Source organism: Cannabis sativa, chromosome 5 (assembly GCF_029168945.1).
Source record: "Cannabis sativa cultivar Pink pepper isolate KNU-18-1 chromosome 5, ASM2916894v1, whole genome shotgun sequence".
In the NCBI taxonomy this organism is placed as follows: Eukaryota; Viridiplantae; Streptophyta; class Magnoliopsida; order Rosales; family Cannabaceae; genus Cannabis; species Cannabis sativa.
The window spans coordinates 59143337-59287515 of NC_083605.1; the positions used below are offsets into that span (position 1 = coordinate 59143337).

At 33.6% G+C, this 144179-nt stretch overlaps 6 protein-coding genes across 9 annotated transcripts; 1 reads left to right on the top strand and 5 right to left on the bottom strand.

Annotated features, from left to right (window-relative positions):
• Positions 1-21878: 21878 nt before the first annotated feature.
• LOC115716354 (uncharacterized) lies at positions 21879-26776 on the bottom strand. Of its 2 annotated transcripts, none has more exons than XM_030645132.2 (8): positions 26382-26776; positions 26156-26200; positions 25875-25971; positions 25670-25730; positions 24855-25185; positions 23014-24051; positions 22746-22895; positions 21879-22630 (listed from the first exon to the last, which is right to left on the bottom strand). In XM_030645132.2, exons 2-8 carry the CDS (start codon positions 26180-26182, stop codon positions 22196-22198), a joined length of 2139 nt encoding a protein of 712 aa, XP_030500992.2. In that variant the 5' UTR covers positions 26183-26200; positions 26382-26776; the 3' UTR covers positions 21879-22195. The 2 variants fall into 2 exon arrangements, with proteins under 2 accessions (XP_030500992.2, XP_030500993.2); XM_030645133.2 differs by having other exon boundaries at positions 26397-26667.
• Positions 26777-48569: 21793 nt separating this feature from the next.
• On the bottom strand, positions 48570-50653 carry LOC115717811 (uncharacterized). Its single transcript, XM_061116563.1, has 3 exons — positions 50303-50653; positions 49316-50134; positions 48570-48611 (listed from the first exon to the last, which is right to left on the bottom strand). The coding sequence occupies exons 1-3, from the start codon at positions 50651-50653 to the stop codon at positions 48570-48572; spliced, it is 1212 nt and encodes a 403-aa protein (XP_060972546.1).
• Positions 50654-57196: 6543 nt separating this feature from the next.
• LOC115717810 (uncharacterized) lies at positions 57197-57863 on the top strand. Its single transcript, XM_061116564.1, is given in 3 exon segments — positions 57197-57379; positions 57485-57504; positions 57506-57863. Coding segments are annotated over 3 exon segments (561 nt in total).
• Positions 57864-70709: 12846 nt separating this feature from the next.
• Positions 70710-73873, bottom strand: LOC133037963 (uncharacterized). 3 transcript variants are annotated; one of them, XM_061115801.1, is made up of 3 exons: positions 73724-73873; positions 72764-73202; positions 70710-71456 (listed from the first exon to the last, which is right to left on the bottom strand). In XM_061115801.1, the coding sequence occupies exons 2-3, from the start codon at positions 73108-73110 to the stop codon at positions 70967-70969; spliced, it is 837 nt and encodes a 278-aa protein (XP_060971784.1). In that variant the 5' UTR covers positions 73111-73202; positions 73724-73873; the 3' UTR covers positions 70710-70966. The 3 variants fall into 3 exon arrangements, with proteins under 3 accessions (XP_060971784.1, XP_060971785.1, XP_060971783.1); XM_061115802.1 differs by having other exon boundaries at positions 73716-73852; XM_061115800.1 differs by having other exon boundaries at positions 73484-73823.
• Positions 73874-75667: 1794 nt separating this feature from the next.
• LOC133038418 (uncharacterized mitochondrial protein AtMg00810-like) lies at positions 75668-76432 on the bottom strand. Its single transcript, XM_061116565.1, has one exon. It carries the CDS (start codon positions 76430-76432, stop codon positions 75668-75670), a length of 765 nt encoding a protein of 254 aa, XP_060972548.1.
• Positions 76433-111575: 35143 nt separating this feature from the next.
• Positions 111576-115390, bottom strand: LOC133037964 (MOB kinase activator-like 1A). The gene is made up of 7 exons (XM_061115803.1): positions 115007-115390; positions 113816-113864; positions 113425-113533; positions 113214-113307; positions 112873-113006; positions 112536-112699; positions 111576-112039 (listed from the first exon to the last, which is right to left on the bottom strand). The coding sequence occupies exons 1-7, from the start codon at positions 115027-115029 to the stop codon at positions 111968-111970; spliced, it is 645 nt and encodes a 214-aa protein (XP_060971786.1). The 5' UTR covers positions 115030-115390; the 3' UTR covers positions 111576-111967.
• Between the last annotated feature and the right edge of the window lie 28789 nt (positions 115391-144179).

Here is a 144179-nt window from a genome sequence, read left to right on the forward strand (position 1 = left end):
GTTAGTGAAATATCTAGATAGTTATTTTTTGTATACTTGTAGTATTTTTCTAGTTATATTTAATTAAATAGAAAATTAATATTTAAGTTGATATTATTTAAGATACTTAAATATTTGATCTTTTTCTTATAAGTTTAATTTAATAGGAAAATTATATTTGTATTGAAAATTAATTTACTAATTAATTTTGGACAAACATAAATTAGATTAATTTTTTCAGGATTTATTTTATTTTATTTTATAATAAATTTCGAAAATGTATTTATTTTAAATACATTGGATTTCAAATTTTTCTATATATATTTATAGATAATTAAATTTGAGTTGAAAATTAATTTTAATTAATTTTGGACCAATTTAAATTGAGTAATTTTCGTAATATTTATTGAGAATTATTACTAAGATGGAAAATAATTTTATTTATTTTCAGATCTATCTAAGTATAATTTTATAAATATTAAATTAAAATTTATATTTAGAGTTATCTAAATTAGTAATTTTAATTGAATAAATATATATATAATTAAAATAAATATATTTAAATAGATATTAGATGAAAATACACTTTAAATAATGAGCTTTATTATAAGGATATTCGATCTCCATTGTTGGTTCTACATAGTTCTTGTTTTAGTGAGATTCATCCCCAATAGATGGACGTTCATTAGTAATTTAAAGTCGTAGAATCTCGAAAGATAAGTATTATTGTAAGTGTTTTATTCTTAGTAGCGTCCATCTGAACAGTGGATGCTAAGAGTAGGACTTACAAGGTATGAAACAATGGTAGAAGCTCATGAAATAAGAATGACCTTGACGCTCGACTAAAATGAAGCAACGTCGGATTCTCTTTTTGATCGAATAAAAGGTTACCAGAATGATGTCCATTTTAGTTGATCTGACTACTCTATTCAATGATTGATATCTTTGACTCTCGCCCAATACGAAGCACTGTATCAGTTTGTTGGAAACCTTGGAAATTATTTAGGATTGTTTGTTTTTGTATTTTCACTTATCATTCCTACTTGCAAAGTTCTTAATAATTTCTGAACGTGTATGATTTTGTATTAAACCTTACTTGATTTCTATTTATTGGTATTTGTAGTACCTAATATGACTATGAATAACCCCATGGTGTCACTGTTGACTGACAACAAGCTCTCTGGAGCTAACTTTGTCAAATGGAAAGAGAACATTAATATTGCTCTCATATTTGAAAATTCCCTGTTTGTGTTGACTTAATATGCTCCTGAGCATCCAGGTGAGAAAGCGACCAAGGTAGTTAAGGAAAATTTCGAGCGTTGGCAGAATGCTAACAACAAAGCTCGATACTTTATGTTGTCTAGCATGGTCGACACCTTGAAGATAAGGTTTGCTAACACTCTCACGACTGTAGATATCATGAACCAGCTGACTGAACTGTTCGAGATGGCATCAGATCAAGCTCGGTTTGAGGCAACCAAGAATTTTATCAATGCACGGATGAAACCTCATCAAAATGTCCGTGATCACCTGCTCCAAATGGCAAGTTACTTCCTAGAAGCTGAGAATCATGGAGCTATTATAGATCAGGAAACTCAAGTGAGTTTGATCTTAAATAGTTTGACTCCAGCTTTTTTGCCCTTTACATCAAATTATGTCATGAACAAGTTGACTTTTGACTTCCACGAGTTAATCAATAACCTTCAGAAATTTGAGAATTTGATTGGAGGTCCACAGAAAGGAGGAAACAAAGCTCCTAGTTCTGGCACTGCTAATGGTACGGCCAAGGCTGAGGCAAACATTGCCTCTACTTTGAAACCCAGCAAAAAGAAGAAGCGGAAGAATAGCAAGAAGCCTCTTAAAGCTGTTAACACAGCTAATAAAAAAAATGTTGCTAATCCCAAGTCAAAGGAAAAAGGAAAGTGCTTCTATTGCAATGAAAAGGGACACTGGAAACCCCAGTGTCCTAAGTTTTTGGCAAAGAAACAAGATATTTCTATCTTTGTTATAAACTCATGTGTTTTAGAGAATTATTATCTGCTTGGGTTATTAATTCTAGATCTACTAACCATGTTTGTTTTCTTCTTATTTTAGCTCCAGCTGCTTAAACTTGGATTGCTATCCTAGCGAGTTGAGTTGGATGGTTGGACAGAAGGGTGGAGATTGTCCAAGTTGAAGATGAAGCTCGAAATCTTCTTTATTTTTGAATTAATTGTTTTAGTTTATGAACAATTTAGACATTTCAATTATTAGTTTGTGATTTTATTCCCTATTTTATATTATTACAGACAATTCATTATGACATTTTTGAGATTATTAATAAAATTTTCTCTTTAAAAAATTTTCATTATGAATTGCTTTTATGGAATTGAGCTTCTTATTTACTTTAACGTGTATGCCAATACCAATTATATTTATATGTTTATCATGTTTTGTATGTGTTTGTGTTTTATTATTGATGCAAAATCCATGGTATATTATTCTCTGCAAAGAGATAATACCACGGATATTAATTTTTAGTTTTCTCTCCGCTTAGACTCTTGCAGCACTCTGCTGAAGCCATGGCGAAAACAAGGTCGAAGAGAGGGGGGGAAACTGAAATTTGATCCTAAGAAACCGAAGAAAGATGGAAATCGAGCTGGTCAGGTGGAGTTGCAGACGAATTTGATGAGTTATCTAACTGAGATCGACCCTTTAGAACTCACTGAAAGTGAAGAAGAAGCAGGTGAAATTGGACAGGGGAGAAGGATCTTGAGATCGAACCAGGAGGATCTATTTCAAGAGCCACTGTCTCCTCGAAGCTTACTACGAGAGATTCAAAGACGGGATGATGCTCAGCAAGATTTCATAAGCTTCCTCAAGGCTACCAAGCAATGTAACACTAAACTATCCAAAGGTATGAACCCTACACCTCCTATTCTGAGATCTGCAACTGTTGTGAGAAATTTAGAGAATTCTTTTAAAGGTTCTCAGCAAAATAGGAGGGTGAAGATAGAATTAGAAGACATAGAGGATGAAATAAATTGTTGGAAGCCTTCTTTGGTGTGTTATGTCCTTGGATCCAATCCACCATTACACATCCTTGAAGGGTTTGCCAAACGTAAATGGAGTGAGAAAGTGGACAAAGTCAAGCTATTAGCATATGGTGTGTTCTTAATCAGATTCAATTCAATTGAGCAGAGAGATGAGGTACTGAATGGGGGCTACATTTTCTTTAATAAGAAACTGGTTATTAGGAAGCCATGGGACCCGAATTCAAGCTTAGAGAAAGAAGATGTGAAACTGGTGCCAATTTGGATACAATTAGAGGAATTAGAGCTTAAGTACTGGGGGAGAAGTCTTTGTTCAAAATTGTTGGGCAATTAGGCAAACCTATTATGGTAGATGAGGTTACTAGAGAAAGAGAAAGGCTTACTTACCCTAGGGTGCTAATTGAGGTTAGCATTGATCAAGAATTGCCAGGATTAATTGAATTTGAGAATATGAAATGAACACCTCTGTGGTGGTTCAGTACGAATGGAAGCCAAGTTTGTGTCAACATTGCTTTGGAATGGGTCATTTGACAGCTGAATGCAAAAAGAAGGCCCAGGCCAACAAGGAATGGATTGTGAAGAATGATTATAGACTAGACAACACAAAAAAGCACTTGGATGCATAGGGCTTTCAACAGGTTACTAAAGGAAAGAAAACCAGAAACCTAGAAGTTCCTGCAGAAACCGAAACACAGAATGCATTTAGCATACTAACAGCTATAGGTGAAGAGCAGCAGGAAGTACAGGAGGCATTGGTTGGGGGCAAACAGGACAACACAAGAGGGGGGGATCCCTCTCTTGGAAATGGATAAATTCCTTTGTTGGAATGTCCGAGGGGCCAACAACACTCAAAAACAAAGAGCAATCAAGCAATTTATTCATACTCAGGGTGTTGGTTTTGTGGGGCTCCTCGAGACAAGGGTCAAGGTTCACAAATTGGGAACCTTGTACCTTAATGTGTTTGATGGATGGTGTTTCTCAACAAACATAGCTTAGCATCGAGGTGGAAGGATCGTCATTGCTTGGAATCCGGTAAGATACATTGTAGATATTATTAAATGTACAAGTCAACTAATGCATTTAAAAATTTCTACAATGGATCATACTTTTAGTAGCTTTGCTACTATCATTTATGCTTTCAATGACAAGAATTGTAGAGAGATGTTATGGAAAGACTTGACAGATCTAGCAACAAAGGATAAATGGTTTTTAATGGGAGATTTCAATGATATTCTCCCAAAGGAGGAGAGAGTAGGGCATAAAGTCAAGTACTACCCAGATATAGCTTTTGCGAAATGTGTTGAGCATTGCCACTTGGAAGATGTGAAGGCAACAGGGAATTTTTTCACATGGTCGAATAAACAGCAAGGGAAAGATAGAATTTGCTCCAAAATTGATAGAGCTATGGCTAACCAAGCTTGGCTAGATCAATACCAAACGGCTGAGGTTAATTTTTTGAGTGAAGGGACCTTTGATCACTCTCCTAGTGTACTATCATTGTATCCTAAGAGAGCTGAAGGGAGGAAGCCATTTCGTTACTTCAGAATGTGGAGCAGTTATCCGAGCTTTGGAAAGAAGGTGCAGGAGATTTGGAACAAGCAGGTCTATGGGACCAAGATGTTTCAAGTTGTCTCCAAACTAAAAGCTCTTAAACCGGTTTTTAAGGAGATTAATAAAGTTGGTTTTTTTGATATGCATACTGCTGTACAGAGGGCTCTGGGTGATTTAGAAGATGTGCAACAACAGTTACAGCAGGATCCTCTCAATGAGGAGAAGATTGATAGAGAATTAGCAGCCAGAACAAAGCTAATTCAGGTTCAGAAGGACTACTCAACATTCTTACAGCAGAAGGCCAAGGTCACTTGGATACAAAATGGTTATCTAAACACTACAATTTTTCATGCAAGCATCAAACAAAGAGTAAGACACAACCATATTTTCTCTATAGAAAAGCAAGATGACACCAGAATCATTGATCCTAATCAGATCTCATCGACATTTGTTGATTACTACAAAGAGCTGCTAGGAACAAGATTGACTAATAGAAGACCGGTGATAAAGAAGATCGTGAGCAGAGGGCCGGTTCTATCTACACAGCAAGTTGAGGCTTTAATGATGAAATTTACTAAAGAAGAAGTAAGAACTGCTCTCTTTGATATTCCTGGAAACAAGGCTCCAGGTTTGGATGGGTATTCGAGTTTTTTCTTCCAAGATTGCTAGGAGATAGTTGGAGATGACATCTTTGAGGCAGTTACTTCTTTTCTGGAATCAGGTAACCTTCTTAAGGAGATCAATGCTACAATTTTGACATTAATACCTAAAATGAAGTGCCCTAACACAGTTAAAGATTTTAGGACAATAGCTTGTTGCAATGTTATTTATAAGATTGCAACTAAACTATTGTGTTCTAGAATCAAACTCATCCTCCCAAATTTAGTCTCCATGAATCAAGGAAGCTTTATTAAAGGGAGATTCATAGGGCATAACATAATGATTTGTCAAGATTTATTAAGACATTATGGGAGGAAGACCAACAAACCTTCTTGTATCATCAAGTTAGATTTTCAGAAGGCATATGACACCATAGACTGGGACTTTCTTGAAGAAATGATGCAGGGACTTTTATTTCCATCTAAGTTCATTAAACTTGTGATGACATGTGTGAGAACCCCACGGTTCTCACTGATGTTTAATGGAACTTTACATGGTTATTTTGAGTCAGAAAGAGGTCTTAGACAGGGTGATCCTATGCCTCCTCTTTTATCTGTGCTGGGAATGGAATACCTCACTCGAATAATGGGGAGAATAGGGTAAAAAAGAGACTTCTACTTCCATGACAGGTGTGCAGCCACTTCTCTAAATCATTTAGCCTTTGCTGATGATGTATTACTCTTCTGCAATGGAGATTTTAGGAGTGTCTATTACTTGCTACAAGGCCTCAAGCTATTCTCTGAGACATTTGGATTGAATCCAAATGCCACAAAAATTGCCATGTACACAAGTAATATTCATGAGAATTATGTTAGGAGGATCATGGCAATTTTTGACTTTCAGCATCAATCACTACCTTTCACTTACTTGGGATTTCCAATTGGTGCTAAAAGAATATCTGGGAAAGATTGTGAGATCCTGGTCGAGAAAATGACAGCTAGGATCAAAGTGTGGAGTTCTAGAAATCTCTCCTTTGTGGGGAGAGTGGTTCTAATAAATTCAGTCTTAATGGCCATTCATTCCTTTTGGTGCCAAGTCGTGATATTGCCCAAAAAATAGTGTCTAACATTGAAGCTATATGCAGGAACTTTCTATGGAATGCCAAAGCTGAGTATCATGGGCCAGGTGCAATTGCTTGGGATTTTATATGTCAACCAAAAGCATCTGGTGGCATTGGCTTCAAGGATATAGGTTCTTGGAACAAAGCGGCTATGGGGAAATACATCTGGGCTATTGCAAACAAAGAAGGTAGTTTGTGGATGAGTTGGATTAATAGTGTCTATCTTCATGATAGTGATTGGTGGGCCTATGAAACTCCAAGCCAATCCATCTGGTATTGGAGGTGTTTAATGAGGCTTAAAGACCAATTCAAAGCTAGTCAACAGTCCAAGATGCTGCAGCAATATAGTATAACAGCCGGTTATAAAATTCTGGTGCAAGCTCTCTCAAAAATCCAATGGACAAGGCAGGTATGGAGTCGTTTAAATCCTCCAAAACACTGTTTTATTTTCTGGCTTGCTATGCATCAAAGGCTCAAAATAAGAGACCGATTGTTCAAAATGCAAATAGTCACAGATACAAAATGTATCCTTTGTTGTGACAGGAGTGAAACTATAGAACATTTGTTCTTTGAATGTCCGAAATCTATAGCTTGTTTGCAGGAAGTCAAGAGGTGGTTAGGGTGGAGAACAATGCATACAAGCCTCCCTAACATCATCAAATGGCTAGGGAGATCTAAGGAGTCAAAATTTAGGCGCCTGGTTTTTACTACTACTATAGCCGGTCTGGTATATAGCATTTGGGGATTGAGGAACAAGGTGCTATGGACCAAAGAAGAGCAATCATCTACTGCCTTGTTCAATGAGTTGAAAGCTAATTTGAAGCTAAGAATTGAGATGTTTTGGCCGAAGAACGTCTCAAATATAGACACACAATTGTTTCAAAATCTGTAAATACATTTACAATGTATAGCTAGTTCTTTATTATAGGCCCTGTAAGGGTGCTATTTGGGTGTAATCAATTGTTCTTGAGCTAATACAATTTCGGATTCATAAAAAAAAAAGAGATAATACCACATAAACACTTAGAATTTAAATTTAATATTTATGAATAATTATTATTTCTTAAGCAATTATTAAGATTTTGTTTAATAAAAAGATCTTTTGATCTGATAGGGGTGGAAGAAGTTAAGAAACAATGTATGCAGTTCAAAGATCTTTTATATCTATTGAACTCTAGATTATATTCATAACTCCACAGTATCTCTATAATACTTAGGGGTGAAAGAAGTTATTGATATATGAAGTTCAAACACTTTTAAATTTGAACTCTAGACTATACTCAATACACAACAATATCTCTATGAAACACATATTTTGATTAGACATGGATATAATATAATGAACAAATTAGCAAACAAATAGAACTTATTCTTGATCCTGTAATTTGTTCCAATTAACATGTTACTGTAGTGATAGAAATTGATACCAATAAAGTTCTTGGACATAGTATCACAATACCTTATCTTAGTGGGAGAATTTTAAAATTCCAGCCCATCTTTATTTGGATGACACTAGTGATAGCCTACATAAAACCCATTTCAATATGATCAGATTTACTTATTAATAAATATCAGAAATAACATTTTATGTTGCATGGTTCACATGATTTATTTCATGATTATATATATAATGTATGAATTCTATTTAAGTCCAGAACATATGAATTTATTAATGATTATAGTGTTGTCAGCACAGTGGAATATAATCTTAATTATATGTTCGAAAGTTTATTCCCTTATTTGTCAGAACACTGGATTTAGACTGACATGGTATAATCAGCGATAGGTATTCTTATACCTTGGAAAAGTGTTATGTTCTTTCCAGGACATTGGCAAAGTTTACCAGTATCGGATGTATGGAGTATATATCGGAAGGGACCGATATTGAACTTTGATTAGATATATCAAATTTACAGTAATATCTATTCAATTCAATATCACCTGTTGATCCTAGATCAAATGATCTTAATCCTGATATGATTAGGTTCGATCTCAAGAGTGTTAGTCGTGTTCTTTGATTTGTTAGTTAAGCCTACTTTTGGGTCAGGGTGATACGTACATTTTGGGAACACGGTAGTGCAATTGAGTGGGAGCGCTAATATAAATATGGAATCTATAGCTTCTATCTGGCGAATAGAAAGTAAAGGATAATTTTCTTCGAGCTTAACCAAACGAAAGTAAATGGTGGAGTACTCATTTCACTTAGCTGAAATATCATTTATACATGGTTAAGTGTTTTAAGGATAAAATACATTGTAGGGTGTTACGGTAATTTAATCCCTTTACAGTGTAAATCATCTATATAGAGGATCATTGATCACATTAGGATTATAACAATGGATAACTAATGACGTGTCTATATCATGGAACATATAGAGCGTTCTATATGACTAAGAGTGCAATTCTAAGTTCTATGCGTGGATTCAACGAAGGATTAATAAGTCAGTGAATTTAGGTTATAAATTCTTGATCTGCTTATTGGAAGCTCGGTTATATAGACCCATGGTCCCCACACTAGTTGAGATAATATTGCTTGTAAGACTCATATAATTGGTTTTGATTAATCAATTATAATTCTCAAATTAGACTATGTCTATTTGTGAATTTTTCACTAAGTAAGGGCGAAATTGTATAGAAAGAGTTTTAGGGGCATATTTGTTAATTATGATACTTTGTATGGTTCAATTAATAAATATGATAAATGAAAATATTATTTAATAATTATTTATAGTTATTAAATAGTTAGAATTGGCATTTGAATGGTTGAATTAGAAAATTGGCGTTTTTGAGAAAATCAGATGCAGAATTGAGAAAACTACAAAATCCAAGTAAGGCCCATTACACTACATGGCCGGCAACTTGGAATGATTTTTCAAACTGATATTTTCATTATTTTAATGCCAAATAATTCAATCCTAACCCTAGTGGAATGCTCTAAATAGATAGTGAAGGCTTCAGGAAATTTACACTAAATTTTCTACTTTTTCCTTAAGAGAAAAACCTGAACCTTCTCTCTCTACCTTGGCCAACCACTCCTTCTCTCTCTTCTTCCTTAAGATTTCTAAACACTTAGTGATTAGAGTAGTGCCCACACACAGCAAGTGATACCTCAATCATAGTGAGGAAGATCGTGAAGAAAGACTTTCAGCAAGAAGGAGTTTCAGCACTAAAGAATCAGAGAAAGAGATTCAAGTTCAGATATTGATAATGCTCTGCTACAGAAAGGAATCAAGGGCTAGATATCTGAACGGAAAGGAGTCATTATATTCCGCTGCACCCAATGTAAGGTTTACTAAACTTTATATGTGTTTATTTCATCGTTTTAGAAAGTTCATATTTAGGGTGTTAATCAACATATTTGAGAGTAGATCTAAGATCCTGGTAAAATAATTTCCAACAACTGGCCTCAGAGCCATGGTAATTGATTTGCTTGCAAGAAATTTGGACTTTAAAAACGATTGTTTGACGTTTTGGATGGTGTCATGTTGTATTGAGTGTCATTTGATGATTGATTGATGTTTGTGAATTTTCGTGAAAAATAATTGAATATCTTTTCCTGGAATTATTTTTATTGGATATTATGGAAAAAAGTAAGCAATTTACTTTTTTACAGAATTCAATTTTGATTTAATTTGAATTAGTTATGATTTTTTGAAGTTTTGAAAATATCAGGGTGGTGTAACTGCACCACGTGCGCGCGCGGAGAGGCTGCTAGCAGCCTCCTGCGCCGAGGTTACACGGTCAGACCAGCCCATGCGCGCCCATGGATAGTATGCAATGCATATTGCATACTGTTCCGTATAGCTCGCATTTTTTTCGTTTTTTTTTTTTTGATTTTTCATGCTATTTCATGGATTTAACTTCCGATTTTTTGTGTAGTTCTGTATTTATACATTTACTATTCCTAATTCAATTCTAATTATCATAATTAAATTAATTAATATTTTTTAAATTTAATTCATGATATTAGTGTAATTTGAATTTGAAAAATAGTAAATATCTATCTTTTTTGCTTAATTATCTATCTTATTTTTAAATTTGATTATATCTTATCTTATTTTTAAATTTAAGGTCAGATATTAAATTTTTTAAATTAATTTTTTTAAAAAAATAATAATAATTTGACCTTATTTAAATTTAAAGTAAGATAACTATAATCATGTAATTTTAAATAGATGTAAGATATTTTGCTAACTTTTAAATTTTGTTATTTTATTTATTTAAATTAAATCATAAAATCTGAAAAAGATATTTATTTATCTTTTTTTAATTTTTATTTAATTTTTATTTATAAAATAACATTAAATTTTTTAAAAGTAGTTAGCAAATTTTGAAATGATATTTAGGTTGGTTGAAACCTAATTTTTCAAAATTGTAGGTTTAATTTTAAATATTATTATATTAATTTCAAAATTTTTTAAATTTTATTTTATTTTATTATTTTCGAAAATAAATTTTTTTTATTTAATTAATTTTTTCGAAATTATTTATTTAAAATTAAATAAATCCTACATCCAACTATCCATCTAACCTTGTTGCAGGAGTATGTGTTTTAGCTTGTTTGTAAGTTTTTAAAACCTATTATTGCTTGATTGCAAATAGCCATGGTTAACTTGTTGACAGATCCAATGATCTGATTTTAACTCATGGCTCCCTTGGTCAAGTAAATAATTTGTAACAGGTATATTTTCACAATCTTCTTTCATCTGTGTATGACCTAGCAACATGATAGGATCCATCCAAATTGTGTGCCTGTGTGAGCCTATGTGTTTAATTTCATTATAGATGCATATAGGTTGTTGTTGCTAAATAAAATATCATAGTTTTTGATAGATTTTATTTAGGCCCATTTAGTTTTGGGCCTATTCAATTAATAACAGTTGTTCATTTTAAGGTTAAATTCCTCTCTTTTGGGCCTTGTGTGAGAGTTGGGAGCCATAGTAGTGGGTACGACATACTGAACCCAGCACCCCCTCACATGAACTACCCCAATTGTGAAGGCCCATTTGCCTGATTTGAATAACTGTACTAGGTTAATTAAACTAGTTTAACCTAATAAAATTTATTAGCAACATAATTAATTTCATTTACTTTGAAATTAATTTAAGAAAATCATAGTTTAAAGAATTTTATTCTAAGCTAAACTATATGTATTTTCTTGTATTTAATTAAATATAAAATTATAACCATCTAGATTCTTTCTGAAGCTTAATTTAAAATTTTCATTAAATATTCCTATTTAAGGTTATATTTAGTTATCTATAACTAACCAACTTAAATCTGAATATCTTTTGGATTTAAAATTTCAAAATTAAGTTGAGGAATTTTAGGAATTGGTTATAAAGATTCTTTAAGATATTTTTTTTTAAGTTGATATCTTTTCGAATATTAACTTAAAATGGAATATTTTCAAATTAAGTGGTTACAACTTAATTTTTGATATTTAATTAAATTTAAATTTGAAAATATTTATATTTGCAACTTAAATTAGATATTTTTTCAAATTTTGTAGAAAAGATACTTAGTCAAATAAGATATTTTCTAGATAGTTATTTCTAGACTACTTATTATTTCTAATATTAAATAGGAAAATATTATACATCGTGAAATTAATTATTTATATAATTAATTTTGGTACAATTTATTTTAAGTATATTTTTCCTAGTATTAAACTAGAGATTAATAACTAAGCCTTCTCTACACTTAATTATTTATTTCCTGAATTTAATACATTTAATTAATTTGAAAATTAAATATTTAAGTTGATTTTCATCATGATACTTAAATATTTCTTTTTCATGACACTTAATTAAATAGAAAATTATTTTTAGTTGAAATTTATTTTTTCAACTAAATTTAAATAATTTTCAAAATATATTTTTTCTTTATTTTATTAATCAAATTTCAAAATTGCATTTCTTAAATGCTGGAATTTCGAATTTTATTTGAAAAATAGATTAAAGTTGTAAATTATTTATTTTAATTTTGGACAAACTTAAATCAATGATTTTTTCATTTAATGATTAATTAAAATAAATGAAGTAAAATATATTTAATTAGAAAATGAATTAATATTCCATAAAAATCTAGATAGATATTATCTGTTTTTGCTTGAAGTATTTTTCTAGTGTATTTAATTAAATAGAAAATTAATATTTAAGTTGATTTTCATTATCATACTTAAATATTTGAAATTTTTCTTATATATTTAATTAAATAGGAAAATTATATTTTTTGTTGTAAATTAATTTTATAAATTAATTTTGGGCCAACATTAAATTAGAATAAGTTTTCCAGGATTTATTTTTTATTTTAACATGCATTTTTGAAAATTGTATTCTTAAATACTTTAATTTTTCGAAATGCAATATATATTTATAAAAAATTAAATTTGAGTTGTAAATTAATTTAAATTAATTTTGTAACAACTTAAATTGAATATTTTTCTAAATATTTATTGGAATTATTACTAAGATGGAAGAAATTCATGTTATTTTCATATCCATCTAAGTAAAATTTACAAATATTAAATTAAAATTTATATTTAGAATTTTTCATTCTAAATTGGAAATTTTAATTAAATAAATATATATTTAAAATAAATAGATTAAAATAAGTATCAAAGAAAATATAACTCTTTTTAAATAATGAGCTTTATTATTATTAGGATATTCGATCTCCATTGTTGGTCTTACAATAGTTAAATGTTTTCAATATAATCTCGAGACGCTAGACTTCGTCCCCCTATGGATGGTTATTTGTTGAACGCATTTAACACCGTAAGATTTCATTTGATAAGTGTTTTGTAAGTTTTCGTCTCTATTAGACTCTCCCCTACGGTGACTACTTAGAGATAAACTTATAAAACATGGAACAATGGTGGAAACTCATAAAATGAGAATAACCTTGACTCTCGCCTACCGGGACAATGTTGGATTCTTATTTTGATCGAATAAAAGGTTGCTAGAATGGTTTGCATTTTAGATGAGCTGACAACTCTATTCAATGAATGATACTTTGACTCTCGCCTACTGGGACACTGTATCAGTTTGTTGGAAACCTTGGAAATTATTTAGGAGTGTATGTTTTAGTATTTTCACTGGTCATTCCTACTTGCTATATGTTTAATAATTTCTGAATTGTGTATGAATTTATATTGAACCATGTTATTTTCTGTTATTAAGTTGTAGTTTAATTTCGAATCTTCATTGTTGGTCTAACTTGGTTTGTTTATCTAATGAGATAAATCCCTAATGGATTTTCACCATTAGACATACATAATAGTGTTAGATCTCGAAAGATAAATATTGTATATGCAACATCTAGCTGTTCATCAATTGATGACACCTTAAACTAGTATTTTTACAATATGAAACAAGAAGATTATATAAATAAGATTACTTTGACTCTCGCTAATCGAAGCATCGTTAGATTCTTATTTATAAACGAAATTATCCTAATTCCTCTTAGCTTATTCATTTCGAATTAGCTCAATAACATATCATTGGATGAATGGTCTATATATCATTTAATGTCATGATATTTTCTCTTAAGAAATTAAATGACGCATATGATTATAATCCCAAAATTCTATTCCCAATTGATATAAATCTTCAATCTTAGAAATCTCCTACTTGTATGGGCAAATCTGACTTAGAGTTCAAATTAGTAGTGGTGGTCCAAGAAAGAATTACTCATTATATTTAGTATAAATTTAAGTCTTTGACTTTAATTTTAGATTCCAAACAAATATTTTCTTATATTTCTAATTCCAGGATACAATACAGTTACACTTTCACAAGTGTTTAATAACCATTTTCTATCAATGGATTCAAACTGTATGGAATATGAGTTTAGCATTCTGTGACCAGGATCCACTTGCACTATTCTAAGAACTCTTTGATGTAACTAAACCTAAGTCATCAAAAAGACACAACCACATTTTTATTAATCTATGGCATTTGTATCTTGTTCATAGTGGTTTTGACAAGATCCATCTCTGCAAAGAGTTAATATGCCTATATCCACTGAAAGTAAGTTCATCTCAGTCGCAGATGGATGTACATTCAGGGGTGGATATGAGTTTTTCGTTCTATTCTTAAAACGATCACTTTAGATTATACCTTATGCAAAGAAATTTGAAATGTTTAAAAAATTTCATAAATTTCTAGCAATGGCGAAAAACCATTAAGGTAAGTGGATAAAGATCTTGCGAACTGATAGGGGTGGAGAAATAGTTAGTAGATATGCAGTTCAAAGATCATTAATTTGATTTTTGAATTATATCCAAACTTACCTCCCCAGAAATTTCGATTTGCATATTGATGATTAGTTACTAGTTGTTGCCTAAGTCTTTCTATGGTAATACAATTTCAGAATGATGTAATGGTTGTATACTTAATGTAAATCATTACTAGATTCATGGATGACCTAATCAAAATCTTAAGAAAACCTAGAACTGTTAACCATGGTTTGTTAGCTATTCTAAGTGATTAGGGGTGGACCATCCCATAGTCAATAGATAAGAAAGTGTTTGTTCAAACAAATACTACTTTTCTAAGATAATGACTAAGTCTGAAAATAAAGTAGCAAATAAAGAAGATATTTATTTCTTGATTCCAAAAGTATTCTATCATCTTATTTGACATATGATGATCCCATTGCCTCTGTTGTCTTGTCACAACCGAAGAGATCAATACCATTTAGTTTTCTTAGACATAATTCACGGTACCTTGTCGTAGTGGGAGAGTTTCTAGGAACTCACCTTCTTGGAAGACACTAGTGATTAAAATCCATTGTAAGTTTAAACAAGTAATGGATTGTCAAGATAAGAAACTAAGAAGAAAAGCCAATAGAACTATGGTTTAATCCATTCACATTGAGCAACCTAAACTTTCTATTACAAGGACATAAAAGGAAGTTTCGTGTATAAGTCTATTCAATGGACTTAACAAAACTTCCTGTTCCTAGTATTATAGGTTTGAGTTTATCTAAACCTATGGCTTATGGTATACCTGGTAATTACTTACTCTAATATAAGCAACTTACTTTAGTAAGATGCTGAAGCATTTTCTTTCTAATGGAAATCTATAGAAGCTTCACAACTTCTTAGGCATAGATTTTATTTATCTAAGGAAAAGTCTCAACTATTCCAGAAAAGATAAAGCCATGAAAGAATTTCTTATATCAACAGTGAGAGGTCTCAGATATACTTTAGTATGCCTTAGACCAGACACCTGCTGTTGAGTGGGAGTAATGAGTAGGTATCAGATTAATCTAGAAGAAGAACATTGGAAGACAATCAAGTAAATCTTAAGATAAAGAAGAGGAACTATATGTTAGTCTATAAGGGTGTGTTTAAAACTCTTAGACTACACCACATCAGATTTCAAAATTTTCCTTTGTGCTAGAAAATCTTTCTGATAAGATGGTGATTACTCTGGGGGTGGAATAGTGATTTTGGAGAAGTGTAAAAACCTATATGAGGTCTCTAGGTCTACCAGAAAGGGACTGAATGTTAAAGTTGCAAGAAAGGTACTTATTCAGTCTAAGGAAAGTTCTATACATTTTTGGCACCATTCCAAATTGCCTTAACTACTAGTGTTACTTCCTGAATAACCAAGAAGTAGTTGCCAAAGGTATAGAATCCAGTATCCCAAGAGAGTAGACATATAGAGAGGAATTTCACATTATCAATGATTTTGTGATTAAGGAAGAGTAATGGTGGAGAAAAGGTTGTGATTAATTCAGCCTTTCAGATCCTATTACGAGGAGTTTACTACTACTACACTTGATTTGTATATCAAGGTGTTGAGATTATTTGAAATGCACATTTTGTTTTATATTAGTGCAAGTGGGAGTTTGTTGGGTTTTATGCCCTAAATAAAACTCATTTCAATATAATCAGATTTACTTATTAATATAGATCAGAAATAACATTTAATGTTGCATGGTTCACATGATTTATTTCATGATTATATGTACATAATGTATGAATTCTATTTAAGTCTAGAACATATCAATTTGTTAATGATTATAGTGTTGTCAACACAGTGGAATATAATCTTAATTATATGTTCGAAAGTTTATTCCCTGATTTGTCAGAACACTGGATTTAGACTGACATGGTATAATCAGCGATAGGTATTCTTACACCTTGGATAAGTGTTATGTCCTTTCCAGGACATTGGCAAAGTTTACCAGCATCGGATGTATGGAGTATACATCGGAAGGGACCGATATTGAACTTTAATTAGATATATTAGAATTGACTGTAATATCTATTCAATTCAATATCACCTGTTGATCCTAGATCAAATGATCTTTATTAGGTTCAATCTCAAGAGTGTAATTCGTGTTCTTTGATTTGTTAGTTAAGCCTACTTTTGGGTCAGGGTGATACGTACATTTTGGGAACACGGTAGTGCAATTGAATGGGAGCGCTAACATAAATATGGAATCTATAGCTTCTATCTGGCGAATAGAAAGTAAAGGATGATTTCCTTCGAGCTTAACCAAACGAAAATAAATGGTGGAGATCTCATTTCACTTAGCTGAAATATCATTTATACAAACTTTAAGTGTTTTAAGGATAAAATACATTGTAGGGTGTTACGGTAATTTAATCCCTTTAGAGTGTAAATCATCTATATAGAGGATCATTGATCACGTTAGGGTTATAACAATGGATAACTAATGACGTGTCTATATCGTGGAACATATAGAGCGTTCTATATGACTGAGAGTGTAATTCCAAGTTCTAAGTGTGGATTCAATGAGGAATTAATAAGTTAGGGAATTTACTTGGTAAATTTGGTTCGACTTATTGGAAGCTCGGTTATATAGAACCATGGTCCCATACTAGTTGAGACCATACTGCTTGTAAGACTCATTTAATTGATTTCGATTAATCAATTATAATTCTAAAGTTAGACTATGTCTACTTTGTGAATTTTCACTAAGCAAGGGCGAAATTATAAAGAAAAGAGATTCTAGGTTTATTTATTAATTAAGAGACTTTATATGTCTAATTAATAATTAAATTAAATGACAATATTATTTAATAATTTATTTTAGTTATTAAATAATTAGAATTGGCATTTAAATGGTTGAATTTGAAAATTGGCGTTTTTGAGAAAATCAGATGCAGGAATGATAAAACAGCAAAATTGCATAAGTGAGGCCCATTATCCAAGCCCATGGCCGGCCACACTTTATGGGTTTTATCATTTATTTTTTTATTATTTTAATGCCAAATAATTCTAACCTAAACCTAGGTGGTTACCTATAAATAGATAGTGATGGCTCTCATTCACACTTGAACTTCTGTCAGATGAAAACTGAGCCTCTATCTTTTCTCGGTAGGCCGAACCTCTTCCCTTCTCTTTTCTTCTCTAAATTTAGAGTGAGTGCCCACACACATCAAGTGGTATCTCAATCATAGTGTGTAAGACTGTGGAAAACCATCCAACAAGAAGGAGATTCAGCATCAAAGGAAGGAGAGAAAGAGATCCAAGTTGAGATATTGATAATGCTCTGCTACAGAAAGGAATCAAGGGCTAGATATCTGAACGGAAGGAGTCATTATATTCTGCTGCACCCAATGTAAGGTTTCCTAAACTTTATATGTGTTTATTTCATTGTTTTAGAATTCATATTAGAATGTTAATGAAACATACTTGTTAGTAAATCTAGATCCTGGTAAAATATATGTTCGTTTTCGTCTGAAACTCTACAGGCTGCTTGGTGACCAGGCTGCGTTTTGCTCCAATAGTAAGCTAGTTGTTTGGGTAAGTGATGAATGACGGGAAGCACGATAGAGAAGTTGAGAAGAGAGGGCTAAGTTTTGGTTTAGACAGGTAAATAGGGCGAAGGTTTCTGGTCAAGGGATTTGTCTGAGAGAGTTCTTTGGGCAAGGGAGTGCTGCTTAAGGTGAGGAAGGAAAAGTGATTTCAATCGCCAAGGTTTTCATTTATATGGGTGGCAATGATTCAAACATTTTTGAAATAAACGATCTAGATTGATTCCGTCCAAGTCTACCCCATCCAACAGCTGGGGATTCAAAAGGTTTTCCTTTAATGCATCTAAAGAAAGAGAATAAAGTATTTATTACTCATCAATTCGTGGTTGCATCTCTAATGCACCAGAAACCTGTTGTCTTTTCAATTCCAGTTGTCACTCACTTCCCACAAGAAACACGTTTAAACTCAGAGCAAGGGCATCACGACTCCACTAAGCAAGCACCACACTTCAACAAATTGACAACAATACCACAGAACATGCTAACCCTTTGGATGGCCAAGGCAATGCGAAAGACTTCTTCTACATTCCAACACTTGGTCAATAAATCTGAAAAATAAGACAAGCATCCGCGAGAAAGCTACAAGCTCCCAACACTCATGAATCCCGAGAGCTTGGGGTAAATTTTATTCGTATTCTTAAATGAAGTGTACGTGCCAATCCCGGAAGGGCGCCACATCAGATTGTGCATGGTTAGTATATACCCTCCGCTCCTCAGCGTCACGGAAGGTATTATATCCTAAAAGTTACCTGGAGGCTCTCCCTGTTAGGAAGGGCAAAAGTGACTTTGAGATTCTTATTAATAAAACTGCTACAAAGAAGGACCAGAAGTTATGAGTGGTCCAGGATTGTAAAGACCGCTTAGCTTTAATTTGAAAATTAGCAGATAATTAGGGTTTAATTATGGAAATTATTTATTAATTTTGAATTATTAACTTACAATGATTTATTTGAATTCAGAATGCATTTTATATGTCATATATAGAAATTTCATAGTTTTGCATGTTTTGTGCCCGGCAACATTGGAACGTGGTGTTTGGCTATTAGAATCACATCCTAGTATTTTATAGTATAGCAGGACTATATAGTTAGACATTGGGATGTCGGGAATGGTCGGAATTTTATAAGTGACCAATTTACCCTTAAGTGATTTTTATGTTTTATGTGTGGGCAAGGGGCAAAATGGTCATAGAGGGGACCATAGGCCTATATAACCGAGCTTTCAATAAGTAAATCTAGAATTCACCAAGTAAATTCTCAACTTATTAATTTTGCATAACGCCACTATAGATTTGGAATTGAACAGCACTCTCAGTTATATAGAACGCTCTATATGTACCACGATGTAGATACGTTATGATTATCCATTGTTACAATCCTAATAGTCAAGGATCCTCTATAGATGATCTACACTGAATAGGGACAAATTTACCGTTTTACCCTTCAATGTATTTTATCCTTAAAACACTTAGCTACCTATAAATGATATTTTAGTAAACTAATATAATTACTGAAATGAGATCTCAATCATTTATCTTTATCGAGATAGCCTTTTGCCAAAATCTCGAGTACTCGTCCCAAAATTCCAAGAAAAATTGGAACGACGGTTTGGCTATCTAACATCCTTATAAAGACTTCTCTGGATTAGTCACAGCCGATAACTCCTACGTGGATGTGGATGGCCACGTTAGCTTTGTATGGAAATTGACCTACAGATAGTTATACCTTTTTCTAACACAGGATCAGATCTTGTCCCCTGTGTCAGGCCATGGTAGTGTGCGTACATACCTCAGGACATGCCTTTTTCCCAACACCTTGTCTAGAGGGTAATTCATAAAGGAGAAACCTTTGAGCAACACGTGTCACTAATTTAGACGATACTAGTCACTACCCCTATACACTGCACGATCAAGAAGGTTCTTCAAGGTCGGATGGTCAGATCAAAAGTTGTATTCTCCTGCCCTTGCAACGGTTATGGTACGAAACCCTAGGTGGGTAAAGAGGATGCTCTTACTCACATGTAAGCCTATAAATACCTCCACTTTTTATGTACAAAGGGTGAAAAAATTTATACTATTTGAACCTCTACAAAAACTCCTACAAGCTTTCTTCTTCTTCAAGAGAAATAAAAGGAGTGCAGGGCTAGGGTTTATACTGTAAACACACATTGTACTATTCAAATACTTGCCCAAAGGGCCAATACAACTGACTCGTGGACTAGGAATCATTAACGCCCGAACCACGTAAAAATTACTTATCTATTAATTATCGTTTTATTTCTTTCTAAAGCCCTGTTTATTTAGTTTTTGAAAACTTTGGTAAACAGTTTGGATTTCTTATTTTCCTTAGCATCATTTAGTAACTTTCCTTTTGAAGAAATGGGGGATGGAGGGCTAGGAGGATCATCTTTAAAATTTGTTTTCTTAGCAATGCCTTTTTACCTATTGCCGACTTGTTCAAAGTTTTTTTAGGAGCTTTTGGGACTTTTTTTACAATTAGGGAAGAAGAGCAAGAACGAGCAATCTTGACTTTTTTACCTATTCCCTTTAAGCTTGATGGGAAGAACAAGTATTTATAGGGAAATGTTGATCAAAGAAAGAGGGAAAATGATTTTTCAAAAGAAAATAATTGAATTAGGGTGGAATGGAGTTCAAAAATAAGAAACCGTTCCTAGCTTCCTTTAGATTGTGCTTGAATTTTCAAACGAAGAAGGAAAAAACAAAATTGAAAAAAAAAATGAAAATAAGATGAAGAGCTTAAGGATGAAGGTGATGATGAAAAATAGAAGAAGGAAATGATGTGATCAAATGGCAATAACGTGAAAATAAGATGAAGAGCTTAAGGATGAAGGTGATGATGAAAAATAGAAGAAGGAAATGATGTGATCAAATGGCAATAACGTGTGATCATATTGAGAAGAAAAAGAAAAGGTGACAGAAGTGACAAATGTCACTCGGACAGTATAAAAGTAATTTTTTTAAAAAAACTAACACAATATAAGCACAGGTTAGAAAAAGTTGAGTTTGACATAAATATTTTTATATAAGCATATTTTTTATATAGTGTAAAAAGAGGTATTTTTTTAATTAAATAACTAAATTAAGCGTAGAAATTCAAATTTCTCTTTTATTATTCACCATCAGATCAAAATCTAATAATTTAATATTTTTAAAATTAATATTTATAGTTAAATTTATTTGGTAACTATTAATAGGTAATACTTATTGAAAAGTGTTATAGATATAATTTTTCCCAAACTATAATCCTTGAAAGGTTTGCTCCTGAACTATTTTTGTTTGAACTTTTTTCACCCACAAAAAAAAATATTGCAAATGTCCCTTTACAATTACATTTTCTTAAACAGTTTGTTGATGTAGCACTAATGCGACACTAATCTAGCATAAGCAAAAAATACATACATAAATAATAATAATGACGAGTTATGTGAATATATACATTCTTCAAACTAATGTTTGTATATTTAGTGTCAATAAATTAAATTTCGACTAGCTAAGTTAATTAAAAAGACCACTATACTCCGAAGCTTATACCCATAATCCATAACCACATAAAAAAAATTATTTATATATAAAAAAGAAGAGCAAAATACATTAAAAAAAGAAAAAAAAAAAAAAAAAAAACATTTGCTATGATCTGTATAGTTCCGGATTTATTTATTTATTTTTTTTTTTTTTGATTATTCTTAAAATAAGCAATTGATTTAGCAAACCAATGAGACTAGCCACCAAGAACAATTTAACGGAAAAATATTGTACGATGAAAGGTGGACTTGAAACTACGGGGGAACAAAAGTCTCTTTTCTATTCAATTTTTCTTACAATCATTATTGAGTTCTTCAAGGTACAAAAATGGGCCCCAAAAACCTAGGAAACCTGTCTTTACTTTAATCTTCCAAAACTTACTCGCATACAAGTTTATATTAAGTGTTGAGTGTATAAACCTGAGAGAAGCAAAATCTTTGAGATGAGTGAATGGATCTCATCATGTTCAGCTATTGTAGATGATAATTATGAATAAAAGAAATCTTCTAGCAAATAGAAGAGAATCTAAATAACTAACTATAGTATATGCCCGAAAAGAAACACTTTTAGTGTCAGCATTCAATTCGAACAGCACCACTCTCTGAAGAAATGAACTTAGGCTTTCTTACTACTTGCTCCAAACACTGAATGACGTCTCCAACCTGAAAATCATCCCAGTCCCGGATCACGAGCCCGCATTCATTCCCCTTCTTCACTGTATCAACATCCTGCTTTTCTCGCTTGAGAGATGTGCAGGACCCTTCAAACAAAATTTCCCCACTTCTCAGAAGCCGCATGATTGATGATCTGGTTACATAACCATCCAGCACTCGGCATCCTGCAATTCTCACATCTGCTCCCTTAGCCTTGCTCCTTCCTTTGAGCTCAAAGATATTCAGCACCTCAGCCTCCCCAGCAACATGGGTTTCAGAAGTTCCAGGGGCCTTTTCTACTATCAAATTTCCAACATCCTCCAAAAGGCGATAAATTACACGGTGCAGAAATATCTAATCAACAGAAATCATACAAACACATGATCAAATATTTATGATTTATGTAGAACAAATTATTTACTCCAACACTAGCAGATAACTGTAACTGACAGCAATGAGATATTAGTACCTTAATGCTGGCTTGAGTAGCTTCCAACGTTATAGAGCTAGCTGGACTTTTAACATTGAAACCAACTATGCAAGCACCACATGCTTTTGCCAAGTCTAAATCTGACTGAGAAATAGGGCCAACGCCTACATGTACTACATTCACAAAAACCTGGAGAATGAAGATGAAGAATAAGCAAGTGCATAATTTAATCTCAATGACAAAGGAATCTTCATATTTGAAAACTTAAAGGGCACACAGGACATGGTGTTATGATCATATCCCATACCTGAGGACTATTCAGGCTCCTTAATGCATCTGTAACAGCCTGGACAGTCCCCTGAACATCTGCTTTTACTATTACTGGCATCTCAACCCACTTAGGTGCCTCTTCTGATGAATCAGGAATTTCTGCTCTCCCCTCACTAATCTTCATAAGCCTATCTTTCTCAAATTTCCTTTTCCTCCCAGCACTAAGCATTCTAGCTCGCTCCTCACACTCCACAACAACAATATCATCGCCAGCCATTGGCAGTCCCTTCAGTCCTTCAATTTCAACTGGCATTGCAGGTTTTGCCTTCTCAGTCAACTTCCCGGACATATCTCTAATAGCTCTAATCCTACCCCACTCTGAGCCCACAACCACATGCTGGCCACAAAGCAAAGTCCCCGCTTTCACTATGGCAGTGGCCAATGGACCCCTTCCTCTGTCCAGTCTTGCCTCTACCACATAAGCTTGAGCAGGTCCATCAACACGGGCTTTTAGATCCATCATCTCTGCCTGGAGAAGAAGACACTCCTCCAAGTCATCTAATCCAGTTTTCTTCGCTGCTGAAACTTGAACCACCTGAACATCTCCCCCCATATCCTCTAGTAGCAGGCCCTCTGAGGCTAGCTGGAGTTTAACTCTCTCTGGGTCTGCAGCTGGTTTATCACACTTATTAATAGCAACAACAATTGGTACCTTGGCTGCCTTTGCATGGGCCACAGCTTCAAGAGTTTGAGGCATCACCCCATCATCAGCAGCTACAACTAGCACAACTATATCTGTGACTGCAGCACCTCTTGCTCTCATTGCACTAAATGCTGCATGACCAGGCGTGTCAAGGAACGTAATGGCTGCTCCTGATTGCATGGCCACCACAAAAGCACCTAGATGCTGAGTTATGCCCCCAGCTTCCCTAGCAGCCACAGAAGTTTGACGTAAAGAATCTAAAAGAGAAGTTTTCCCATGGTCAACATGACCCATAACAGTAACAACTGGAGGCCGAGGAAGAATTTCTTCACCTTCAGTAGAATGAAGCCTCCTAACATTGATCCCAACTTCCTGAAAAATCAAAACACAAGATTCCTTAAGGATTAAGTGGCCCACACAAAATTTGCAATAAATAAATATCTTTCAACGTAATGAAAATAAAACATTAGATCCCAAATAACCATCCAGAACCAGCTCAAGTACACTAGGAGCAATTTGGTCGTGCTTAATGTAGTACAATACTACACTGTGGTTCAGCAAGTTAGGCAAGGATAAACCTACTCAATTAAATAACCGTTTTTTATGTTTTCAAAACTACTTATAAGATCCCCCTCCCCAACACACGATTAAAATAAGGGTGGTATGCAATTCTGTCACTATTATCCGATTTAAATGCCCAGAATGAATAAAAAGTTATCTTTCTAATAGAATAGACTCAGATTTTACTCGCTATTAACCTTAAGAGAGTAATAATTGTGTCATTGTTATTTATAGAAAATGCTATCCAAAATGTATAAAACAAACTATAAAAACTGAATGAGAACAAGCATCCTATTTCATAAAGGAATATTTGTATTCTGCATCTTTGACAATAGAAAAAGTTTTCCACAACCCTTTATTTACACACACCCAGCCCAGTGCAGCTTCTCCTCTTTCGATTTTGTTCCCTGAGCAACGGGAAAAAAATAACTCCTTTGCAAGTAACATTCCCCATTTATATAGGTTTTACCTATGAGATTTACCTGGCACATGATATTCAATGCTAATTTCAATTTTAAGCACGTTTGAGGATATGGTAATGGTAAAACTAGAATCACCAAAATATTAAACCATTTTTTTAGTACAAAAGTTTCCAGAGCTGAAAGTTAAAATACCATTGCTACCAGCTCTGCTACATCAACGCTGAGTGGATCAAACTCTGAGTCAACCTTTTCCCCAACATTTACAAGGATACCTTGCAGAGTGGATAATGACTCTCCAGTACGCTTGGAAAGCTCCAGAATTGTCATGCCCTCAAATATATCTATTGTTTTATCCAGCAAAGCTTTGGTGGGTTTTTGCAATCGTGGAGGTACATACGGAGCTTCAACAGGAGGTTGGCTTTTATTTTCCTTTTTTACAAACTTCTCTCTTTTGGGAGTCTTCAAACCTAAAAGCCCTTCACTTTTCATTCTTGCACTAAGGATTGTGCTTACATGATAGCACCTAGACAGTGCAGAATCAAATGTCAATAAAAGAAAGAATCAGAATTAAAATGTTTCCTTCACATTTAAAATTTACAAGAATGTCAAATTTGTCAATTCAAAAAAGTGAAAAATTTCCTTAGTCCACCCTCATCCTCCCTCCTTCCTCATAATGTTTTCTTGCTTATACATGGACACATATCAGCTTTCTACCAAGTACCATAGTACAAATTTGGTGCTAAATCCCAGTAGGTTCCCCGACACAATTTTTTATTTATAAAGCCAGACAATATGTGTTCAATTTTCCACCTTTAGACATCTCAAAGAGTCAAAAGAACAGACTTTATCAAAATCTAAAATACAGCTTCCAAATACTTGGGGTCATCGTACTGATAATTAGGCATGACTCAACAAACTAAAAAAGACCAGTCAGGTTAGGGCTTCAAAGTTATGCCTCCTGACGATTGTAGTGTTCAACAAAGAGACAAGAAAACATGAGAACTCACCTTAGTTGGGGTTCTTTAGCCAACACTTGATAGTAACCAGAGTCTGGGTTGAAAGAGGTCTCTGGTAAGCAAATGTTGAGAAACAAATTACTCATCTTTATACATTTCAAATCTCTTACAATATGTAAAAGCAAATATGAATTTTATAGATTGGAATTGGAGTAAACACTGAAGAACATATGTGAAAATAGAGAATTAAATGTACCTGGTACACATCTCCCAGAGGCAGAAGAAGAAATTGGCAGCACTGCTTGCTTTAATAGCGTTGAAGTTAGAGCTCTAGAAAGAGTAGCATGACTTCCCTAAGGATAGGAAATACAAGTTCAGATTAAGGGTTGAATGAAGATTAGTGTTGGGCAAATAAGGCCATGTTTCAATATTAATAGTGACAAACAGTATCATAAATGATCAACTTTTATCATATAAATTTGAAAATAATTTTATAAATGAAAATGTTTTGGGTAAAGATTCTAAAGAAGAACAGACCTTTCTATGAAGCACCCTCCACGCCATTCATAAGTATTACAAAATCTGCAGACAATCCCACAAAAGGAGGAAGGAATAAGCAGGAGTAGATTGTGTTTAAGTTGTTTGATTTACATATAAGAGGATGAATTGATTTTGTATTCCTATAGATAATGCCAACCAGTATTTCATACGTACTTAGCTTACAAAAATCTAGTCGGAGTATATCATTGAAAATAAGGAGTACCTAAGATGAGAAAACCTGATAGCGATAAATGGTAGAGAAGTTGCAGAGTGGGCTGGGCAGAGGACCCAAATGGAGAAGGGGACCGAGGCAGAGAGATATAATTTAGGGTTTTTGTGTGAATTTGAGAAAGCTGAGTTTAGCAGAGGAGAAGTTTCAAAGGGGAAGAGAAGGAAACCAGCTTGGGTGTACCGAAGGAGGTAGGAATAGAATGCCCCTTCCTTACCGCGTCGGGTCTTAAGCCTGGGTATTGGGGCTTTAATTAATTTTAAATTTTAACTAACTTTTTTTTTTACAGTACTGAACCTTAGGCTTACTTACTAATGATATGGTGCTCCCGAAACCTGTTTTGTCTTATGAGTTTGAATGTAGAGAGACCATACCAACCAATGCTGCACTACACCGACTCTTAATTTCAATTAAATTATTTATTCATACCAATTATAGTTTAATATTGAGAAGGGTAAATATTATTTTGAACCCTGTGTTATTGTAAAAATTATTAATTGGACTTTCTGTTTTGTTAAATGGTAAAAATAGGATCCCGAATTTAATTTTTGACAAATTTCTTTAATACAACCAACTCGAAGATAATTCCTAACACGAACAGATACAGAAAATATAAATAGTTTTTTCATAACACCTTTATATCAGATTATTATTAAATTTTATTTTGACAAAAAATTAGTTCAGAGTCTTATTTGTACTATTTTAGAAAATATAAGGTCTATTTTATCATTTAACAAAATAGAGGGTCCAATTGGTAACTTTTGCAAAACACAAGGTCCAAAATAGTATTTACTCTATTGAAAAATTACTTCATATACTATTTTTTTAAATTTACGGTTTAGGTTGCTTTAGTAGTTTCTATGTGGGTCGTTATGTGGATTTTAGTTGCGATTTAGGTTACTCCGTTAATTTCTATGGGGATTTTTATGTAGAATTCCGTAAAAATGCAAACAAAAAAAAAATAAAACCAAACAAACTATTTTGAAGTTTAAAAATAAAAAAATGAAAAAACTTCTTTAATATATCACTAAGAAATTTTGAAAATCATATATCCAAATTAGTTTGTAAAGGCTCCAATTCATTATAGAAAGTATAATGCTTTGAATAAGTTAAGATCAAAGTAAAATGATCAGATTCCATAAAATAAATAGGAAGCCCCATCATAAAAGACCAACCCAATAAAATCATTAAAGCTATTACTTCTACTTGAAGTACTCAAAACTCCCTACATTAATAATGTTATCTCTGTTTTCAAAGGAGTTCTACATAAAAGTTGCAAAAAGGTGTTACATCAAATCATATACTGATATTATAAACCCCTTTTTAAGATAGGATCACAGAAGATATTTAAGTATTCGGAAGAATGCTTCCTTTGCAAAGGACAGAATGATTCTTGAAGTTCTAATCTGATGCTTCTGCTATTTGGAGGCAAATGGGAAGCACGAGCACTCCGGGATGATCAGGAATCGACAATCTTAAGAAGCCCTTGGCTGGACTTCCTAGAAGCTCCCTAAAACCTAATTCGAAACTACACCTGATGGTTACACCTCATCTGACACCAAGTCAGATGTTGTCCCCTGCGTCAGACTGTGGTTGTGCACATAAGTGCCTTTATAGTGCTTATTGTCCAACAGTTTTTCTAGGAAATTACTTTTAAAGAAGAAACCTTTGAACGACATGTGTTCATATCATTACGTGATATCCTAAATCGATTAAACACCACACGATGGAAGAGTTGTTGGGTTTTATGCCCTAAATAAAACTCCATTTCAATGTAATCTATTTTTATTCAACATCAATAAAGAAACAGAAGTATTTTTCATTCATTTGTGTATGTTTTGGTTCACCTTATCAATTGCTTGTCTATTTGATTTATAAATTCATCTGAAACCCTTTTCACATACTTGATCCTGTTTATTGTGTTGTCAACACTTTGGAAAGTAAACATGACTATGTGAATAAAGTTTCCTAGATTTATCAGACACAGGGTTTTACTGATATGATAATCTACAACAAGAGTTTACTTGCATTTGGAGAAATGCTATGTTCTTTCCAGAACATTGGTTAAAGTAAAGCTCAGGTTGGATGCATGGAGTATGCATCGGAAGGGACCGATATTGCACTTTGACTTAGATTTATTAAACTTACCGTAAAATCTATTCAAGTCAATATCGCCTAGTTGATCCAAGATCAAATGATCTTAGTCCTGTTATGATTAGGCTCAATCTCAGGAGGCTATTCGTGTTCTTTGATTTGCTAGTTAAGCCTACTTTTAGGTCAGGGTGATACGTACATTTTGAGAACACGGTAGTGCAATTGAGTGGGAGCGCTAAAATAAACATGGAATCTATAGCTTCTATCTGGCGAATAGTAAGCAAAGGATGATCTCCTTCGAGCTTGACCAAACGAAAATAAATGGTGGAGTACTCATTTCACATAAGCTGAAATATCATTTACACGGGGTCAAGTGTTTTAAGGATAAAATACATAGTAGGGTGTAACGGTAATCTAATCCCTTTACAGTGTAGATCATTCATATAGAGGATCATTGATCAAATTAGGATTATAACAATGGATAACTAATGATGTGTCTATATGGTGGAACATATAGAGCATTCTATATACAGAGAGTGCAATTCTAAGTTCTATGCGTGGATTCAACGAAGAATTAATAAGTCAGTGAATTTAGGTAATAAATTCTTGATCTGCTTATTGGAAGCTCGGTTATATAGACCCATGGTCCCCCCACTAGTTGAGATAATAATGCTTGTAAGACTCATGTAATTTGTTTTGATTAATCAATTATAATTCTCAAATTAGACTATGTCTATTTGTGAATTTTTCACTAAGTAAGGGCGAAATTGTAAATAAAGAGTTTTAGGGGCATATTTGTTAAATATGATACTTTGAATGGTTCAATTAATAAATATGATAAATGACAATATTATTTAATAATTATTTATAGTTATTAAATAGTTAGAATTGGCATTTAAATGGTTGAATTTGAAAATCGGATGCAAAAGTGATAAAATTACAAAATTGCAAAAAGTGAGGCCCAAATCCATACTGCCATGGCCGACCACTTTTATAGGAATTATCCTCTGATATTTTCATTATTTTAATACCAAATAATTCAAACCTAACCCTAGTGGAATGTTATAAATAGATGGTGAAGGCTTCAGGAAAATTACACTTCTCATTCAGAAAACCTGAGCCTTCTCTCTCTACCTTGGCTGCCCACTCTCTCTCTCTCTCTCCTTCCTTAAGATTTCGAAATACTTAGTGATTAGAGTAGTGCCCACACACAACAAGTGATACCTCAATCATAGTGAGGAAGATCGTGAAGAAAGACTTTCAGCAAGAAGGAGTTTCAGCACTAAAGAATCAGAGAAAGAGATCCAGGTTCAGATCTTGATAATACTCTGCGACAGAAAGGATACAAGGGTTAGAGATCTGAACGGAAGGAGACATATTATTCCGCTGCACCCAATGTAAGGTTTACTAAACTTTATATGTGTTTATTTCATCGTTTTAGAAAGTTCATATTTAGGGTGTTAATCAACATACTTGTGAGTAGATCTAAGATCCTGGTAAAATAATTTCCAACAACTGGCCTCAGAGCCATGGTAATTGATTTGCTTGCAAGAAATTTGGACTTTAAAACGATTGTTTGATGTTTTGGATGGTATCATGTTGTGTTGAGTGTTATATGATGATTGATTGATTGATGTTTGTGAATTTTCGTAAAAAATAATTGAATATCTGTTTCTGGAATTATTTTTATTGGATAGTATGGAAAAAATTAAGCAATTTACTTTTTTACAGAACTCAATTTTGATTTAATTTGAATTAGTTATGATTTTTTGAAGTTTCGGAAAAAATTAGGGTCGTGCAACAAGGCTTACGCGCGCGGATTTCATGCAAATCCCCCTTGCGCCGAGGTTTCTCGGCCCAGCACCCCAAATGCGCGCGCGGACGTGTATGCACCGCATACCGTCCGTACAGCTCGCATTTTTTCGTTTTTCTTCGATTTTTGATGCAATTTCATGGATTTACTTCTGATTTTTTGTGTAGTTCTGTATTTATACATTTACTATTCCTAATTCAATTCTAATTATCATAATTAAATTAATTAATATTTTTTTAATTTAAGTCATGATATTAGTGTAATTTGAATTTGAAAATAGTAAATATCTATCTTTTTGCTTAATTATCTATCTTATTTTTAAATTTGATGATATCTTATCTTATTTTTTTAAATTTAAGGTCAGATATTAGTTTTTTTTTTAAATTAATTTTTTTTAAATTAAATTTTTTTAAATAATTTGACCTTATTCAAATTTAAAATAAGATAACTATAACCATGTAATTTTAAATAGATGTAAGATATTTTGCTAACTTTTTAAATTTTGTTATTTTATTTATTTAAATTAAATTATAAAATCTGAAAAAGATATTTATTTATCTTTTTTAATTTTTTATTTAATTTTTATTTATAAAATAACATTAAATTTTTAAAAGTAGTTAGCAAATTTTGAAATGATATTTAGGTTGGTTGAAACCTAATTTTTCAAAATTGTAGGTTTAATTTTAAATATTATTTTATTAATTTTGAAAATATTTAATTTTTTTTTTAATTTTCGAAAATAATTTTTTTTATTTAATTAATTTTTTCGAAATTATTTATTTAAAATTAAATAAATTCTACATCCAACTATCCAGCTAACCTTGTTACAGGAGTATGTGTTTTTAGCTTGTTTGTAAGTTTTTAAAACCTATTATTGCTTGATTGCAAATAGTCATGGTTAACTTGTTGACAGATCCAATGATCTAATTTTAACTCGTGGCTCCCTTGGTCAAGTAAATAATTTGAAACAGGTATACTTACAATCTTCTTTCATCTGTGTATGACCTAGCAACATGATAGGATCCATCCAAATTGTGTGCCTATGTGAGCCTATGTGTTTAATTTTATTATAGATGCATATAGGTTGTTGTTGCTAAATAAAATATCATAGTTCTTGATAGATTTTATTTAGGCCCATTTAGTTATTGGGCCTATTCAATTAATAACAGTTGTTCATTTTAAGGTTAAATTCCTCTCTTTTGGGCCTTGTGTGAGAGTTGGGAGCCATAGAAGTGGGTATGACATACTGAACCCAGCACCCCCTCACATGAACCACTCCAATTGTGAAGGCCCATTTGCCTGATTTGAATAACTGTACTAGGTTAATTAAATTAGTTTAACCTAATAAAATTGATTAGCAACATAATTAATTTCATTTATTTTGAAATTAATTTAAGAAAACCATAGTTTAAAGAATTTTATATTCTAAGCTAAACTATATTTATTTTCTTGTATTTAATTAAATATAGAATTATAACCATCTAGATTCTTTCTGAAGCTTAATTTAAATTTTTCATTAAATATTCCTATTTAAGTTGATATTTAGTTATCTATAACTAACCAGCTTAAATCTGAATATCTTTTGGATTTAAAATTTCAAATTAAGTTGAGGAATTTTAGGCATTGGTTATTAAGATTCTTTAGATATTTTTCAAGTTGATATTTTTTCAAATATTAACTTAAAATGGAATATTTTCAAATTAAGTGGTTACAACTTAATTTTAATTTAATTAAGTCTAATTTGAAAAATATTTAAGTTGATTTTTTAGATTCTTCTAAAAACAACTTAAACAAGATATTTTCAAATTTGTTCGATATTTATTCTAATTTATTTTTCGAATTTAAATAATAATTGAAAATTCATTAAAGTTGATTTTTTATTTAAACCAACTTTAATTTGTAATTATTATAATATGGAATAAATGATTATACAAAATATATATTTTTAAATAATGAGCTTTTAATCAAGAGACATTCGATCTCCATTGTTGGTTTTACATGGCGTTTGTTTTAGTGAGTAATCCTCCCTAATGGAGGAACGTTCATTAGCAATTTCGCACCGTTTAATCTCGAAAGATAAGTGGTTTGTAAGTGTTTTATATGGTATGGATCACCCTAATGGTGGCGACCATATTTGACTTGCAAATTATGAAACAATGGTGGAAGCTCATAAGATAGAATTGTCTTGACTCTCGCCTAAACGGGACAACGCTGAATTCCAATCTTGATCGAATAAAAGGTTGCTAGAATGATTATCATTTTAGATGAGTTGACAACTCTATTCAATGAATGATGCTTTGACTCTCGCCTAAACGGGACACTGTATCAGTTTGTTGAAAGACCTTGGAAAATAAACTATGTTAGATTTAGTATTTTTATAACATATGTGATTATTTGTTATTTTCTAAACATGTGTATGAATTTATGAACCAAAACCTTACTTCTGTTTTATTGATGTGTTGTAGTGCCATTATGAATAACCCTCACCCCGATCCTCTCCTAGTTAATATCTTAGCAAAAGAAAACTATAGTGTGAAAATGCATCCTAGTAGTTGCATAAACTCGCACCTGTTGATGATGAATCTGAAGTTCCAAAAGGCAAATCTACTAGGAATTGATTTATCAAGAGAACAATGGGTCCAACTCATTCTTAATAGTCTTCCTCCGACGTATAATGAATTTGTTGTTTCTTACATGATCAACAATTTCAACTCCTCCAACATGGACAAGCTCGAAGCAGAATTACGAGCCCATGAACGGAATCTGATTGCAATGGGTCCCCCTGGGTTTGCAATTCATAATCAGAGGAAAAGGATTAAGCATGAAGGCTCTAGCAAAGCTGCTTCTTCAAGTACAATTATCAAACATAATCTTCTATGTTCGAATTGTAATGAAAAGGGACATTAAGAAGAACGTTTGTTGGGTTTTATGCCCTAAATAAAACTCCATTTCAATGTAATCTATTTTATTCAACATCAATAAAGAAACAGAAGTATTTTTCATTCATTTGTGATATGTTTTGGTTCACCTTATCAATTGCTTGTCTATTTGATTTATAAATTCATCTGAAACCCTTTTCACATACTTGATCCTGTTTATTGTGTAGTCAACACTTTGGAAAGTAAACATGACTATGTGAATAAAGTTTCCTAGATTTATCAGACACAGGGTTATACTGATATGATAATCTACAACAAGAGTTTACTTGCATTTGGAGAAATGCTATGTTCTTTCCAGAACATTGGTTAAAGTAAAGCTCAGGTTGGATGCATGGAGTATGCATCGGAAGGGACCGATATTGAACTTTGACTTAGATTTATTAAACTTACCGTAAAATCTATTCAAGTCAATATCGCCTAGTTGATCCAAGATCAAATGATCTTAATCCTGTTATGATTAGGCTCAATCTCAGGAGGCTATTCGTGTTCTTTGATTTGTTAGTTAAGCCTACTTTTAGGTAAGGGTGATACGTACATTTTGGGAACACGGTAGTGCAATTGAGTGGGAGCGCTAACATAAACATGGAATCTATAGCTTCTATCTGGTGAATAGTAAGCAAAGGATGATCTCCTTCAAGCTTGACCAAACGAAAATAAATGGTGGAGTACTCATTTCACATAAGCTGAAATATCATGTATACGGGATACGTGTTTTAAGGATAAAATACATAGTAGGGTGTAACGGTAATTTAATCCCTTTACAGTGTAGATCATTCATATAGAGGATCATTGATCAAATTAGGATTATAACAATGGATAACTAATGATGTGTCTATATGGTGGAACATATAGAGCATTCTATATACTGAGAGTGCAATTCTAAGTTCTATGCGTGGATTCAACGAAGAATTAATAAGTCAGTGAATTTAGGTAATAAATTCTTGATCTGCTTATTGGAAGCTCGGTTATATAGACCTATGGTTCCCCCACTAGTTGAGATAATATTGCTTGTAAGACTCATGTAATTGGTTTTGATTAATCAATTATAATTCTCAAATTAGACTATGTCTATTTGTGAATTTTTCACTAAGTAAGGGCGAAATTGTAAAGAAAGAGTTTTAGGGGCATATTTGTTAATTATGATACTTTATATGGTTCAATTAATAAATATGATAAATGACAATATTATTTAATAATTATTTATAGTTATTAAATAGTTAGAATTGGCATTTAAATGGTTGAATTTGAAAATTGGCGTTTTTGAGAAAATCGGATGCAAAAGTGATAAAACTGCATAATTACAAAAAGTGAGGCCCAAATCCATACTGCCATGGCCGACCACTTTTATAGGAATTATCCTCTGATATTTTCATTATTTTAATGCCAAATAATTCAAACCTAACCCTAGTGGAATGTTATAAATAGATAGTGAAGGCTTTAGAAAAATTACACTTTTCATTCAGAAAAATCTGAGCCTCAATCTCTCTACCTTGGCCGACCACTCCCTCTCTCTCTTCTTCCTTAAGATTTCGAAATACTTAGTGATTAGAGTAGTGCCCACACACAACAAGTGATACCTCAATCATAGTGAGGAAGATCGTGAAGAAAGACTTTCAACAAGAAGGAGTTTCAGCACTAAAGAATCAGAGAAAGAGATCCAGGTTCAGATCTTGATAATACTCTGCGACAGAAAGGATACAAGGGTTAGAGATCTGAACGGAAGGAGTCATATTATTCCACTGCACCCAATGTAAGGTTTACTAAACTTTATATGTGTTTATTTCATCGTTTTAGAAAGTTCATATTTAGGGTGTTAATCAACATACTTGTGAGTAAATCTAAGATCCTGGTAAAATAATTTCCAACAACTGGTATCAGAGAACGACAAATCCGTTTGGATTGTTGATTCTGGGTCTACTAACCATGTATGTTCTTCACTGCAGTTGCTTGAAACGTGGGAAAATCTGCTTCCAGGAGAGTTAAAGCTTAAAGTTAGTAATGGCGAGTTAGTGTCGGTCAAAGCTAGAGGAAAAGCCCGCATCAAGTTTCAACAAAGATTTTTAATTTTAGAAAATATTTTATTTATTCCAAACTTTAGTAGAAACTTGATTAGTGTCTCATGTTTGCAAACACAATCTTATATATTGAATTTTTCGAGTACAAATTGTTCAATTTCTCGTAATTGATTTCAAATATGTGTTGCTACCATGGAACAAGGGCTTTATGTCTTAAGACCAAATACACAAATCTCACTAAACAGTGAACTTTTCAATGTAGCTAAACGTAGAAACCTCAAAAGAAAAGAGATTGATAATGATGATCAAACTTATCTATGGCATTTACGTTTAGGTCATATAGGCTTTGAAAGACTCAATAAGCTAACCAAAGGCGGTCCATTTAAAAATGTCGTCCTAGGTGAATTGCCAGTATGCGAGTCCTACCTGGAAGGAAAAATGACTAAGCGTTCTTTCTCTGCAAAGGGAGAGCGTGCCATATACCCCCTAGGGTTAGTTCATTCTGATGTGTGCAGACGTCTGAATGTAAAAGCCCGAGGAGGTTATGAGTATTTTGTCACTTTCATTGACGATTACTCTAGATATAGTTTTCTTTACCTAATGCAAAAGAAATCTGAAACGTTTGAAAAGTTTCAGGAGTTTCATGCTTTGGCTCAAAACCAATTAGGTAAAACATTAAAGATCTTGCGAACTGATAGGGGTGGAGAATATATGGATATGAAGTTCAAAGATCATTTAATTGAACTTGGAATTGAATCCCAATACACTGCCCTAGGCACTCCACCACAAAATGGAGTTGCAGAAAGAAGAAATCGCACTCTTTTGGAAATGGTTAGGTCTATGCTGAGTTATTCAACTCTGTCTACGTCCTTCTGGGGATATGCTATACAGATGGCTAATGACATTTTAAATGTTGTTCCATCTAAAGTAGTCCCTAAGACACCCGTCGAACTCTGGAATGGTCGTACGCCTAGTTTACGCCACTACAGAATTTGGGGGTGCCCTGGTCATGTCTTAAGAAAGAAAGAAGGCAAACTTGAATCACGTACCGAAGTATGCATGTTTGTCGGAAATTCTAAAGAGACTAGGGGTGGACTATTTTATAGTCACAAGGATAACAAAGTGTTTGTTTCTACAAATGCTACTTTTCTTGAAGAGAACTATATTAAAGACAACAAACCGAAAAGTAAAGTTGTTTTAGAGGAAATGCTTTCAGATATAACTCCTTCCAATGTTCCGTCCTCTTTCACTCAAGAAGAGGACAATCCCACTCCCTCAGTCGAACCAAATGAGAAATCTACTACCAAAGTTTCTGTTCAGAAGATCACCGCTCCTCGTCGTAGTGGGAGGGTTTCAACAAAAGCAGCTCGTTATGGCTTGGATGGTGAAATCAATATGGTCGTTGGTGACGGTATTGAAGACGATTCATTAACCTATAAACAGGCAATGGCTAGTCCGCAACGGAAACGATGGTCGGCCAGCATGGATTCAGAAATGGATTCCATGAAAAAGAACAAACTCTGGGAATATGTAGACGCACCTGACGACTATCATCCGATAGGATGCAAGTGGGTTTACAAGAAGAAAAGAGGAGCTGGAGGCGAAGTCGAAGTCGAAACTTTTAAAGCTAGACTTGTAGCCAAGGGTTATACCCAAAGAGAAGGCGTGGACTATGAGGAAACTTTTAGTCCTGTTGCCATGCTCAAATCCATCTGAATTCTTCTCTCCATAGCTGCTGCTTTCGATTATGAAATCTGGCAAATGGATGTCAAGACTGCCTTCCTTAATGGGGTACTTGAAGAAACCATCTATATGGAGCAACCAGAAGGCTATGTTCTTCCAGGGCAGGAAAAGAAAGTTTGCAAATTAAATATGTCTATCTATGGACTTAAGCAAGCTTCTCGCTCATGGAACAAAAGGTTTGATGAAATCATCAAGACCTATGGCTTTCTTCAGAATGAAGATGAACCTTGTGTTTACAAACTCAACGAAGACCAAGTAGTAGTATTCCTGGTCCTTTATGTTGATGACATTTTTATTATTGGAAACAATATCAAGAAAATGACTCACATCAAGGAATGGCTCAACACTCAATTCGATATGAAAGATTTGGGTGAAGCAGCCTATGTTCTTGGTATTCAGATTATCAGAAACCGGAAGAACAGATCTCTTGCTCTCTCTCAAACAACCTACATTGACAAAGTTTTAGAGAGATTCTCCATGAACAACACCAATGGGGCAAACATGCCTTCTAGATATGGTATTCGTCTATCTAAGCAACAGTCTCCTACTGATCCTCAAGAGATAGAGGACATGGCGAAAAATTCCCTATGCTTCTGCAGTTGGAAGTCTAATGTATGCAATGTTATGCACTAGACCTGACATCTGCTATGCAGTGCGAATCGTGAGCAGGTATCAGTCTAATCCAGGACAGGAACATTGGAATGCAGTTAAGTATATTCTGGAATACTTAAAGAGTACAAGGAATCTTGTGTTAGTCTACAAGGGTGGTGCTTTAAATCCCATAGGCTACACTGATTTAGATTTCCAGGCAAGTCTTGAAGACACGAAATCTACATCTGGGATGGTGTTTACTCTTGGGGGTGGAGCAGTGGTTTGGAGAAGTGCAAAACAAACCGCGATATCAGACTCGACTATGGAAGCTGAATACATAGCTGCAGCCGAAGCTGCTAAAGAACTTGTCGGGCTAAGAAAGTTCTTCACCAGCCTTGGTGTCGTACCTGGAATGGAAAAACCTCTGGTCCTACTTTGTGATAATAATGGAGCGATAACTAACAGTAAGGAACCTCAAAGCCACAAGAGAAGCAAACACATTGAAAGGAAGTATCACATTATCAGAGAATACGTGGCAAGAGGGGATATACTAGTTGAGAAAGTGGACACAGAGGACAACCTAGCTGATCCATTCACAAAAGTCTTGGCCGTGACTGCATTTGAAAAGCACCGTCAGAATTTAGGATTAATTGATATGCACTAATTAGTTTTATATTAGTGCAAGTGGGAGTTTGTTAGGCTTTATGCCCTAAATAAAACTCTATTTCAATGTAATCTATTTTTATTCAACATCAATAAAGAAACAGAAGTATTTTTCATTCATTTGTGTATGTTTTGGTTTACCTTATCAATTGCTTGTCTATTTGATTTATAAATTCATCTGAAACTCTTTTCACATACTTGATCCTGTTTATTGTGTTGTCAACATTTTGGAAAGTAAACATGACTATGTGAATAAAGTTTTCTAGATTTATTAGACACAGGGTTTTACTGATATGATAATCTACAACAAGAGTTTACTTGCATTTGGAGAAATGCTATGTTCTTTCCAGAACATTAGTTAAAGTAAAGCTCAGGTTGGATGCATGGAGTATGCATCAGAAGGGACCGATATTAAACTTTGACTTAGATTTATTAAACTTACCGTAAAATCTATTCAAGTCAATATCGCCTAGTTGATCCTACATCAAATGATCTTAATCCTGTTATGATTAGGCTTAATCTCAGGAGGCTATCCGTGTTCTTTGATTTGTTAGTTAAGCCTACTTTTAGGTCAGGGTGATACGTACATTTTGGGACCACGGTAGTGCAATTGAGTGGGAGCGCTAACATAAACATGAAATCTATAGCTTCTATCTGGCGAATAGTAAGCAAAGGATGATCTCCTTCGAGCTTGACCAAACGAAAATAAATGGTGGAGTACTCATTTCACATAAGCTGAAATATCATTTATACGGGATCAAGTGTTTTAAGGATAAAATACATAGTAGGGTGTAACGGTAATCTAATCCCTTTACAGTGTAGATCATTCATATGGAGGATCATTGATCAAATTAGGATTATAACAATGGATAACTAATGATGTGTCTATATGGTGGAACATATAGAGCATTCTATATACTGAGAGTGCAATTCTAAGTTCTATGCGTGGATTCAACGAAGAATTAATATGTGAGTGAATTTAGGTAATAAATTCTTGATCTGCTTATTGGAATCTCGGTTATATAGACCCATGGTCCCCCCACTAGTTGAGATAATATTGCTTGTAAGACTCATGTAATTGGTTTTGATTAATCAATTATAATTCTCAAATTAGACTATGTCTATTTGTGAATTTTTCACTAAGTAAGGGCGAAATTGTAAAGAAAGAGTTTTAGGGGCGTATTTGTTAAATATGATACTTTGTATGGTTCAATTAATAAATATGATAAATGACAATATTATTTAATAATTATTTATAGTTATTAAATAGTTAGAATTGGCATTTAAATGGTTGAATTTGAAAATTGGCGTTTTTGAGAAAATCGGATGCAAAAGTGATAAAACTGCAAAATTGCAAAAAAGTGAGGCCCAAATCCATACTGCCATGGCCAGCCACTTTTATAGGAATTATCCTCTGATATTTTCATTATTTTAATGCCAAATAATTCAAACCTAACCCTAGTGGAATGCTATAAATAGATGGTGAAGGCTTTAGGAAAATTACACTTCTCATTCAGAAAACCTGAGCCTTCTCTCTCTACCTTGTCCGCCCACTCTCTCTCTCTCTTCTTCCTTAAGATTTCGAAATACTTAGTGATTAGAGTAGTGCCCACACACAACAAGTGATACCTCAATCATAGTGAGGAAGATCGTGAAGAAAGACTTTCAGCAAGAAGGAGTTTCAGCACTAAAGAATCAGAGAAAGAGATCCAAGTTCAGATCTTGATAATACTCTGCGACAGAAAGGATACAAGGGTTAGAGATCTGAACGGAAGGAGTCATATTATTCCGCTGCACCCAATGTAAGGTTTACTAAACTTTATATGTGTTTATTTCATCGTTTTAGAAAGTTCATATTTAGGGTGTTAATCAACATACTTGTGAGTAGATCTAAGATCCTGGTAAAATAATTTCCAACAAGAGCTACCTACCAAACCAACGGTCAGATGGTCTTGTGGTGTTTTCGACCTTTCTTGTGTACTGGGTAAGAAACCCTAGTGGGGTAAAAGGTATGCCCTTACCTACTTATGTACTTATAAATACTTCTATTTTTTATGTATAGGGGTGACAATTTTTACTTACAAAACCTCTACTAAAATTCCTAGAGAGCTTTCTTCTTAAAGAGAAATAAAAAGAATGCAGAGATTACTATTGTAAATATTTGTAATACTCAAATACTTGCCAAAGAAGGCTAATGCCACTGACTCGTGGACTAAGGATCATTAACGTCCAAACCACGTAAAATTCTATTTGGTTGTCATTTAATACTTTACATTTCCTTAAGCTCTTATTAATCGGTTTCTGAAAATTTTGGTAAACAAATAACAACATGAAGAATGAGTCCTTATATATTACTAATTAAACTTGTAACATCAAGTATGTTGGTTTTATAATATTAAATTAAGTATGCAGCAGAAGCACTTAATATGATTATCATTGTACGTGTTATCAGCATTTTCGGATAGAAGACATATGGCACCAAACCAAGATTCAACAAAATTTTAGGCCTACTATTGGGCCCGGAAAGGCTTACACAACAATATTTTTTCTTTGTAATGATCATCCTAGATAGTGTAAACAACTTTCATATAACACTCTGGGTTTGTCAACTTGCAGGAAACAACAGCTACGACATCTTTGGTCATTGAAGTTTATAAGAATACTGAAACAAAACCCCAGGGGTCTTTCAGGAATGGAAGTTTAAAAGGTATCTGGGACAAATTATGGTCTCGGAGAATGCTTACGTAGCTCCCCTCTGACACAATCCCGAGGAATCTGGCGAATTTTCCCCTCCGTCAAATTCCAAAAAGGCTTACGGCGAAAAGGTGGTTACCTTTTTGTACATTGCACTACTACTTTGACATTTTCTTTTCCAATAACGGTGTACGATACCAGCTGTCGTGTCAACAGTACCATGCAACTTATAGAAAATTGCTTTTTAGAGTTGGGTCTCGCCTACCTTGCCCAATAGCTTAAGATAACACTGTATCAATGTATTTTACCCAATTTGTGAGCTTTTTTTACATAAAACCTTAGTACAACTCGAATTCGTCTGACCTAATATGCAAGATTGCCTATAAATATGGTATTATCTTCTCCTTGCAAAGAGTTCACAATCTGAAAAATACACATTGAAGCTGTAAAAACTCCATAGCTAAAAGCTTATTGTTATTCGCATTTTTGGATAGGTGACACATGTATATTCAAATCAAATACATATTTTTCTTTTGAATTAATTAATTAATCCAAAAATAAATCTAGAAAGGCTCACCTTATCTAATAGGCGCCTATCACTATGTCTTAACACAGTCAAATGTGGCACCATCATTGTCTTAACCATACAGTGGTGGTGTCTTTGTCTACGCAATACTTTATATTTTCCCAAATTTATTTAAATAATAAATTTGAAAATAAATTATTTATTGCAAAATAAATAATTACTAGTTTGACAATTCAAATAGGTTTTTCTGAACATCATTATACAACTTTATCCATTCTCTTGACAGTGTTTCAAGGTGGCGATCCGAAGACCATGAACCTATAATACAAAGTTCCAATAAATTAAAGGCTAATTAGTAATTTTTTCCCCCCGAACTTTGACATGTACTAAATCGTGCCCCCTGAACTTTTTTGGCCGTTAAAAATTCCCCCTGAACTATTGAAATTGTTAAATTTAAGGACTTTTGTCTAATTTCATTCAATTTTACTGTTTCAGTGATTGTTTATATACTAAACCATGCTCCCTAGACTTTGATATCTACCAAATCATGCCCCTCAAACTTTGATATGTACTAAATCATGCCCCTTGAACTTTCATCCATGTTAGAGTTTTTTTTACTAAAATTAGACAAAAGTTCTTAAATTTAACAATCTCAATAGTTCAGGGGGAATTTTTAACAGCCAAAAAAGTTCAGGGGGCACAATTTAGTACATGTCAAAGTTCGGGGGAAAAAATTACTAATGAGCCTAAATTAAATTATTTATTAAATCTCATTAACCAAATAATCTTATTTATTAATTCTATGATTACTCCATTATAAATATGGAATTAAACTCTTAGTAATTATATAATTATATTTACTAAGTTTACTACAGTGTCCATTGATAAAATTAATTCGAGTGATTAGCCCTTCTTGTGTCATTTCGTAATTAGTTTTGGTAAAATTACTATTTTATCCTTCTAATTACTTTTTTATCCTTTAGTATTTATGATTCACTAATAAAAGTATAATTTAGATCCAATCTAAATTTGTGCACAACTTTTTAGTTAAAAAACCTTCGATCTATTAGGAAAGACAGGATTCCATAATTGTAGATCAAGTTCCTGATTATTCACATTATTAGATTCCTAAAATAGAAGTTGTAAGAATTATCTTCTTTGATAAACTATGAACAAAAGTTCATGATTACTTAAGATTCAGGGCAATCTACTATTGATAATCCTTATGATATGATTAGGTTTTTATAGTAAACGACGTGTTTATAAAGATAACTCAATTATTGTAATGACCGCATACTTAGAATATTGATTAGTAGAAAATTAGCATTAATTAAATATATATTCTGATATGGGCCTTATTTTTAAGAAATAGGCATTTGAATTATAATTTTTCAATTCTAGAGATTTCATTAAATTCTAGGTGTATAATTTATGATAAATATGAATTTCGATATTTTTGTGATTTATGCTAAGTAATACTGGAAATGCAACGGTTTGGCCAATAGCGTCACATAGTTATGGTTTAGCACCATTTGTTTAGCAGGGTAAGATAATTGGACATTTGAAATATCGAGTTTATGTGGAGTAATAATTTTTGGCTATTTTACCCGTAGATATTTATGTTGCTTAAGAGGGAAGAAAGCATTTTGGTCTTTTTCCCTAAGTTGATTATTAAGTAAGTTTAGTGAATTTTCTAGATAATACCCTAATTTATTTGTAAAGCCCTAATCTATAGGGACGCCACGCGTGTGATTTTATAAACTAGTTTAATACTAATAGAATAATTAACTCTTAAAAAAACGTGATAATATTAAAAACTTAATTAAAATAAAACACTAATAGAATAATTAACTCTTAAAAAAACGTGATAATATTAAAAACTTAATTAAAATAAAACACTAAAAATAAACATTATAACGGCATAAAAAGCATGTTTCGGGAATCCCTGTTAGAAAAAGTTTTACTAAAGAAATATATACAACAACTATTTAAACACAAAATCAAAATACACAACAGATACAACCAGCCCAAAACAACTCCTGGAAACTCGGGACACATGCCGGTGAGGTCAATATGTACATTGCTGGAGAAGGTAGTCACCTCATGGCAGCTCTAACTTTTCCTTGCCCTTACCTGCACCACATAGCACCCTTGAGTCACAAGGACTCAGCAAGAAAAGAAATAATAATAATCATATAATTTATTATTCGAATATTATCATTTATACACAGTTAGAATCAAACCATTATGCATTGTTCATAAGATGAAATCCAAATCACTACTGGTATCTGCCATGAATAAGCATCAGTATACAAATATTTGGTAATACAAAACCATTATACCAATAATAGGAATCATATTCATTTAAAAATATAAATTATATATGTATGGTACCTCATAAAGTAACCACCTTCATTATATCACATTGCCTAATCAAGCAAGTCAATGCTTTAATCTGATAATCATATATTGCATTGCCTAATTAGGCAAGCCCGTGACATAGCCTGCACCCATATTTGCTAGGGGTGCACATTTAGACCCGCAAATCCAAGAAACCCGACTACGGGCCCCGACCCGCCCCCCAAAAAACCGATCACCTAAAAACCCGTGTGGTCGGGTCGGGTTCGGCCCGAAAAACACTCCAAACGGTTTTCGAATTCGGTTTGAGTATTTGGTTTTTTTCTGGTCGGGTTATGACCCGTAACCCAAAATAATTAATATCTAAATATTAATTTATATACTTAATTACTAATGTAATTAATATACTTAATTACTAATTTAATAATTAATATCTATCTGATTATTCGTTTCGTATTCTTCAATATACTTAATAAACTTCAATAATTAATATCTATCAGTAGAAAATACTAAATAGTAATAATATTACTAATCTAATCAATTTCAAACAAAAGCTAAGTCTAGTCCATTCGTATTCTCTTCTTCTTAATACTATTCTGTGTGAATGTGAATGAAATGTGAATCTATATACAGTATATACTTTTAAACCAGTGCAGTCGTCGACTCGTCATCACCGTCGACTCACCCACACCAGTGACCAGTCGATTCGACACCATCCACCCCCACGCACGATAGGCACCCACCCACGACAGCGACTGGTTCTCTTCTCGGCTCAGTTTGGCGTCCCGTGTCCACCCACCAGTCGGCGATGACGACTGTTCTCTTCTCCGGCGAGGTATGTTCTCTTCTCCGACTGGTTCTCATATTTCTATTTTCCCTTTCGTTTTCAGTTTTCAGTTTTCACCTTTTTAATTTTTATTAAAAAATCATATACTTATTACTGTTTTCAGTTGGATGTGGAAATAGATATACATATACTTTTTAATATATACATATACATATACATGTATTGCTTTTGAATTTTCAGTATGCCATTCTATATACATATACATGTATTGTTTTTTAATTTTCACTATTCAAGCTTAAAAAATATTAATTATAAAAAAAATTCCAACCAATGTTAAATATAAAAAAATGGTATTTTTAAAAATTAAATTTTATTTTAGCCCATAAATTAAACGGGCTCAGCCCAATAGAACCCGAACCCGACTACACCCAACCCGAAAAAATCTGACCCGATACCCAACGCACCCGTACACCCGAAAACCGGGTTCGGTTGTGCATTTCCAAGACCTGAAGCCCGAAAATCCAAACCCAAAACCCCAAAAATCCGAAAACCCAACCCGTGTGCACCCTTAATATTTGCATAACCGCATCACCTAATCAGGTTAGCCCATGCCAAAAACCTGTACCCATATATCACATAATTGCATCACATAATCAGGTGAGCCCGTGCCACAACCTGGCACCAATATATTGCATTGCCTAATCAGATGAGCCCGTACCTACGCCCAGTACATAATTGCATCACCTAATCAGGTGAGCCCATGTCGGCACCAATATATCGCATCATCTAATCAGACGAGCCCGTACCTACGCCTAGTACTCATATGTCACTGCTACTCGTACCTAATAAGGTAGGACACCCGGCATATCGCATCACCTAATTAGGTGAGCCTGTACCTACGCTTGGTACTCATATGTCACTACCACCTGTACCTAATAAGGTACGATGCCCAACATATTGCATCACCTAATCAGGTGAGCTTGTACCTACGTTCGGTACTCATATCTCACTACCGCCCGTAACTAATAAGGTACAACGCCTGACATATCACATTCATGGTTGTTAGCCCAAGATATGTTTCCAAGAGGGGGTGAATTGGAAATTTATACTAATTTCGGTAAATTAAAACTTTTAACACAAAATTAAGCAATTAGCCACTTAATCAAATAAAAGCAAGTAATATGGCAAGCAATATATTATGACAAATAATCAAACTTGTAAAGTAAAGAGTTTAAGGATTAGAAAATGCAAACTCTCGATTTTTACAAGGTTCGGTAGAACTATGCCACCTACGTCCTTGGTCTTCAAAGCTATGGACCTAGCTTTGAGTTCCAATATGGAGCCAAGTTAACGGGCTTGACTAACCCTTACAACCGGGGAATTTTTCACCAAAGTTTTTCCCAAACCTCTCACAATAGTTTTCTTCCAAGGACTATCAACATCGCCGGATTGTTGAAGTGCCAATCTCACTTTTCTCAGGTTGTTTACAAAACCGGTGTCAACCTCACCTACAACCGAGTTATTTTTCTACCAGTGCCAACCTCACCTCTCAATACAATGAATATGTAATTTTGAAATACAAAGCAAACTCTCTCCAATAAGATGGAAAATCATGTAAAATCCTAGAGAGAATTGCAAGCACACTAGAGAAGATAAGAACAAGTTTGGCTCAAGTGTGTGTGGTTGGTGTGTTTATGAAAAGATGATAACTCTTTAGTTTAGAACACTTAGAATGATGTTACATGATGAATAGAAGCTCAACCAACCTCCATTTTTAAGAGAAAAACGAGTTTATATAGTGTAGGAATGAAAACTAGCCGTTTATAGCCGTTAGCACATTTTTCGAGGCCAATTCAGCCGTGATCCAGAATTCCGGATTGGTTACAACCGGAATTCCGGTTGGCAACCGGAATTCCGGATGGAAACCGGAATTCCAGATGCAAAAGGTTCATTTTTTTCGAACTAAAACGTGCATAACTTTTTATTCGTTAATCCGATTTCAAAAATTCCAGTTGCGTTCTCTTAGTTAGATGATATGTAATCTTAAAAATCAATTTAGAAAATGTAGATATCATTTTTTGTGAAATAACTTGTCGCACAAGTTAGTGAGCCAAACTTTTGAACTTATAAATCCTAGTGTACTTATGCAAATCACTTTAACAAGACTAAAGTAAATTTATACCATTTGATTGTTTATAGTCTTGATGTAGATGAGCTTCCTAGCTTTATTTGCATGTTTTGATCCAAAGTTGACTTTTCCCGAGAGTTGACTTTGACTTTGACTTCAGGTTGACTTTTGACTTTGGACTTTTGAAGACCTCTTTTGAATAGGGTCTTGGGTTGTTGATCCCTTGATGAATCTTTTGCTCTTATGAAGTATGAAGTAGTTGATATACTTGTTGAATCTACTTCTTTGATTATGTTTGACTTTACCGAGCAAATATTGATACTTTGTGAACTTGCTTGCAAAATGATCAAGAAAAGATTAGTAACAAATAATAATCAAATATTTGTTTATCATCAAAATAAATGAGTGATTGACTTTTGGTCAACATTCTCCCCCTTTTTGATGATATCAAAATATTTGATTATTTTAAAGGAAAGAAAAAGTAAATTGAAACATGTTGAGTTTAGCTCCCCTTTAATATATGCATATATTGTTTATACCGTTTTACCTTTGCATATTTATTGTTACCTTTTCTTAACATGACAAAGCTCCCCCTTAATCATATACTCAATAAACTTGTTAATACTTGAAAACATAATATGATTAATGCCAAAATAATCAATTCCAATATTTCTCCCCCTTTTGATATCATCAAAAAGGGTGGCATAGGAAGCAAGGTCAAGCTATTTCTCTCCCTTAATCATACAATATATGACTTGTATCAATGAAGCACAATAGGTAAAGAGAAATTTCAAAATGCATAAAAAGATGAAAGTTCATATAGTCAAAACAAGTTTAAACATTCAATCTACCAAAAAAAAATATGTAAAAAACCTTGAAAGTAAAAGATGCAAGTAAATAATGGCATGGTTATGATTTCAAACCTTTTCTCATACCTCAAGTATGATAAAAAAAACGTGTTCATGCACTTAAATCAATTAGATGACAAGAATTGAGACTTTTTGGTAAGTTTTTCAAAAATTTAAGCAAAAACAACATATGTACCAAAAATTAGTTTTATGCATCCTTTTTGAAAAATTCTTTTTGTATCAGCTTAAACATGATTAATATGAAGTGCACAAGCTGGAAAAATAGAAAAAGCTTCAAAAATGAGAGATTTTGGCAAGTTTTACTCGTTTTGGTCATGTAAGGTCATTTTAAGCAACTTACTAAAAATTGATTTTATGCAAAATTTTCATGCAAAATCTTTTTTGACAGCTGATATATGATAAAACAAACATGCTCAAACAAGAAAATCAGAAAAAAGTCAAAAATCCTAACTTTTCGGTAAGCTTTTCGATTTGCTTAAAAACTAGAAATCTACCAAAAATGAGTTCTATGCAACCAAATTGAAAAATTCTTTTTCCAGTAGTTTGATGATATAAAATGTGAGGTGTACAAACTTACGGAATTGAAAAATAATGAAAATTGAGCACGTTTGGAGAAAAATACCCTTTTAGGTCTTAAAAAGTCAAAATTATGCAAAATAGTACCAAAATCAAGATTTGAGCATTATTTTTGAAAAATTCTTTTTGAGACAGTTTAAATATGAGTATTTAGAGATGTACAAGCTTTCAAAACAACAATTTTCTCAACAATATGAAATTTTGGCTAATTTCACCCATTATGGCCTTAAAAAGTTGAAAATAAGCAAATGACATACCAAAATTTTGTTAAAGTATATTTCAATTAAGAAAAACCTTTAGACGTGCTAAATACACTCATTTGGACATGTTCAAACATATAAACACATATACTAGCCAAATATGTAAAAATTCACATATTCACTAGTTCAAAGGTATGTCCAAAGTTCACCAAAAATTTGCATAATGACCTATAATGTGAATTTTTCACCATGTATAGTTCAAGAATGTCAAAACTCAACTAATCAAAATTTTTATTCATAGAAATAGTATGTGACATACCAATTAAGCATGTATGCATAAGAGAGTGAACAAGAAGGATCAAAAGCAAGTCAATTAGCCAAACACTTCAAATTTCATTTTCTTTTCATCTAGGCATCTTAATCTCATCAAAATAAGTAGAATGAATAAGAATGATATTACCGATTCCCAAATTTGTTAATTTAGGTTGTGTTCAAGATTTGACACGCTATTTTTCTATGCTTTTTGAGACTTGTTGGTAATGTAGGAACTTGGCATTCTTCTTTAAGCATCAACACCCAAGAGCCAACTTTGGTTCCTCTTTATTGATACCTATAAAACAAACTTATATCTTTCTTTTCGGTACCCACATGACTTTGGGTCCTTTGATGTTAGTCTTTAAAACCTTTGGTATCCAAATAGCCTTACCAAAATAGGCATTCTTTTTCACATGGCAATAGGATTTAGTGTGACCATCTTGGTTACAATAAGTGCAAGTTAAGTTCAAATTACTAGATGATTTGACAAAGAAATTCCTAAGAAATTTTTGTTTCACACTAGTGTTATATCCTATACCACTTTTTGAAAAAGCACATTTTTGACTCCCAAGCATCATTTCAAAATTCTCTTTTCCTTTTGTAAAATTGTAAACCACCTTTTTTAAATCATCAATTTTAGCTTTCAAGTTTACAAGATCTTTTTCAAATAAGGAACAATTATTGCATTGGGTTTCAATCAAAAACTCATTTTCTTTGACTTTCAAAGCCTCAACTTCTTCAAGCAATAAACTTATTTTCTTTCTTTGAGTTGAGTTCTTAGCAAGCAATTTTTCAAAATCAACAAACAAATCATTGAAGGATTTTGATAATTCATCATAAGACATATCAAGTGCATCATCATCACTTTCACTTTCAAAATCACTTGTATGGTTAGGATTACTTACCTTATCATCAATGGCCATAAAGCAAGTGTTGGCTATCTCATGTTGTTCATCTTCGGAACTTTCTTTCTCGCTTTCACTCCAAGTAGCCATCATTGCCCTTCTTCTACTCCTCTTTCTCAAAGGACAATCCGTTATCATATGACCGAGCTTTTTGCATTCATAGCAAATAATTTGATCATCTTTTCTTGAGCTCTCCCTTGAGTTACTCCCTTTGTAAAATCTATTTGCATTCTTCTTGAACTTCAAAAACTTCTTAAAGTTCTTTGTCAGTAGGGTTATATCCTCCATATCACTATCACCATCCTCACTAGCTTCACTATCATCATGTGAAGTGGATTTGAATGCAATTGTGTTCTTCTTCTTTTTATCAACTTCCTCTTCTTCTTGAGCATTCATGAAAATCTCATGATTTATGAGAGAACCAATGAGCTCTTCCAATGGTAGAGTTGAGAGGTCCTTGGCTTCTTGGATGGCAACTACTTTGCCTTGGTAGGCTTTGGTGAGAATTCTCAAAATTTTGGTCACCATATCCTTTTGTGTAAGTACCTTGCCAAGAGAGTTCAAACCATTAGTAATAGTTGTGAAACGAGTATACATGTTAGTAATGGTATCATGTTGTAACATCTTGAAATTTTCATATTGAGTAACTAAAAGTTAAATTTTAGTTTCTTTCATGGCACTAGTTCCTTGATGAGTTACTTCTAACATTTTCCACATGTCATGAGGCGAGGAGGCATGCTCAATATTTTTAAATATATCTCTATCTAGTCCACATATTAAAGCATACTTAGCCTTAGCATTCTTAGACATCATCTTCTTATCATTTTCATTATATGCATCATATTTCTTTATAGTTTCTACACCATCTACAACATGCATAGGAATGTAAGGACCATAACGTACAATATGCCACAAATCATAATCAATGGATTGAAGAAACGTTTCCATTCTAATTTTCCAATAAGGAAAGTCTACCCCATCAAAGAATGGTGCTCTACTCGTGCTTAAACCTTCTAGCATGTTATTATGTGAATTTCTTGGAAACGCCATGCTCTAGATTGTGAAATCTAATCAAATAATTTGAGCCCTTGCTCTGATACCAATTGTTAGCCCAAGATATGTTTCCAAGAGGGGGTGAATTGGAAATTTATACTAATTTCGGTAAATTAAAACTTTTAACACAAAATTAAGCAATTAGCCACTTAATCAAATAAAAGCAAGTAATATGGCAAGCAATATTTTATGACAAATAATCAAACTTGTAAAGTAAAGAGTTTAAGGATTAGAAAATGCAAACTCTCGATTTTTACAAGGTTCGGTAGAACTATGCCACCTACGTCCTTGGTCTTCAAAGCTATGGACCTAGCTTTGAGTTCCAATATCGAGCCAAGTTAACGGGCTTGACTAACCCTTACAACCGGGGAAATTTTCACCAAGGTTTTTCCCAAACCTCTCCCAATAGCTTTCTTCCAAGGACTATGAACCTCGCCGGATTGTTGAAGTGCCAATCTCACTTTTCTCGGGTTGTTTACAAAACCGGTGTCAACCTCACCTACAACCGAGTTGTTTTTCTACCGGCGCCAACCTCACCTCTCAATACAATGAATATGTAATTTTGAAATACAAAGCAAACTCTCTCTAATAAGATGGAAAATAATGTAAAATCCTAGAGAGAATTGCAAGCACACTTGAGAAGATAAGAACAAGTTTGGCTCAAGTGTGTGTGGTTGGTGTGTTTATGAAAAGATGATAACTCTTTAGTTTAGAACACTTAGAATGATGTTACATGATGAATAGAAGCTCAACCAACCTCCATTTTTGAGAGAAAAACGAGTTTATATAGTGTAGGAATGAAAACCAGTCGTTTATAGCCGTTAGCACATTTTTTGAGCCCAATTCAGCCGTGATCCGAAATTCTGGATTGGTTACAACTGGAATTCCGGTTCCGGATGGGAACCAGCATTCCAGATGCAAAAGGTTCATTTTTTTCGAACTAAAACGTGCATAACTTTTTACTCGTTAATTCGATTTCAAAAATTCCAGTTGCGTTCTCTTAGGTAAATGATATGTGATCTTAAAAATCAATTTAGAAAATTTAGATATCATTTTTGTGAAATAACTTGTCGCACAAGTTAGTGAGCCAAACTTTTGAACTTATAAATCCTAGTGTACTTATGCAAATCAATTTAACAAGACTAAAGCAAATTTATACCATTTGATTGTTTGTAGTCTTGATGTAGATGAGCTTCCTAGCTTGATTTGCATGTTTTGATCCAAAGTTGACTTTTCCCAAGAGTTGACTTTGACTTTGACTTTGACTTCAGGTTGACTTTTGACTTTGGACTTTTGAAGACCTCTTTTGAATAGGGTCTTGGGTTGTTGATCCCTTGATGAATCTTTTGCTCTTATGAAGTATGAAGTAGTTGATATACTTGTTGAATCTACTTCTTTGATTATGTTTGACTTTACCGAGCAAATATTGATACTTTGTGAACTTGCTTGCAAAATGATCAAGAAAAGATTAGTAACAAATAATAATCAAATATTTGTTTATCATCAAAATAAATGAGTGATTGACTTTTGGTCAACAATGGTATCATCACTTATTTTGGTTCTTGCCATGCACTAGTAGGGCATAGATAACCCCCTGCAATAAAGCCTTCCCTCCAATATCACATATCGGGGAGCCTTATATTGAATCTTGCAAGAAGTAGCTTTGTCTATTGGAAGCTCTCCTGAATTTAGGAATTGGTACATGGGCCATATCCAAGAGTAAGAATGATCAACAATGGTGTTTACCCCCCATGTCTCAATGCTTGAAGCTTCTAGGTGGGCAACGGGGACTACTCTATATTGAATGTCTCTGGGTCTGTGGCAAGCTTAGCCAGCATATCAGCAAATGAGTTCTGATCTCAAAGGACTTGAGGGATGTTGTAGCCTTTGAACCCTTGCAACAATTCTGGAGACATCATTACATAGGCAACCATCCTCACCCTTAGTCTGATATTCTCCTGATATTTGATTTACCACCAACTGGGAGTCACTGTGCACTTCAATATGCTAAGCTCCAACTTCTTTAGTCGTAGTCCTACTAGAATGGCTTTGTACTCAGCTTTGTTGTTGGAGGCAAGAAATTTGAGTCGAAGAGCGCTTTGTAGCTGATGCCCTTGCGGGGATATTAATACAACTCCAACTCCAGTTCCTTTTTCATTGGACGCTCTGTCAACATACACTTTCCAAGTGGGTAGCTCTGAGACTGGTTTGTCCAAGAGGTCACCCAACCTGACGCATTCCATTACGAAGTCAGCTAGGGCTTGCCCTTTGATTGATACCCGCGGCTGATATTGGATGTCAAATTGGCTAAGCTCTATTGCCCATTTTAACAGTCTGTCGGAAGCCTCCAGCTTTTGACGTACTTAGCAGAGAGGGTGATTCTTCACTTTTATAGCATGAGCTTCAAAGTAAGGTCTGAGCTTTCACGAGGCGACTAGTAAGCAAAAGGTCAGTTTTTTCGATCAAAGGATACCTGTATTCTGCACTCAATAATGTTTTGTTGACATAGTACACTGGTAGTTAGACTTTTCCTTCTTCTCGCACTAGGACGACACTTATGACATGTTCGAACACTGCCAAGTAAAGATACAAGTCATCCCCTTCCACAAGTTTTGACAAAATAGGGGCATTAGTTAAATGCTCCTTTAATTTCTAGAAGGCTTCCTCGCATTCTTCAGTCCATTCAAACCTCTTATTTCCTTGCAACACGTTGAATAATAGGATGCATTTGTTTGTTGACTTTGATATGAACCTACTGAGGGCAGCTATCCTTCCAGTGACACTCTACACTTCCTTGTGCTTTCGGGGAGAAGGCATGTTGAAGAATGCTTTGATCTTCTTTGGGTTTGGTTCAATCCCTTGGGAGCTGACATTGAAACCCAAAACTTCCTAGAGGAGACATCGAATGTACATTTCTTGGGATTGAGTTTCATCATGTATCTTCGGAGAACTAAAAAGGCTTCCTCAAGGTCTGTACAGTGTTCTCCAGGTGTCTTAGATTTCACTAGCATGTCATCAATGGACACTTCCATATTTCTCCCTAATTGGTTCTTGATCATTTTATTGATCATTCTCTTATGGGTTGCTTCGGCGTTCTTCAGACAGAATGGCATCACCTTGTAGTATTACACACCATTATCTGTGTGGAAGCTGGTGTGTTCTTGATTGGCAACGTGCATCTTGATCTGATTGTACCCAGAATTAGCATGCATGAAGAGTAATTGATAACAAACATGGCATCTACCATTTGATCTATCTGCGGGAGAGGGAGACAGTATTTGGGACAAGCCTTGTTGAGGTCTGTGAAGTCAATGCACATCCACCACGTGCCATTAGGCTTGGAGACCAAAACAGGGTTTGCCAACCAGACGAGATATAGAGCTTCCCGGAGGAAGTCATTTATGGGTCAACTTAACCACTTTTGCTTTTATAGCCTCTACCTTCACCGGGTCTAATGGTCTTCGCTTTTGACGAACTAACATTGCATCCTTGTTGATGTTCAAGGCATGGCAAATGGTGTTATGTCAATTCCTGTCATATCAGAATGGCTCCATGCCAACACATCTTGATTTCTCTTGACAGTATTTATAATGATTTCTTTCACCGCCGGAGGTAGGTTTCTTCCTACCCTAATAGTTTTGGCAGGGTCTTTTTCACAGATACCAACTTCTTCCATGTCCTCCATTGGCTCAATTTCTCTTTTCATCCCCATGCTTGGGTTTAGTTCATCTTCAAAATCTTCTTGGACGGTCTCGGCTTCTGCTGGAGTTTCCACTCTAGGAGCAACAAGTGTCTCTTCCCGAACCATGAAAATTGTCCGAACAGAGACATTGTAATAGCTCCTTGCACTCTTTTGTGACACCTCTAACTATCCTAACACTCCCATTGTCACAGGGGAATTTCATACACAAAATAACGTATGGAAGTTACTGCTCCAAAATCCACTAAAATGCGGCGTCCTAGTATTGTGTTGTAGGTTGTGGGGTAATCTACTACTACGAATATACAATGCTTGAAGGCACTAGCATTGCTTTCTCCCTTTAGGGAGACTGGTAACTGAATTTTCCCCATTGGAATCAAGGCGTCCCCATCAAAGCCTTGCAGCCAGATGGGACAGTGTGACAGATCTACTTCAGTAAGCCCGATCGCTTGAAAAGCAAATTCAAACACGATGTTCATGGAGCTCCCATTATCCACCAGGATTCTAGACACCCTCTTATTTGCTATCTGGGCTTCATTAATTAAAGGGTCACTGTGGGGGAAATACACGTGTTGGGCATCCTCTTTTGTGAAAGTGACGGTAGACTCATTGTCCAAGGATGTTGGGCAGGTTACTGTACCAAACTGCATGTTCCCCCTTCCATGTCTAGCTCTCTTCTGAGAGTTCCTGGTACTCCCTACAAGTTGCGGTCCATTTGAGATCGTTGCTACATGTTCATCAACCGGTGGTGGTGCTAGCCTTGGTTGATATAGGTTCCCTAGTCCCGGAGCTATCAAAGCCACTGCAGCTGGACCTAGCGGAGCGGGGAGTGCTAGAGGATATGTTCCGAGAGCTTGAGCACCTACTCCATGCGGAGGATTTAAGTACCCTGCTGTCTGGGAACAATCATCTATCTTTGAATGACCCCCTATTCGAGATATATAATGGGAATCCGAATCCATTGTCCCAAATGTCCTACTCTTATTAACGTCTCAATCTCATCCTTTATGAGGTCACATTCGTTCGTTGTATGTCCCACGTCTTCGTGATATTGACAATGCTTCTTTGGGTTTCTCTAAAATTTTCCTCCTTGAGGCATTTTGAGAGGCTTCCTATAATGAACCATATTAAATGTTTCCTTGTACACATTTTCTTGAGTATCCACAAGACTAGAGTATTTAGTATATTCAGGTCATACTCTTTCCTAGATTTCTTCAAAGCCTCTCCTCACCCCGGACCTTTTCCCTCTCTCTTTTTCTGGGAGTTACTAAGTCTTGCTCTGGTACCTCCGCCTTTGATTTCCTGGGAGCCACACTACATCCGACTTGTGCTACTCCATACCCAGAGAAATGGGTTTGTGTAGGCACAGGCACAAACGCAGAAGGTCCGTTGATCGTAAGGGTGTATTGCGTTCCAGGAGCGGGAGTAGACGAGGTCAGTGCAAGAATAGAGTTTACCAGGGCTGGTGCCGGAGGGACCCCAAATGCTTGGTGGTAAGCATCTTCTAAAATAATGAAGCCTTATGCCTTGGCCATGAATTCAGAGAGGGTTTTAGCTCTCCTTTTTTGCATTTCTCCCCATAACAAGGAGCCAGCTAAAAGTTCGAATTGCAATGCTAGGAGCTTTATATCATCTATTACTTTAGTTTTGGCCGCTACTTCCATCATTCGTAGAATAAAGATTTTCAAGGTTTTTCCTGCTTATTGTGTAATATTGGTGATGGACCCCATCTCTAAATCGTATTCGCAGGCAACTATGAATTGCTTCTAGAACATAAATTGTAAATCCTTCTAGGAATGAATTGATCTGAGAGCTAGCCTTTTCCACCAATCCTTCGCTCAGCACATGATGGACGTGTATTGAGAGATGCTTTATCTAGAAGAAATGGTTTAAAAGTCCCTAATGGTAAAATTAATTATAGAACATTTATAGAAGTTTGATCTCATCAAACTAAAAATATTATACAGTTTTTGAGTAAATAACATAATTCATTTTATGTTGTTGATAGGTTATTATTATTTAGTTGAAGCTGGGTACACCAATGTTCAAGGTTTTCTTGCACCTTTTAGAGGGACACGATATCATCTTAATGATTGGAATGATGGACACCTTCCAAACACAGCAGAAGAGTTCTTTAATATGAAGCACTCAAGTGCTACGAATGTAACTGAGCGTTGTTTTGGATTATTGAAAATGCGATGGGCTATTCTCAGAAGTCCATCCTTTTATGACATGAAAACACAACGATGTATAATTTTTGTTTGTTGTATGCTACATAATTTTATTCGAAGAGAAATGAGCATTGATCCAGTGGAGAATGAGATGAACAGTGTATTAGGAAATCATCCCATCAAAGATAATCATTATATTAATAATATCGAGTCCTCAGATTTATGGACTACTTGGAGACAAAATTTGGCAGAAGAAATGTGGAATACGTGGCTAGCAAATAGATGATTAGAATACTAGTATTTATATTTTAACAATTCTAATAATGATTTGATGTATGAAAGATATATGCTTATGTGTTTGCTTTAGTAACTTTTTTTTTTTGTTTTTTAATATTAATTTATGAGTATTTTAAGTCTTTAAATTTATGCTTTGATGTGCTTATGCATAGATAAATTTATGATTTTATTTTTATAATGATAAATTTTAAATGAATGTACAGGATGAGTTCAAACTCTAATGTTGATCAAAGAGGAAGAGGTAAAAATAAACATTATTGGACCCTAGAACAAGATAATGCATTGATCGACTGTCTTCTAGAGTTGAGTCGAAATCCTACATGGCGAGCTGATTGTGGATTTAAAAATGGTTATTTGCAACAAATAGAGAGTATGCTAGAGGCAAAATTACCAGGTTCTAACTTGAAGGCATCGCCTCATATTGAATCACGTATTAAGACTTTGAAGGGAAATTATTCTTGTTTAGCAGAATTATTATTATTAAGTGGTTTCAATTGGGATGAAGTACATAGTACGTTAGTGTGTGAGAAAAGTGTATTTGATGAGTATGTGAAGGTAAATATATACTATGATTATAAATATATATATATATGTAAATATGTGAATATTGCTTATTTATGAGAACATAGTCTTAATATGCTTTAATTTGTGAATGTACAGAAATGAAAAGATGCAAGTGGTTGGAAAATCATTCCCTTACTACCACAAGCTAGCAGAAATATATGGACGAGATCGTGCTACTGGGGCAAATGCTTGTAATGCAGATGATGATGAAGAAGAAATACGCCATGATGATGCAACTGGTGTGGAATTTGGAGTTGATGATAACATAAATGATGGTGGAGATGATGAAGAAATAGATGAGTTTGATGGTATCTCAAATACTCAACAACCAACTAATATGCGTCGACATAAATCTACTGAGAGTACTACCAATAATCAAAAGTCTGGTAAGAATAAAAAATCTAAGGTTATCGATAGTATCTCTACAAATATTGCTGCATTGGCAGAATCTGTATCTGAAATTGTCCCTAAATAAAATTCTTTACAATCTGATTAGTTATCAATATAAGAAATTTGAAGTGATTGATGTTTGCATGAATTTTACATGCTAGTGGTTTAATATGTTTAATATGTTTATTACATTCATACACACAAAATCAGTTAAATCCAGATCATATGTTTATTCACAATTACAGTATCGTCAACACAGTGGAATGTGATTGTGATCATATGAATCAAGAGTTTTGGTCCCTGTTTCATCAGTGTTATTGGATTTACACTAATGTGATAATCAGCGATGATGTGTACTTACACTTGGAGTAAGTGTTATGTTCTTTCCAGGACATTAGTAAAGTATACTAGTTTCGAATGTATGGAGTATACATTGGACTGGACCGATATTGCAACTAAGTTAAGATATTACAAACTTACCGTTATACATATCTTTCCAAGTCAATATCAGTAGTTGATCTTAAGATGAAAAGAATCTAAATCCTGATATGCTTGGGCTCAAATCAGGAGTGTTATTCATGTTCTTAGATTTATTAGTTAAGCCTACTTTCGGGTCAGGGTGATACGTATATTTCGAGAACATGATAGTATGATTGAGTGGGAGTGCTAAACATAAATATGGAATCTATAGCTTCTACTGGTGTATAGAAGTTAAGTGATGATTCCCTTCGAGCTTACCAAATAGAAGTAAATGGATGAGCTCTTGTTTAACTGACTAATTATTAGATCACTAAACACCATTTACAGGTAGCTAAGTGTTTTAAGGGGCAAAATACATTGAGGGGTGAGAATGGTAAAGAAATCCCATCTCGATGTAAATCATCTATATAGAGGATCTTTAAATCACAATAAGATTATAACAATGGTTAAATGAGATAGTATATTCGTATCGTGAAACATACAATATGCTCTATATAAGTCTGAGAGTGCAATTCTAAGTTCTAAGAGTGGATTCAACGAAGAATTAATAAGTAGGAATTTACTTGGTAAATTTGGTTCACTTATTGGAAGCTCAGCATATAGATCCATGGTCCCCATTCTAGTTGAGAACATTCTGCTTGTAAGACTCATTAATTGATTCGTGATTGATCAATTATAATTCTAAAGTTAGACTATGTCTGATTTTATGAATTTTCACTAAGCAGGGGTGAAATTGTAAGGAAAAGAGTTTTCTAGGTTTATTTATTTATTAATAGACTTTATATGTCTAATTAATAATTAAATTAAATGACAATATTATTTAATAATCTATTTTAGTTATTAAATAATTAGTTTTGGCATTTAAAAGGTTAGAATTGGAAAATTGGCATTTTTGAGAAAATAGAGATAAAATTTGATAAAATTGCAAAATTAAGTGAGGCCCAATAACACCATGTGGCCGGCCACTTAATATTGATTGTTCAAATTATTATTTTCATTATTTTAATGCCAAATAATTCTAAACCTAGACCTAGTAGTTGCCTATAAATAGAAAGTGATGGCTCAGTCAAATCACATGCTTTCATTAGCTTTCTGACAGAAATTTCTCTCTTCAGAAAAACTGAGCCTTCCTCACTCTCTACCTTGGCCGAAATCTCTCTCTCTCTTTTCCCTTCATCTTTTTCGTGACCCTAGTGAAAGAGTAAGTGCCCACACACAGCAAGCAGTAACTCAATCATAGATTGGAAGACTGTGAAGGATCAAAGCTTGAAGAAGAAGGAGATTCGGGCTCAGATCTTGATTATACTCTGCTACAGAAAGGAATCAAGGGTTAGAGATCTGAGTGGAAGGAGACATTAATTCCGCTGCATCAATGTAAGGTTTTCTTAACTTTATATGTGTTTATTTTATCGTTTTAGAAAAGTTCATATTTAGGATGTTAATAAACATACTTGTGAGTAGATCTAAGATCCTGGTAAAATAATTCCCAACAACTGGCCTCAGAGCCATGGTAATTGATTTACTTACATGTAATTTGGACTTTAAAACGATTGTTTGTATGTTCTTTGGATGGTATCATGTTGTATTGAGTGTTATTTGATGATTGATTGATGTTTGTGAAATTTTCGTGAAAAATAATTGTGATTTCGTTTCTGTAATTATTTTTATTAGATAGTATGGAAAACATTAAGCAAGTTAGCCTTTTACAGAACTCAATTTGGATTTTATTTGAATTAGTTATGATTTTTTGAAGATTTGACAAAATCGGGGCTGTGCTGATATTTTCCTACGATCGCAGAACTGTCCGTACAGTTTCGAATTTTTCCTCTTTTCTTCAATTTTTCATACTTTTTCATGGAATTAACTTCCAATTTTTTGTATGGTTTTGTATATATACTATTACTATTCCTAATTCAATTCTAATTATCATTTTGAATTAATTTAATTTTTTTTAATTTAATTCAAGATATTAGTGTAATTTGAATTTGAATAGAATTAGTATTTATCTTTTTGCTTAAAAATCTATCTTATTTTTAAATTTGATTATATTTTTTTTAAATTTAAGGTCAGATTTTTTAAGATATTTATAATATTTTTTGAGATATTTATAATATCTTTTAAGATATTTAAAAATATCTTATCTTTTAAGATATTTATAATATCTTTTAAGATATTTAAAAATATCTTATCTTTTAAGATATTTTAAAAATATCTTATCTTTTAAGATTTTTTAAATTTTTTTAGATATTTTGACCTTATTTAAATTTAAAATAAGATATTTATAATCATGTAATTTTAAATAGATATAAGATATTTTGCTAATTTTTAAATTTTGTTATTTTATTTATTTAAATTAAATTTTAAAAATCTGAAAAGATATTTTATTTATCTTTTCTATTTTTATTTAATTTTTATTTATAAAATAACATTTAATTTTTAAAAGTAGTTAGCAAATTTTGAAATGATATTTAAGTTGGTTGAAAACTAATTTTTCAAAATGTAGGTTTAATTTTAAATATTTATTTTTAAATAATTTCGAAATTTAAATTTTTTTTATTTTTTTCGAAATTAATTAAAATTTTTTTTCGAAATTATTTATTTAAAATTAAATAAATCCTACTTCCAACTATCCAGCTAACCTTGTTGCAGGAGTATGTGTTTTTAGCTTGTGTGTAAGTTTTAAAAACCTATTATTACTTGATTGCAAATAGCCATGGTTACTTTTTGCCAGATCTAATGATCTGATGGCTCCCTTGGTCAAGTTAATAATTTGTAACAGGTAAATTTTACAATCTTCTTTCATCTGTGTATGACCTAGCAACATGATAGGATCCATCCAAAGTGTGCCTGTGTGAGCCTATATGTTTATTTTGTTTTAATATAGATACATATAGGTTGTTGCTAAATAAAATGTCACACCATGATAGATTTTATTTAGGTCCATTTAGTTATTGGACCTATTCAATTAATAACAGTTATTCATTTTAAGGTTAAATTCCTCTCTTTTGGGCCTTGTGTGAGAGTTGGGTGCCATAGAAGTGGGTACGACATACTGAACCCAGCACCCCCTCACATGAACTACCCCAATTGTGAAGGCCCATTTGCCTGATTTGAATAACTGTACTAGGTTAATTATATTAGTTTGACCTAATAAAATTGAATTAGCAACATAATTAACTTTTAAAATATATGAATTTTTTTTTTCATTTTAATATTTTAAAGTTAATTTTGAGAAAAACACTTTTAGTTTAGATATTATTTCTAGACAAACTATTTGTATTTTTCTTGTATTTAATTAAATATAGAATTTTAACTAACTAAGATTCTTTCTGGAGCTTATTTAATTAAATATTCCTATTTAAGTTATAAATTAGTTGTATCAACTGATTTTTCTTAACTAACTTAAATTTGAATATTTGATTTAAATTTTAAATCAAGTTGAGGAATCTTAGGCATTAGTTATTAAAGATTCTTAAGATATTTTTTAAGTTAATATCTTTTCAAATATTAACTTGAAATGGAATATCTTAGATATTTTTTGGTTAATATCTTTTCAAATATTAACTTTAAAAGATATCTTCAAATTAAGTGGTTACAACTTAATTTGTGATATTTAATTAAATCTCGTTTGAAATTATTTAAGTTTTAGATTTTTTCTATATAACTTAAATTAGATATTTTTCAAATTTTGAAAAAAATACTTAGTCAAATAAGATATTTTCTAGATAGTAATTTCTAGACTACTTATTATTTCTAATATTTATATATGAAAATATTATACTTTTGTGAAATTAATTATTTAAATAATTAATTTTGGTACAATTTTATTAAGTATATTTTTCCTAGTATTAAATAGAAATTAATAATTAAGCCTTCTCTACACTTAATTATTTATTTCATGAATTTAATACATTTAATTAAGTTGAAAAATCTAAATATCTAAGTTGATTTTCATCATGATACTTAAATATTTATTGATTTTTCATGACACTTAATTAAATAGAAAATTATTTTTTAGGTTGAAATTTAATTTTTCAACTTAAATTTAAATAATTTTAAATATATATATTTTTCTTTATTTTATTAATCAATTTCGAAATTTTCATTTTATTTATGCAATATTTTCGAATTTTTTTTTAATTTTGAAAAATAGATTGAGTTGTAAATTAATTATTTATTTTAATTAATTCTTGGGCCAACTTCAATCAATGATTTTTTCATTTAATTGATTAATTTAAAATAAATGAATTTAAAATATATATATATATTATTAGAAATTGAATTAACTAGTCAAAAGAATATCTAGATAGGTGATATTTTTGCTTGAAGTATTTCTTTTCTATTTTTATTATTTTCGAAAATTGTATTTTTATATACTTTAAATTTTCGAACCCAATAAATATATTCTCAAAGGAAATTTTTAAGTTGCTAATTATTTATTTAATTCAATTTAAATTAATTTCCTTAATATTTATATTTAAGATTATTACTAAGATGGAAATAATTAATTTTATTTCAATCACCATCTAGTATAATTTTATAAATATTATATTAAATTCTTATTTTGAATTTTAATTCTTAAATAGAATTTAATGAGATTTATTTATTAGAATAATAAATAAAATACATTTTAAACAATGAGCTTTATTATTATTAAGATATTCGATCTCCATTGTGGGTTTTACACCGCGTTTGTTTTAGTGAGTAATCCTCCCTAATGGAGGAACGTTCATTAGAAATTTCGCACCGTTTAATCTCGCATGATAAGTGGTTTGTAAGTGTTTTATATGGTATAGATCACCCTAATGGTGGCGACCATATTTGACTTGCAAATTGCGAAACAATGGTAGAAGCTCATGAGATAGAATAGCCTTAACTGTCGCCTAAACGGGACAACGCTGGATTCTGATCTTGATCGAATAAAAGGTTGCTAGAATGTTTAACATTTTAGATGAGCTGACAACTCTATTCAATGGATGGTAGCTTTGACTCTCGCCTAAACGGGACACTGATATCAGTTTGTTGAAAACCTTGGAAATTATTTAGGATTGAATTTTTTAGTATTTTCTCATATCATTCCTACTTGCTATGTGCTTATAATTTCTGAATTGATTTTGTGTGCTAAACCATTATTTAATTTCAATTTGTTGATTTCTATTATTTTGTAGTATCCTGTTTGTCAAAATGAATCCCATGTTATCACTGTTGACTGAAAATAAGCTGAATGGATCTAACTTTAATAAATGGAATGAGAACATTAATATTGCTCTCATAGGAGAAAGTGCCTTGTTTGTTTTAACTGAGCCGTCACCTGAAGTGCCTGGGGACAATGCAACCAAAGCTGTGAAAGAAAAGTATGAGCGTTGGCAGAAAGCAAATGACAAAGCTCTATACTTTATGCTTTCTAGCATGGTTGACACCCTCAAAACTTGGTTTTCTAAAACTGAGAAGGCTGCTGAAGTACTGACGAAGTTAAATGAGCTATTCGGTAAGGCATCACTTCAGTCACGCTTTGACGCGACTAAGAAGTACATCAATGCACGGATGGAACCTCATCAAAACGTGCGTGATCATGTTCTCCTCATGTCCAGTTATTTCCAAGAAGCCCAGGATCATGGTGCTGAAATGGACAGTGCTACTCAAGTTAGTCTTATCTTGAATAGCCTGACCCCAGCATTTCTACCATACACATCAAATTATGTCATGAATAAGAAGGAAATTGACTTTCATGAATTAGTCAATGACCTTCAAACTTATGAAAATTTGATTGGAGGACCCAAGAAGAAAGGGAGTAAACCTCATAATCCTGGTAATGGTAATGGGACGATAAAACCTGAAGCAAATGTTGGCTATGCTTCAAAGCCCAAATCGAAGAAGAAGTGGAAGAACACCAAGAAGCGAACAAAAGCCATGAAAAAGGCTGCTCCTTCTGGTGATGCTACACTTAAAGGAAAGTGTTTCTACTGCAATGAGAAAGGTCATTGGAAATCCCAGTGTCCTAAACTTCTTGCAAAGAAACAAGGTCTTTCCATTAATAAACTTTAACAGTTTTAGTGAATTATTATCCAATTGGATTTATGATTCTGGACTAAACTTTGTTTATTTGTTTTCTTCTTCTTATAGGCCCAGCTACTTGAACTCAATTGAGTAGGATCAGAAAGCTGGACCAAAGGGTGAAATCGTCCAGATGAAGATGAAGCTCTTCAATTTGAATTAATTGTTTTAGTTTAAGACAATTTGGATTTCAAATTTTAGTTAGGGATATTTATCCCTGTTTCTCTCATATTGTTGCAATACTTTTTTATTATTAATAAAGTTTTATTTTTTCGAAATTCCCTATTGCAATTTATGAGATTGAGCTTCATTTAATTTTATCTTCATCAATTATTACCGCATTATATTTGTATGTTTGTATGTGTAAGTGTTTTTTTATTGATGCAAATTCTATAATATTTTCAACTCTTCATAGAGTTATATTATATAAACACTAGAAATTATTTCTATGTTTATCAATAATTGTTAATTCTCATACAATTATTAAGAATTTGTTTAATAAAAGGATCTTATGATCTGATAGGGGTGGAGAAAAGTTAAGAAAACTATGCAGTTCAACGATCTTTTATATCTAATGAACTCTGGATAGTATTCAACTCCACATAAACTCTATCACACTAAGAGAATCATGATCTTTACAACCTTTAGGGGTGGATCATAATCTCTATATACTTAGGGGTGGAGGTTATCCATAGTACCCTATATGTATATTCTTAGGGGTGGAGTCTATTCCACAATTCCCTATGAAACACATATCTTGTTTAAACATAGAAGTAATATAATGAGTCAGCTATTGTCAATATAAATTCTTGATCTTGATTGTATGTTCCATTTCGATTTTACTGTTGTAAGTAAAAGTTTGATACCTTTGAAAGTTCTTTGTTAAAGTTTCACACTACCTTAATTGAGTGGGAGAATTTTAAAGTTCTATACCCATCTTCATTAGGTTGATAATTGTGATAGGTACTTAAGAACACTACTGAAAAGCAAATCTAACCATTCACATGGATAGGTATAGCTTATCAGAATTATGAGAATAATATAAAGAACTCTAGTTCAGTCCATTCGAATGACTTGAACCAAGAATTCTTAATCCTCATAAAATTTGATGGTATCTTAATTTTGATTACTTTAATCTCTGGCATGTATTTTTCACTTCAAATACTAGTCTGCTATGTTGATGACTTAGTCTTGACTTAAAGTTTCAGACTAATACAAAAGTCACAACTAGGTAACTCTCTAAACAATCAGAGGTTAAAAGTATTATTTAACCAGACATCTGCTATTGAGTGGGAGCTATCTGAGATGTAATCAAATAGGGAACATTAGAAGATATTCAAGAAGGATTTATGAAAGTGATCTATATGTCAGATATTAAGGAACTGTGTATCAGTTTTCCTTGTATCTCACCATCTAATTTCGATTTCTATAAGATGGTGCTTACTTTGGGGGTGGAGGAATTATTGTATAATAATTCAAGCTCTACCAGAGAAGAACTATAACTTGGTCTATTCGAAAATACCAGAAAGTTATATCACTGAAGAAAAGTCTACACTGTATTATCTCAATTACATATTTTAAAATATGAGAGATATGTCTTCTGTTAATTCAGATGTACATTTAAAACAGTAAAGATTTCAGTATCCCTTGATGAGTAAAGCATATAGTAAAGGATGTTTCATAAGAGTATTTATGAACTAGTTTCCAGAAGTTTGGGTGGATTCAAATATACTACACTTGATCTGAAGATCAAGACATCAGATTGACCTATTTGCGCAGTTTGTTTTATATTAGTGCAAGTGGGAGTTTGTTAGGTTTTATGCCCTAAATAAAACTCTTTACAATCTGATTAGTTATCAATATAAGAAATTTGAAGTGATTGATGTTTGCATGAATTTTACATGCTAGTGGTTTAATATGTTTAATATGTTTATTACATTCATACACACAAAATCAGTTAAATCCAGATCATATGTTTATTCACAATTACAGTATCGTCAACACAGTGGAATGTGATTGTGATCATATGAATCAAGAGTTTTGGTCCCTGTTTCATCAGTGTTATTGGATTTACACTAATGTGATAATCAGCGATGATGTGTACTTACACTTGGAGTAAGTGTTATGTTCTTTCCAGGACATTAGTAAAGTATACGAGTTTCGAATGTATGGAGTATACATTGGACTGGACCGATATTGCAACTAAGTTAAGATATTACAAACTTACCGTTATACATATCTTTCCAAGTCAATATCAGTAGTTGATCTTAAGATGAAAAGAATCTAAATCCTGATATGCTTGGGCTCAACTCAGGAGTGTTATTCATGTTCTTAAATTTATTAGTTAAGCCTACTTTCGGGTCAGGGTGTTACGTATATTTCGAGAACATGATAGTATGATTGAGTGGGAGTGTTAAACATAAATATGGAATCTATAGCTTCTACTGGTGTATAGAAGTTAAGTGATGATTCCCTTCGAGCTTAGCAAATAGAAGTAAATGGATGAGCTCTTGTTTAACTGACTAATTATTAGATCACTAAACACCATTTACAGGTAGCTAAGTGTTTTAAGGGGCAAAATACATTGAGGGGTGAGAACGGTAAAGAAATCCCATCTCGATGTAAATCATCTATATAGAGGATCTTTAAATCACAATAAGATTATAACAATGGTTAAATGAGATAGTATATTCGTATCGTGAAACATACAATATGCTCTATATAAGTCTGAGAGTGCAATTCTAAGTTCTAAGAGTGGATTCAACGAAGAATTAATAAGTAGGAATTTACTTGGTAAATTTGGTTCACTTATTGGAAGCTCAGCATATAGATCCATGGTCCCCATTCTAGTTGAGAACATTCTGCTTGTAAGACTCATTAATTGATTCGTGATTGATCAATTATAATTCTAAAGTTAGACTATGTCTGATTTTATGAATTTTCACTAAGCAGGGGTGAAATTGTAAGGAAAAGAGTTTTCTAGGTTTATTTATTTATTAATAGACTTTATATGTCTAATTAATAATTAAATTAAATGACAATATTATTTAATAATCTATTTTAGTTATTAAATAATTAGTTTTGGCATTTAAAAGGTTAGAATTGGAAAATTGGAATTTTTGAGAAAATAGAGATAAAATTTGATAAAATTGCAAAATTAAGTGAGGCCCAATAACACCATGTGGCCGGCCACTTAATATTGATTTTTCAAATTATTATTTTCATTATTTTAATGCCAAATAATTCTAAACCTAGACCTAGTAGTTGCCTATAAATAGAAAGTGATGGCTCAGTCAAATCACATGCTTTCATTAAATTTTCTCGAGCGTAAATTTCTCTCTTCAGAAAAACTGAGCCTTCCTCACTCTCTACCTTGGCCGAAATCTCTCTCTCTCTTTTCCCTTCATCTTTTTCGTGACCCTAGTGAAAGAGTAAGTGCCCACACACAGCAAGCAGTAACTCAATCATAGATTGGAATACTGTGAAGGATCAAAGCTTGAAGAAGAAGGAGATTCGGGCTCAGATCTTGATTATACTCTGCTACAGAAAGGAATCAAGGGTTAGAGATCTGAGTGGAAGGAGACATTAATTCCGCTGCATCAATGTAAGGTTTTCTTAACTTTATATGTGTTTATTTTATCGTTTTAGAAAAGTTCATATTTAGGATGTTAATAAACATACTTGTGAGTAGATCTAAGATCCTGGTAAAATAATTCCCAACAGCTAATTTTAATATTTAGTTATATTCCAATAAAATGTTTATGGTTTTTTTTTTCTTGAGTAATATTATGTTTGTTTATGAAATTTATTAAATCTTTAATAAATATTTTTTAGTTATATTTAACGTTCGCAATTGTAATATTATTGATTAAATAATAAATATTAATTATAGTATATATTTATTTATGAATTTATTTAGTTAATTTTATAATAAATAAATTAAAAATAAATATTTACTATAAAGGGTAATTTAGTCAATTTAAAGTATTACGATTACCTTTTCTAGTTATGTAAACAAAATTAAATAATTCTGATTCCCTTTCTAGTCAATTTAGTAAACAATATAATAAAATAATGATTCCGATTGTTAAATTTTTTATTCCTTTTGATTTCTCCCATTCATTTATTCCGATTCCAATTACAATTTAGTAAATGTGCCATTAGTTCGGGAAACTAAAATATTCAAGAGCTAAAGAAATAATAAGTTTCAAAAATTAAGAGAGGGAGATTTTTACGTGGTTCAGGTGTTAATAAACCTTAGTCCACAAGTCAGTCTATTAGCCTCTAAGGGCAGTATTGATGAATTTACAGTATTTTGCAGGAAACCCTAACTCTTTACCCTTAGTTTTTTAAAGAAGAAGAAGATTAAGGGTAATTTCAGCAAAGTTTTATGTATGTATTTTTTGACTTGACTCCTTTGAAAATGAAGGGGTATTTATAGGCTAAGTGGTGGGTATGGATAGATCCATGACCCGCCTAAGATTTTTGCGTAAATCCCACTATTGGGATAAATTGCATGCAATGTAGAGTTGACTGGTTGATTCCTTAGGTATCATTATGCTCGTGCGTGCAGTAGCTGGATAATGAGGACCATTTTGTACCACTTGGACATGTCATTCAAATGATTAACCTTTAAAAGCGAGAGAGACGTGTCACTCAAAGCTTGCTCCTTTACAAATAGAAATTCGTAGTGTCTGTCTAGTAAAAGAAAGATGGGGGGTGCACGCACTACCATGCTCAGATGTAGGAGACAAGATCTGATTTTGTCAGGAAAAGCACAATCGTCACTTTGGTTACCTGGCGTAAGAGAAAAGTCAACATCTGCGATCCCTCACGAGGGTCGATATCCGCTTTAGGCCTTTCTAGTGCTCATTTGGGAACCAAGTGAACGATCCTTCCTCACGTACCCAGAACATTTCTCATCTCGCTCTTTTGGAAGCAAGGACTGTCGTAAGTAGGCTTCTGCGTATCCTTTTGCCCTGGATGCCTCTTAGTTCGGGGAGACTCTTCAGCAACGGAGCGTCTTTAAAGGACTCCAGTTAACGGAATATTAATTGGGCCTTCTCCATTATACGCCATGTGTCACATTTTGCACAAAACACGGATAACAATAACTATATGATATCAAAACACAGAAGGATGCATCAGTAAACCTATTTTAGAGGGTGTATCATAAATTTTTTCAATAATATTTTAGTAGAAAATAGTATAGATACATAAGAGTGTCTTCAATGGAGTACTAAAAAGGTGGTGTATTACTATATTTTAACACATTTAAAAAGAAAACACTACTTTAATGATGTTTTAAAAAGTGTACCAATTTTGACACAAGATATAACATTGTGCTAAATTTGGCCTACATAAATTCCACTTTTTTTTTTTATAAACTATAGTGCCACTAATTATTATAATTCATTTTACACAGTTTTACATTCTTTATTTACTATATTACTATTATTTAAACAATAACAATAATAAAAAAAAAAAAGAATTGCTATGTATACTACATTTCCATTTTTTTTTATTTTTTTAATATTTTTTTTTTTCATTTTTATAAAAGTTGTTTCCACTTATGTTGTTTCTGTTTCGAGATTATGCTGCTTCTATTTTATAAAAATTGTTTCTATATTAAGATTATTCTTTTCGAGGTTATATTGTTTTTATTTTTATAAATGAATAAAAAATCAATTATAAAAGTATAAATGTCTTAAAAAAATGTATATTTTTAATAAAATATTAAATGATCAGTAATTTTTGTTTACATATTTTACATCTCATGTATTGAAATAAAATTGTAGATAGTGAAACAAATATAGCACAAACTCAATTTTTGTGCTAAATTTAGCACAAATTTTACATTTTGTATTAGAGGTAGTCTAAGTACTAATTATTTATCCAACCCAAACCACACTATTTTGCTTATAGTATAGTAAAAGGGAAAAGAAATTATATGCAAAAAAAAATGTTTCGTTTTTTTTTTTAATATATATATAATAAGTATGGGGTATATATTTGATATATATTGAATTTTAAAATATATTTATACAATATGTATTAGTTTTTAAATTATAATTTTTTTCACTTTAAAATATTAATTATATATAATCTTTTAAATAAATAAATATAAATTAGATTAGATGAATATTTTTACATGTAAATTAATATTCAATCTCTACAAGTGCATAATCTAGGCACTTACACTTTGTGGATTAGATTAAACTAGATATTTTATGAACACTTTAACATAAACTGTGTAATTCAACATTAAAAGTTCAAGGCACCTCTAATGTTCTCTAACTCATTGCCAATTAAGGTTGTGCATAGAACAAGATTTTATCAATTTGGAAGAGGTTTAAGGTCCTAAAAAGTATTGATTATGTTTCATAAACAAAAAGTATAACTTAAAAGTAAAAAGGTTCAAAATTGATGCTAGAGAAGTCACATTGAAGAGAAGAAAAAAAAAAAAAAACTCCTAAATTACATACTTATCACTAACAAATTCTCTAGCGTAAACATCATTGCCCTTTTCGTTGCATGCTTCAAACATGAAATTTTTTCATTTTTATTAAAATGAGACAAAGAAAACAAAAAATTCTATGGCCTTCTCTATGCTGAAGTGAAGAACATAATTGTAAAATTTCTTACCCTATAGTCTTAATCATGATCTAATCCATTTTGACCTGTGTGCAAGCTCCTAGTATCAGAATGCCCAAATCTAGAAGCAGCAAAGGCGTGACAGCTCACAACTGAAATGAAGACTCCAAGGACCATGGCAAAGAGCTGGAGGTTAGCAAGCAGCTCACCCCGAACCTCACTGTCCACCGAGTGACACAGAACTTTACCTTCCTTGAGCAGGCAACCATCTGGCATCATTGGGCCGTATAAAGTGAAAGCAGTCTGATAAAACCAGAGGCCTTGAAGAGTCATGGCAATGCCACAACTCAAATCGACAGGGAAGCTAGTTGGTAAGAGTGCTCCGGCAACAGTGGATAGTATGCAAAGGCCAATTAAGAGAACAAGGAGGAGGTGGTAGTATCCCTCCAAGCCTTTATGTGTTGTTGAGTGAAAATAGAACAAGAGGTACTCAGCACAAAAAGCTGTAGCAGCAATCAAACATAGAGTGCCTTCAGGCAAGGGAAGTAGTCTAAACAAAAAAAAAACGAAAAAAGAGAAATTAGAAAAACATATTAGCTACGGTGACAGTGAACAACGATCAAATCTCATTTCTGCATAGTGATAGTTGAGCAAAGCTACATAGTATACATGAAATAGAGTTTGTTTATCAAGCAGCCACAATCAAAGAAACTGTAGTAAAGTACCATGTCATGACATTAGCCATGTAGAATGAACTGGAAATCTAGGAAACACCTTCAAACTAAATTGTACTGGTATTATGTTGAAAATCCACCTACTGAAGCATGGCACCTAGAATGTACTGAAAATTATAGGTGGTTGGATGTATTTTTCTTTCTAATGAAAAAGACTATTGTAAGTGAGGACATAATATGAGTCACCTTGAAACAAGTGACCCTTCAGTTGCAACTTGTATCATATCAGAATACTTCATCACATAACAAAACATTTTCCCACAAGGATGTATGGTGATCTCCAATCAATTTTTAGATACAAAATGTTAGTTTCGAAGGAAACTTTTCTCGACCCAAGAAAACAGGAAATATCTACAACTAAACCTTGAACGGAAAATCGGAAGAAAGTTTCTTCACCCAACCATCAATGTTTAGCACCAAATTTTAAGCAGATCACAATGAATTTCAAACAGACAAATGTACTTAACTGTGTAGTTCATGTTCACTTACTTCATCAAAGAGTTACACTTATCATCATTCATATCTAAGCGATGATAATTGCCAATAATGATTACCGCCACTTAGACGTCTCAAAACAATTCGTGACCCTGTTTTGGTCTCATATGCAATTAGGCATCCCAAATAAGACATTTCAGCTTTTAGCTTGGACCGACTACATGTGTTTTTTTTTTTTAAGTATCTATGCCATCTCAAACCCGATTCAGCAATCCCACTTTCAACACATTTCAATAAAAAAAAACAATAATAAAAAAACCTAGTATGGTTTTGGAAAATACAAGATGGTATGAAGGTTTAAAACCCCTTTATGCCGCAGAGGATAAATAAGCCAGATTGTGCACAAGCTCACCCCGCAATAATCCTAAGGTAACAAGAAGCTCAAGATAAATTAAGGATTTCAACTTCATATGTTCATCTCTACTGGTTTTCAAGTTCAGATGCAACAAGCTCAGCACATATTTTAAGTTCAACAAAGCGTTGTTGTATAAGAATCACCAAGGAACCAATGGCATTTCAAGTTTCAACAAGCAAGGTATGTAAAGTTCAACTATTCTGTTCTATTCACTCAAACTAATTTCTTCGATTTCAAAAAGAACAAAGGAAAAAAAATAAATGAATGACTAACCTTGTCTTTTCCGAGAGAAGAGCAACAAGGCCAAAGATAAAAAACATCAAAAGCATCCCCGAGTGCTCAAAATCGTTCATGTGAGATGGGTTCAAGACTCCATCCACGAAAAACTTGAGATGGGGCGAGTAGAGAAGTTCAATACACATATCAATGAAAGCACCAATGGCTATAAGATAAAGCTCTAAGTACTTTAGCCTTCCATCAAAACCTGGAACTGGGTTCCACACCCGAACCCGAAACGACTTTGGATTCGATGAGTACCTGACCAAAGCACACCATATGTGCCACAACCCAACTAAAAGAAATAATGTTCCTGGCAGAGCATGACCCTTGAAAGAACCCATTGTTTTTCTTTTTCTCTTTCTTTTTCGTTTTGGGTACCAACGAACCTCTCAAATCGACATATGCCTTATTGGGTCTCTGTAACTTCCTTTTCCTGATTCAAACCAAAAACAAAAATAGAATCAATCTCAGGGGAACAAACATGGATTGAATTGTCGTATCTTTTGATTCTTTTCAGGGAAACTTTCTCAAAATAAAGAAAAATATATTGCCTCAGATTTGAAAAAGTTGATGCAAAGCCCTTTACTGCTCTACTTCATCAAACACACACAAAAAAAAAGGGAAAAACTTTTTCCTACTCAGCAAAATAAGCCAGAAAACACATCAAACCCAGTTTCATTTACAGAAATATAATAACAAAATTAATTACTGTACCTGAGAAATCAAAGTTTTCGTTAGTATTCAAACTGTGGAGGTTCCTACAGGAAAGTCAAAGGTCGGAAAAGAAAATAAAAGGAGAAGATCCAGAAGAAGTTGAGAAGTCTACAATTATGCACGAGGCGTGGGGAACTAGCTTACAAATTTTTATTTTTATTTTATTTTTAAAAATATTTAAGTAAGAAAAAAAAAAGGAAACAGAGCAATGATAGCGATGAAATCAACGTACTTGCTTACCAAGACCATGATTGATTATTGTCTATTGATTTGAGTTCCAAAAGGACCAAACCGCTCCTTCTGTTTTTTAAAGATGTGCAATTGTGTAGTGAATAGTGATGACGAATGACTATGATCTGCGCTGGAGATCCAAGATTTTTTATTTCTTAAATTTCATTTTGGTTTATTATAATTATTATTATTATTATTATTATTATTATTATTGATTTTGAGGTTTATAATTATTTTTTGAAACAAAGATTGCAATTTTTATTAGAGCAAATCAGCTAACAAAATAGCTTCCAAACTAAAACGCAGGTATCATCTCATCAGGATCCAAAAACTTATCAGAATGCATTTAAAACACCGCTAAGCGAACTTCATCTTCCAAAACGGTTGAAGCAACATAGCATTATTATCATCACTTATAGAAGGCTGAATCTTATCATCATAACTAAATTGGCTCCCTTAGACTGTTTTTAATATTTTAGAAACTGCATAGCTTGCAAGTTATATCAAAAAGAGAAAAAATAGAAAGAAAAATAAACAAAAAAAGAGAAGGTATATATATTCATGAATACATAACGAATTTGTTATAAAGTTTCAATTAAATATTTAATTTGCCACCTAAAATTAGGCCATTTGAATAAGATCCATTTCCATTTTAAATAAATAAAAGTATATTGTAGTTTTATTACTTTATACCATCATACTGCCCATGAGTATTTTTCTTTTTAGTAATGATGTGTTGAATGAAATACGGTTGTACAATAATAAATTGATTTTTTTTTTACTTAGCTATAAAGTATGACACAATAAGAGAATAATTTTGTAGATTTTATGCCATTTCTCACGTAATACTTTGTAGTTGGTCCAATATATAATTACGTACACAATCTGAAGTGGATGGATGATATTGGAGCTTAATAGTTACTCACTCTTTTATTAGATGACAACTTTTCAAGGATGCGAGTAAAAGTTGGGAATTATAGTTGTGAGGTAGTGATATCATGTTTCAATCACTTAATGGACCCATCATCCAATCAAGGGAATAATATTCCTTCAAATGGAACTTTAAAAATACTCACAAGTAGCTTCTTTTACTCTTTATTACAAAATATTTCACCAAAACATTTTATTTTTTATTTTACTTCATAAATTACATTACATCATACATCAGTTTTTTATATATTTTCTTTACAATATTTAAATAATTATTTATTTATTTAATTTAAAAACTTGAGAAAAATAGAAAAAAATTATTAAATATGTTTAAAAGATGAATAATATGTCGCTACATATAAAAAAATATTAGTTTTGTAGTACTAAATTAAGTATGCAACAAAAATATTTATTATAATTATTGTTAGAAAAATAGGAAGGGCACCTTATGGTGCTAAACACCACAAGAAGAGGCATACCACTATTTGTACAAATCAATATTAGGTCCCACACAATTTGATTTAAAAAAAATATTATAAGAAATTGTTAACCACTTGCAACGCGCAGTAAAGAAACAAAAGGAAAGGTGTGTACTGCTGTATATTGCAAGTAGGCAGGTCAAATAGGCCTACTGTTCTATTGCTTTATTTATAACAAAGGTTAGTACAGAGAAATATTACAGCAGAGGGAAATACCCTTGGGACCACAACAGGTGTCAGCCAATTACAAAAAATATATCTGTTACACTAACAAAATAGACTAGGACAAAATAGCAAAATGGAAATGAGAACCTCTTAGAACCATTTGGTCATTAGCACCTGATTAGATCAGCTGATAGAACCATTACTCTGTTATTAGTTTTTTAACACCACCCCTCAAACGCAGGGGTGAGTTAGTCGGACAGTCGGTAATTTGTTCGTGTGAAGGAACATATCTGATCTCAACTTTTTTCTGCAGTACTTTATCTCTAATGAAATGAATATCCAGCTCAATATGCTTTGTTCGAGCATGATACACAGGGTTTTAGGCAAGTGCGCTTGCACTCATGTTGTCGCACCATATAACAGGGACAGATGGTGGTGTAAATTTCATCTCTTGTAACAGAGATTCAAGCCAAGCAATTTCAGAGGCCACTTGAGCAAGAGATTTGTACTCCGATTCTGTGCTCGATCGTGCAACAACGAATCGCTTCTTTGAAGACCATGTAACCAATGTTTCCCCAAAGTAAACACAGTAGCCTCCAACTGATTTTCTGTCATCCGGGCAACATGCCCAATCGGCATCATAATAAGCAATGATAGGCAGTCTGTCACTATATTTGATGTGTATACCGTGATGCATTGTACTTTTTAAGTACCTCAGTACCCTCTTTGCTGCACTCCAGTGTACAGATGTTGGACACTTTAGAAATTGACTGAGTTTATTTACAACAAAAGCAATGTCCGGTCGAGTGTGAGTAAGATATTGCATTGCTCCAATTACACTTCGATATGCTGAAGGGTCTGCTAGTTCTTCACCATCATGAATGGACATTGGTTTCCCACCTGTTATGGGTGTCGGGCTTGGCTTGATGTTGGTCATCTCAACACGTTTGAGTAAATCGGCAACATACTTTCCTCGGGATAGGTAGATACCTGTAGCATCACGAAAGACCTCAATGCCAAGAAAATAATGTAGTTCTCCTAAGTCCTTGAGTGCAAAAGCTGTGTTGAGTTTGGTGATGAACAACATCAATTCCTTTGAGTCATTCCCAGTAATTATGATATCATCTACGTAAATTAATACCATGATCACATATTTGGATGTTTGTAGCATGAAGAATGAAGTGTCTGCTCGAGAATTGATGAACTTCCAGCTGAGAAGTGTGTTTTTGAGTTGAACCTACCAGGCCCGAGGGGCCTGTTTTAAGCCATACAACGATTTCAAGAGCTTACACACATGATCTGGTTTCTCTTTGTCTTCGAACCCTTGTGGTTGATTCATATAGACATCTTCTTCAATCTTCCCATTTAGGAAAGCATTGTTAATGTCAAGCTGTCTCACTTCTCATCCCTTTGCAACAGCAATTATAAGGACAACTCTGATTGTTAAGGACTTAATAACAGGGCTAAAAGACTCTCCGAAATCAAGCCCAGGCCTTTGATGGAACCCCTTGGCTACCAACCTTGCTTTTAGTCTTTCAACGGAGCCATTTGCGTTGTATTTAATCTTGTACACCCACTTGTTTCCAACTATATACTGACCTTCTCTTCTTGGAATTAAGACCCAAGTTTTATTTTTGAACAAGGCTTTGTTCTCTTCTCCCATTGCTCGGTTCCATCCCTTATGTGCGAGTGCTTCAGAGACATTTCTGGGATCTTCAAGGTGCGTATTCCATCTTGTGTGAGTTAAGTACGTTTTAGGCTTGAACACCCCTGCCTTTGATCTTGTTACCATAGGATGGCTCGGCTGTAAGGTAGGTTGTTCAATCTGTGGTGAAAAATGTTGCTGAGATGCACTAGAGCTAGCACTAGGACTGACCATTATTGCTGGTGAAATGGGATTAGTAGCAGCAAAATCTAAATCAACAAATAGATTGTTTGTGAGATCTACCTGATCTGGTTGTGACTGATTTGACATCACTGGAGTTGGTGCTACTTGAGAAGCTTCAAATTCTTGTGTTGTACCAGCCCTGGATTCATTGATAGGGTCATTGTTGGAGAGAATTGGTCGATCTTGTGGTCTTGGCTGCAAGAGAGTAAGTTGAAACCAGGCAGTTGGTGTTTGAACCATGGTTTCTTTTTCTTTCTGGTAATTATTTAGAAATCCAGTTTGGAAAGGGAACTCTTGCTCATTAAAAAAACATTCCTAGATATGTATAACCTACCATTTGAGCTTAGAAACTTATAGCCTTTGTGAAATTCACTATACCCAAGGTTGACACATTTAGTAGAGTGGTATTGGAATTTATGAGACTAATAAAGCCTTGAGCATGGATAGCAAGCTGAGCCAAAAACTTTAAGAAATCGATAATCAGGTTTCTTTCCAAAAAGAACTTCAAAAGGGGTTTTTCCATGCAAAACCGGTGGTGGTAGTCTATTAATAAGGAAGACAACAGTTTGGAAATCATTTACCCAATATCTCAGAGGCATGCTAGCTTGAGCTAAGAGGGTTAAGCCCATTTCGACAATATGTCTATGCTTTCGCTCTGCTCTACCATTTTGAGCAGATGTATGTGGGCAGAAGTACTGAACAAAAAGGATGTCATTTTGTTCCACCAAATTACTAAATGATTGATACTCTCCCCCCCCCCCCAATCAGTTTGTAATTTCTTAATCTTCCTTTTAAATTGATTTTCTACCATGTTTTTTAACTGAATGAAAGCTTGCAATGCATTAGATTTGTCTTTAAGTGGGTATATCCATGTGTGCCTACTAAAATCATCAAGGAAGTGAATGTAAAATCTAAAATTGATGTTAGACATAACAGGTGTTGGCCCCCATAAATCTGTATGAATCAAATCAAGAACAGCAGTAGCTCTAGTATTGGAGGTTTTAAAGGGTAGAGAGTGAGATTTACCATATTGACAAGCTTCATAAAACATTTGATTTTCATTCATAGAGACCTTTACATTAGACATGGTAAGAACTTGACTCACGACCTTGGACGAAGGATTGCCTAGTCTTCTATGCCATAGGTCCTTTTGGGAAGTAAAAACAGAACTAGACTTAGAATTCGACTCTATGACAGCAGCAAACGGTCTACTAACAGAGTAGGCAAACTTTCGACATTTATTTAAAAGGGTTGGAGACGTATTTTGAGATGTTGAGAGTGATCCATCAAGCTGGTACAATCCATCTTTAAGCTTCCCCCGTAGCACCACCTTCCTTGTTGCCATGTCCTTCACAAAACACATATCAGAATAAAGTTCAACAAAAACTTTATTATCAATAGTTAATTTAGATATGCTAATCAGATTTTTGGCAATTTTGGGGACATGTAAAACATCTTGTAGGATTAAGTGTTTGCCACAAGAGGAAGTAAGTATACCAGTCCCTATGTAAGCTATGTCAAGTTGGTTACCATCACCAACTGTTAATTTGTCATTACCTCCATAAGGTGCCCGAGTGGTCAGATTGTCTTGGTCAGAAGTGAGATGGTTGTTTGCCCCAGAGTCAGCATACCAGCTATCATTGTCCACAATATCAGGAGTAGCAACAAAAGCACTCGGATCCTTCTTCTCTTGGTGATTGTTCTTATTTGGTGGTGTTGATCCCATGAATGTCTCATCATATCTGTTGTAGCAGTGTGCTGCTGAGTCCGTATCTACCACAGACCTGACACGTTGGCTTTGAGTTTCGACCTCCTCTGCCTCTGCCACCATTAGAGCTTCCTCCACGATTATTCCCATAGTTAGACCCTCGACCTCCTCCACTGTTTGGTGGGAAGTTATGTTTCTTTTGAGGGTTATAGACAGGTTGTTTGTGTTGGGTTTTGTGCCCTAAATAAAACTCATTTCAATATAATCAGATTTACTTATTAATAAAGATCAGAAATAACATTTTATGTTGCATGGTTTACATGATTTATTTCATGATTATATATAATGTATGAATTCTATTTAAGTCCAGAACATATGAATTTGTTAATAATTATAGTGTTGTCAGCACAGTGGAATATAATCTTAATTATATGTTCGAAAGTTTATTCCCTGATTTGTCAGAACACTGGATTTAGACTGACATGGTATAATCAACGATAGGTATTCTTACACCTTGGAAAAGTGTTATGTCCTTTCCAGGACATTGGCAAAGTTTACCAGTATCGGATGTATGGAGTATACATGGGAAGGGACCAATATTGAACTTTGATTAGATATATTAAAATTTACCGTAATATCTATTCAATTCAATATCACCCGTTGATCCTAGATCAAATGATCTTAATCCTGATATGTTTAGGTTCGATCTCAAGAGTACTATACATGTTCTTTGATTTGTTAGTTAAGCCTACTTTTGGGTCAGGGTGATACGTACATTTTGGGAACATGATAGTATAATTGAGTGGGAGCGCTAACATAAATATGGAGTCTATAACTTCTATAGGAATTTAGAAGTGAAACGATGATATCCTTCGAGCTTGGCTAAACAGAAATAAATGGTGGAGATCTCATTTCACTTCGCTGAAATATCATTTATACGGAGCTAAGTGTTTTAAGGATAAAATACATTGAAGGTGTAACGGTAACTTAGTGCCTATTCAATGTAGATCATCTATTAGAGGGTCATTAGTCAAATTAGGATTATAACAATGGATAACTAATGACGTATCTATATCGTGGAACATATAGAGCGTTCTATATGACTGAGAGTGCAATTCCAAATCTAAGTGTGGATTCAATAAGGAATTAATAAGTTAGGAAATTTACTTGGTAAATTCGGTTCGACTTATTGGAAGCTCGCAAATATAGGCCCATGGTCCCCATACTAGTTGAGACCATACTGCTTGTAAGACTCAGTTTATTGATTTTGATTAATCAATTATAATTCTAAAGTTAGACTATGTCTACTTTATGAATTTTCACTAAGCAAGGGCGAAATTGTAAAGAAAAGAGATTCTAGGTTTATTTATTAATTAAGATACTTTATATGCCTAAATTAATAAATATATTAAATGAAAATATTATTTAATAATTATTTTTTAGTTATTAATAATTAGAATTGGCATTTAAATGGTTAAATTGGAAAATTGGCATTTTTGAGAAAATGGGAATGAAAAATAACAAAATGGGAAAGTTGCAAAGTGAGGCCCAATTTCCTTATATGGTCGCCCACTATGCAAAGGGTTTACCATTTTATTTTTCCATTATTTTAATGTCATACAATTCTAACCTAAACCTAGAAGGCATTCTATAAGTAGAAAGTATTTACTTCAGGAAACTCATGCCTTTGCATATTGTTCCTTTCAGAAAAAGCCATGCGCCACCCTCTCTCTCTCTCTCTCTCTCTCTTTTCCTCTCTTCAATTTCGAAATTCCTTGAGTGATAGAGTAGTGCCCACACACATCAAGTGGTATGTCAATCATAGTGTGTAAGACTGTAGGAGAATCCAAACAACAAGAAGGAGAATCAGCATCAAAGGAAGGAGAGAAAGAGATCCAGATTCAGATCTTGATTATGGAATCAAGGGCTAGAGATCTGAATGGAAGGAGTCATTATATTCCGCTGCACCCAATGTAAGGTTTACTAAACTTTATATGTGTTTATTTCATTGTTTTAGAATTCATATTAGGATGTTAATGAAACATACTTGGCAGTAAATCTAGATCCTGGTAAAATATTTCCAACAGTTTGTTCCCCAGATGTGCTGACGGATTTGAACCAATTGGGTTGTTGTTCTTCCCACTTGATGACCCTATGGTGAGTATTTCCAGCTTGCTATCAAAGCTCAATAGAGTTTCTTGGAGTTCCTGCCATGTAACATTAGTTTTGGCTTCAAGTTGACAAACAATGGTTAGATATTCAACATCTAACCCACTCAAAACATTTGACACTAAGTGTGCCTCAGGATATGGGTCACTGGTAAAGCAAGCATGTCAGCCCATGGTCTTTTTTGTCTCAAGTAGTCAGTCGTTGTTGTGCTTCCTTTGCGTACTGTCTACAGCTTAGCTCTGGTATCATCCATCTTTGACTTAGAATGAGCTCCATAGAGGATTCTAAGGCAGTCCACAGGGCCCTAGCAGAGTTGCATCCCATGGTCTCAGTGGCGATGTTTTAAGTCATGGAACCATATAACCAACCCATCAAAAGTTGGTCACATATGATCCATTGCTCGTACTCGAGATTGAGTTGCACTCCAAAACTTGGTGTGTCGTCTGTAGAAGGGATGCCTGCTGCAACAAACTCTGGTGGACAAGGTCTGATCCCATTGATGAAGACATCCAACTTGTGTCCCCTAATAATAGTCGACACCATAGTTCTCTAAAGAGAGTAGTTATGTCTATCAAGTTTTAAAGCAAAAGGCTGAGATAAAGTATTACCAAAAGGTGCACAGCTGATCCTCCAAAAGCATTCGAAGCACCACCTTGATTGGACCCATTTGTGATTTGTGGGGAGCTGTTTTGACCGTGTGTTTGAGTACCCTGATATAGGCCTTCTGTACCAACATTTCCGTGATTCCCTTTGACTGGAATCTGCTCTTTGCCAGTAGACATGGCGCAGGCCTAGTCGGCTCTGATACCAAGTAAAGAAACAAAGGGAAAGGTGGGTACTGCTGTATATTGCAGGCAGGCAGCTCAAATAGGCCTACTGTTCTATTGCTTTATTTATAACAGAGGTTAGTACAGAGAAATATTACAGCAGAGGGAAATACTCTTGGGACCACAACAGGTGTCAGCCAATTACAAGAAATATATCCGTTACACTAACAAAATAGATTAGGACAAAATAGTAAAACAAAAATGAGAACCTCCTGGAACCATTTGGTCATTAGCACCTGATTAGATCAGCTAATAGAACCATTACTCTGTTATTAGTTTCTTAACACGCGCCATATGAGTATGGTGTTGGGCACCATAAAGTGTCTAATAGTAATGCTCTTATTGCTAACATAAATGAGGTTTGATAATTAATACTTAATATTAAATAAATAATATATATATTTATCTCACTATGAACTATAATAAGAAGATAGAAATTTTTACGTAGTTTTTTAGTTAAAATCTACGTACTCCACGAGTCATTATTACTTCTAAGTTCCTTGGTTGAGATTACAATTTGGAAAAATTCTCTCTGTTAGAAATTTGGTCGTCCGTTTTTACAAAGTTTTTAATGCTATTTATAGGAGTAGGATAGTAGTTACCTTTGATCTAATCAATGCAAATATTTTGAAACATATATACTCCCCACCTTTCATATATTTAATTAATAAGCAGGAAATAAACATATTCACTTTCATGTAAAATAAAATATAATTGCTATCTTTGACTTATTCTTAACGTATCATAGTGCGTTGTAGTCGAACTAATTCATATAACTACTGTGTTTGCTTATAAATAGAGTATCAATAGATCTTTTACTGTTTCAGACTAGTTTGACTGAGGTTACTCTATCTATTTTATTGCAAAAAATTTGTTGGCATTTGTATATTAATATTTATCCTTTCATCCATATTAATCATAGTTATTGTTGACTCATAAATCTAGACTAAACTTTTAAGCCACACCCGCTCGCTAGATTGGCGAGAATGAAAAAGTAGCTAAGTATTTATAAGAGAGACACAGTAAATTTATAGTACTTTACCCACTATATCGCGATAGTAATGAGGCTATGTCTACTTTGAGTTTTTATTTCTCACGAGATGGTAATTACAGTAATAGACCAAGTGTCAAAAGCTCCAAATTCTAGAGAGAGAAGTTCTAACCTTGTGAGTAGTATTCTGAATGTGAAAAATGAGCTAAGGGATCTCTCCTTTTATAGGTGTATTTGACCTCAGATTCGGTCAACTAACAGCGGAGCCTTATTTATGACTAACAATCACCACGTGTAAATTGTAAAAGCTAATAATAAAGTCGACAGTAATTTATAGAGGTTCGACCTGTTGAGAATTATTTTACCAATATCTAGATTTACTAACATATATGTTGTTTAACACCCTAAATATGAATTCTCTAAAATAATAGAACTAAATACATATAAAGTTAAGAAACCTTACATTGGTGGCAGCAAAATTATATGTCTCCTTCCGCTGAGATCTCTAACCCTTGTTCCTTTCTGTCGCAGAGTATTACCAAGATCTGAGCCCAATTCTCCTTTGAGTGTTGAATTCTTTAAAGTCTTACTGTAACGCCCTAAATAATTAGGCACACTACCCAAAATACTTATGAAACCCTAATCCCCTAAATGGGACTACTAAACAAAATAGCGCAGAATTTAAACTTTTATAATAAATAGAATGAAAATAAAACTTGTAATAATTTAAACTTTACTACAGTTGGGATCCCAAAAATATTTACAAACTTTATTACAAGTCTTTTTCTTTCAGCCGGCCTAAGCGGCAAAATGGAATTTCAAAATACATCACTGGTAGACCATTAACCTTCTTGGTCTGATGTGGCTCGAACATGTACATTCTTTGGCCAGCTCCTGAACTCATGGTTAATCAGCTAAAGCCTTACCCTTTTTTGCACAGTAGAGCACCCGTCAGCCAAGCCCAGCAAGATAGTATAAATCATAACAAGAATAATATGCTCATCATGCTATTTACACAGTAATGCCCTTCATATATGTCTATGTGTCACAGACCTTCATGTTACACTCACATGTCTATTTATGTCTACGTGGCGTAGACCTATATGTTGCACTCACACATTTATTTATATCTACGTGGCGTAGACCTACGTGTTGCTCTCACACGTCTAAATACAATAAGGCCTTAGAATGGTTCATCTCGGTTATGGTTACCGAGTCCAACCTGATAATGCCTTGAGCACATAATCCCTAAATCTCATTACAATTAACATGGCATGGTATTTACACACATATATTACTAGGGTAATAACCTTAAGCTATTAGACTGTTCCTATTAGGGTAATAACCCTAATCCCGGTTATTAAACAATCATACACATCATTTTCAATATAAGCGCCACTGCGCATACTCTATGTGCTAACTACTGTCTTACCAGTTGTCCCGCAATATTAGAGATTCTGAATCCCCGGGTGCTTCTTATCAGGTGTCGGTAATCCTAGTCACATAATCCAAGAGTTCACATATAGGGTTAATCCCTGATTTCACATTCATAAAATATTCACATGGCATTTAAAATTCAAATATTCAGATAGAGCTCGAAAAGAGCTTTCCAACGGTATATAGAACTCCCAAATCAGAGTCCGGATCACAAAGTTATGGCTATTTGAAGTTTGCAAAAGGATCTGTCCAGAAAGAAATGGGCGCGCCGCGACATGCTAAAACCATCCCGCGACACCTGGGTTTAAAACCTAGAAAAACCAGCAATAAACCACGAATTTCAGCCCTTAAATCACATCCAAACAACCCAATTCATAACCAAAACTCCCAAATCATAAAATAGGTTTTTAATCATCATGCAGAGAGTTTAAAACACATACTTCATGCATAAAATTCACAATTAAACTCAAAAATCAGATTGCACCACAACCTAAAAATCAAGCTTAGCTTAGCAACTTCAAGCTCTTAAACAAGAGCTTCATCTCCAACAAATCAAACAATTTCCAGCAACAAAAACCCCATAAGAACACATGATTCCAAGCTAGAAAATACCCTATAGTCTTACTCCATGCTCAACAATATAATTCTCAACCAAATCATGCAATAACATACTCAATTCATCAAAATCACAACAAAACCCAAGAACATGCAACCACAAGAGAAAAACAACTCAAGACATGCTTTTACAACACTTAAATTCAGAAATGAAAACCAAAATTAAAGTCATAGGAAGCTACCTCAAACTCAATCCAAGAGTAGCTCAAAGTTCTACAACTAACAAGCTCCAAATCCAAGCAATTTCCTAACCAATTTCCTCAAATTCAGCTTGAAAAATCAAGAGGGATAGAAAGGGAGAGAGAGTCGGCCAAGAGAAAGAGAAAGACCAAAATTTCTAATTTTCATTGTGTCAAAAATCCAATTTCCCAACTCATAACACATAAAGGCCAAATTACTATAATGCCCTTAGGGCCAAATAACCTTCATTTAAGCATACAAGGGCAAAAATAGCATTTCATGCATATTAAATCCCAATTAAATTTCAGATTATCAAATATCAAATAAAATGCCAATTAATTCAATCCAATTGCATTTCATGCCCGAAATACCCGGTTGTGACTATACCGCGCCAACCTGTCAGAACACACCTGAAAAGACAACACAGGCATACTATATAATAATATAGTTCTATTAAGCACGTAATTAAATTAATTTCATCAATTTACCCTTCTCGGGTCATAATTACTAAAATGCCCCTAGCTCACCAACGGGGTCTTAACATATAATTATTCAAATAAATTCTCATATATTGAACTATATAATAATATAATTCCTCAATTATTCATAATTATCTAATTAGGGTTTTGCTAATCCATTTCATAATTCTAGGGTATTACAATTACCCCCTCCTTATAGAAATTTCGTCCCTAAATTTACCTGAACAACTCCGGATATTTCTACTGCATATCCGTCTCGAGTTCCCAGGTTGCCTCTTCCACTTTACTATTTTTCCACAGTACTTTTGTCAGTGCCACTGTCTTGCTTCTCAAGACTTTCTCTCTTCTATCGAGTATCTGCATCGGTTGTTCCTCGTATGACAAGTCTGGCTGGAGTTCCAATGCTTCATAGCTCAGAACATGGGACGAGTCTGAGACATACTTCCGACGCATTGAAACATGAAACAAATCATGTACAGCTGCTAGCGCTGGGGGCATAGCCAACCTATACGCTACTTGTCCTATCCTCTCAAGGATTTCGAAAGGTCCAATGAACCTCTGGCTAAGCTTTCCTTTCATCCCAAAGAGTTTAATGCCTTTCATCAGAGATATTCAGAGAAATACCATGTCCCCGACCTAGAAATCAATATCCCGGCGCTTTTGATCAACATAACTCTTCTGTCTACTCTGAGCCGCGAGAATTTGCGCTCTAATCTTGTCAATCGCCTCACTTGTTCTCTGAACATCCTCGGGACCCAAGAACTTTCTTTCACCCACTTCATCCTAGTGAATGGGCGATCTACATTTTCTTCCATATAAAATCTCATAAGGGGCCATCCCGATTGTTGCCTGATAGCTGTTATTATAAGAGAACTCGATCAGGGGAAGGTACTTTACCCATGATCCCTCAAAGTCAAGCACACATGCCCGTAGCATGTCCTCTAAAATCTGAATGGGCCTCTTAGATCGCCCATCCGTCTGAGGATGAAATGCTGTGCTGAACTTTAACTGAGTACCCATAGCTCGATGTAGACTCTCTCAGAATCTCGATGTAAACTTCGAATCTATATTCGAAACAATGGACTTTGGGACACCATGAAGACGAACAATTTCTTTGACATATAACTCAGCATACTGGTCAATGGAGAAATTCGTCCGAACAGGTAAAAAGTGAACTGAGTTTGTATACCTGTCCACTATGACCCACACAGAGTCAAACTGTCCCATGGTTCTAGGCATACCTACCACGAAGTCCATAGCAATGGCCTCCCATTTCCACTCCGGTAAGTTCAGTGGCTGCAGCAACCCTGCCGGTCCCTGATGTTTAGCCTTAACTTGTTGACAAGTAAGGCACTTTGCAACATACTCAGCAATGTCGTTCTTCATGCCTGTCCACCAGAACATGGCTTTCAGGTCTTGATACATCTTTGTTGACCCTCGATGAACTGAATAAGGATTCGTATGAGACTCATTCATAATCTCTTTCTTGATACTCTCATCCATGGGCACACAAACTCGATTCACGAATCTCAACAATCCCGTTTCATCCAATGAGAAATCACTAGCCTTCCTAGTCGAAACCCTAGCTCAGGTTTTTACTAATTCCAGATCTTGCATTTGTACTTCTTTGATTCGCGTGGATTGCAGGGTAATATTAGCCAACTGCCCCCACAACCAACTCAATTTTAGCTCGAGTCATCTCATTTGCTAGTTGTTGGGAGATTTGCTTCATAGTGCTTAACTGATTCTGACCCTTTCTACTTAAGGCATCAGGAACCACATTGGCCTTACCAGGGTGATAAAGGATCTCACAATCATAATCCTTCACCAACTCTAGCCAACGTCTCTGTCTCATATTCAAGTCCCTCTGGATAAAGAAGTATTTTAGACTCTTGTGATCAGTGTATATCTCACATTTCTCGCCATGTAGGTAATGTCGCCAAATCCTTAGCGCAAATACCACTGCTGCGAGTTCTAGATCGTGAGTAGAGTACCTCTGTTCGTACTCCTTTAACTGCCGAGAAGCATAGGCTATTACCTTTCCAGCTTGCATAAGCACACAGTCGAGACCCTGTCTCGAGGCATCACAATAAACCACAAACTTTTCCTTATCTGAAGGAAGAGTTAATACTGGAACGGTAATCAAGCACTGCTTTAACTCCAGAAAACTTTTCTCACACCGATCAGTCCAAACAAACTTCAGGTTCTTTTGGGTCAGCTCCGTTAAGGGTACATCAATCTTTGAAAAACCCTCAACGAACCGACGATAATACCTCGCTAAACCCAGAAAACTTCTAACCTCAGTAGCTGATTTTGGTGTTGGCCAATCCCGAACAGCTTCAATTTTGGCTGGATCTACCATGATCCCATCTTTATCCACTATGTGCCCCAAAAATGAGACACGAGATAACCAGAATTCACATTTCTTAAATTTAGCATAGAGCTTATGATCTCGTAACCATTGTAAAGCCGCTCTGTGATGCAACTCATGCTCTTCCTCTGATTCAGAGTACACCAAAATGTCATCTATAAACACGATTACACATCTATCCAGGTAGTCCTTGAACACCTGATTCATAAGATCCATGAATGTCGCTGGGGCATTGGTGAGTCCAAAGGACATCACAAGGAATTCATAATGTCCATACCGAGTACGGATCATAATTTTCGGGATATCTTCCTCTCGAATTCTCAGCTGATGATAGCCTGAGCGAAGATTGATCTTAGAAAAGACCGTCTTCCCCTTTAGTTGATCAAACAGATCATCGATTCGAGGTAAATGATATTTGTTCTTGATGGTAAGCTTATTCAACTCCCGGTAATCAATACATATTCCCAGGGTCCCATCTTTCTTCTTCACAAACAAAACTGGAGCACCCCAAGGTGAGTAGCTCGGTCTGATGAATCCTAGATTCAGTAATAATTGCAATTGTATCTTTAATTCTTTCAATTCTGCTGGAGCCATTCGGTACGGTGCCTTAGATACTGGATCCACTCCCAGAACCAATTCAATAACAAATTCAATTTCCCGGGTAGGTGGCAATCCCGGTAAGTCTTCAGGAAAGACATCGAGGAACTCGCATACCAATCTCGTATTCTCAGGCCCTGATGTCACAGGTTGGCTGGTATCCACTGCAGTGACTATGAACCCCAGACAACCTCTGCTCATCAAGTCCTTAGCTTTCAACAGTGTTATTCTCGGTATGCGTGCCCCCTGAATTACCCATGAACACTGCTGGGTTAGCACTATCGGGCTCAAACACCACCATCTTCCTTTTACAGTCAATTGTCACTCCATATTTAGATAGAAAATCCATTCCCAGGATTATGTCAAAGTCAGACAGTTGTAATTCAATCAGATTGGCGGTCAACTCACAACCGTCAATCCAGAAAGACAAAGACATAATCCACCTAGTAGATACTAAAAGGTCTCCCGAGGGTAACAGGGTTCCGAACCCCGAAGCATAAATATCACATGGCTTGTGAAAACTTTCTATCACTCTACTCGACACATAAGAGTGAGTAGCTCCCGAATCAAACAACACAGTATATGAACAGCCATTAATAGACAACTGACCTGTCACAACTGATGGTCCGCGTCAGCCTGAGTCATGGTGAAAAGTCGCCCCGGGTTCTGAGCAGTATTCTTCTTAGGCTCCTCTTTCTTGGCCTGAGGGCAATCCCTGATAAAGTGGCCCACCACGCCACATTGGAAACATGCCATGGCTCGACACTCACTAGGATGGTGTTTCTTGCATTTAGGACACTCGGTATATGATCGGAATAAGGACCCGTGACCCTAACGACCACCTCTGTTTTCCCAAAACTTTCTGTTACCTCCTGATACTCCGGAAGCCTCAGCCTTCCGTTTGTGATCAGGGTTGCCATTGTCGGTCCCCTTACTAACATTACAACTAGCAGGAGGATTAGATGCCGTGACGACATCCTTTACAGGCTGCTCTTTTGCAACATGCTGCTCAGCCTCCTCAGCAATCAAGGCTAGCTCTACCACTTTCTTATACAGAGTGTCATGTGAAGTGGTAATCTTCAAGTCAAAACTGATTGTGGCATTCAGTCCTCTAACATACTTCTGTTTTCTGGTGAAATCTGTAGGCACCAGATCACTAGCAAATTTCGACAAGTGATCAAATTCCAGAGTATACTCGGCCACAGACATCTTCCCCTGGGTAAGCTTCACAAAGTCTTCCATATGTGAAGTTCTCACAGCAACGTTGTAAAACTTTTCTTCAAACAGTTTCTTGAATTCTTCTCAGGTCATTACATTAACATCCCGGGTCTCACCCACTACGTTCCACCAGACGCGGGCATGGTCTTGTTACATAAAGGTTGCACTGTTATCGAGGATACGGGTAATAGTGCTCATCCATCGATCAGCCTTTATAATATCAATACCTCCTAGAAAAGTCGGAGGTTGCAGCTTCACAAACCACTCAAACACTGAGTCCCGGTGCGGCATAATAAATCCATGGTTACCCACCACTGGCACAGGTGCTGGTGGTAACCCTTGATCAACTGGGGCAGCCGGTTGCCTTAAACGTTGCAACTCTTCTTCTTGACGAAGTATGATACTTCGCATTTCTTGGAACATCTGCTACCAGTCAGCAGGAGGATTAGCATTACCAACCCCCGCATTATCCCCCAGATTCTGCGAAGGTGGAGGCAGTGCCGCTGGATCGGCTCGGGTAGCCCCGAGCTCTACTTGCTCACACTCTGGTCTAGATGATTGCAGAGAGTCCATTACTAGTACCCAAGTAATCCACAACCCCAACGAGTTAAGCAATAATACTACACTTACGCATTTATTGCGTTAAACCCTAACTCATCTATTTATCTCATATAATATTCACATAAACAAATAACATTTAAAGCATGGCATCACATAACACATACATGTTGGAAATTATTTTACCAGGATCTTAGATCTACTCACAAGTATGTTTATTAACACCCTAAATATGAACTTTCTAAAACGATCAAATAAACACATATAAAGTTTAGGAAACCTTACATTGGGTGCAGCGGAATATAATGACTCCTTCCGTTCAGATATCTAGCCCTTGATTCCTTTCTATAGCAGAGCATTATCAATATCTGAACCTGGATCTCTTTCTCTGAATCTTTAGTGCTGAAACTCCTTCTTGTTGAAAGTCTTTCTTCACGATCTTCCTCACTATGATTGAGGTACCACTTGCTGTGTGTGGGCACTACTCTAATCACTAAGAATTTCAAAATCTCAATGAAGAAGAGAGAGAGAGAGAGTGGGTTCGGCCAAAAATAGGGAGAGAGAAGGCTCAGTTTTTTCTGAATGAAAAAGTTGAAAATTTAAGTGTCAATTTCCTGAAGTCTTCACTATCTATTTCTAGCATTCCACTAGGGTTAGGTTTGAACTATTTGGCATTAAAATAATGAAAATATCAGTTTAAATTTCCTACAAAAGTGGTCGGCCATGTACAGTAATGGGCCTTACTTGGATTTTGCAGTTTTCTCAATTCTGCATCTGATTTTCTCAAAAATGCCAATTTTCAAATTCAACCATTTAAATGTCAATTCTAACTATTTAATAACTATAAATAATTATTAAATAATATTTTCATTTATCATATTTATTAATTGAACCATACAAAGTATCATAATTAACAAATATGCCCCTAAAACTCTTTCTTTACAATTTTGCCCTTACTTAGTAAAAAATTCACAAATAGACATAGTCCAATTTAAGAATTATAATTGATTAATCAAAACCAATTACATGAGTCTTACAAGCAATATTATCTCAACTAGTGCGGGGACCATGGGTCTACATAACCGAGCTTCCAATAAGTCGATAAAGAATTTATTACTAAAATTCACTAACTTATTAATTCTTCGTTGAATCCACGCATAGAACTTAGAATTGCACTCTCAGTTATATAGAATGCTCTATATGTTCCACCATATAGACACATCATTAGTTATCCATTGTTATAATCCTAATTTGATCACTGATCCTCTATATGAATGATCTACACTGTAAAGGGATTAAATTACCGTTACACACCCTACAATGTATTTATTCCTTAAAACACTTGACCCTATATAAATGATATTTCAGCTTATGTGAAATGAGTACTCCACCATTTATGTTCGTTTGGTCAAGCTCGAAGGAGATCATCCTTTGCTTACTATTCGCCAGATAGTAGCTATAGATTCCATGTTTATGTTAGCGCTCCCACTCAATTGCACTACCGTGTTCCCAAAATGTACGTATCGCCTTGACCTAAAAGTACGCTTAACTAACAAATCAAAGAACACGAATAGCCTTTCAAGATGGAGCCTAATCATAACAGGATTAAGAACATTTGATCTAGGATCAACTAGGCGATATTTACTTGAATAGATATTACGGTAAGTTTAATAAATCTAAGTCAAAGTTCAATATCGGTCCCTTCCGATGCATACTCCATGCATCCAACCTGAGCTTTACTTTAACCAATGCTCTGGAAAGAACATAGCATTTCTCCAAATGCAAGTAAACTCTGTTGTAGATTATCATATCAGTAAAACCCTATGTCTGATAAATCTAGGAAACTTTATTCACATAGTCATGTTTACTTTCCAATGTGTTGACAGCACAATAAACAGGATCAGATATGTGAAAAGGGTTTCAGATGAATTCATACATTATGTACATATAATCATGAAATAAATCATGTGAACCATGCAATATTAAATGTTATTTCTGATCTATATTAATAAGTAAATCTGATTATATTTAAATGAGTTTTATTTAGGGCATAAAACCCAACAATACATACTCTAGATGCTTGCATACTACCTAAATGGAAAGCGGTAAACAGATGATCACACAAACAGTAAAGTATTTACTCTCAATACTTACTGCACCATGAGTCAAGCTTGCCTCTGACGATGAACGTACATGTTCGGCCAGTCTACAGGAAGTTTAAAAATCTTGGCGCTCTGATACTAAATTGTAACGCCCTAAATAATTAGGCACGCTACCCAAAATACTTATGAAACCCTAATCCCCTAAATGGGATAACTAATCAAAATAGCGCAGAATTTAAACTTTTATAATAAACAGAATGAAAATAAAACTTGTAATAATTTAAACTTTACAACTGTTGGGATCCCAAAAATATTTACAAACTTTATTACAAGTCTTTTTCTTTAAGCTGGCCTAAGCAGAAAAATGGAATTTCAAAATACATCATGGGTAGACCCTTAACCCGCTTGGTCTGATGTGGCTCGAACATGTACATTCTTCGCCCAACTCCTGAACTCATGGCTTATCAGCTAAAGCCTTACCCTTTCCTGCACAGTAGAGCACCCGTGAGCCAAGCCCAGCAAGACAGTATAAATCATAACAATAATAATATGCTCATCATGCTATTTACACAGTAATGCCATTCATATATGTCTGTGTGTCACAGACCTGCATGTTACACTCACATGCCTATTTATGTCTACGTGGCGTAGACCTATGTGCTGCGCTCACACATTTATTTATATCTACGTGGCGTAGACCTACGTGTTGCTCTCACACATCTAAATACAATAAGGCCTTAGAATGGTTCATCTCGGTTATGGTTATAGAGTCCAACCTGATTATGCCTTGAGCGCATAATCCCTAAATCTCATTACAATTAACATGGCATGGCATTTACACACATATATCACTAGGGTAATAACCCTAGGCTATTAGACCGTTCCTATTAGGGTAATAACCCTAATCCCGGTTATTAAACAATCATACACATCATTTTCAATATAAGCGCCACTGCGCATACTCTACGTGCTAACTACTGTCTTACCTGTTGTCCTGCAATATCAGAGATTCTGAATCCTCGGGTGCTTCTGATCAGGTGCCGTTAATCCTAGTCACACAATCCAAGAGTTCACAAATAGGGTTAACCCCTGATTTCACATTCATAAAATATTCACATGGCATTTAAAATTCAGATATTCATATAGAGCTCAAAAAGAGCTTTCCAACGATATATAGAACTCCCAAATCGGAGTCTGGATCACAAAGTTATGGCTATTAGAAATTTGCAAAAGGATCTGTCCAGAAGGAAATAGGCGCGCCGCGGCATGCTAAAACCATGCCGCGGCACCTGGGTTTAAAACCCAGAAAAACCAGCATTAAACCACGAATTTCAGCCCTTAAATCACATCCAAACAACCCAATTCATAACCAAAACTCCCAAACAATAAAATAGGTTTTTAATCATCATGCAGAGAGTTTAAAACACATACTTCATGCATAAAATTCACAATTAAACTCAAAAATCAGATTGCACCAACAACCTAAAAATCAAGCTTAGCTTAGCAACTTCAAGCTCTTAAACAAGAGCTTCATCTCCAACAAATCAAACAATTTCCAGCAGCAAAAACCCCATAAGAACACATGATTCCAAGCTAGAAAATAACTTATAATCTTACTCCATGCTCAACAATATAAATCTCAACCAAATCATGCAATAACATACTCAATTCATCAAAATCACAACAAAACCCAAGAAGATGCAACCAAAAGAGAAAAACAACTCAAGACATGCTTTTACAACACTTAAATTCAAAAATGAAAACAAAAATTAAAGTCATAGGAAGCTACCTCTGTTGGGTTTTATGCCCTAAATAAAACTCATTTCAATATAATCAGATTTACTTATTAATATAGATCAGAAATAACATTTAATGTTGCATGGTTCACATGATTTATTTCATGATTATATATACATAATGTATAAATTCATCTGAAACCCTTTTCACATACTTGATCCTGTTTATTGTGCCGTCAACACATTGGAAAGTAAACATGACTATGTGAATAAAGTTTCCTAGATTTATCAGACATAGGGTTTTACTGATATGATAATCTACAATAAAGTTTACTTGCATTTGGAGAAGTGCTATGTTCTTTCCAGAGCATTGGTTAAAGTAAAGCTCAGGTTGGATGCATGGAGTATGCATCGGAAGGGACCGATATTGAACTTTGACTTAGATTTATTAAACTTACCGTAATATCTATTCAAGTCAATATCGCCTAGTTGATCCTAGATCAAATGTTCTTAATCCTGTTATGATTAGGCTCAATCTTGAAAGGCTATTCGTGTTCTTTGATTTGTTAGTTAAGTCTACTTTTAGGTCAGGGTGATACGTACATTCTGGGAACACGGTAGTGCAATTGAGTGGGAGCGCTAGCATAAACATGGAATCTATAGCTTCTATCTGGCGAATAGTAAGCAAAGGATGGTCTCCTTTGAGCTTGACCAAACGAACATAAATGGTGGAGTACTCATTTCACATAAGCTGAAATATCATTTATACGGGGTCAAGTGTTTTAAGGATAAAATACATTGTAGGGTGTAACGGTAATCTAATCCCTTTACAGTGTAGATCATTCATTATAGAGGATCATTGATCACATTAGGATTATAATAATGGATAACTAATGATGCGTCTATATGGTGGAACATATAGAGCATTCTATATACTGAGAGTGCAATTCTAAGTTCTATGCGTGGATTCAACGAAGAATTAATAAGTTAGTGAATTTTAGTGCTAAATTCTTGATCTACTTATTGGAAGCTCGGTTATATAGACCCATGGTCCCCGCACTAGTTGAGATAATATTGCTTGTGAGACTCATATAATTGGTTTTGATTAATCAATTATAATTCTCAATTTAGACTATGTCTATTTGTGAATTTTTCACTAAGTAAGGGCGAAATTGTAAAGAAAGAGTTTTAGGGGCATATTTGTTAATTATGATACTTTGTATGGTTCAATTAATAAATATGATAAATGACAATATTATTTAATAATTATTTATAGTTGTTAAATAGTTAGAATTGTCATTTAAATGGTTGAATTAGAAAATTGGCGTTTTTGAGAAAATCAGATGTAGAAAAAATAAAACTGCAAAATTGCAAAAAGTGAGGCCCAAATCCACTAAGCATGGCCGGCCACTTTTGTAGGAAATTTAAACTGATGTTTTCATTATTTTAATGCCAAATAATTCAAACCTAACCCTAGTGGAATGCTATAAATAGATAGTGAATGCTTCAGGAAAATTACACTTCTCATTCAGAAAAACCTGAGCCTTCTCTCTCCCTATCTGGCCGACCACTCCCTCTTTCTTTATTCCTTCTTGAATTTCGAAATTCTTAGTGTAAGAGTAGTGCCCACACACAGCAAGTGGTACCTCAACCATAGTGAGGAAGATCGTGAAGAAAGACTTTCAGCAAAAGGAGTTTCAGCATCAAAGATTCAGAGAAAGAGATCCAGGTTTAGATATTGATAAAGCTCTACTACAGAAAGGAATCAAGGGCTAGATATCTGAACGGAATGAGTCATTATATTTCGCTGCACCCAATGTAAGGTTTACTAAACTTTATATGTGTTTATTTCATCGTTTTAGAAAGTTCATATTTAGGGTGTTAATCAACATACTTGTGAGTAGATCTAAGATCCTGGTAAAATAATTTCCAAGAACTGGTATTAGAGCCATGATAATTGATTACCTTGCAAGAAATTTGGACTTTAAAACGATTGTTTGATGTTTTGGATGGTATCATGTTGTATTGAGTGTTATTTGATGATTGATTGATGTTTGTGAATTTTCGTGAAAAATAATTGAATATCTGTTTCTGGAATTAATTTTATTGGATAGTATGGAAAAAATTAAACAAGTTTCTTTTTTACAGAACTCAATTTCGATTTAATTTGAATTAGTTATGATTTTTTGAAGTTTCGAAAAAATCGGGTTGTGTCGCTGCACCACCTGCGCGCGCGGAAATGATGCTGATTTCCTCCTGCGCCGAGTTTGCACGCCCAAACAGCCCCAGCACGCGCGCGGACGGGTATGCACAGCATCCCGTCCGTACAGCTTGTATTTTTTTTCGTTTTTTCATGCTTTTTCATGGAATTAACTTCCGATTTTTTGTGTAGTTCTGTATTTATACTATTACTATTCCTAATTCAATTCTTATTATCATAATGAATTAATTTAATATATTTTAAATTTAATTCATGATATTAGTGTAATTTGAATTTAAAAATAGTTAGTATCTATCTTTTTTGCTTAATAATCTATCTTATTTTTAAATTTAAGGTCAGATTTTAAATTTTTAATTTAAATTTTTTTTAAATAATTTGACCTTATTTAAATTTAAAATAAGATAACTATAATCATGTAATTTTAAATAGATGTAAGATATTTTGCTAACTTTTAAATTTTGTTATTTTATTTATTTAAATTACATTTAAAATCTGAAAAAGATATTCATTTACTTTTTTTAATTTTTATTTATAAAATAACATTTAATTTTAAAAGTAGTTAGCAAATTTTGAAATGATATTTAGGTTGGTTGAAATCTAATTTTTCAAAATTGTAGGTTTAATTTTAATTTTAATTTTTTTTTAATTTCGAAATTTTTTCAAATTTTTTTTTAAATTTTCGAAAATAATTTTTTTTTAATTAATTATTTTTTTTATTTCGAAATTAATTATTTAATTTAAAATTAAATAAATCCTACATCCAACTATCCAGCTAACCTTGTTGCAGGAGTATGTGTTTTTGCTTGTGTGTAAGTTTTCAAAACCTATTATTGCTTGATTGCAAATAGTCATGGTTAACTTGTTGACAGATCCAGTGATCTGATTTTAACTCATGGCTCCCTTGGTCAAGTTAATAATTTGTAAGAGGTATATTTACAATCTTCTTTCATCTGTGTATGACCTAGCAACATGATAGGACCCATCCAAAGTGTGCCTGTGTGAGCCTATGTGTTTAATTTCATTATAGATGCATATAGGTTAATGTTGCTAAATAAAATATCATAGTTCTTGATAGATTTTATTTAGGCCCATTTAGTTTTGGGCTTATTCAATTAATAACAGTTGTTCATTTTAAGGTTAAATTCCTCTCTTTTGGGCCTTGTGTGAGAGTTGGCAGCCATAATAGTGGGTACGACATACTGAACCCAGCACCCCCTCACATGAACCACCCCAATTGTGAAGGCCCATTTGCCTAATTTGAATAACTGTACTAGGTTAATTAAACTAGTTTAACCTAATAAAATTGATTAGCAACATAATTAATTTCATTTATTTTGAAATTAATTTAAAAAAATTATATTTTAAAGAAGTTTTTTTATTCTAAGCTAAACTATATGTATTTTCTTGTATTTAATTATATATAGAATTATAACCATCTAAATTCTTTCTGAAGCTTAATTTAACTTTTTCATTAAATATTCCTATTTAAGTTGATATTTAGTTATCTACAAATAACCAACTTAAATCTGAATATCTTTTGGATTTAAAATTTCAAAATTAAGTTGAGGAATTTTAGGCACTGGTTATTAAGATTCTTTAAATATTTTTTAAGTTAATATCTTTTCGAATATTAACTTCAAATGGAATATTTTAGATATTTTTTAAGCTAATATCTTTTCGAATATTAACTTAAAATGGAATATTTTCAAATTAAGTGGTTACAACTTAATTTTTGATATTTAATTAAATTTAAATTTGAAAATATTTAAGTTCTAGATTTTTTCTAATACAACTTAAATTAGATATTTTTTCAAATTTTGTGGAAAAGATACTTGGTCAAATAATATTTTTTCTAGATAGTTATTTCTAGAATACTTATTATTTCTAATATTAAATAGGAAAATATTATACATTGTGAAATTAATTATTTATATATAATTAATTTTGGTACAATTTATTTTAAGTATATTTTTTCCTAGTATTAAACTAGAGATTAATAATTAAGCCTTCTCTACACTTAATTATTTATTTCTTGAATTTAATACATTTAATTAATTTAAAAATTAAATATCTAAGTTGATTTTCATCATGATACTTAAATATTTATTTTTCATGACACTTAATTAAATAGAAAATTATTTTTAGTTGAAATTTATTTTTTCAATTAAATTTAAATAATTTTCAAAATATATTTTTTATTTTATTAATCAAATTTCGAAATTGCATTTCTTAAATGCTGGAATTTCGAATTTTATTTGAAAAATAGATTAAAGTTGTAAATTATTTATTTTAATTTTGGACCAACTTAAATCAATGATTTTTTCATTAATTGATTAATTTAAAATAAATGAATTAAAATGTATTATTAGAAATTGAATTAATTAGTCAAAGGAAAATCTAGATAGGTGATATTTTTGCTTGAAGTATTTTACTAGTGTATTTAATTAAATAGAAAATTAATATTTAAGTTGATTTTCATCATCATACTTAAATATTTGAAATTTTTCTTATACATTTAATTAAATAGAAAAATTATATTTTTTGTTGTAAATTAATTTTATTAATTAATTTTGGGCCAACATTAAATTAGAATAATTTTTCCAGGATTTATTTTTTATTTTAACATGCATTTTCGAAAAATTGTATTCTTAAATACTTTAATTTTTAGAAATGCAATATATATTTATAGAAAATTAAATTTGAGTTGTAAATTAATTTAAATTAATTTTGTAACAACTTAAATTGAATATTTTTCTAAATATTTATTGGAAATTATTACTAAGATGGAAATAATTCATGTTATTTTCATATCCATCTAAGTAAAATTTATAAATATTAAATTAAAATTAATATTTAGAATTTTTCATTCTAAATTGGAAATTTTAATTAAATAAATATATATTTAAAATAAATAGATTAAATAAAGAGTATTAAAGAAAATACAACTTTTTTTAAATAATGAGCTTTATTATTATTAAGATATTCGATCTCCATTGTTGGTCTTACAATAGTTAAATGTTTTCAATATAACCTCGAGACGCTAGACTTCGTCCCCCTATGGATGGTTATTCGTTGAACGCATTTAACACCGTAAGATCTCATTTGATAAGTGTTTTGTAAGTTTTCGTCTCTATTAGACTCTCCCCTACGGTGACTACTTAGAGATAAACTTATAAAACATGAAACAAAGGTGGAAGCTCATAAAATGAGAATAACATTGACTCTCGCCTACCGGGACAACGTTGGATTCTTATTTTGATCGAATAAAAAGTTGCTAGAATGGTTTCTATTTTAGATGAGCTGACAACTCTATTCAATGAATGATACTTTGACTCTCGCCTACCGGGACACTGTATCAGTTTGTTGGAAACCTTAGAAATTATTTAGGATTGTATGTTTTAGTATTTTCACTTGTCATTCCTACTTGCTATATGTTTATAATTTCTGAATTGTGTATGAATTTATATTGAACCATGTTATTTTCTGTTATTAAGTTGTAGTTTAATTTCGAATCTTCATTGTTGGTCTAACATATTTGTTTTTCTAATGAGATAAATCCCTAATGGATTTTCACCATTAGACATACATAATAGTGTTAAGATCTCGAAAGATAAATATTGTATATGCAACATCTAGTTGTTCATCAATTGATGACACCTTAGACTAGTATTTTTACGATATGAAACAAGAAGATTATATAAATAAGATTACTTTGACTTTCGCTAATCGAAGCATCGTTGGATTCTTATTTAAACAACGAAATTATCCTAATTCCTCTTAGCTTATTCATTGCGAATTAGCTCAATAACATATCATTGGATGAATGGTCTATAAATCATTTCATGTCATTCTATATTTTCTCTTAAGAAATTAAATGACGCATATGATTATAATCCCGAAATTCTATTCCCAATTGATATAAATCCTCAATCTTAGAAATCTCCTACTTGTATGGGCAAATCAGACTTAGAGTTAGATTAGTAGTGGTGGTCCAAGATAGAATTACTCATTATATTTGGTTGAATTTAAGTCTTTGACTTTAATTTTAGATTCCAAACAGGAATTTTCTTATATTTCTAATTCCAGAATACAATACAGTTACACTTTCTCAAGTGTTTAATATTCATCTTCTATTAATGGATTAAAATTGTATGGAATATGAGTTAGGTATTCTGTGACTAGGATCCACTTGCACTATTCTAAGAACTCTTTGATGTAACTAAACCTAAGTCATCAAAACGACACAACCACATTTTTATTAATCTATGGCATTTGTATCTTGTTCATAGTGGATTTGACAAGATCAATCTCTGCAAAGAGTTAATATGCCTATATCCACTGAAAGTAGTTCATCTCATTCGCAGATGGATGTACATTCAGGGGTGGATATGAATTTTTCGTTGTATTCTTAAAACGATAACTCTAGATTATACCTTATGCAAATTAATTTCTAACAATGGTTAAAACCATTAAGGTAAGTGGTTAAAGATCTTGCGAACTGATAGGGGTGGAGAAATAGTTAGTAGATATGCAGTTCAAAGATCATCAAATTGATTTTTGAATTATATCCAAACTTACCTCCCCAGAAATTTCGAGTTGCATGTTGATGATTAGTTACTAGTCGTTGCCTAATTCCTTCTATGGTAATACAATTTCAGAATGATGTAATGGTTGTATACTTAATGTAAATCATTACTAGATTCATGGATGACCTAATCATAATCTTAAGAAAAGCTAGAACTGTTAACCATGGTTTGTTAGCTATTCTAAGTGATTAGGGGTGGACCATCCCATAGTCAATAGATAAGAAAGTGTTTGTTTAAACAAATACTACTTTTCTAAGAAAAGGACTAAGTCTGAAAATAAAGTAGCAAATAAAGGAGATATTTAATTCTTGATTCCAAAAGTGTTCTATCATCTTATTTGACATATGATGATCCCACTGCCTCTGTTGTTTTAGCACAACAGAAGAGATCAATACCATTAGTTTTCTTCGACATAATTCACGGTACCTTGTCGTAGTGGGAGAGTTTCTAGGAACTCACCTTCTTATGACTTGGGAGACACTAGTGATTAAAATCTATTGTGAGTTTAAACAAGTAATGGATTGTCAAGATAAGAAACTAAGAAGAAAAGCCAATAGAACTATGGTTTAATCTAGTCACATGGAATAACCTAAAGTTTTCTATTACAAGGACATAAAAGGAAATTTTCGTTTATAAGTCCATTCAATGGACTTAACAAAACTTCTTGTTCCTAGTATTATAGGTTTGAGTTTATCTAAACCTATGGCTTGTGGTATACCTGATAATTACTTACTCTAATGCAAGCAGCTTACTTTAGTAAGATGCTGAAGCATTTTCTTTCTAATGGCAATCTATAGAAGCTTCACAACTTCTTAGGCATAAATTTTATTTATCTAAGGAAAAGTCTCAACTATTCCAGAAAAGATAAAGCCATGAAAGAATTTCTTAAATCAACAGTGAGAGGTCTTAGATATGCTTTTGTATGCCTTAGACCAGACACCTGTTGTTGAGTGGGAGTAATGAGTAGGTATCAGATTAATCCAGGAGAAGAACATTGGAAGACAATCTAGTAAATCTTAAGATAAAGAAGAGGAACTATATGTTAGTCTATAAGGGTGTGTTTAAAACTCTTAGACTACACCATATCAGATTTCGAAATTTGCCTTTGTGCTAGAAAATCTTTCTGATAAGATGGTGGTTACTCTGGGGATGGAATAGTGATTTTGGAGAAGTGTAAAAACCTATTTGAAGTCTCTAGGTCTACCAGGAAGGGACTGAGTGTTAAAGTTACAGGAAAGGTACTTATTCAGTCTAAGGAAACTTCTATACATTTTTGGCACCATTCCAAATTGCCTAAACTACTAGTGTTATTTCCTTATTAACCAAAAGTAGTTGCCAAAAGTATAGAATCCAATATCCCAAGAGAGTAGACATATAGAGAGGAATTTCACATTATCAATGATTTTGTGATTTAAGGAAGAGTAATGGTGGAGAAAAGGTTGTGGTTAATACAACCTTTCAGATCCTATTACGAGGAGTTTACTACTAATACACTTGATTTGTATATCGAGGTGTTGAGATTATTTGAAACGCACTTTTTGTTTTATATTAGTGCAAGTGGGAGTTTGTTGGGTTTTATGCCCTAAAAAAAACTCAGTTCAATATAATCAGATTTACTTATTAATATAGATCAGAAATAACATTTAATGTTGCATGGTTCACATGATTTATTTCATGATTATATGTACATAATGTATAAATTCATCTGAAACCCTTTTCACATACTTGATCCTGTTTATTGTGCCGTCAACACATTGGAAAGTAAACATGACTATGTGAATAAAGTTTCCTAGATTTATCAGACATAGGGTTTTACTGATATGATAATCTACAACAGAGTTTACTTGCATTTGGAGAAGTGCTATGTTCTTTCCAGAGCATTGGTTAAAGTAAGGCTCAGGTTCGATGCATGGAGTATGCATCGGAAGGGACCGATACTGAACTTTGACTTAGATTTATTAAACTTACCGTAATATCTATTCAAGTCAATATCGCCTAGTTGATCCTAGATCAAATGTTCTTAATCCTGTTATGATTAGGCTCAATCTTGAAAGGCTATTCGTGTTCTTTGATTTGTTAGTTAAGCCTACTTTTAGGTCAGGGTGATACGTACATTTTGGGAACACGGTAGTGCAATTGAGTGGGAGCGCTAGCATAAACATGGAATCTATAGCTTCTATCTGGCGAATAGTAAGCAAAGGATGATCTCCTTCGAGCTTGACCAAACGAACATAAATGGTGGAGTATTCATTTCACATAAGCTGAAATATCATTTATACGGGGTCAAGTGTTTTAAGGATAAAATACATTGTAGAGTGTAACGGTAATCTAATCCCTTTACAGTGTAGATCATTCATATAGAGGATCATTGATCACATTAGAATTATAACAATGGATAACTAATGATGCGTATATATGGTGGAACATATAGAGCATTCTATATACTGAGAGTGCAATTCTAAGTTCTATGTGTGGATTCAACGAAGAATTAATAAGTTAGTGAATTTTAGTGCTAAATTCTTGATCTACTTATTGGAAGCTCGGTTATATAGACCCATGGTCCCCGCACTAGTTGAGATAATATTGCTTGTAAGACTCATATAATTGGTTTTGATTAATCAATTATAATTCTCAATTTAGACTATGTCTATTTGTGAATTTTTCACTAAGTAAGGGCGAAATTGTAAAGAAAGAGTTTTAGGGGCATATTTGTTAATTATGATACTTTGTATGGTTCAATTAATAAATATGATAAATGACAATATTATTTAATAATTATTTATAGTTATTAAATAGTTAGAATTGGCATTTAAATGGTTGAATTAGAAAATTGGCGTTTTTGAGAAAATCAGATCCAGAAAAGATAAAACTGCAAAATTGCAAAAAGTGAGGCCCAAATCCACTAAGCATGGTCGGTCACTTTTGTAGGCAATTTAAACTGATATTTTCATTATTTTAATGCCAAATAATTCAATCCTAACCCTAGTGGAATGCTATAAATAGATAGTGAAGGCTTCAGGAAAATTACACTTCTGATTCAGAAAAACCTGAGCCTTCTCTCTCCCTATCTGGCCGACCACTCCCTCTCTCTTTCTTCCCTCTTTAATTTCGAAATTCTTAGTGTAAGAGTAGTGCCCACACACAGCAAGTGGTACCTCAACCATAGTGAGGAAGATCGTGAAGAAAGACTTTCAGCATCAAAGATTCAGAGAAAGAGATCCAGGTGCTGATATTGATAATGCTCTGCTACAGAAAGGAATCAAGGGCTAGATATCTGAACGGAAGGAGTCATTATATTCCGCAGCACCCAATGTAAGGTTTACTAAACTTTATATGTGTTTATTTCATCGTTTTAGAAAGTTCATATTTAGGGTGTTAATCAACATACTTGTGAGTAGATCTAAGATCCTGGTAAAATAATTTCCAATAACCTCAAACTCAATCCAAGAGTAGCTCAAAGTTCTACAACTAACAAGCTCCAAATCCAAGCAATTTCCTAACCAATTTCCTCAAATTCAGCTTGAAAAATCAAGAGGGATAGAAAGGGAGAGAGAGTCGGCCAAGAGAGAGAGAAAGACCAGAATTTCTTATTTTCTCTTTGTCAAAAATCCAATTTCCCAACTCATAACACATAAAGGCCAAATTACTATAATGCCCTTAGGGCCAAATAACCTTCATTTAAGCATACAAGGGCAAAAATGGCCTTTCATGCATATTAAATCCCAATTAAATTTTAGAATATCAAATATCAAATAAAATGCCAATTAATTCAATCCAATTGCATTTCAGGCCCGAACCCAGTTCGGCCCGAAATACCCGGTTGTGATTATACCGCGCCAACCTGTCATAACACACCTAAAAAGACAACACAGACATACTATATAATAATATAGTTCTATTAAGCACGTAATTAAATTAATTTCATCATTTTACCCTTCTCGGGTCATAATTACTAAAATGCCCCTGGCTCACCAACGGGGTCTTAACATATAATTAATCAAATAAATTCCCATATATTGAACTATATAATAATATAATTCCTAAATTATTCATAATTATCTAATTAGAATTTTGCTAATCCATTTCATAATTCTAGGGTATTACACTTACACACTATGATTGAGTATTTGAGTTGCTATGGGTGAGCATGTACTTTTTCACTATAAGGCTCGAAAATAATGAAGAAGGAGAGAGAGGGAGATTTGAAATCTATAGAAGGAGGCTCTCAAGTTTCGAGTTGTCTCACAAAGTTAGGAAAACTAGGATAATAGGTTGGATCAGAATGAGAATCATCTTATTCCTTATATAGGATTTCTCCTAGAGTTTGATTTAAATTATATGGAATTAAAAAAGATAAAAATTGACAAAAATTCTCTTAAGTGGCTAGTCGTACAAAGTGGGTCCCACTAGTTAGAATTTTGTCATTTTATTCAACAATTTATCTTTTCTTTCACTAATGTCATATTTTCTGATTTCAATCCTTTAAATGTCAAAACTATTTATTTAATAATTAAAATTAATTATCAAATAAAATTACTATTTAATTTATTTATTAATTAGACTTAATAAAGTTTCTTAATTAACAAATAAACCTTAAAACATCTTATCTTCACTGTAATATCCCGATAAGCCTAATGGTAAATAATTGGAGTTTATATTATACTATGAGTTAATCAGGTAATTAGTGGGATTATGATCTTACTAATCTATTTCAGTATAAAATTTAAATTTTGCTATAAGTAAGTAAATAATCGTAATTTGTTAATTACGGAGATTTATATAGCATGTGTGAATGTAATATGAGCTATATGTGGAATAAAAATATTTTCAAGTTGGGCGATCCTGGAGACTTAATAAGTGGATACATAAGCGTAATTTGTTAATTACGGGGATTTATTTGAAATACGTGGATATAATATGAGTTATTTGTGAAATAAAAATATTTTCAAGTTTGGCGACCCTAGAGACCCGATTAGAGGCCAAAAATGTCACAACAGTTTTAGTTAGAAATATTGATGAGATTATTGGGATAAGTTGATTTTAAAAATATCGGGGTATTTTAGAGTACTCGAAGTTGGCCAAATACTTTAGAAATAGAAATTTCTTAGTGGCTAAAAAAATAATAAGATAACTATTAATAATAAATTTTTTATTAATATTATTATATTATTATTAATAATATTAATATATTATTATAATATTATTTATATATAAGTTAACGTAAGTTAACTTTTATATATATATATATATATATTAAGTTATCAGTGAAACAGAACAGAACGAACGACGAACGAAATCCTCGTTCTCCCTCCTTTGATAAAACCTTCTCCCCTTATATCTATTTTCTTCAATTTTCAATCCAAAACATAGCGATCTAAGCTCTGGTAGTAGCAGGATAGCAAATCCTTGAAGAGGGAAAGCTTAAGGTATGGTTTAATTTCGTTTTAAGTTTAAAAACAATTGGTTTCGTATAGGGGTTTTGTGAATTAGAATAGTTATGAAGGTTCTGACTTTATAGAATTGTTCTCGGGTAGTCATGGGACTAGTTTCGATATTTTCTTGTTGAATTAGAAGTTATTTTTGAGTTAGAAATCGAGTTTGGAACTTTTTAAAGCTTAGTCCGAACGTTAATGGCGTTTTTCGTTTAAGGGGTCGATTTTTATTTTTGTTACGTAAGGATGGTAGTATTTATGGCATACATGCACCCTGTGAAGTTTGGAGTGATTTGGATAAGTTTTGGTAGTGTTTCGGTGAGTGCGAAAATTGAAATTTTCGTATTTCACAGTTTATAGAAATTCCTAAGAGATCAGAAATCGTATTTTTGTCATAACTTTTGACTTAAGTGTCCGTTTTGGACATTCTATATACCGTTTCGAAGCTTGCAACGAGCTCCACAATATGTGTATGTTTTAGAGCCAAAATATAAGTTTTATTTTAGTGTATTTATACTACGAGGTTTGGTAGAAAACCCTCGATTGTCTTATGTGAATATAAGCAGTGTTTTGGGATAAACACTTATTGGTTTATCGTTGTTGTGACATAGGGCCGAGATCATCGGGGATAGTTCTCCACTTAGGTTGGCTAAAATATATGAATCTGGATTAAAGGTAAGAAAAGTATATTGTACTGCATAGTACGTTGTATGTAATACAGTTAGTATTGTTATGAATTGATCAATATTGAGATATAGTTAATATTGTTATATATAGAAAAGTATATTGTACTGCATAGTACGTTGTATGTAATACAATTAGTATTGTTATGAATTGATCAATATTGAGATATAGCTAATATTGTTATATATTGAAAAGTATATTGTACTGCATAGTACGTTGTATGTAATACAATTAGTATTGTTATGAATTGATTAATATTGAGATATAGTTAATATTGTTATATATTAAAAAGAATGATTGGTTGAGTATTGATAATGTGATAATATTATGCATGTGATATGTGGGCTCACCTGATTAGGTGATGCGATTTTCCTGGCGACGTACTGGGCGTAAGTACGTGCGTCAGTGACATGATAAGTACCGGGCGTAGGTACGAGCTCGTCTAATTAGACGATGCGATATATTGGTGCCAGATTGTGGCACGGGCTCACCTGATTAGGTGATGCAATTATATGATATATGGGTGCAGCTTTTTGGGCATAGGCTCACCTGATTAGGTGATGCAGTTATGCGACATATGGGTGCCAGGCTATGGCACGGGCTTGCCTGATTAGGCGATACAATACAAGATCATCAGATTAAAGCATCGACTTGCCTAATTAGGCAACATGATGTCATGAAGATGGTTGCTTTATGAGGTAACATATATATTATTTATATGATTAAATGAATATGAATTCCATTATTGGTATAATGGTTTTGTATTACCAAATATCTGTATACTAATGTTTATTCGTGGCAGATGCCAGTAGTGATTTGGATTTCATCTTATGAACAAAGTGTGATGGTTTGATTCTTATTGTGTATAAATGACAATATTCGAATAATAAGCTATATGATTGTTATTATTACTTTTATTGCTGAGTCCTTGTGACTCACGGGTGCTATGTGGTGCAGGTAAAGGCAAAGAAAAGCTAGATCAACCATGAGGTGGCAGTCTTCTCCAGCAATGTACATATTGACCTCGCCGGCCTGCGTGCCGAGTTGCCAGGAGTTATTTTAGACTGGATTTATCTGTTGTGTATTTGATTTTATGTTTAAATGGTTGTCGTATATATTTTTTTAGTAAAACTTTTTACAACAGGGATTCCCGGAACACACTTTTTATGCCGTTATAATGTCCATTTTCAGTGTTTTATTTTAGTCAAGTTTTTAATATTATCACGGTTTTTAATAATTAATTATTCTATTAGTATTAAACTAGTTTATAAAATCACACACGTGGCGTCCCTATAGATCATTCTTGAAGTACCAACTTACATCATTCTTCTTTGGGCAATCCCAAATGTTTCAATCTTTCAAATAAATTGAGTTGATCCATTTGACCCATAAGCATTCCTCTTTCTTAGCAAGAGTCCAAAGATGCTTTGCCAAAAGAGCCTTGTTCCACTTTTTCCCTTCCCGAAAGCCTATTCCTCCAAGATCCATTTTAATTTTTTAGTTTGTTTGTTCTGTCATTTGTTAACATCTAATTTTATATATATATATATATATAAAATGTAAAAAAATTTAGAATTCAAAACTAATCAGACACTCCTTCATCTGATTAAAAATAAATTATAATTTATAACTTGTTTTAATTTGTATTTTCCTCTTTTTTTTTTTAACAAAAGGAAACTTTTTATCCAAAAGAACAAACCAAATACAATACAAAGGCAGGAGGCAAAAACCAACTGCCACGAAAAGAACAAGAGCAGCTCCAACTATTGACTACACTTAATACATAGCGATCTTTTTTCTTTTGACTAGTGCAGTGAAAACCAAAGACTCTAGCCTTAACAATACATTTTATCTCCTTACTAAAAGAATAAGCTAAATTACAAACAACATTAGAAAGACGGTCATTCCTATTTTTCCACATTAGATAAAGAGAGGCAGAAGTGACTGCATTCATGATCATTGAGGCTAAGTCTGCTTTGGCAGGCAGAGTTCGTTGATGAAGCTCACTGAGATTATTCGGCCAGTTCAGATTACCTGACCAACTTTCCACAAGATCAATCAGTTTTTTCGTAAAGATGCACTCCATAAATAAATGACTATGAGTCTCCGGAGCATCTTCACAAACCACGCATAGACCTGAAGGAATGGGGAGGAATCTGCTCAAGATCTCGGGTAAGCAGTTGTTCATTAATGATTTGCCAAAAAATAAATCTATGCTCAGGAACTATGAGTTTATGCCAAACCGTAGCTGCATAAGGTGTCTTGGCAGCCCCAATCAACTCATTACAGAACTTGTTAACTTTGAATTTGCTTCCTTTAGCAGCCTGGTTCAACATGCTACTATTTGTCGCGCTTCTAATCTTCAAAAGTTTCTTAAAGTACCAACTCAGGTCTAGTTTTATCGGAAAGGACCACACATCCTGCTCCTTTAAGTAAATGGAATTGATCCATTTCACTCAAATGTTGTCTTGTTTGTTCGAGAGAGCCCACAAGTGTTTAGCTATCATGGCCATGTTCCACTTTTTTACTTCCCTAAACCCAATACCACCAAATTGTTTAGGAAGACAAACTTTTTCCCATGAAGGGAAGTGAAGCTTGCTCCTATTACCATTCACACCCCAAAGAAAATCACGACACTTCTTATCAACAGCTGCAACGATTTTTTGGGGTAAAATGAAAAGGCTCATCCAAAAGGCAGAACCAAATGGATTAACTGAGCACGGCCAGCAAAGGAAAGGTTCCTGCTTGCCCACCCATTTAACTTCAAACTGAGCTTATCCAAAATAACACCACAATCCGAGGCCTTCCATTTAGTCGGTCTGAGGTGCACACCCAAATACTTGAGAGGAAAGGACCCTTCTTCCATTTGAGTTATATCCAAGACTTTGCTTTTGATTTCCTCCTTAACCCCCCCCCCCCCCCCCCCCCAAAAAAAAAAAAAAAATAGACATGGGATTTCTTTTTATTAACTGCTAGACCTGTCGCTTGACAAAATTCTTGAAAGGGTTCATTGACTAACTCAACAGACTTCAAATTTCCTTTACAGAAAATTATGAGATCATCAGCAAAGCAAAGGTTCGTTAATCTCAGATTCTTACAAAGAGGATGATTGTATGATTGTATTTTGTTTTGCTTGTTAAAGTATTAAGATTCTATTTGGACTTTGTTATTTAAAAATTAACTTTTTTTAAATATATTTATTAATCTTTTGTCGGGTTAATCGCTTTTTTTTTTGTAACGCACATATGTGTGGTGGTTTACGGTTAATGCAAAAAAAAAAAAAAAAATAGCCATGTGGTTATAATTTTCACATAACCACACTTTGTGGGTTGATTAAAAAATTTATATTTTCTTCGTTCGTTCGCACCACACTCACCTTTACTACTGATACTTGCCCTACTCTATCTGAAGGACCAACAAAAGGTATTAATGCTATAGGAGATTTCCCAGGCTCACCAAGACAAAGGTATGATCCTTTTTCAAACACTTGCAACGAATGACGGCAAGACTGTGGGAGCATACGAGAATCTTGCCGAATTGAATTTTTTGGTGAAACTTGAATCTGCTATTGAAACTGATTGGTAATATTCGCTAATTCCTTGATCAAATCTTCAACGGAAGAACCTTGACCTTATGTTGCAATAGGTGGTGCTTGTAGATGTCTAAGTGCAATAGGTGGTCTACTTGGTGCAACTTGTTACTGGTTTCCATAACAAAAATTAGGATAGTCTCGCCATTTTTGATCGAGGAGCGGACTGTGGGAGCATAGGGGAATCTTGTCAAATTGAATTTTTCAGTGAAGCTTGAATCTGCTGTTGAAACTGATTGGTAATATTCGCTAATTCCTTGATCAAATCTTCAACGAAAGAACCTTGACCTTATGTTGCAATATTAATGACAACTGTATTTATTTTATTAGGAAATTACTCCATATACTATTTTTTAACTTTTTTTTTTTTCAAATTTATAATTTGAGTTTCTAAGGTGATTTCTCCAGTAGTTTCTATGTGGGTTGCTATACGAATTTTGATTGCAATTTAAGTCGCTCCGTTAATTGCAATAGAGATTTCTACGTAAATTCTATAAAACTACACAAAAAAAAAAATAAATAAAATAAAAATAAAAAAAAACCGTTGTTTTTTTTTTTTTTCACTAGTACCTTTTCCCATGACATTTTTGTTTAATTAGAAAAATTCGTGAATCTTCTCCCCCTATTTCTATCCTTTTAAAAGAGCATAAAAGATAAAACTAGAGAAAATTAAATCAAATGCAAAACAAATAAAATTCAGACATTATTCTTTGCAGGACCTTATTTTCCAGTTACAACAAATTATTTTTTAAAAAAAAAATGCATAAAAACAAAAACAAAACAAAAAAAATCCTATTTAACCGTTTTTTTTTTGGGGGGGAACAGTTGGGGTGGGAATTACCCAATAATAATGATGATGCAGTAGCTAATAGAAAGAAAGCAAAATTTCACAATTGAACTTTGGAATGTACTTCATAAATTCATATAATTGGCCTAACCTTGGCATAACAACAATTGTTGTAGATCAGATCAACACTCCTTAATCTACATCAAACAAATACAAGAAATTATCTTTGTACAAGTTTGGTGGCTGTAAAGCAGGCAGTCTTCGGCCATTTCTACATTGCAACACCTCAAGCAACAAAGACGTTTAGCTCAAATCTAAATTCTTTCTTTCCTTTTTTAAGTAAAGAAGATAATAAATAGATAAGACACACAGAGCATATGAACATCAACTTATAATGTTAAGCTACATAGAACACTGCCAAGTTACATACTGATTATCAGTATTTATTTAACATTAATCACGTGTCCCCGAGATAAGTTAAATCCGGGGATACGCAGAACCTGTTTAGTAAGGAACAATCGATTCAATAAGTTCTTGGAGTGGTGCAAGCTCCTTCTTGTCTATCAGTCCAAATTCCTGCAGACAAAATTATAGAGAAATAATTAGCATAAAACAAAGAGAAGAAACTTGATACTTTTATTTTATTTTTTAATTTTTGGGAGAGAAGAAACTTAATACGGTATATAGGTTAATAAACACATTTCAAAAACTTCAGCATCATTTTTCATTAGGTATATCCGTTCCATTTCCTTTTAGCTTTTATGTCCACTGGATCCATTTTGTTAAGCCCATCTACTTTTCTGCATACTTTTAAGCAGAATACTACACCCCTTTGTACTATTAAAAGGCTAAGCCAATTAATTTGTCATTCAGCAAAAAAAAAAATGTCAAAATGAAATAAGCTCATCACTAGGTGAGGCCTTCTTTTATAATTTCATGACTGAGTAAATATGATTTAGCAGAAAAGCTAAAATGGATGGGGAGAGAAAAATGGGTTTTGCTTTATTTTTTATGTTAATGAAAAATTGTTGGAGTATAACTTATGTTAGAGAGAGAGAGAGAGAGAGCTTACACAGGTAAAAAGTATGAAATGCTTAAAGCAAGTATTTAGATGAGCCTCCTCCTTCAGACTCACAATCTTCTGAAAGTGAGAGTGATAAATGTGGGCATATACACGGAATAGTCTTTTAAATATTGTCTTGACAACTTCCCTGAAGTTAGTGGGAAATGGTGCACCTACAAAAACATTTCAAACAGGTAATTGATATGCTATTTAAATTGATCACAGCAGTCGCATTTCATATTAAAACAAAAACCAAAATTCAAGGGCAAGAAATGGGTAGATAAACAAATAAAACTCCACAATATTTTTCTACGTCAAAAATAAAAGATCGAACAGAAATGTATACCAAGTTTTTGAGGAAATATTGATTCATCATCAAGTTGAGATTCAATCCAGTCCATTAAGTATTCAACATATTTTGGAGCCGAAACCTCAATAGGCTTCTTGATTTGTACGCCATCTGCCCATCTATACTCATACCTGGGAAATTTAATGTGCACAGTGGAGGAATTCAACAATATGATAAACACTTAGAAAACTATCAAAACACTTTGCCAGAATAATAGTACATAAAGGTCAACAGCATAACTGATGCTATGACTTTCCTTTTAGGAAAAGAAAAACACTGAAAAAAAAAGAAAGAAAAGAAAAGAAAAAAAGGCAAATAAAAAGTTCAGGTATCTGTACTTTGGGCCAGCAGTCATTGTAGGACAATTCTCCGCAGTACAGAACTCTGTGAGGGTGCCATATAGCAAATTCACCTGATTGAAGAAATCTACAGCTGGAATTCAAAGAAAAAGCTATTCAGAAATTTAACAGACAATAAAAAGTGCAGATGAAACAGAAGAGAAAGCATCTAAACAGATAATAATATTGCAATAAGGGGGGAGAGAGATACTGTTGACAGCAAGCCACTCGTTTAGGTCTTCCCCAGTTGGGAGTTTTACTGCTTCCCTAAGATTTCCACTACCCAAAGTGGCATCGATGTGCTTTCTAAGCTGAGCTCCCTGCATCAAATAAGAATAGTATAATGATATAGCAAAAGGCTAGAGTAGGATATACTCCTAAATAAGGGTAGACACTTCAAACTATCAACCAGAGTGAAAATAAGAGACGAAATGAAACAAAAAAAGGAAATAAATAACAAAAACTGCCAGTCTTAATCAGTCATGGTGTAACAGATTTTGCAATACTAAAGAAACTGAAAGCCTAAACATAAACAGAAACATCTACGTTAAATTCCATTATGCAGGATATAATTGAAAACTGTAAGTTGTAAAGGAGCTAACCTTACTACCAGAGGGAGCACTCTTTTTAGGCCGAAATGTCCTTTGGTTTCTGCTCAGACAATTGAAACTTAAGAATAAAAAACTGCAACAATTTGAATACTGATGGAAAACAACAATATAAAATCATCTGCAATGCAATTAGGTGACCGGCAGACAACCCAAGAGTAGATAAGAGCAATTGTAATAACAAAAGTAACCATCAAGTAGGCAAGTATAGGAACCTTATCAATGTATGTATAAGATGTCAAAGTACACAAAAACTCTCCAAAAAAGTACTTGATTCTCTCTCGCTTGAATACTAAATATAACTCAAGCCCCAGCACAACTTTCTACGCCTTCACCCATATTAATGTACTTCCACACATTGTAACAATATCAACCAGGTCGGTGATTATAAAAACTTCATCATCACAGTTCTCCAGCAATAAGACCTCTAAAACTTGTGCCAACCGATTTGATACTAAGAACCCTAAAACACAGCTTAGTACTACAATTCCTTACAATAAAAATAGAGATAAATCCTTTCCAAATTTTAACAATATCCCAGCTATAACTGCAGCCTATAACTCTGAAAACCCGTTAGCTGACTGGATAAAGTGACCTTTGAAATCCCATTCCCAGGTCAGGGGTTGAGCATCACCCTGAAGTATCAATCTATTGCAACCTAAAATTCTAACTTAGTCATAGAACACGCATCAGAAATGCACATCAACAATTACTTTAAATCAATTTTTGGCAACACTAACATACAATTACACACAAAACATCTTTAGTTACATTATAACTACATATATGCATATCGAATTGCCCTTTTTGACTTCTATGGTTATTTGCAATAAATTAAAGCCATATCAAATTATTATTCAACATATTGAATCAAAAGCATGCCCTCTTTAATTGAACCAACAAACACCATTATACAAACAGATCACTAAAAAATAAAATTAGTATCCAATACTGACTATATCCAAATCCATAACCGAAATCGCCAAATAAACTTGTAATTCAGATCAACATAAGTGCAAAGGTTACGAAGACATTAAATCTGTAAATCACAGAGAAAGAAACACCAAAAATTACGATTCTGACATTGAATGATCTAATTTTGATTGATCGCATGCAATAATAATAATAAAAACAGAAAATACAATGTAGAAAAAGGAAAACGGAAAGATCTCAATTGGTACTCGCCTGCCCAAACCGAAGAGACTCATGGCTTGAAGGGCGAGGAAGAGAGAGATGGATTGATGATGGTGAGTTATTACTCCTTTTCTCAGGTTATATATTCTGAGTCAGAAGAAAAAGATGCCTTTTCTTCTCTTTATTATCTGCTAATTAATTAATTAATTAATTAAGAAACTTACATCGTACCTCTAAAATATAATTACATTATCGCCCCTATTTAAAATAATAACAACAATAATAATATTATTAGTTTTTTTTTTACCCATGAATTTATCATACGACCAAATAATGTTCTCTCATATGCGCTTGTTAAAAACAGTCCAATATAATATACCTGTACAAAAATGCTCATTTCTTTATGTTTTGTTAGATTTACTTAGCTGTTTAATTGGTGATATGATATTTTAAAAAGGGAAATTATAGTAAATGGTCTCAAATTATAGTATCTTAGTTTATGTTCTCTTTTCAAAAAAATATAGCAAATGGTCCTAAATCATAAGACTATGTTAGTAAATGTTCTTATTTCAATTTTTATTTTTTGTTTTTTATTTTTTTAGAATTAGAAGCAAATTATTTAAACATTATGGTATATCTATATTAGTTTTGTTAAAATCTTTTTTATTTTAAAGTTATGTCAATTTTTTTAATTTTTTATGAGTTGTTTTGGGTTGTTGGTATATAGATTTTGTTGTACGGTATATTTCTATTTTCATTGCATTTCGTATATTCTTATTCTTAGATGATATTTATTTTTTATTATGATATATATAATAGTGGTATATAATTTTATTAGCATAATAAAAATATTTTAATGTATGTATATAATTTTATTGTCATGCTACATATATTTAATTATTATTTTTATATTTTTTGATTGTATGATTATTTATTTTAAATAATATTTAATTAGTTTTTATTTTATTATATACAATGGTCATGGTATATATATTTTAATTGTGGTATATAATTTGGTTAGTATAGTATACATACATATATATATGTATTAGTAATCTATATTTTTATTATTATTATTATTTTTTGTATATATGTTTTGGTATATGGTATATGTATTTTTTGTTATACGGTATATAATTTTTTTAAATAATATTTAAGTTTTATTTTCTATTGTACTTTTGTTGACATGATATATAATTTTATTAGCATCCTATATATTTTTATTTTAATTTGTTGTTATTATTATATATATTTTTATTGTAAGGTATATATTTTATGTTATATGGTATATAAGTTTTATTGTATAGTATATCATTTTATTTTAGATAATCCATGTTTAGTTTTTATTTTAGTATACATAAAGGTGATATATAATTTTGTTAATATGATATATATAATTTTTTTTAATAATATTATATTATTTTGTTTTATTTTTTATTGTAGGTATATACGTTTTATTGTATGGTATATGATTTTTGTTGTCTATAATATATTATTTATATTCAATATGATATTTAGTTTCTATTTTATTGTATATAAATTTTTGGTATGTATTCATATTTTAATGTTGATATATATAATTTTGTTAGCATGATGTATATATTTTTTGAGTATTAATTTAGTATTGTTATAATTTCTTTGTGGTATATAATTTTATTACTACGGTATATTAATTTTCTGTACTACGATATATCTAATACTGCTGTATATATTTAAATGATCTAATATATTTATTTATTTTTGTTACAATATAATAATATGCAATACTAAAAAAATTATGTAACTTAATTTTGTTATTATATATATTTTTTTAAAAAAAAAAAATCTGTGATAAATCTATTTTTATAATTTTTATTAGCTAATTTATTAGAGTTGGTCATTTTCTTAATTTTTTTAAAAAGTGGACATTTACTAACTTAGTTACTAAATTTAGAACCATTTTCCATCTCAAACCTTTCAAAAAAGAGTATAAAAGTAATCGAATTTAGGAGAAAAAGAAAGAGACTAACATTAAAATACAAATCTTTAGAGCATAAAAGTTATAATTGTGGTGTATATATATTTTAAGCTCATATTATAAAAGTAAACGTATATAATTGATTTAAATTAGATTAATTTGTTTGTACCTTATACATTTTTTTTTTCCTTTTTGAAATGTTTTGTACCTTATATATTGAAATGCAATTACAAAATTTAAGTTAAATATAATAGTGAGTCCTTTTTTGAACTAAATTTGTTATAAAATTCATACCATGTATTAGACCATCTCTATACAAGATGTAAAATGTTTGCTAAATTTAGCACAAAAATAAATTTATTTAATTCACTATTTATAATTATATTTTAATACATAATATATAAAATAAATAAAAAATTTATTATTACTCATTATCATTTATTATTTTATTAAAAATATACAAAAATTATTATTTATTATTTTTTATTGTTTAAATAATGGTAATATGGTTATTGACCTCACTTCTAGCCAACGACAGTGAGTTAAGATAAAGCGATTAGATAAAATAAATAATAAAAAACAAAAACAACAAGTAAAGAGAACACCAGAAACTCCCAACTCTAGAGAGAGAAAGTCTACAGAGAGAAGCTCTGACCTTGTTTTTTTGAACATGAAAAATGAACTAAGGGAGCTCTCCTTTTATAGATAAAGGAGGCCCACAAAAATAGGAGATAAAATACAAATAGTGTTTTCCACCGTTGATGATGATCTAATGGTGAAAATTAGATTCTAGTGGTGTTGTCTGATTTTTTATGTTTGGCAAGTCTCGCTACGAGTTACTCGGAGCTTATTTTTGTAACTCCCATGAGAGTGAATTTTGACGACAATAGCTTTAAAATTTTGATTGGTTTGTGAGACATGACTTGATAGAGAGCTTAAATAGCTTCAAAATGAAAGTTGAATCGCGTCAATCGAATGAAAATTGAGTGGGTTGTGGTCGTTTTATTAAGTCAGTACAAGTTTTAGCGCCCATGTTGACATCCAGCGCCCAAGTTGACATCTGATGTCAACCTAGACAATGTAAAAGTGTAGAAACGTTCAAGGGAAGTCCTTTGAGATGCCCAAGTGATGGTTTGACACTCCTTAGTCCTTTTATATGTTTTGATGAAGCTGGTCACACATTCTCGAAGATGTTGCTGTTTTGTAGAAACAGAAGATTTGAAACTTCCGGGTTCTAAATGAGCAAAAATTGAAGTTGTGAATTTGGTTGGTCTGACTTCATGGTGTTGGGTTTTATGCCCTAAATAAAACTCATTTCAATATAATCAGATTTACTTATTAATATAGATCAGAAATAACATTTAATGTTGCATGGTTCACATGATTTATTTCATGATTATATGTACATAATGTATGAATTCATCTGAAACCCTTTTCACATACTTGATCCTGTTTATTGTCTTTGTCGGCCAAGACATTGGAAAGTAAACATGACTATGTGAATAAAGTTTCCTAGATTTATCAGACACAGGGTTTTACTGATATGATAATCTACAACAGAGTTTACTTGCATTTGAAGAAATGCTATGTTCTTTCCAGAGCATTGGTTAAAGTAAAGCTCAGGTTGGATGCATGGAGTATGCATCGGAAGGGACCGATATTGAACTTTGACTTAGATTTATTAAACTTACCGTAATATCTATTCAAGTCAATATCCCCTAGTTGATCCTAGATCAAATGATCTTAATCCTGTTATGATTAGGCTCGATCTCGAGAGGCTATTCGTGTTCTTTGATTTGTTAGTTAAGCCTACTTTTGGGTCAGGGTGATGCGTACATTTTGGGAACACGTGTAACACCCTAACTAGCATAGGCGTATTACATGATTTTTAAACATACTGTGCAGCTCGTTGCTAATCAACGAGGTTTATGGAAATCGTGATTAATTAAAATTTTTGCTTTTTAATTAAACTTATAAAATATTTATACAAAAATACTCGGGATCCTGATTACAAAACATTTACAAAAGTTCACTGACTATAAAAAATACTTGTCGCTTAGCGACTAATTACAAAAATAGCCTTGCTGTCATGAGGATCGTATGCTCAGGCCTAACCGCCCCAACATGTACAATCTTCACCGGCTCGCTCTCACGGTCCTTCAGCTTTAGCCTTGCCCTTACCTACACATAAACATAGCACTGTGAGTCGACAGACTCAGTAAGAAAAGCATAATCAAATATCATACATAAATCCCGAGTTATGATCAGACGCCCATACCCCTGACCATAACCCTAACTGCCGTGTCCCACATGATACTGGGTCCTGAACGTTCATAAGACGGTACTATTGACGAGTAACAGCCTATACTCGGTACACTGGTCATACTCCAGCTGCTAGTCATACTCTAGCCTGTACCGATGTGTTATAGTATCAGCCTATACTCAGTACACTGGTCATACTCCAGCTGCTAGTCATACTCTAGCCTGTACTGATGTGATACGTCAAATAGTACAGAACCACCAACCCTAGTATCAGCCTATACTCGGTACACTGGTCATACTCCAGTTGCTAGTCCTACTCTAGCCTGTACCGATGTGATACAGTGTCAGCCTATACTCGGTACACTGGTCATACTCCAGCTGCTAGTCATACTCTAGTCTGTACCGATGTGACACAGTCGGATGGTTCGAAGCCAACATACATATCTAATGTAATCTAACAGGCTTCCTACATGCACGCTAAACATGTAATATATATGCATACTGTTATACTAATCTTACCTCAATTCCGAATTCAGGTGTGCCGGTCAACCTGACTGGAACGAACTGCGCGGCGGTTTACAGGCTCCTAAACCATAACAATCACAACACTAATAAGTGATACGCTAAATAACTTCCCGGGGACTTAAACTAGAAACTAAAAGTTTCCCTATCGACAAAAAACATGGCAATACCCCAAATAACATAAAAACGAGAAAATCTAGGTTTCTGAAAATCACCCAACCGGCAGACCGGTTGCCCAACCGAAATTCCGGTTCTGGGAATTTTCAGAACCCCATCCGGAATTCAGGATGCACAACCGGAATTCCGGTTCCTCGAAGGAAATATTCAAAAATTCATACTTTGCTCAAATCAAATCCAATTCACCCCAAACCTTCCAGACCTTTTCTAAATACCCCAAAGAACGTTTCTAAAGCATCTACACAGTCCAGAACACACAGATATCAAAAATGCCATTAAAGCTCCAAGCTTTGAGTTCAAAACTCAAACTTGGTTAAATTTAATTAACATGCATCCAAATCAGTTCAAACCTATTTAAACATGCATAATATAACCTCTGAAAACACAAGAAATCGACCTCAACAAACACAGCAACAATACTCACAAATTCATTTGAAAAACCATAGCTTTTGAACAAGAAAATTGTCAAACTAGAGCAAGGATAACTAGCATGCATTTTAACCTATCTAATTACATTTAATTCAGCATTTTAAACATAGAAACAACAACAACAACTAACAGCAGCAACAACATTAAAACCATACATGCATTACTCATTTTTTCATCATTTTCAACAAACTTAAAGAAGAAATGATTAGAAGCTAACCTAGCTTGATTAGAACACCAAAAAGAGTTGAAATCACAAGGAAAAATCCAAGGTCCCTTGCTGCACAAAGAGGCCGAAAGAGAGAGAGAGTCTAGAGAGGAAATGGTTTGATTTTTCTTTTTCTAAATTTTTCTAACTTTAAGACTTTGAATAAAAAGAGTAAACATGCAACCCAACCCTTTATTTCAGCCAATAATTAACATTACTAAACATATAATTTAACTAAATAAAGTCCACTAAAGGACAAAACAATAATGGGGCAAATTGACCATTTTGCCCCTTCACACTAAAATAACATAAAGAGCACTAAAGGGGGTATTTTTGGGAAATTCTAAATTCCCGGCCAATCCCGACATTCCCAATGTCTAATAAACCGTCCCACAATACTAACATACTAAGTTGTGATTTTACTGAGCCAAACACCGAGTTCCATGTTACCGGGCACCGGAAATGCAAAATTATGAAAATCACTAAATGACATATAATGCATTCCAGAATTCAACAATAACAGTATAAATAATTATTTAAATAGCTATAAATAATTTTCCATAATTAAACATGATTAACAGCTAATTTCCAAATTAAACTAAGCGGTCTTTACAACACGGTAGTGCAATTGAGTGGGAGCGCTAACATAAACATGGAATCTATAGCTTCTATCTGGCGAGTAGTAAGTAAAGGATGATCTCCTTTGAGCTTGACCAAACAAAAATAAATGGTGGAGATCTCATTTCACATAAGCTAAAATATCATTTATACGGGGTTAAGTGTTTTAAGGATTAAATACATTGTAGGGTGTAACGGTAATCTAATCTCTTTACAGTGTAGATCATTCATATAGAGGATCATTGATCAAATTAGGATTATAACAATGGATAACTAATGATGTGTCTATATGGTGGAACATATAGAGCATTCTATATACTGAGAGTGCAATTCTAAGTTCTATGCGTGGATTCAACGAAGAATTAATAAGTTAGTGAATTTTAGTAATAAATTCTTGATCTACTTATTGGAAGCTCGGTTATATAGACCCATGGTCCCCGCACTAGTTGAGATAATATTGCTTGTAAGACTCATATAATTGGTTTTGATCAATCAATTATAATTCTCAATTTAGACTATGTCTATTTGTGAATTTTTCACTAAGTAAGGGCGAAATTGTAAAGAAAGAGTTTTAGGGGCATATTTGTTAATTATTATACTTTGTATGGTTCAATTAATAAATATGATAAATGACAATATTATTTAATAATTATTTATAGTTATTAAATAGTTAGAATTGGCATTTAAATGGATGAATTAGAAAATTGGCGTTTTTGAGAACATCAGATGCAGAATTGAGAAAACTGCAAAATCCAAGTAAGGCCCATTACTCTACATGGCCGGCCACTTGGAATGAATTTTTAAACTGATCTTTTCATTATTTTAATGCCAAATAATTCAAACCTAACCCTAGTGGAATGCTATAAATTGATAGTGAAGGCTTCAGGAAAATTACACTTTTCTTCTGACTTTTCATTCAGAAAAAACTGAGCCTCTCTCTCTCTCCCTATCTTTGGCCGACCACTCCCTCTCTCTCTTCTTCCCTGAGATTTCAAAATTCTTAGTGTTAGAGTAGTGCCCACACACAGCAAGTGATACCTCAATCATAGTGAGGAAGATCGTGAAGAAAGACTTTCAGCAAGAAGGAGTTTCAGCACTAAAGAATTAGAGAAAGAGATCCAGGTTCAGATATTGATAATGCTCTGCTACAGAAAGGAATCAAGGGCTAGATATCTGAACGGAAGGAGTCATTGTTGGAATTTATTTTACCAGGATCTTAGATCTACTCACAAGTATGTTGATTAACATCCTAAATATGAACTTTCTAAAATGATGAAATAAACACATATAAAGTTTAGGAAGCCTTACATTGGGTGCAGCGGAATTAAATGACTCCTTCCGTTCAGATATCTAGCCCTTGATTCCTATTTGTAGCAGAGCATTATCAATATCTGAACCTGGATCTCTTTCTTTTGATGCTAAAACTCCTTCTTGCTGAATGTCTTTCTTCACGATCTTCCTCACTATGATTGAGGTATCACTTGCTGTGTGTGGGCACTACCCATACACTAAGGATTTTCGAAATTGAAGGAAGAAGAAAGAGAAAGTGGGTTCGGCCAAAGATAGGGAGAGAGAGAGGCTCAGTTTTGTTCTGAATCAGAAGTGTCAGAAGAAAAGTGTAAATTTCCTGAAGCCTTCACTATCTATTTATAGCATTCCACTAGGGTTAGATTTAAATTATTTGGCATTAAAATAATGAAAATATCAGAGGTAAAAACCCTACAAAAGTGGCCGGCCCCTACATAGTGGATTTGGGCCTCACTTTTTACAATTTTGTAGTTTTATCTTTTCTGCATCTGATTTTCTCAAAAACGCCAATTTTCTAATTCAACCATTTAAATGTCAATTCTAACTATTTAATAACTATAAATAATTATTAAATAATATTGTAATTTATTCATATTTATTAATTGAACCATACAAAGTATCATAATTAATAAATATGCCCCTATAAACTCTTTCTTTACAATTTCGCCCTTACTTAGTGAAAAAATTCACAAATAGACATAGTCTAATTTGAGAATTATAATTGATTAATCAAGACCAATTACATGAGTCTTACAAGCAATATTATCTCAACTAGTGCGGGGACCATGGGTCTATATAACCGAGCTTCCAATAAGTAGATCAAGAATTTAGCACTAAAATTCACTAACTTATTAATTCTTCGTTGAATCCACGCATAGAACTTAGAATTGCACTCTCAGTATATAGAATGCTCTATATGTTCCACCATATAGACACATCATTAGTTATCCATTGTTATAATCCTAAGGTGATCACTGATCCTCTATATGAATGATCTACACTGTAAAGGGATTAAATTACCGTTACACCCTACAATGTATTTTTTCCTTAAAACACTTGACCCCGTATAAATGATATTTCAGCTTATGTGAAATGAGTACTCCACCATTTATGTTCGTTTGGTCAAGCTCGAAGGAGATCATCCTTTGCTTACTATTCGCCAGATAGAAGCTATAGATTCCATGTTTATGCTAGCGCTCCCACTCAATTGCACTACCGTGTTCCCAAAATGTACGCATCACCCTGACCCAAAAGTAGGCTTAACTAACAAATCAAAGAACACGAATAGCCTCTCGAGATTGAGCCTAATCATATCAGGATTAAGATCATTTGATCTAGGATCAACTAGGCGATATTGACTTGAATAGATATTACGGTAAGTTTAATAAATCTAAGTCAAAGTTCAATATCGGTCCCTTCCGATGCATACTCCATGCATCCAACCTGAGCTTTACTTTAACCAATGCTCTGGAAAGAACATATCACTTCTCCAAATGCAAGTAAACTCTGTTGTAGATTATCATATCAGTAAAACCCTATCTCTGATAAATTTAGGAAACTTTATTCACATAGTCATGTTTACTTTCCAATGTGTTGACGGCACAATAAAAAGGATCAAGTATGTGAAAAGGGTTTCAGATGAATTTATACATTATGTACATATAATCATGAAATAAATCATGTGAACCATGCAACATTAAATGTTATTTCTGATCTATATTAATAAGTAAATCTGATTATATTGAAATGAGTTTTATTTAGGGCATAAAACCCAACAGTCATTACATTCCGCTGCACCCAATGTAAGGTTTACTAAACTTTATATGTGTTTATTTCATCGTTTTAGAAAGTTCATATTTAGGGTGTTAATCAACATACTTGTGAGTAGATCTAAGATCCTGGTAAAATAATTTCCAACAACTGGCCTCAGAGCCATGTTAATTGATTTACTTGCAAGAAATTTGGACTTTAAAACAATTTGTTTGATGTTTTGGATGGTATCATGTTGTATTGAGTGTTATTTGATGATTGATTGATGTTTGTGAATTTTCGTAAAAAATAATTGAATATTTGTTTCTGGAATTATTTTTATTGGATAGTATGGAAAAAATTAAGCAAGTTACTTTTTTACAGAACTCAATTTCGATTTAATTTGAATTAGTTATGATTTTTTGAAGTTTCAGAAAAATCAAGGTTGAGCATCAGAACCTGCGAAAAATTATGTTACCGGGCACCGGAAATGCAAAATTATGAAAATCACTAAATGACATATAATGCATTTCAGAATTCAACAATAACAGTATAAATAATTATTTAAATAGCTATAAATAATTTTCCATAATTAAACATGATTAACTGCTAATTTCCAAATTAAACTAAGCAGTCTTTACAACTATTCCCCCCTTATTTTGTCCCCGAAATCTAACCTGAATAACTCTGGATATTGAGCTCTCATATCTGACTCTAGCTCCCAGGTGGCTTCCTCCACCTTGCTGTTTCTCCAGAGTACTTTGACCAATGCTATGGTCTTATTCCGAAGGACTTTATCCTTTCTATCCAAGATCTGCACTGGCTGTTCTCCGTAAGACATATCTGGCTGTAGTTCAAGGCTCTCATAATTGAGTATATGAGAGGGGTCTGAAACGTATTTTCTCAACATAGAGACATGGAATACGTTGTGAACTGCTGATAAAGCTGGAGGCAATGCTAACCGGTATGCCACTTGACCTATCTTCTCGAGAATCTCGAAAGGTCCTGTAAATCTAGGGCATAATTTGCCTCTTTTCCCGAAACGTTTGATCCCCTTCATTGGAGATACCCGTAAAAACACATGGTCCCCTACTCGGAACTCAATATCTCTGCGTTTCGGATCTGCGTAACTTTTCTGTCTACTCTGTGAGGTAAGCATTCTAGCTTTTAATTTCTCTATTGCCTCATTGGTCCGCTGCACTGACTCTGGACCTAAGTACTTCCTCTCCCCTGTCTCATCCCAGTGGATGGGAGATCTACACTTCCTACCGTATAACAGTTCATAGGGGGCCATCCCTATCGTATTCTGATAACTGTTGTTGTAAGAAAATTCTATCAACGGTAGGTATTTATTCCAAGAGCCTTCAAAATCCATAACACAGGCTCGTAACATATCCTCCAATATCTGAATTGTCCTTTCGGACTAACCATCTGTCTGAGGATGGAATGCTGTACTGAATTTTAGTTTTGTACCCATTGCTCGTTGCAAACTCTGCCAAAACTTGGAGGTGAACTTCGGATCTCTATCCGAAACTATAGACTTCGGTACCCCGTGAAGTCTTACAATCTCTCTAACATACAATTCTGCCAACTGATCCACTGAAAAGGTTGTTCTAACAGGCTGAAAATGAGCAGATTTCGTGAATCGATCCACCACAACCCAGATGGAATCAAACAAACCCGTGGTTCTAGGTAACCTGACCACGAAATCCATCGCGATATCTTCCCACTTCCATTTAGGTAGGGTTAAAGGCTGCAACAACCCTGCTGGTCTCTGATGTTCAGCCTTAATCTGCTGACAAGTGAGGCATCTCGATATAAATTCTACCAAATTCTTCTTCATACCGCTCCACCAAAAGTACGGTTTAAGATCTTGGTACATCTTAGTGGTGCCGGGATGCAGAGAATAAGGGGTAGAATGAGCCTCCTCAAAGATCTCATTCCTGAGTTCCACACTACTCGGAACACAAACCCTAGCTTTATACGTTAGCATCCCGTTGTCTGACACTAAAAAATCCCTGGCTTGACCAGCCAAAACCTCATCTCTGATTTTCACTAACTCTGGATCAATCATCTGAGCGGTTTTAATTCTTTCCAACAGATCAGATTGCAGCGTCAAGTTGTGAAGCTGACCTACCACAAACTCGATGTTGGATTTAACCATATCCTCTGCTAACTGAGGTGAGATCTGAATCATGCTAGCTACCTGCCCAGGACCCTTCCTGCTCAGGGCATCGGCCACTACATTGGCTTTCCCAGGGTGATAGAGAATCTCACAATCGTAATCTTTCACTAATTCTAACCAACGCCTCTGTCTCGTATTCAGATCTTTCTGAGTAAAGAAATACTTGAGACTTTTATGGTCAGTGTAAATTTCACACCTTTCTCCGTAAAGGTAATGCCGCCAAATCTTTAATGCAAAAACTACCGCGGCCAACTCTAGATCATGAGTCGGGTATCGCTGTTCATAATCCTTTAACTGACGGGAGGCATAAGCGATAACCCGATCGGCTTGCATCAGCACACACCCCAGACCCTGTCTGGATGCATCGCAATACACTACAAATTTCTCGTTGTCTGCAGGCAAAGCTAGCACTGGAGCGGTAATCAATCCCTGCTTCAGTTCCTGGAAACTAGCTTCGCACTTGTCTGACCAAACAAACCGCTGATTCTTCTTTGTAAGTTCGGTTAAGGGTGTTGAAATTTTAGAAAACCCTTCCACGAACCTACGATAATACCCAGCTAAACCCAAGAAGCTTCTAATTTCTGTCACTGTCTTCGGTCTCGGCCAATCCCGGACGGATTCTATCTTCCCGGGATCCACCTTGATCCCATCTTTGCAACAATGTGCCCTAAGAAGGACACCTGAGATAGCCAGAATTCACATTTCTTGAATTTGGCATAAAGCTTGTGTTCCCGAAGCCGTTGCAATACCATCTGAAGATGTAACTCATGCTCCTCTTCTGATTGAGAGTACACAAGGATGTCGTCGATAAACACAATCACACAGATATCGAGGAAATCCTTGAATACTCTATTCATCAAATCCATAAATGTTGCAGGAGCATTGGTTAGTCCAAACGACATAACCAAGAATTCGTAGTGTCCATACCTAGTACAGAAAGTCGTCTTCGGAATGTCCTCCTCTCAAATTTTCAACTGATGATAACCCGAGCAAAGATCAATCTTGGAAAAGACCGTCTTTCCCTGAAGTTGATCAAACAGATCATCGATTCTAGGTAGTGGATATTTATTCTTCACTGTTAGCTTGTTTAATTCCCGATAATCGATGCACATCCTCATAGTTCCATCTTTCTTCTTAACGAATAAAACCGGAGCTCCCCAGGGTGACACACTAGGCCGAATAAACCCGATGTCAAGCAACCCCTGAAGCTGAATCTTTAATTCCTTAAGTTCAGCTGGAGCCATTCTATACGGAGCCTTGGAAATCGGTTCCACTCCTGGTGCCAGATCTATAACGAAGTCAATCTCCCGCAAAGGTGGTAACTGTTGGGTTTTATGCCCTAAATAAAACTCTTTACAATCTGATTAGTTATCAATATAAGAAATTTGAAGTGATTGATGTTTGCATGAATTTTACATGCTAATGGTTTAATATGTTTAATATGTTTATTACATTCATACACACAAAATCAGTTAAATCCAGATCATATGTTTATTCACAATTACAGTATCGTCAACACAGTGGAATGTGATTGTGATCATATGAATCAAAAGACTTGGTCCCTATTTCATCAGTGTTATTGGATTTACACTAATGTGATAATCAGCGATGATGTGTACTTACACTTAGAGTAAGTGTTATGTTCTTTCCAGGACATTAGTAAAGTATACTAGTTTCGAATGTATGGAGTATACATTGGACTGGACCGATATTGCAACTAAGTTAAGATATTACAAACTTACCGTTATACATATCTTTCCAAGTCAATATCAGTAGTTGATCTTAAGATTAAAAGAATCTAAATCCTGATATGCTTAGGCTCAACTCATGAGTACTATTCATGTTCTTTGATTTATTAGTTAAGCCTACTTTTTGGTCAGGGTGATACGTATATTTTGGGAACATGATAGTATGATTGAGTGGGAGTGCTGAACATAAATATGGAATCTATAGCTTCTGTTGGTGTATAGAAGTCAAGTGATGATTCCCTTCGAGCTTAGCAAATAGAAGTAAATGGATGAGCTCTTGTTTAACTGACTAATTATTAGATCACTAAACACCATTTACAGATAGCTAAGTGTTTTAAGGGGCAAAATACATTGAGGGGTGAGAACGGTAAAGAAATCCCATCTCGATGTAGATCATCTATATAGAGGATCTTCAAATCACAATAAGATTATAACAATGGTTAAATGAGATAGTATATTGATATCGTGGAACATACAATATGCTCTATATAAGTCTGAGAGTGCAATTCTAAGTTCTAAGAGTGGATTCAACGAAGAATTAATAAGTAGGAATTTACTTGGTAAATTTGGTTCACTTATTGGAAGCTCAGCATATAGATCCATGGTCCCCATTCTAGTTGAGAACATTCTGCTTGTAAGACTCATTAATTGATTCGTGATTGATCAATTATAATTCTAAAGTTAGACTATGTCTAATTTCATGAATTTTCACTAAGCAGGGGTGAAATTATAAAGAAAAGAGTTTTCTAGGTTTATTTATTTATTAATAGACTTTATATGTCTAATTAATAATTAAATTAAATGACAATATTATTTAATAATCTATTTTAGTTATTAAATAATTAGTTTTGGCATTTAAAAGGTTAGAATTGGAAAATTGGCGTTTTTGAGAAAATAGAGATAAAATTTGATAAAACTGCAAAATCAAGTGAGGCCCAATACTACACCATGGCCGGCCACTTATTGTGGGATTTCAAATTAATATTTTCATTATTTAAATGCCAAATAAATCCTAACCTAAATCTAGTAGTTGGCTATAAATAGAAAGTGATGGCTCAGTCACATAACATGCTTTCATATGCTTTCATTAGTAATCTGACAGAAATTTCTCTCTTCAGAAAAACTGAGCCTTCCCCACTTTCTATACCTGGCCGAAACCTTCTCTCCTCTTTTCTCCTTGATAAATTTCGACCCTAGGGAAAGAGTAAGTGCCCACACACAGCAAGCAGTAACTCAATCATAGATTGGAAGACTGTGAAGGATCAAACTTGAAGAAGAAGGACATTCGGGCTCACATCTTGATTATACTCTGCTACAAAAAGGATTCAAGGGTTAGAGATCTGAGTGGAAGGAGACATTAATTCCGCTGCATCAATGTAAGATTTTCTTAACTTTATATGTGTTTAATTTATCGTTTTAGAAAGTTCATATTTAGGGTGTTTAAACAACATACTTGTGAGTAGATCTAAGATCCTGGTAAAATATATTCCAACAGTAACCATGGAAGTTCTTCAGGAAAAACATCTAGAAATTCCCAAACAACCTTGATGTCCTCTGGCCGAATGATATCTGGCCGAGTGGTGTCCATCACCACGGCCAGAAACCCTAAACAACCGCCATGTAATAACTCCTTAGCTGACATGGCCAGAATCATCGGGATCCGAGATCCCCGAACTGAACCAACAAACACAAATGGTTCTTCACTTTCTGGTTGGAAGATCACCATCTTCCTCTTGCAATCAATACTGGCTGAGTATTTCGATAGGAAATCCATTCCTAAAATATTATCAAACTCTACTTGGCTCATCTCTATCAAGTCAGCACTTAACTCTCTATCATCTATTCTGATCGGCATAGACCTAATCCACCTTTTGGAGATAACTAACTCTACGCCAGGTAACAGGGTTCCGAACCCTGATTCATAACTATCATACGGTCTATTCAATTTACTAAAGATTCTGGCTGCCACATAAGAATGTGTGGCCCCAGAATCAAACAACACTGAGTAATACGAGTTATTAACTGAAAGCTGACCTGTTACAAATGAGGGACTGGCATCTGCATCAGCCTGCGTGATGGCGAATACTCGAGCTGGAGTGGGTCTAGGTGGTCTTGTCGTCAGTGGTGATCATCAGGTCGTGTTTGATCTTCACATTTAACCCGTCCAGATACTTCTCCTTCTTGCTGAAATTGGTTGGCACTATTCCTGAGGCTAACCTCGCCAACCGGTCGAACTAGGTGGTATACTCAGTTACACTCATATTTTCCTGCTGGGTTAGGTGGGTGAACTCTTTCCTCTTGGCACTTCTGACTGGCTCATTATAATATTTTGCGTTGAAGAGTTCCTGGAACCTTTCATACAAGGGTTCCATTCTGTTTGCCGCTACCACTATCTCGGCCTGAGCAGCAGGGGCGGGTGCCACAGGAACTTCTGGCACAGGCACTGCAGGAGGACCCTGCTGCCTCAGTCTCTGTATCCCAAGATCTTGTTCCTCTATCCTGGCTTGCATTTCAGCAAATCTAGTCTCCCAATTCCGGGCTTCCTGATCGGCTTGGGTAGCCTGGGCAGCCTGTGGCGGGTTCTCATCACCCCGACCACGAGCCTTGCCCCTGGGACCTCTACCCCGACCCCTAGCTTGCGGGGGAAACTGGGCTCCCTGACCCTGATTCGACCCTACTGAGTTGCACTGGCTCCTGGTATTCCGTCTGGCGTCCATCTAGTCGGAACCGCCTGCGAAACCAAGAGTTGGCACATCAGGTCATGATCAAAGAGAGCTTACTAATGCCGCTAACTTTGGAAATTAAAAACAAAACATGCGCCTATTCTACTATCAGGCTACTAACATGCTTCCTATCAGGCTTTTCTTATTTCATAAAAATTAAATAAACTACTAAAGCAATAAAAGCTTACTGAACCGTAGAACGAGCTAACTGCTGATGATGATTGTACATGTCGTGACGATCTTCGGAAGCCAACCTGGCGGCTCTGATACCAAATTGTAACACCCTAACTAGCATAGGCGTATTACGTGATTTTTAAACATACTGTGCAGCTCGTTGCTAATCAACGAGGTTTATGGAAATCGTGATTAATTAAAATTTTTACTTTTTAATTAAACTTATAAAATATTTATACAAAAATACTCGGGATCCCGATTACAAAACATTTACAAAAGTTCACTGACTATACAAAATACTTGTCGCCTAGCGACTAATTACAAAAATAGCCTTGTTGTCCTGAGGATCGTACGCTCAGGCCTAACCGCCCCGACATGTACAATCTTCACCGGCTCGCTCTCACGGTCCTTCAGCTTTAGCCTTGCCCTTACCTACACATAAACATAGCATTGTGAGCCGACAGACTTAGTAAGAAAAGCATAATCAAATATCATACATAAATCCCGAGTTATGATCAGACGCCCATACCCCTGACCATAACCCTAACTGTCGTGTCCCACACGATACTGAGTCTTGAACGTTCATAAGACGGTACTATTGACAAGTAACAGCCTATACTCGGTACACTGGTCATACTCCAGCTGCTAGTCATACTCTAGCCTGTACCGATGTGTTACAAGACAGCTTATACTCAGTACACTGGTCATACTCCAGCTGCTAGTCATACTCTAGCCTGTACTGATGTGATACGTCAAATAGTACAGAACCACCAACCCTAGTATCAGCCTATACTCGGTACACTGGTCATACTCCAGTTGCTAGTCCTACTCTAGCCTGTACCGATGTGATACAGTGTCAGCCTATACTCGGTACACTGGTCATACTCCAGCTGCTAGTCATACTCTAGCCTGTACCGATGTGACACAGTCGGATGGTTCGAAGCCAACATACATATCTAATGTAATCTAACAGGCTTCCTACATGCACGCTAAACATGTAATATATATGCATACTGTTATACTAATCTTACCTCAATTCTGAATTCAGGTGTGCCGGTCAACCTAACTGGAACGAACTGCGCGGCGGTTTACAGGCTCCTAAACCATAACAATCACAACACTAATAAGTGATACGCTAAATCACTTCCCGGGGACTTAAACTAGAAACTAAAAGTTTCCCTATCGACAAAAAGCATGGCAATACCCCAAATAACATAAAAACGAGAAAATCTAGGGTTTCTGAAAGTCACCCAACCGGCAGACCGGTTGCCCAACCGGAATTCCGGTTCTGGGAATTTTCAAAACCCCATCCGGAATTTCGGATGCACAACCGGAATTCCGGTTCCTCGCAGGAAACATTCAAAAATTCATTTTTTGCTCAAATCAAATCCAATTCACCCCAAACCTTCCAGACCTTTTCTAAATACCCCAAAAAACATTTCTAAAGCATCTACACAGTCCAGAACACACAGATATCAAAAATGCCATTAAAGCTCCAAGCTTTGAGTTCAAAACTCAAACTTGGTTAAATCTAATTAACAAGCATCCAAATCAGTTCAAACCTACTTAAACATGCATAATATAACCTCTGAAAACACATGAAATCGACCTCAACAAACACAACAACAATACTCACAAATTCATTTGAAAAACCATAGCTTTTGAACAAGAAAATTGTCAAACTAGAGCAAGGATAACTAGCATGCATTTCAACCTATCTAATTACATTTAATTCAGCATTTTAAACATAGAAACAATAACAACAACTAACAGCAGCAACAACATTAAAACCATACATGCATTACTCATTTTTTTCATCATTTTCAACAAACTTAAAGAAGAAATGATTAGAAGCTAACCTAGCTTGATTAGAACACCAAAAAGAGTTGAAATCACAAGGAAAAATCCAAGGTCCCTTGCTGCACAAAGAGGCCGAAAGAGAGAGAGAGGCTACAGTGTAGATCATTCATATAGAGGATCATTGATCAAATTAGGATTATAACAATGGATAACGAATGATGTGTCTATATGGTGGAACATATAGAGCATTCTATATACTGAGAGTACAATTCTAAGTTCTATGCGTGGATTCAACGAAGAATTAATAAGTCAGTGAATTTAGGTTATAAATTCTTGATCTACTTATTGGAAGCTCAGTTATATAGACCCATGGTCCCCGCACTAGTTGAGATAATATTGCTTGTAAGACTCATATAATTGGTTTTGATTAATCAATTATAATTCTCAATTTAGACTATGTCTATTTGTGAATTTTTCACTAAGTAAGGGCGAAATTGTAAAGAAAGAGTTTTAGGGGCATATTTGTTAATTATGATACTTTGTATGGTTCAATTAATAAATATAATAAAGGACAATATTATTCAATGTTAGAGGGTACAGTTGTAATTTCAGATTCTGTTAGTTAACTACCAACTGTCTTTTCTGTTGATTAGTTAGTTAGCAATTCTGTTACATTTCAGTTAGATCATCTTCTTGATTGCAATGGTCTTTCTCGTGTATATAAACAACAACTGTATCAATAATAACACTTGGACTCTTTCATGATATCTTTGTCTTCTTCTTCATTCTTTCTTGCTTTCTTTCCTTTCTCTCTTTTCAGTTTATCTTTGTTCTTTGTTTATACACTTAGTGCAATGTCAAGGAGGTTTAATACTCCTAACATGGTATCAGAGCCGTGGCCTCCATTGGTGGCAAATATGGCGAGCACAGGTCCTGGAACTGCTGCAACAGGAGGAACTGCAGCTAACAATGTCAATGGTGTCAATCAGCCCAATCAGAGGAATCGAAGCAGAGAAACAGATGAGAATTCTCCAGTATACTTTAATCATTCAATTTCAATAAAACTAAACGATCACATTTTTCTTCTCTGGAAACAACAGGTTCTAGCTGCCATCCGTGGAAATCGCTTGCTGAAGTTCATTCAAAATGTCAATCCACCTCCACAATTTCTCAGCGATGCAGATCGAAACAATGGCAATTTCAACCCTGCGTTTGTTGAATGGGATGTCCAAGACCAACTTCTTGTGTCCTGGCTTCTTTCGTCGATGACAGAAAGTTTACTAACACGGATGGTAGGCTGCAACACTGCGAGACAGATCTGGAACTCACTGGAGAAATATTTCACTCTTTGAATGTCATCAAAAATCCTTGAATTTCGAACAAAGCTCCAAAATCTGCGAAAAGGCTCCATGTCTTTGAATGAGTACCTGTTAAAGGTCAAACAAACAGTGGATCTTCTAGCTAGTGTTGGAGAGACTGTCAACGATCGTGATCATATCGCTGCTATCTTCAAAGGTCTTCCCAGCGAATATGATACTTTCATAATCTCTTCTAACACAAGAATCGAAGGTTATACAGTTGCTGAAATCGAAGCCCTTCTCCTAGCCTCTGAGTCAAGAATCGAGAAAACGGACCAAGAACATGAAATCAGTGTTAATCTTGCAAAAATTGACATTGACTATGCTCTTGATCAAGATCTGAATCTTGAAGCTAATGTGGCTCAATTCAATCAAAACTCAAGGTATTCAATGCCAAATCGCAGTAATTTTAATCACAGAGGAGGTTACAGCAATATAAACTCTCGAGAAAGTGGATCTCAACTTCAGCAATCTAATTCCAATTATCGTGTAGCTCAGTTCACTAGAAGAGGAGGCCGGTTTCCAGCTCCTCCTACTAGAGTCCAATGCCAACTTTGCCTTCGTCTTGGACATACTGTTGTGGACTGCTACTATAGATTCGATAAGAGTTTCACAGGTGCTGGATCCAGTTCAACTCAACAGTCACAACCCCAAGCCAATATAGCTCACAACTCCACAAATCAAGATTCAAACTGGTATCCCGACTCAGGAGCTACAAACCACTGTACTCCTGATGCTCAGAATCTCATGACCAAAACCAACTACAATGGGGCAGACAATCTCTATGTTGGAGATGGCACAGGTTTGTCTATCGAATCCATTGGTCAATCCTATTTTTTGTCTCATTCCAATCACCCACTCATTCTAAGTTATCTGCTTCATGTTCCTAAGATTACTAAAAACCTACTTAGTGTCTCTAAATTTGGCCGTGACAACAATGTCTAATTTGTTTTTTATCCTGATATTTGTCATGTTAAGGATCAGGTGACCCATCACACACTCCTGACTGGTGTTCACAAGAATGGCCTATATTCTTTTGATGAATCACAAGTCCAACTTCAGCCTCCCAAGTCGTATCCAAGTGTCCTTCCCACCACAGAACCAGCAGCCATCACCCAACATGTTCCTGCACAAGCCTATGTTTCCACATCAGAAAATAAAGACAGTTCCCCAACCAACAAATGTCAGTACCAGCTCTGGCATAACAGACTAGGACATTCTAGTGAACAAATTGTAAAAACTGTCTTAAACAGCTGTAACATACCTATTAGCAATAAAGATCATTTTTCTCCCTGCAATGCTTGTTGTCTAGGAAAGATTCATAAGCTTCCATTTCCAAAATTTTCTCAATCAGTGTATGAAGAACCCCTACAATTAGTTGTTACTGATTTATGGGGTCCATCCTATATAACATCCACTAATGGATACAAATATTACATACACTTCCTAGATGCTTGCACTAGATTTACATGGATCTATTTGCTCAAAAATAAGTCTGATGCTCTAAAAACTTTTCAGCTTTTCAAAGCTGAAGCTGAGCTTCAATTGGGTAAGAAAATCAAAGTCCTACAAAGTGATTGGGGGGTGAATACAGATCTTTCACAACTTACCTAAACCAACATGGCATAGTACATAGACATCCTTGTCCCACAACACATGAGCGAAATGGCCTAGCTGAAAGAAAACATAGGCACATAGTGGAAAATGGTCTAACCCTTCTAGCACAAGCTTCTATGCCTTTAAAATTTTGGGATGAAGCTTTTAGAACTGCTGTATACATTCATAATAGGCTACCCACACCCATTTTGCAACACAAGTCTCCTATAGAAGCCTTGTTCAACATCAAACCAGACTATACCACTTTCAAAACCTTTGGTTGTCAATGTTTTCCAAACATTAGGCCATACAACAAACACAAACTACAATTTAGATCCTCACCATGCACCTTTCTAGGCTACAGCATTAATCACAAAGGATTTAAATGTCTAGATCCCTCAGGTCGAATCTACATATCTAGCGATGTCATTTTTGATGAGTTTGTGTTTCCCTATGCCAACAAACATTCTCTCTCTGATATTGATCCAATTGAATACTCACCATCTTCCCTTATACCAACAACTACACACAGCACCATTCCTAATACTAATTCTGACCCAGAAATTACAGTAACCTGTTCTGCAACACCAGAAAGTGTCTCACCTGCCTTAGAGTCCCACCTCAACCCTGCACCTAATCCTATTTCCCATATCCAGCACAATATCCCTCATACTCTGCCTGTCTCACCTGAAAGCCAACAAACAGAACACCCATCTCCACTTCCTATCCCAACCATTACCACTACTGTCCATCCCAACTCAACCACAAACAACACCATACCTGTCACCAACACCCATAACATGACCACAAGGGCCAAAGCAGGTGTCCACAAACCCACAATATACCTATCTGAGAAGATACCAAAAACATTCAAGTCTGCTATGCAGTTTGAAAAGTGGAGACAAGCCATGTCACAAGAAATTTTAGCCCTGATCAGAAATAAAACCTACACTGTTGTCCCATTACCACCAGGTAAAGAACCCATTGGCTGCAAATGGATTCTAAGAATCAAAGAAAACCCTAATGGTTCTCTCAACAGATACAAGGCAAGATTGGTTGCCAAGGGCTTCCACCAACAGCCTGGGTTTGACTACACTGAGACATTCAGTCCTGTAGTAAAACCAGTCACTATAAGGGTTGTTCTCACCTTGGCTATAACACACAGTTGGCATGTGAGACATTTAGATGTCAACAATGCTTTTCTAAATGGCATTTTACATGAAGAGGTTTACATGACACAACCACCTGGGTTTGAAATTACCACTCAACCCAACCTTGTTTGCAAGCTCAACAAGGCTTTATATGGTCTTAAACAGGCTCCTCGGGCATGGTTTGAGAGGCTGCATCAGTGTCTTATTACCTTCATGTCCTCGAAATCTGATCACTCACTCTTTATTCTTCATGATTCATCTTCCATTACTATTGTTCTTGTGTATGTGGATGATATATTGATTACTGGAAGCAATCAAAAAACAGTCACTGATATCATTTCCCATCTACATAACACCTTCTCTCTCAAGGATCTGGGAGATCTTAAATATTTTCTTGGCATAGAGGTTACACAAAATGCTAATGGTCTGGTTCTGTCTCAAGCTAAGTATGCCAAAGACCTCCTTATTCGAGCTGAAATGCAAGATGCAAAACCCATTTCTACACCTATGATCAGTGGCCAAAAACTCTCAGCTAATGGAAGTGAAAGCTTTGCTAATCCACAAATGTGCAGATCCATAGTAGGAGCTCTACAATATCTCACCATCACTAGACCTGAGCTATCCTACAGTGTCAACAAAGTCTGCCAGTTCATGCAACAATCTCTGCAATCTCACTGGCTAGCAGTCAAAAGGATACTCAGATATGTTGCTGGTACTTTGCATTATGGCCTGCATCTCACAAAGTCCCCCCATCTTGAACTAAAAGCCTACTGTGATGCAGATTGGGCTTCTGATATTGATGACAAAAGATCCACATCTGGTTTTGCTATCTTCCTTGGACAGAATCTGATTGCTTGGAAATCTCAAAAACAACACACAATTTTGAGGTCCAGTACCAAGGCAGAGTACAGAAGCCTTGCAAATGTTGTAGCTGAAATTGCTTGGCTTCAGTCCCTGTTTTCAGAACTTCACATTCACCTTTCTCATCCTCCAATTGTTTGGTGTGATAACCTCAGCACTGTCTTGCTCACTGCCAATCCAATACTTCATGCTCGCACCAAACATATTGAATTGGACCTCTACTTTGTGCGTGAAAAAGTTCAAACTCACCAAATTGCAGTCAAACATGTTCCTGCAACAGATCAGTTGGCTGATGGCTTCACCAAGGCCATTTCAAGTCAAACCTTCTGCAATTTCAGAACCAAACTCACCATCTTGGATACATCCAATACTGAGTTTGCGGGGGAGTGTTAGAGGGTACAGTTGTAATTTCAGATTCTGTTAGTTAACTACCAACAGTCTTTTCTGTTGATTAGTTAGTTAGCAATTCTGTTACATTTCAGTTAGATCACCTTCTTGATTGCAATGGTCTTTCTCGTGTATATAAACAACAACTGTATCAATAATAACACTTGGACTCTTTCATGATATCTTTTGTCTTCTTCTTCATTCTTTCTTGCTTTCTTTCCTTTCTCTGTTTTCAGTTTATCTTTGTTCTTTGTTCATACACTTAGTGCAATGTCAAGGAGGTTTAATACTCCTTACATTTAATAATTATTTATAGTTATTAAATAGTTAGAATTGGCATTTAAATGGTTGAATTAGAAAATTGGCGTTTTTGAGAAAATCAGATGCAGAATTGAGAAAACTGCAAAATCCAAGTAAGGCCCATTACTCTACATGGCCGGCCACTTGGAATGAATTTTTAAACTGATATTTTCATTATTTTAATGCCAAATAATTCAAACCTAACCCTAGTGGAATGCTATAAATGGATAGTGAAGGCTTCAGGAAAATTACACTTTTCTTCTGACTTTTCATTCAGAAAAAACTGAGCCTCTCTCTCCCTATCTTTGGCCGACCACTCCCTCTCTCTCTTCTTCCTTGAGATTTTTAAATTCTTAGTGTTAGAGTAGTGCCCACACACAGCAAGTGATACCTCAATCATAGTGAGGAAGATCGTGAAGAAAGACTTTCAGCAAGAAGGAGTTTCAACACTAAAGAATCAGAGAAAGAGATCCAGGTTCAGATATTGATAATGCTCTGCTACAGAAAGGAATCAAGGGCTAGATATCTGAACGGAAGGACTCATTATATTCCGCTGCACCCAATGTAAGGTTTACTAAACTTTATATGTGTTTATTTCATCGTTTTAGAAAGTTCATATTTAGGGTGTTAATCAACATACTTGTGAGTAGATCTAAGATCCTGGTAAAATAATTTCCAACAACTGGTCTCAGAGCCATGGTAATTGATTTACTTGCAAGAAATTTGGACTTTAAAACGATTTGTTTGATGTTTTGGATGGTATCATGTTGTATTGAGTGTTATTTGATGATTGATTGATGTTTGTGAATTTTCGTAAAAATTAATTGAATATCTGTCTCTAGAATTATTTTTATTGGATAGTATGGAAAAAATTAAGCAAGTTACTTTTTTACAGAACTCAATTTTGATTTAATTTGAATTAGTTATGATTTTTGAAGTTTCGGAAAAATCGGGGTGGAGCATTAGAACCTGCGCGCGCGGATTTCATGCAAATCCCCATTCTGCCGAGGTTCCTCGCCCAAATCACCCTCATGCGCGCGCGGACGGGTATGCACAGCATCCCGTCCGTACAGCTCGTAATTTTTTCGTTTTTCTTCGATTTTTCATGCTTTTTCATGGATTTAATTTCCGATTTTTTGTGTAGTTTTGTATTTATACATTTACTATTCCTAATTAAATTCTAATTATCATAATTAAATTAATTAATATTTTTTAAATTTAATTCATGAAATTAGTGTAATTTGAATTTAAAAATAGTAAATATCTATCTTTTTTTGGTTAATTATCTATCTTATTTTTAAATTTGATTATATCTTATCTTATTTTTAAATTTAAGGTCAGATTTTAAATTTTTTAAATTAAATCTTTTTTTAAAATAATTTGACCTTATTTAAATTTAAAATAAGATAACTATAATCATGTAATTTTAAATAGATGTAAGATAGTTTGCTAACTTTTAAATTTTGTTATTTTATTTATTTAAATTACATTTAAAATCTGAAAAAGATATTTATTTATCTTTTTTTAATTTTTTATTTATAAAATAACATTAATTTTTAAAGGTAGTTAGCAAATTTTGAAATGATATTTAGGTTGGTTGAAACCTAATTTTTCAAAATTGTAGGTTTAATTTTTAAATATTTTTTTTAAAATTTCGATTTTTTTTTTAATTTTTTAATTTTCGAAAATAAATTATTTATTTATTTAATTAATTATTTTTTCGAAATTATTTATTTAAAATTAAATAAATCCTACATCCAACTATCCAGCTAACCTTGTTGCAGGAGTATGTGTTTTAGCTTGTTTGTAAGTTTTTAAAACCTATTATTGCTTGATTGCAAATAGCCATGGTTAACTTGTTGACAGATCCAATGATCTGATTTTAACTCATGGCTCCCTTGGTCAAGTAAATAATTTGTAACAGGTATATTTACAATCTTCTTTCATCTGTGTATGACCTAGCAACATGATAGGACCCATCCAAAGTGTGCCTATGTGAGCCTATGTGTTTAATTTCATTATAGATGCATATAGGTTGTTGTTGCTAAATAAAATATCATAGTTCTTGATAGATTTTATTTAGGCCCATTTAGTTTTGGGTCTATTCAATTAATAACAGTTGTTCATGTTAAGGTTAAATTCCTCTCTTTTGGGCCTTGTGTGAGAGTTGGGAGCCATAGTAGTGGGTACGACATATTGAACCCAGTACCCCCTCACATGAACCACCCCAATTGTGAAGGCCCATTTGCCTGATTTGAATAACTGTACTAGGTTAATTAAATTAGTTTAACCTAATAAAATTGATTAGCAACATAATTAATTTCATTTATTTTTTAAATTAATTTAAGAAAACCATAGTTTAAAGAATTTTATTCTAAGCTAAACTATATGTATTTTCTTGTATTTTATTAAATATAGAATTATAACAATCTAGATTCTTTCTGAAGCTTAATTTAAATTTTTCATTAAATATTCCTATTTAAGTTGATATTTAGTTATCTCTAACTAATCAACTTAAATCTGAATATCTTTTGGATTTAAAATTTCAAAATTAAGTTGAGGAATTTTAGGAATTGGTTATTAAGATTCTTTAGATATTTTTTAAGTTGATATCTTTTCGAATATTAACTTAAAATGGAATATTTTCAAATTGAGTGGTTACAACTTAATTTTTGATATTTAATTAAATTTAAATTTGAAAATATTTAAGTTGTATATCTACTTAAATTAGATATTTTTTCAAATTTTGTGGAAAAGATACTTAGTCAAATAAGATATTTTCTAGATAGTTATTTCTAGACTACTTATTATTTCTAATATTAAATAGGAAAATATTATACATTGTGAAATTAATTATTTAAATAATTAATTTTGGTACAATTTATTTTAAGTATATTTTTCCTAGTATTAAACTAGAGATTAATAATTAAGCCTTCTCTACACTTAATTATTTATTTCTTGAATTTAATAGATTTAATTAATTTGAAAATTAAATATCTAAGTTGATTTTCATCATGATACTTAAATATTTCTTTTTCATGACACTTAATTAAATAGAAAATTATTTTTAGTTGAAATTTATTTTTTCAACTAAATTTAAATAATTTTCAAAATATATTTTTTTTCTTTTATTTCGAAATTGCATTTCTTAAATGCTAGAATTTCGAATTTTATTTGAAAAATAGATTAAAGTTGTAAATTATTTATTTTAATTTTGGACCAACTTAAATCAATGATTTTTTCATTTAATGATTAATTAAAATAAATGAAGTAAAATATATTTAATTAGAAATTGAATTAATTAGTCAAAGGAAAATCTAGATAGATATTATCTGTGTCTGCTTGAAGTATTTTTCTAGTGTATTTAATTAAATAGAAAATTAATATTTAAGTTGATATTAATCATCATACTTAAATATTTGAAATTTTTCTTATATATTTAATTAAATAGGAAAATTATATTTTTTGTTGTAAATTAATTTTATTAATTAATTTTGGGCCAACATTAAATTAGAATAATTTTTTCAGGATTTATTTTTTATTTTAACCTGCATTTTCGAAAATTGTATCCTTGAATACTTTAATTTTTCGAAATGCAATATATATTTATAGAAAATTAAATTTGAGTTGTAAATTAATTTAAATTAATTTTGTAACAACTTAAATTGAATATTTTTCTAAATATTTATTGGAAATTATTACTAAGATGGAAATAATTCATGTTATTTTCATATCCATCTAAGTTAAATTTATAAATATTAAATTAAAATTTAATTTAGAATTTTTCATTCTAAATTGGAAATTTTAATTAAATAAATATATATATTTAAAATAAATAGTTTAAATAAAGAGAATCAAAGAAAATACAACTCTCTTTAAATAATGAGCTTTATTATTAAGATATTCGATCTCTATTGTTGGTTTTACATCGCGTTTGTTTTAGTGAGTAATCCTCCCTAATAGAGGAACGTTCATTAGCAATTTCGCACCGTTTAATCTCGAAAGATAAGTAGTTTGTAAGTGTTTTATATGGTATGGATCACCCTAATGGTGGCGACCATATTTGACTTGCAAATTATGAAACAATGGTGGAAGCTCATAAGATAGAATTGCCTTGACTCTCGCCTAAACGGGGCAACGCTGAATTCCAATCTTGATCGAATAAAAGGTTGCTAGAATGTTTAACATTTTAGATGAGCAGACAACTCTATTCAATGGATGGTAGCTTTGACTCTCGCCTAAACGGGACACTGATATCAGTTTGTTGAAAACCTTGGAAATTATTTAGGATTGTATGTTTTAGTATTTTCACTTGTCATTCCTACTTGCTATATGTTTAATAATTTCTGAATTATGTATGAATTTATATTGAACCATGCTATTTTCTGTTAGTAAATTGTAGTTTAATTTCGAATCTTCATTGTTGGTCTAACTTGGTTTGTTTATCTAATGAGATAAATCCCTAATGGATTTTCACCATTAGACATACATAATAGTGTTAGATCTCGAAGGATAAATATTGTATATGCGACATCTAGTTGTTCATCAATTGATGACACCTTAGACTAGTATTTTTACGATATGAAACAAGAAGATTGTATAAATAAGATTACTTTGACTTTCGCTAATCAAAGCATCGTTGGATTCTTATTTAACAACGAAATTATCCTAATTCCTCTTAGCTTATTCATTTCGAATTAGCTCAATAATATATCATTGGATGAATGGTCTATAAATCATTTCATGTCATTATATTTTCTCTTAAGAAATTAAATGACGCATATGATTATAATCCCAAAATTCTATTCCTAATTGATATAAATCCTCAATCTTAAAAATCTCCTACTTTATGGGCAAATCTGACTTAGAGTTAAATTAGTAGTGGAGGTCCAAGAAAGAATTACTCATTATATTTGGTATAAATTTAAGTCTTTGACTTTAATTTTAGATTCCAAACAGAAATTTTCTTATATTTCTAATTCCATGATACAATACAGTTACACTTTCACGTGTTTAATATCCATCTTCTATTAATGGATTCAAACTGTATGGAATATGAGTTTAGTATTCTGTGACCAGGATCCACTTGCACTATTCTAAGAACTCTTTGATGTAACTATACCTAAGTCATCAAAAGACTCAACCACATTTTTTATTAATCTATGGCATTTGTATCTTGATCATAGTGGTTTTGATAAGATCAATCTCTGCAAAGAGTTAATATGCCAATATCCAATGAAAGTAGTTCATCTCATTCGTAGATGGATGTACATTCAGGGGTGGATATGAGTTTTTTCGTTGTATTCTTAAAACGATAACTCTAGATTATACCTTATGCAAAGAAATTTGAAGTGTTTAAAAAAAATTTCATTAATTTCTAGTAATGGTTAATACCATTAAGGTAAGTGGTTAAAGATCTTGCGAACTGATAGGGGTGGAGAAATAGTTAATAGATATGCAGTTCAAAGATCATTAAATTGATTTTTGAATTATATCCAAACTTACCTCCCCAGAAATTCGAGTTGCATATTGATGATTAGTTACGAGTCGCTGCCTAAACCATTCTATGGTAATACAATTTCAGAATGATGTAATGGTTGTGTACTTAATGTAAATCATTACTAGATTCATGGATGACCTAATCAAAATCTTAAAAAAAGCTAGAACTGTTAACCATGGTTTGTTAGCTATTTTAAGTGAATAGGGGTGGATCA

Coding starts and splice junctions, on each gene's coding strand:
- LOC115716354 (XM_030645132.2), bottom strand. CDS start 26,182: ATGGCGTGGAGGGTGCTTCATAGAAAG. Junction 25,731..25,874: donor CTCTGGGAGATGTGTACCAG/GTACATTTAATT, acceptor TTTGCTTACCAG/AGACCTCTTTCAACCCAGAC. Junction 22,631..22,745: donor CTACTCAAGCCAGCATTAAG/GTACTAATATCT, acceptor TCTGTTGATTAG/ATATTTCTGCACCGTGTAAT.
- LOC115717811 (XM_061116563.1), bottom strand. CDS start 50,653: ATGGCGTTTCCAAGAAATTCACATAATAACATGCTAGAAGGTTTAAGC. Junction 50,135..50,302: donor ACATGTGGAAAATGTTAGAA/GTAACTCATCAA, acceptor CTTACACAAAAG/GATATGGTGACCAAAATTTT. Junction 48,612..49,315: donor AAATTGATGATTTAAAAAAG/GTGGTTTACAAT, acceptor TTCACATTATAG/GTCATTATGCAAATTTTTGG.
- LOC133037963 (XM_061115801.1), bottom strand. CDS start 73,110: ATGGGTTCTTTCAAGGGTCATGCTCTGCCAGGAACATTATTTCTTTTA. Junction 71,457..72,763: donor CTTCTCTCGGAAAAGACAAG/GTTAGTCATTCA, acceptor TTTTTTGTTTAG/ACTACTTCCCTTGCCTGAAG.
- LOC133038418 (XM_061116565.1), bottom strand. CDS start 76,432: ATGGTATTAATTTACGTAGATGATATCATAATTACTGGGAATGACTCA.
- LOC133037964 (XM_061115803.1), bottom strand. CDS start 115,029: ATGAGTCTCTTCGGTTTGGGCAG. Junction 113,534..113,815: donor GTGCTCCCTCTGGTAGTAAG/GTTAGCTCCTTT, acceptor TATTTGATGCAG/GGAGCTCAGCTTAGAAAGCA. Junction 113,007..113,213: donor ACAATGACTGCTGGCCCAAA/GTACAGATACCT, acceptor TAAATTTCCCAG/GTATGAGTATAGATGGGCAG.